Genomic DNA, 144,179 nt, shown 5'->3' with positions numbered 1-144,179 from the left:
ATCTTGTTTAAAATGCTCATAGTTCGTTATTACATGACAATTTTCTATCCTCAGAATTAAACAGACTGTGCCTTTAAGGCTGATATATGTAAATGAGCTCGTTCTTGTGACATCACAAAAATGGTGTGTTCAAAGCAGGCTGTTTTTGCTGCATATTTTCATACAGCGAGTGAGTGATACCTTCTGAAACTTTTCTAGTGTTTATTTCAAAGTAAGTGAGGAAAGCCCTTTTTTCTGTGGTATGGGCCCTTTAAGCTGTCTTACCATGTTAGCACGATGCTAACTGGTGCCTATAAGCTTTCACTGTTTGTTAGCTACATTAGCCTCTGAGCTCCAGTTCAACACTAAAGAAGCACTAAACATGTCTTGGCTGACCGACAGCATTTGGAAAAGGGGGTAAATGTGTAGTTTGTTTTTGGGAGAACCATCGCTTTAAGCCTGGACATACAGTCGTATGCAAAAGTTTGGGCGCCCCGTGTTTTGTAGATGTTCTAAGTGAAGATAAGTGAACACATCCTCTACAGTGAACACACTTCTGCACATTTTGGTGCACAGTTACTGTTTATTCACTGCATTTAACAAATGCATAAGACGTAAAATGTTGGGAAGACACATTGGGGAAGAAATAAGACATAAAATGTGGCCTGTGCGAAAGTTACAGCACAGTTTATGCCTTATGTTTTATTATTTTTGTTAAAAACTCAGAAATTTTGCACTAAGGTTTCAATTTTCCACATAAAATCAGCCGTAATAATTTGACCAGGGGTGTTCGAACTTTTGCACGCAGCTGTATCCATACCTGTGTACCGGTTAATGATAACATGAACGCTTGTCTTTGTAGATTCATTGCGGTGGTGACTTCATTTTGGCGCCTCCTCTTTGTTTAAGGACACTCTGGAATGCAGCATTTTTGTTTTCTTTCTCTTTCCTCGAGAACAGTGGCGCTCTCACGGGAACAATGGAGTCATTGATGGTCGATAGCGTCCTTCAAAGCACAGCTTTGTTTTCTCGTCTGAGCAACGTTGTTTTTTTTTTTTTCTGTCGTGGTGCTGTGTGTCTGAGCGAGGCTGGATTACGAGTGAATGAGTGGGTTTGTCCAGAACTGCGTGTCTGTGTGTGAGAGGAGGAGCAGCAGAGCGGGTTTGTTTTTATGACTATGTCCGAGAGGGTGGGCGAACGCCCGCTCGCTTTTACCAGTCTTAACACTGAGGAATGTACAAAGACTTTTTGGAGTCTGTCCAGCGGTGCTTTCTCCTGGAGGACTATTTCACTTTGAATGAATGTGCTTTTGCACTTCATCAGTAGCTTTGTGTCATTTTTTGAGATCGTTGGTGAGCAGACAGCACTGTGAGAGTCAGAGACCATTTATTTATTACATAAAGTACAAGCTGTTCATTTTTCAGAGTGAGCAAATACACCGATCAGGCATAACATCATGACCACCTCCTTGTTTCTACACTCATTGTCCATTTTATCAGCTCCACTTACTATATAGGTGCACTTTGTAGTTCTACAGTTACAGACTGTAGTCCATCTGTTTCTCTGATACTTTGTTAGCCCCCTTTTACCCTGTTCTTCGGTGGTCAGGACCTCCATGGACCCTCACAGAGCAGGTACTATTTGGGTGGTGGATCATTCTCAGCACTGCAGTAACACTGACGTGGTGGTGGTGTGTTAGTGTGTGTTGTGCTGGTCTGAGTGGATCAGAAACAGCAGTGCTGCCGGAGGGTAAAAGGGGGCTAACAAAGTATCAGAGAAACAGATGGACTACAGTCTGTAACTGTAGAACTACAAAGTGCACCTATATAGTAAGTGGAGCTGATAAAATGGACAGTGAGTGTAGAAACAAGGAGGTGGTCATGATGTTATGCCTGATCGGTGTGTATATGTATGAGAAAATTATACAACAACTAAATATAATGTTTTTCAGTATTTATTCACACTCTTTATTCCAGCTTCCATTCTTTTCAGGAGACTCACTTTCAGTTCCTCAAAGAATCTGCAGACACACCTCCAAAGTTCAGTCTTAGAAGTGGGTTTATCATTTTCTGCTTCTCGCCATCCAAATAAATCCTGTAACAAATTTCATAAATCCTTACTCCACATCTCAGATGTCCAGTTTAAGTTTCTCCTGCCTCTTTCCTTTTCTCAGTGAGTGCTACACATCCTTAGCAACCAGACCTGTAGCGTCATCAGTGACTGCTTTAGGATTAAATATTGATTTGATGTTATATTTAGTGTTGGAGACTTCATTTTCTTTGTTTCCTGCTTTTTCCTGATACTGAAAAATGAATAACTTGTACTAAATGTCTGTTGTGACTGTAAATTTAATAAATGAAGGATGGTCTGTGAGTTATATGTCGCTGCTGTTGGGACAAAAGCTTGTATCTCCAAAAAGGTAACTTTACAGGACAAGGAAAAATGTTTGTAATGTTTAGTAAATGGAGAAATATTTTTTCCAAGTCATTTTGGACCATTTTTGTTGGTCTGTTCATCGTGAAATTTTGACACAACTTAAAAGGCAGCTGCCTTTTTCAAATTATGTCAAAAAATGAAAAAACAACAAAAATGGAGATGAACGTTTTTGTCCCAACAGAAACGATATACATATGACCGATCTCTGACTTTTTCACAGTGCTGTATATTTATATTTGACTAAATTTTCTAGCGAAGTGTGACCCCGTCGTCAGAACGGCCTCTAAACTAACTCATGTTTTGCACAGTTAGTGCTGAATGCTGAATCCTTAGAGGGCTGGAGTGTCTTTGTAACGCACCTCCGCACCTTCGGAGAAAAATCGGATGTACACAGTTTTCTGCTTTTTCCCAAAAAAAGTCAATCAGTCAGGACATGTTTGGTGTTCAGCTTCTTTAGTTTAGCACTGGGACTAAACTTGAACATAGTGTGCACATCGACAAGCGTGCATGGATCTAAAGGGGTTGCCGGGGTTGCCAGGGCTTTCCCTGACTTCTGATTGGTCACCCCAAATGCCGCCCCAAAATTTCTGCCATGTCATTGGCTCCCACCTCGCTCTGGGGCGGCTTTCAGGGGAGAGTTTGCTGCCGACGGAACAGCTCTCCACCCCCTCACTCGCACGTTCATCCCCCCTCGCACACACTCAAGTGAGAGTGAGCATGTGTCAATTGGCGATCAGTGAAACGTCTCACACTCTGCCTCCTCTCGCACTTTCTCTTAGTGAGAGTACTATCGATGAACAGCGGAACTGATACCGTCCCCCGCCGCTCACGCGTTCATACTGTTACCCTGCCGAAACTCCCTGCCACCCTTTTACCACTCCTGCTAAAAATCTCTAAAACCAGCACTGTAGACAAATCTGCGCCACCTCAGTGAAGACCTGGACGCAGGTTGAGCAGGTGTGGGGATGTATTCAAGAAAAAGATTTGGGCTGACTATTGACTTCTAGTGTTTTTTAGTCTTGTAGCTCCAGCGCTGAAGTAAAGAAGCAGAATTTGGACACCAAACTTGTCTCAGCTGATTGACCACGTTTAAGAACAAGTAAAAATTGTGTATGTTTAATTTTCCGCCGAACCATTTTTTAAATGTTCTTTTCTGTTAATGTAAAAGACCGAGACGGCTTAGAACAGGCTGGAGCAAATCTGAGATCTGTGACCGCTAGCTTAAAACAAACAAGCGTGGTAACACTTTACTGTAGGGTACTGTTCATAAGGCTACATGACACCTACATAAGCTCGTCATGACAAGTGACATGAACCTACATAAATGTTTATAAATGCTTATTCCAGTAAGTGTCATCTGTCATAAAGACTACTTTAGCTTACTTTGATGAAAACTGGCAAATGTAACCTTCATAGCGAATTATGCCTATTGGAATAAGCATTAATAAACATTTATGTAGGCTTATGTCAGTTGTCATGACAGGCTCATGTAGGTGTTGTATAGCCTTATGAGCAGCACCCTGCAGTAAAGTATCACAAGTGTTAATGTCTAGTTAAATGCTTTCATAACTACTGACATAAACCCATATAAACACTTACACATGTTTAATCAAACAACCCGGCTGTCAGCACTTTCTGAGCTGAAAAGAATTGACGAAGGCAGCCTTCAAGACAGCTGGCGCTTATAGAAACAAGGCTTTGTAAATGTTTATGTGGGTTTATGTCAGCTGTCATGAAAGGCTTATGTAGGTGTCATGAAGTTTTATGAATGTTGCCCAATTTACAGTATCATCCATGGAGGGAAAACGTCAAACCAAGTGTTCAAAAAGGTTTAGCAAACAAGAACTGGAGGTGATGGTGGGAAAACAGCCAACAGGAAAAAATCCTCTTTGAAAAATATGATAATTGTAGGGTGACGGGGGAGATTAAGAGACGAGAATGAGGAGCAGTGATCAGTTTAGATGCTTATCTCGTCGGCTCTTTCAGCCGGAGACGAGTGTGAGGCTGTTGTAAGTTAAAGAACCTCATGTTTTCAAGAAAACCACTTGTTCTCAGAATTATTCTTAAGAAAATAGGTAAGAAAAAATGTATTATCATATTTTTCAAAGAGGATTTTTCCACCGTCACCTCCAGTTCTAGTTTGCTAGAATGTTTTTAACGCTTTGGTTTGATGTTTTACCTCCATGGATGATAATGTAAATTGGGTAACACTCATAAAACTTCATGACACCTACATAAGTAGTTATTTGAAGAATAACAGTTTTTTGTAATTTTTTTTAAAGAATAAGGTTAAGAAAAAAAAACACATTTGAGAAGATTTTCTATCTTAAGACACTTTCGTGAATCCGGCCCCTGATTTGCATTAAGATAATTCGGTAATAGGGCGGTGTGCATAAGGCTACATGACACCTACATAAGCCCTTCATGACAGCTGACATAAACCTGCATAAACATTTATGAACATTTATTCCAACAGGCACTTTAGTCATAAAGGCATTTGCCAACTTTGATGTCGGACTGACTGAACATCTTTATCAGGTGACCTTGATCTTTCTGACTTTAGGTGTCATCATGATACTTTCTGGGGTGAAGTGACAGATTTGTAGCTCAGCGTATGTCACTGATAATATGTTCTAGCTTGCGTTTTATGTGGTTCTTCGGCAAAAGTGAGATTGATTTGACCATTTATAAGATTTAAGCTGCGTCTGATCATCAGCATAATTTTACCTAAGCAGTAGAACATGATACACACTTAAAAAGATGGTTCTTTAGTGAAGACAGTGGTCTGTTTAGAACCCTGACTTGTATATAGAACCATTTGCATGCTAAAATGGTTCTGTACATGGTGAAATGGTTTTTCAGATTGGTGGAGAATGTGTTGTGTATGCTTCTGTATAGAACCTTCTTGAAAATGGTTCTATACAGCACCAAAAGGGTTCTGCTGTTGTTACAAGCTTGACACAATAACAAAGGAGGAACACTTTTTGGAGCTGTATAGGACCATATACAGCACATTCTCCACCAATCTGAAGAGCCATTTCACCATGCATAGAACCATGTTAGCATGCAGATGGTTCTTTTAGTGTTCATGGTTCTATATAGAACCATTTTCTTTACTAAAGAACCCTTTAAAGTGTTTAGAACCCTTTTGAAAAGTGTTCTATATAGCACCAAAAAGGTATCTTATGTTGTTTTGACATCACAGTAGCAGAACCATTTTTTGGTGCTATATAGAACCATATACACATTCTCCATCAATCTGATAACCATTTTCACCATGCAAAGAACCATTTAAGCATGCAAAAGGTTCTAATCGTAACTTGCCTATACTAAAGAACTCTTGAAGAACCATCTTTTTAAGTGTGTAGGAAGTGTCATGGTGAGTGTTATTAGCCGTAACACACGACTTTCCATGTTCTACTGCTTTAATACAGTAGTTCTGCAAAATAAATGAAAAAATTAATCAATGAAGCCCCAAATATTATATCATATGTGCTTTAATATCTGCAGTTTCTTCCACCAAACCTATGTTCTCTCACTCCTGAAAGACGGAGAACAAACTGCAACTGCGAACTGTCATTAAATTTTTGCTAAAACACGCATCACCAGCTCTTTAGCTCTTAAGGGACCGTCTAAACAGTGCAGAACATATTTCCCATGTATTCAGCTAAAGTAAGGCAAAATCACATCAAATCACTTTGAATAAAGAGAGTTGCTTCCTTTAAGCCGACTGCAGCTTCCAGTTAAATCAAAGTGATTTGATGTGATTTCAGCTAAATACACAGGAAAATGTGTTATGCACTTTGTAGACGGTCCCTTAAAGACTGAAGCATTGATGATTAAGGTTTCTGAACCTGTCTCTGTGTCTTTCATTGGAGAGAAAATGTAGGTTTGATCATTTTAGATGTGTATTTCACAGAAAATTGAGGAGAGAGGGTTGAATATCCAGCACAAAGCCAGCTTTACCACACTGTCACAGATAGAGCCGGGAAAATCAGGTTCATTTCAGCTTTTTCAGGCATTTCACAGCCCATTCTGTTCATTTCCAGCTAATTCCAGTTTGTTTATATGTTACTTGGCAACCGGTGCTCAGCAAAATTACAGTGCAATCACAGATACAGTTGTGTTGTTTGTGATAACAGCACAGCTAGAACACTTCTTGACTAATCAGATGGTGCCGTCGGAACTGTTTTGTAATGTGGAATAAGTTGCTGTTTCATTTCAGCAGAAAAATGATGTCAGCCGACATGCAGACAAAGCAGCGGGTTTATGTCAGTAGTCATGCATTATAAGCACTGCCCTACAGTAAACTGTTACCGTTAATTCTTTATATTTACGTTGAGGATGGGACGCATACAGACAGGCTAAAATGCACTAAATCATACCAGAAACAGCTTCATAATCAAAGGGAGTGGAATCTATAATCTTTAATCTGCAATAAATTAGTTTTAAACAGTGGGCTAATTTATTTCACGTAATATTCAGTAGGAAGGCGTTACGAATTCGATCATTTGTTAATTATCAGCGCACACAGTTCTCCGTTGCTCACCCAGGATGAGTATTTCTCTCTGGAAGAGTTATTTGTAGTGAAAAGCTGGCAGAATTTTGTAAACCGCAATCTTAAAAGCAATACAGTAAATTGTGTTAACTTACTGCAGTATTTTCACTCTAATGTAAATTTCATCCCTGTTAAAAAAAAAAAATAGGAACAAAATGAGCGCGAAATGACGTTTATGTAAACGCTGTAAATTGCTTTTAATCTGCTTTTAATCTGTTACAATTCCTTTACCGACAGATATTAAAGACATGCAATAAATTATTCTGCATAAGTTAAGTGTCGTGTTTTCCTTTAGGTCTGTTTTTGAAGTTTATTCTTGATGTTTGAGATTCCCTGGACAGTCGCTGTCGTTATCTGTAATTGTGCTCTTGTGCAGATTTCCCGTGGCTTCCTGTGAACTGCTGAATTATGCTGTTTACTTCCCAGTTTCTCGGATTCCTCTGAACTGCGCAGTGGCGTCGCCTTCCAGATTTGTCAGCATTTAGTCGTGAAGAACCACAACCGCCCAGTACGTCCTAAAAAATGAAATACCAGTAAGTGTTCTACCGCTGACCGCTGCCTTTGGGTCATTTCTCATGTATTACTGTCATAACAGGCCCCTTCAGCACTAAATCTCCTGTAAATATTTAGACGTTGGTGAAGTTGTTATTTTTGTTTGTCATTCACAGCGTATTAGAGATTAATTAAATAATGAGACTTTCAGCTTTAATTCGAGACTGTTCACGCCCAAATTGGGTGGATTGTGTAGGAACCGCAACCATTTCTGTACATACCGCCTCCTGGAAATAACTAGCAATCATAAATTAAGTTGTCCTTTTTAATACTTGGTTGTAAATCCTTTGCGGTCAGTGGCTGCCTGAAGACCACATGAAGTCTGGAGCCAATACACATCACCCTGGTGATGCTCTTGCCAGGCTTTTAGTGCAGTTGCTTCTTTTTTGGGGGTGTTTTACCTTTAGTTAAATCTTTGAGCTACACTTTATGGACAACAGTATGTGGACACTCTTCTAATTATTGAGTTCAAGTGTTTCAACCACACTCATTGCTAACAGGTGGATAAAATTAAGCACACAGTCTTGCAGTCTCGATAGACAAACACTGGCAGTTAGAATGGGTCGCACTGATGAGCTCAGTGACATTAAACGTGACACTGTCATAGGATGCCACCTTTGCCACAAGTCAGTTTGTGAAATTTTGTCCAGCTGGACCTGCCCATGTCAACTGTAAGGGCTGTTATTGTGAAATGGAAGCAACAACAGCTCAGCCGTGACGCAACATCACCAAAAGAACTGCATGTTTGGGGCTTCACAAAATAGGTTTCCATGGCTGAGCAGCTGCACACGAGCCTAAGATCAAAATACACAATGCCAAGCGTCGGCTGGAGCAGAGTAAAGCGCCCCCACTGGACTGTGGAGCAGTGAAACGTGTTCTGTGGAGTGATGAATCAGCTTCTCTATCTGTCAGTCTGATGGACGAGTCTGGGTTTGGCGAATGCCAGGAGAACGTTACCTGCCTGACTGCACTGTGCCAGCTGTAGAGTTTGGTGGAGGAGGGATGATGATATGGGGCTGTTTTTCAGGGGTTGATCTAGAACCCGTTAGTTCCAGTGAAGGGGAATCTTAATGCTTCAGCACCAAGACATTTTGGACAATTGTACACTTCCAACAGTTTGGGAAGAACCTTTCCTGTTCCAGCATGACTGAGCCCCAGTGCACAAGGCAGCTCCATAAAGTCATGGCTGGGTGAGTTTGGTGTGGAAGAACTTGACTGGCCCTCACAGAGCCCTGACCTCAACCCCATCAAACACCTTTGGGATGATCTAGAATGGAGATTGTGAGCCAGGACCTCTCGTCCAACACCAGCGTCTGACCTCACAAATGCTCTTCTGGATGAATGGGCAGAAATTCCCACAGACTCTCCAACATCTTGTAGAAGCTTCCCAGAAGAGTGGAAGCTGTTAGAGCTCCAAAGGGGGACCAGCTCCATATTAATGCCTATGGATTTAGAATGGGGAGTCATAAAAGCTCCTGTAGGTGTGATGTGTAGGTGTCCCAATACTTTTGTCCATATAGTGTAGTTTGAAGAACACAGTTTTCTGGATGGCTCCAGCCATTGCATGGATTTGCTAAATTCCATCAGCAACACCTGATTTAACATAATAAAGTACTGATCAGATAAACCAGGTGTTGGATGATAACTACATATAGCACTGGACTTCCTCGAGGAGAGGTTTGGAAATGTAAGTGAAATGGGCGCTCAGTTGGATTGAGGTCAGGTGATGGACTTGGCCTTTGAAAAACATTTTCCGGGCTCCCGAGTGACGCAACCGTCTAAGCGTTGGCCCTATCATCAGGAGATCGCGAGTTCGATCCCTGGTGATGCTACAGCCGTCCGTAGCCGGGCCTGTCCAGTGACGTTGTGTGAGCAGCAGCTCGAAAAGAAGCGGTGGCTGGCTTCACAGGTCTCGGAGGAAGCCTGTGTTAGCCTTCACCCTCCTAGCGTTGATAGCATCGTGTGATTGGGGGAGTCCTAACTAGCGGGTGGAATTGGAGACGACTAAATTGGGGAGAAAGAAAAACATTTTCCACTCCAGTTCCTTAAAAGATTGTTGAGTTCTGAAGCGTTCAGCTAAATCAGAGCAGACATTATAGCCCTGAGTAAAACTTTGCTTTGCTGTAAAGTCGTGTTATCATTCTGTGTTTGACGTCATGCCCATATTAGAAACTCTGGGTCTAAGCTTGATTTCTCTTTTTCCGCTGAACGTATGAATTTTGCTACATGTAAGCTAAGACTGCTGCACACTGAACTGACCTCACCAAAATACCTCACACAAACCAGCAAGCTTTGTCCAGTGTGGTAGTTAAGGTGCTTTGGCAGTGGTAGAGAACATCAGGAGCACAGATGTAGCAGTGTTTACATTCTGGCTCCTCACTGACCCCATAATTAAGAGGGTCCACTGATATTCAGTGGATGAAAAATGTATGTGAGACGAAATGTATAAAGTTTTCTTTTTTTCCAAAAATTGTCGTAGAAAAATCTAGTTTAGACCTGGAGTCGCGAATATGAGCATGACGCTGACCACAGCACGACATCTGTACACAGAATTCATCCTGCTTTACATCAGCAATACATGCAAGGGAACCAGTTCCACTGGCAGCCATGCATGCCTATGGCACAACACTACCTCCACCATGCTGGACGCTATGCTTTGGATTGCGAGCAGTTCCTTCACTTCTACACAGGTACAGGTTTGTCTCGTTGGTCCGTAACATGTTGTTCCAGAGCTGTAGATGCTTTTTTAGATGTTTTCTGGCAAACCGTCATCCAGTCTTCCTGTTTTTGCGGTAAACTCTTGATTGTTCACTCTGACGCAGATAAGACATGCTCCTGGAGGGGCTTTTTCCTCTGACCAGCTGTTGACAAGAGAAGGAACTGTGTCATCCACCGGCTGTTTTCTGTGGTCTTCTGTCATACGGTGCGTTCTTTCCTTTTAAAAACTTAACAAATATTTGATGTAACTTTGTTGACGTTCGTATATCCCTGGACCTGACTGTATATTCTTACCAACAGAATTGGGTGGTTCAGTTTGCACGAGTCAAGGAAGTGAAATTGTACAAATGTTGATGTTGAAATGCAAAGGCAGGCTCCAGCATGTCTCTTATACAATGCAGTTTTCAGTTAAAGGAAATTCAGATGGGCACCGGCTCCCAGACCAGGAAGGAAACAGGGATGTTTTTAAGGCGTCTTTCACAGCACAGCAAATTAATGACGCTGGAAGCAGTGCTGGAGTTGAAGCTTCTTTACAAAAATGATTGTATTTATTATACAGTCATATTCTTAATGTTGATAAACGCAGTCTCTACTGTGCACACGCTTCAGTGTGGTGTTTTTCTGCAACATTTTGGCGACGTTCACGCAGCAGGTCAAAGTGGCCCAAATTTTCTCACCAAATCTGATTTTTATGTTTGTCTGTTCAGATTATCTTTTAAATGTGATCTGTATCATCAGTCTGAACAGATCAGCTCCTAAACTGAGCCGCATGCGCTAAAGAACAGAGCGTCACGCTGCTTCACGGCTCATCCAGAGGTAAACAGTCACGACCGCCAACGAACACCAGTCGCTCCCAGAGGATCAGCCTCATCTTCACCAGCATCACAGGAGCCATCATGAAGCTTCACTGACTGACAGCTGGGCTCATCACCCAGAATGTGTTCGAGCCGTAAAAAGGGCGCGGCCACTTCTTTGGTTCGCGTCCTCGGATTCTTTAAACTTTGCTTTCAGACTTTAACTGTTCTTTGACGCTGCAGCCTCTTCAGAGTCTCCTCTAATTTTTGTACAGAAACATCAGCCTAAGTGTTTCTGAGTCTCAGCAGCGCGAAATTATGACGAACGTTGAGTTGGATTGGCGTAAAAGTTGCATGAATTCCGATCTGGCTGTTCAGACTGAGTCGCACTGCTGCAGATCGGATACGTATCGGATTTCAGTACCACATATGAAAGCGTCTCAAATCTGAACTGAAAATGTCAGATTCAGTGTTTATCTGTTCACACTGACACACATCTGTGTCACAAATGAGAAAAAAAATCGGATTTGGGCCACTTTTACCTGCTGTGTGAGCAAAGCCTAAATGCACAATTTCAGTTTATTTGCGATGAGATTAACATATTGACACAAATAAAACATAAAATGTGCCATAACTTTTGCAAAGCCACATTCTATGATTTTTTTTGTCGTATTAAAATGTGCAGAAGTGTATTCTCTGTAAAGATGTGTTAACTTACTTTACTTAGAAAATCAACCACAACATCAAATTCAACCAACTTTTGCGTATGGCTGTGTAAATACAGTACTGTGCGGAAGTCTTAAAGCCGGTTTTCTGGGCAGTGAGTGTTTATCTGCCTATAAAAATTACATATATCATTAGAATAAATACAAATAACCAAAAAATTCAGTAAAAAGTAAGAAGAATTTCTTACTTTGGAAGCAAAAGTTGAGATCTTGTCAGCTAGTTTGACCAAGTTTGGCTCCAGATTTCTCCTGGACGCCTCACGTGAACTTAAATCCGATCAACAGCGCCTGATTTAAATTCATGAAGTATTGATGAGGTAAAGCATGTATTGGATAATACAAATAATACTGAACTTCCTGGAGGAGAGAGCAAGAAATGGTTAAAAAAACACCCTGACATACGAACAAACTTATTTGCATTAATGTTATTTGTATTTATTTTTATATTAGTGTTTTTCTGTGCAAATAAAATAAATAACCTTCTAAATCTCACTTCCTCAGGTGCCATAAAGCTTTTGCACAGTGTGTGCAGTGTGATAGTTGAAATATCAGATACAGTTCAATAGAAAAATAATAAACAGACTGAGAATAAATTCGTAATAAATAGTTCATACATGTATATATGTATATGGAATGTAATTATAAAAAAATAATTGAAAGAATTATTAACAAAATTAATAAGTAAATACAAAATGAACATGCACATATATATAAATGGGTAGAAGCTCTGCCAGTTAAAGCGGTGCCAGCAAAATAAACAGCACGACCCCATTAATCCTCCCAGTTCCCAAGAAAATTCCCAAGAAGATTTTTTTTTAGATGTGTCCAGGAGGAAGAACAGAGCTACAGACGTTTCTAATGTGTTTGAGAAAATTACAGAGCATGAAGAACGAAGACATAATAAAATTAATATCCGGAATTAATCATATTTCAAAGGCGATGACTTTGGAGAAACAATGAAAATCTGGAGGCAGAAAACCTGACAACAATGACTGTAAACAGATAATTAGAGTACACACTTAAAAAGACAGTTTTTCAAGGGTTCTTTAGCAAAGAAAACGGTTCTATACAGAACAGTGAACACTCAAAGAACGCTTTGCATGATTAAAGTGTTCTTAACATCATGAATGTGTTGTGTATGGTTCTATATAGAACCTTTTTGAAAAGTGTTCTATATAGCACCCAAAAGGTTCTGCTGTTATGTACAAGCTTGACATTGTAACAATAGAAGAACCCTTTTGGATGCTATGTAGAACCATTTGCAGCACATTCTCCATCAATCTGAAGAACGCTTTCACGCTGCAAAGACCCCTCTAATCACGCATTGGGTTCTTTGAGTGTTGACGGTTCTGTTTAGAACCATTTTCTATATTAAAGAATCCTTGAAGAACCACCATTTTTAAGTGTGTATATGGTTCTATATAGCACCAAAAGGGTTCTTCTATGAGTGTTGACAGTTCTGTATAGAACCAGTTTCTTTACTAAAGAACCCTTGAAGAACCACCATTTTAAGTGTGTATATGGTTCTATATAGCACCAAAAAGGGTTCTTCTGTTGTTTCAATGTCAAGCTTATAACAGTAGCAGAACCCTTTTTGGTGCTATATAGAACCCTTTTCAAAAAGGTTCTACAGAGAACCATCTGCAGGGCATTCTTCATCAATCTGAAGAGCACTTTTACCATACAAAGAACCCTCTAATCATGCAAAGCGTTCATTTTAGTGTTCATAGTTCTGTACAGAACAACCCTTAAAGAAGCATCATATTAAGTGTGTATGTGGTTCTCTGTAGCATTAAAAAGGGTTCTCCTATTGTTTTGATGTCAAGCTTATAGAATAGAAGAACACTTTTGGCTGCTGTACAGAACCCTTTTCAAAACGTTTCTGAATAGACCCGTATACAACACATTCTCCATCAGTCTGAAGAACAGTGTCACCATGCAAAGAACTATTTAGGCATGAAATAATTCTGCATAGAACTCATGGTTCTAAATATAACTGTTTCCATTGCTTAAGAACCCTTGATAAAAAGAAACATCTTTAAGTGTCTACATCAGAATTTTATTTTTAAAAGTTTGTTTTCAGTAATTCAGGCTCTTTAACCAGAACAAGGCCGCTTGTGTGGCATCGATGCAGTGAGGTCCATTTGTATGTAATATGTCAACACAGTCTATTGAAACCTGAAGACTTCCAAGTAATTCAGTTAAGGCCAGCAGTGCTATTTTTGTTCGGCTGTGCTGCTGTTTTAAGGGCGTGTAGAACCGGAAACACGGTCAAGACTGAAGGCCAGATGCAAACAGCAGATTATCTCTAAAACTCTGGAGGAAATCTGCAGCCATCAGCTCAGAAACCCCGCATAGGTCAGGACTCTCCATCAGGACAGACGGTTCAAGGCCGAGTCCAGCCAGCATGGACTGGAGTGGAAGAAAATGAAGGTTCTGGAGTGACTCTTCCAGTCCCTGAACCTTAACATCACTGACCCACAGTGGGAGAGTGAGTCATATGTACTCTACAATCCAAACAACTGAAGAGCTGATAGCACACTGAGGCCTTTGTGAAGACAAGTGGGTGGTTTACCTCCAGAGAGAATCCAGAGGCTCAAACAGTACAAAACAGATGTTTCAGGTGTTTCTGAGGAGATTAGATAGATAACCCACTTGCATAAGGATGGGCAAAGTCCAAGGAAAAGAAGTGAGTTTCCAAAATATGCTAAAATGAGCTGCAGAGAAAATGGGATTCCTAACAACCACCTGGAAGACCTATTAGAGCACTGTGATGCTCTGGTCAGTGTAGGTGGAAGGAGCATGGCGGAGGCAGTGTCAGAGGGAAGAGATATTTTATTGTTACACTCAAAAATAGCCAAAACTTCAGAGTCCTGTATCCAGTCTGATGGTTCAAATTCTGGGATTTTTCTCTGCCGTCTCTGCTCCCGTCTCCCAGGTCTCTCTCTCTCTCTCTACTGGGGAAAGAAGCTCATATTAGTAGGGAGAGAGACAGTTATCCACAGGTGTAAGCGCTTGCTAATCAGTCCGCTTCCTCACTCAGACAGTGCCACAACCACCAAACCTGCCCCCATCAGATGAACAGCACTTAAAGCTTTCATCTCTGAGAGAGAGGAGAAAATCAAGCTGATCAGATCTGAAAACATCCACAGGTGTTTCTGTCCATCCTTCCACTGTGAGAAGACGACTCAGCGCTGTGGGTCTGAAAGGATGTGTAGCTGATCAAGAAGAACCTCACTGAGAAAAGGAGACGGACACATCAAACAAAGAAGCTGAACGATGGACTGACCACCCCAGAGTCCAGACCTCAACACCACTGAATGTGTTTGGTTACTTGAGAAAATCATCAACCAGCTTCTAAGACTGAACTTGGAAAAATATCCCTGCAGATTTTCTTTAATATAACTGAAAGCGTTCTCTCAGTGCTGTTTATGAAGCCATATTCTCGTTTTAACTACTTAGTGACCGCAATTGAAACGACACTGATATTTGGAGGAAAAATGTACAAGGACAAAACGTATCAGAGCTCAGTTTTGGGGATTTTTGAAAATGTTATTCATATTTGCCATTAAGAAAAACAGCTCATACGCAGGGCTCGTCCAGATGCTAATTGCGAAACTTTAAAGAAATGACACGTCCTCACAGGTCTGGTCTTGTGTGTGATACAGGACTGGTCGATAGATGGAAGGTGGTTTATTGCTCTGTTGAAAGTGGTGATGTAACTCACAGCAACTAGACCCCTTATTGCAGTTTTACAGTCATTATTTGAGGAATGAATGGCTCCAATGAGCTGAAGCTGCACTATGTAAGATTTGGGGATTTGGAGACCTCTGTGGTGGAAATGTGTAACTGCACAAATGGTGTGAAAGATTATTTTGTAACGTGGTGTCGGATCCCTTCCCTGAGCAGATGAAGGTGATTATTGTGAGCATAAGATAAGACAAGATATGTGGTTTGATGTGGTTTAGAGTCAGAACTGTTCACAGTGGTGGTGATAGGAACCAGACGTCCACCTCTCAAAGCTCCCTCACAGAAAGTTCCTACATGAAATGGTTATGAATTCACTGCCTGATGACTGAGACGCTGTTTTTTAGCGATAGTTTTTACATAGGAAGAGTGTTTTATTTGCAAAATAGACCCAAAGAAAACTTATTTCGGATGTTCCACTATTTTCCATCATCAACATTCCATATAAACTCAGAAGACTCGTGTAGGTTCACTGGTGGTTCTGGATAGTAAATAAAATGTCTATATCTGTGTTGTAGTCATGGCGACCCCTGTTTCCTATCACCGTCACTGTAGACATCTGAACCATTTCCCACCAAACCACTCTGAATTACTCTGTCTCATCAATTTTGAAAAATAGGTGGAATTCCCCTTTCATAATATCGTTGCTGCTGGGGAAAAAGCTTGTATCTGCACTTTTGTTGTTTTAGAATTTGAAAATGCCAGTAGCTCTTAATAATGCGGTAAAACGTCTTGCTGAGTGGACCAACAGAGCCCTTCGTCCACTCCCACTCAGAGCTAAGAGGGTTTTTTTCCCTCTGTTATAAAGTTCCCAGGGACGCAGCAACAGAGATCAAGCCAACAGATGACAATCTTCTTTTCTTTCATTGTCCATCCAGGCTCATTTCTGTCAGGGGTCAGTTCTTTGGCACCGGAGTCCCTGTTGTCTTAGTCACAGCACTGCCTGGAAGTCCAGTTTAGGTGTGACGTCAGTCGTACACAGTGTTTTCACCCTGTTCTCATCTCTGTCCTGCACCTCGTCAAAAATTAGTCGCCTGTGGTCACAGCTTCCTGCCGCAAGTCATCATCTTCGGTAAAGCGGCTGCTCGCTGCGCTAAAGCTGCCTCAGCTGTGTGAAAACCAGGTGAGCTGAGCTGACTGGAGCTGCACGGCTGTGGTGAACGCTGCCGGCTGCGCTGTTGCCTTCAGAAGCTGATGTAATTGTAATTGTGCACATGCTGAGGCTGACGGGGCTCGAGAGCTCCTCGCAGGGCCTGCAGTTCTGATGAGCACACACATTAAGCAGTCTGCGGTTTAAAGCCTGCGGTGACGTGCAAACCTGGCACTGCAGCCGAATACAGCCGATATTAGTCTGATGTTCTGCCTGTCAGGGTCTGTCTGTCAGTCTTCAGAGGGATTTCATCAGAAGAGTAATTTTAGCGCTTTGGGAATGTCTGACTGTGGAAATCTGCTTTAATATTTTGTTCTTCGTAATTAAGTTGGTTAAGATGTAAACAGAGTCATTCAGAGTGGTTCAGAGTCGTTCAGAGTGGTTCAGAGTGGTTCAGAGTCGTTCAGAGTCGTTCAGAGTCGTTCAGAGTGGTTCAGAGTGGTTTGGTGTGAAACCCTCCGTTCTAGAGAAACTTACCGAGCCTGAGTAATTGACAGTGGTGATGATAGGAACCAGACGTCTGAAGAGTTTAATTATTTTTTTTCCCCAAATCTTTTTATTGCATTTTGTAGAACCACAAACATGCTACATTATACAAGTACAACTGTAGAACCCTAGAACCCATCCCTCCCACCCTAGAGCCCATCCCTCCCACCCTAATCCCTCCCACCCTAATCCCTCCCACCCTAGAGCCCATCCCTCCCACCCTAATCCCTCCCACCCTAATCCCTCCCACCCTAGAGCCCATCCCTCCCACCCTAATCCCTCCCACCCTAGAACCCATCCCTCCCACCGTAATCCCTCCCACCCTAGAACCCATCCCTCCCACCGTAATCCCTCCCACCCTAGAACCCATCCCTCCCACCCTAATCCCTCCCACCCTAGAACCCATCCCTCCCACCCTAATCCCTCCCACCCTAATCCCTCCCACCCTAATCCCTCCCACCCTAATCCCTCCCACCCTAGAACCCATCCCTCCCACCCTAATCCCTCCCACCCTAGAGCCCATCCCTCCCACCCTAATCCCTCCCACCCTAGAGCCCATCCCTCCCACCCTAATCCCTCCCACCCTAGAGCCCATCCCTCCCACCCTAATCCCTCCCACCCTAATCCCTCCCACCCTAATCCCTCCCACCCTAGAGCCCATCCCTCCCACCCTAATCCCTCCCACCCTAATCCCTCCCACCCTAGAGCCCATCCCTCCCACCCTAATCCCTCCCACCCTAATCCCTCCCACCCTAGAGCCCATCCCTCCCACCCTAATCCCTCCCACCCTAGAGCCCATCCCTCCCACCCTAATCCCTCCCACCCTAGAGCCCATCCCTCCCACCCTAATCCCTCCCACCCTAGAGCCCATCCCTCCCACCCTAATCCCTCCCACCCTAATCCCTCCCACCCTAAAGCCCCCCACCCTAGAGCCCATCCCTCCCACCCTAATCCCTCCCACCCTAGAGCCCATCCCTCCCACCCTAATCCCTCCCACCCTAATCCCTCCCACCCTAAAGCCCCCCACCCTAAAGCCCATCCCTCCCACCCTAATCCCTCCCACCCTAATCCCTCCCACCCTAGAGCCCATCCCTCCCACCCTAATCCCTCCCACCCTAGAGCCCATCCCTCCCACCCTAATCCCTCCCACCCTAGAGCCCATCCCTCCCACCCTAATCCCTCCCACCCTAATCCCTCCCACCCTAAAGCCCCCCACCCTAAAGCCCATCCCTCCCACCCTAATCCCTCCCACCCTAGAGCCCATCCCTCCCACCCTAATCCCTCCCACCCTAGAGCCCATCCCTCCCACCCTAATCCCTCCCACCCTAATCCCTCCCACCCTAGAGCCCATCCCTCCCACCCTAATCCCTCCCACCCTAATCCCTCCCACCCTAGAGCCCATCCCTCCCACCCTAATCCCTCCCACCCTAGAGCCCATCCCTCCCACCCTAATCCCTCCCACCCTAATCCCTCCCACCCTAGAGCCCATCCCTCCCACCCTAATCCCTCCCACCCTAGAGCCCATCCCTCCCACCCTAATCCCTCCCACCCTAGAGCCCAGCCCTCCCACCCTAATCCCTCCCACCCTAATCCCTCCCACCCTAGAGCCCAGCCCTCCCACCCTAATCCCTCCCACCCTAATCCCTCCCACCCTAGAGCCCAGCCCTCCCACCCTAATCCCTCCCACCCTAGAGCCCAGCCCTCCCACCCTAATCCCTCCCACCCTAATCCCTCCCACCCTAGAACCCATGCCTCCCACTAAAGCTTTTCCTGTGGATCTGGCAGAAGTAAATAAGATATCTAACAGGGTACGAGTGGAGCAATGTGTAAATAATAAACTGGAATATGTACAAATGATTAAACAACGTTTGGGAGGGGGAAAAAAATAAAAACACCCTCTCGATTCACACACTTGAGCATCGCTATCCTGTTCGGGTGAACTAATACAGTTATTAATTAAATCCAGAATAGGATCTTTTGTTCTGTCAAAGGATTCCAAGGAAGCCTTTAGAGAGAACCATAACTTTTCAAGCTTGATACATAATAGAGCTTCCCGGATCCGTCTGTCCTGTTATGCAGGGGAGGCCTGTTTCCATTTAGGAAGAATAGCTCATCTGGCCGGTACGGTAGTGAAGACAGTAACACACTGTGAAGTGCAGACAGGCCCAAATCAGGTGATCCCAGTGTAATGATTCCTAAAGCCACATCACAGAAACTTATTACGCTAAATGGTTATGAATGCGCTGCCTGATGTCTGACACGTTGTTTTATGATAGTTTTGGCTTAAAACATCTTGTTAAGCCATTTATTTTAACCCTTTCATGGTGTGAGGATACGTGCAGGTGTTAGTCCCCAAAAAAACAGATTTTTTCAGACTTCCTACTATTTTCCCATCATCATAATTCCATAGAAAAACTCGTGTAGGTTCACTGGTGGTTCTGGATAGTAAATAAAATGTCTATATTTGTGTTGTGGTCATGGCGACCCCTGGTTCCTATACCACCACTGTAAAGAAGTCTGTAAGGCTCTCTACAGTGAAGTATTTCCCATCAAATTGTGCTGAATGTCATTGTTTATATCGGAACGACGGAATTATGCAAAAGTTTTGAAAAATCTATGGAATTCCCTTTAATTTAATCTTTTTTCGACAGGAGAAAACAGTGCAGTTGCACATAAATATAGTGTAGCGTGACAAACTTCTCACTAACAAACCAACAAAAGAAGCCAACACACCTGTGGTTTGTGGTTTGCTGTTTTTTTACTTGAGTAGTTTTGCCGTTTCTAAAATTGCACACCGCCTATAATCTCCTCTAATCCATGATCGTTTAACATCAGTCAATACAATCCATAACACAAGCAAAACAAGCCAGCTAGCAAAATGCTATTGTTAGCTAAAGGAACTGGTTTTCCTTTGCGAGTCGTTACGTTTGTTTTTAACAGATTTAATGTGTTCTCTTTACTTATCTCTCTTTCTAATTCACCATTTATCTTATTAACTTTTATTTATTTATTTTTATAAATATTCTTTGTTCATCATTTTGTCGCCAGTCTTGATTTGTTTCAGTTGATTAAATGTAATTTTAGCTTTTCACTTGCTCAGCTACATCATAGATCACTGTCGAGACGCAATAAATATTGAGTGATTAATTGACTTGAACCCTGCTACATAGCACTGATTTAACCATGTCATAAGCATGTCATAGTAGATGTCATATGCTGTCATGAGTTGTCAAGACTGAATTTGTTCTGTAATGTGAATATTACTGTTATCACTAATTGTCAGCAGTTACTGTAATTAATATTTACAGCATTTATGCTGTAATTTTATGTACACAAATAGCACAAAACTATACAAGACTGCACATTGACAGTAGTACTACATATGTATATGTATATATATATATATATACAGTATATTCTAAGTTGAAGTATTGAACTCAGCGTGGGAAAGTGAATGTACACCACCATTAGCCTGTTTAGATATGAAACATATGAGGATCATGATATATGAAGAGCCTTTAAAGGAGGATTTAAGAAGATATGAACAAATCGATTACACAGCTAAATATAATATCAGATTTATTTAGAATTTAATGTGTCCACTCTTACCTTTATTACAGACACAGGTATAGACACAGTGCAGGTGTTTTTAAGGGTTAAAATATATTAAATAAGTTAAAGAACGTCCAATATGTGTGTACAGACTGGCTGGAACAAAACAACATTAATACTGATCTGGTCTGATCTTCAGAGTCTGACCAAATCAGACTGAGCCATAAAACTGCTGCAATATCAAGTTCAGCTCAGTTTTGTCAGTTTTTGCCAGATCAGTATTAATGTTGTTTTGTTCCAGCCAGTCTGTAAAGCATCTTACAGCCCATTTAGTTTGGCGAATGGTGTTGGGTTCATTTCTGGCTGATTCCAGGTTGTTCAGCTGTTCTTCTGTCACAGCTGCCGACTGAAAAGCTGCTCAGTGGTGATGACAGTTTGGGAATTTAGTGTCGTCTCATCTTCAGAGTCTGACCAAATCGGCTGTCGGTCAAATGTGATCTAAAAAGTGTCCATTTTCTGTTTGTGGCAAAGTAAGAAGTAAAAACGTTCAAATGTCTTGAGTGTCTCCTACAGCTGTCAAAGTCGTTGCTTAGCAACAGCGTCTCAGTGGAGTGACACAGTGTTTGTGAAAAAAACGTTATGGTGAAATAACAGCACAGTTAGAACACTTCTCAACCAATCAGCTTGTGTGGCTGAAACTAACTGTTGTATATTTAGCAGTAACTAACATGACACTGTTATATTACTGAACATAATCTTTCATAATGTCATATGACATCTGCCCTGACATGTTTAGGGTTGTGTCAGTGTAGCAGCCTTCAGGTAAAGTTTTTTGGGCAACTTTTCAGCCATGCTGACTTACATGTTCCATGTGCTAACGACAATGTTGGTGAGCACACCGGCGCCCCCTACCGCGTGTGCCACCTTTAGCCCAACATTTCTCTGTACAAGCTCACATCTGGCTAAGCGAGACTAGCTTCAGTGCACACTAACGAGACTTATTTCCAAGTGTATCAGAAGTTATGACCGTGCTCAGGCTGCGAGTTTGACTGTGAGTTATGCATCGTATGTTTGTTGGAAAGGTAGTTACCGATATTCTCGGGACTTTAACGTTAAACCTGTGCGCCTGTGCAAAAGTCTGCACCCCTCATTTAATTTACAGTCAAAATAGCCAAGAAGTATGTTGTTGAATTTGTGTTGCGGACCTCCACAACTCAGTCTTATTGGTTGAGCATTTTAGCTCGGTGCACATTTAAGAAACATTTTTAACAACGTCTCTCTAACTTAGCGCTTAAAATTCTGACTTCTGCGTTATTTTAATAAAATATTCATGATTTCTTTAATTACAGTTAAGCTTTATCATCTGTCTGTGAAGCACTTTGAGCTGCCGCTGCTATGAAAAGTGGTCTATAAATAAAGATAGCATTGTTATTATTTTTATTTTGCAGAAATAACGTCATTAGTTAATTGCATAAATTTGACGAGCATGTGCCGGCGACTTTTTTTAATTTGCATGTTTTAAAACGTCATAGTTGTTGGATCAAAAATGTTCAAAATAATAAATTTACAGCCGAAAGAAAAAAGTTTACTTACATTAATGTGGTGAGATAAGGTTCCAGGTAATTGTGGAGCATTTCTGCTAGAGATTTTGAAGCGATGTAAAAAACAAATAAATAAATAAATAAATAAACAAAAAAGTTTTCAAAGTTTTTACCCCTCTGAATTCCTCTAATCTATGATCATTTCATGTCAATCAGTACAGTCCATAACACAAAAGAAAGCTAGCTAGCAAAATGCTATCGTTAGCTAACGGAACTGTTTTTCGGGCTGGTGGGTGGGTTATGGCAGAACGGTTGGGGTAGTTAACAATAATAATTATTATTATTATTATTATTGTTATTATTATTATTATTGTTATTATTATTATATTATTATTAACTGAGCTCCACAGTTTAGAAGCAGAATAACTGAAACAGTCTCTCCACGTTTTTTCTGTATTTTACAGAAGGTGTTTGCAGAAGTTCAGTATCTGCAGATCTAAGATTACATACTGGAACATATAGACGCTGTGATGTAAGTGGGTGGTAGGTCATTTAGAACCTACTGACATGAGATTATGTTCTAAGTAATTGTGGAGCATTTCTTTTGTTCAAATGTTCAAAGTTATGTAAAAATAAATAAATTAAAATACAATTAAATTAAAATAAATAAACTAGTTTTGTTCCCATACGATAGATATGTCCTCTGTATTTGGGGTCAGACTCTACTTAAGGCTGTTGATACATGTGAATGGAGCAGCAGCGTCATCGCGCTTGTCTGAGAGCAGATCAGAGTGGTCTCTCCACTCTGTCTGGTAAAGGCAGCCGCCTGAGGTTGGGAGGTGAAACCTCCACCCACCAGCTTTCAGCACACGCCACAGGGGACCTCCTACCTTGATGTGGAACGGCAAAAATTATTGTTATAGTAACCATTAGGTGACGAGTTGGCAGCATCTCCTGCCTTCCTGGAATTCAGTGTCATGGTGTGAAATATAGTAGGCCGAAAAGTACTAAATCCCAGAGGGCCTTCAGTTGTGGTCGCGCTGAGTGGAAGAAAAGAGTTACAGTGTCACACACTGAGTCAACTGGTGCACTTCTGCATTTATTCACTGCTTGCATGGAAAATTAAAACTATTTAAATCTCATCTGAGCCTCTGTTCCCTTTTGAAGCGTGTTAATACAGCACGCTTTATCTTAGCCCTTTAATTTAATTTAAACTAGTTTTATTAATTCTGATTATTAATACAAGTTTAATTCAGGAATCTCTAAAGATCTGCATGTATGTCCACACTTCAGCATCTGCGTTACTGCATTACTTGTTAGTTTCATAGTAGTTACTGAACGTTTTAGTATCAATAACTGTATAATAAGCCATTAATAACTATGTAATAACCCTAAATAGTCTTGGGGTTAATCACTGTATAACAAGTCTTAGGTTTAATAGTTGTATAATAAGACTGAATATTGGATCTTAGTATTAGTAACCGTATAATAAGCCAATAATCATATGTTAGAAGATTAATAGCTGCATAATAAGCCAGAATCTTACGTCTTGGATTAATAACTGCAAAACAACCCTAAATAGTAACTCTTAGGATTAATAATGTGTTGTGAGTCTGAGGTTTAATAACTATATAATAACTCTGAATAATAGGTTTTAATAGTTAGTCACTGTATAATAAGTTTTAGGTTTATTAGCAGTATAATAAGACTGAATAGTAGGTCTTAGGATTTGTAACTGCATAATAAGCCAGTAATAATATCTTTCAAGATGAATAACTGCATAACAAGCCTGAATTATATGGTTTAGAATTAAAAACTTTATAAAAAGTCTGAATACTAAGTCTTAGGAGCAAGGACTATAACATTATAATCCACAATAATAAGTCTTAGTAGTATTAACTGTGTAATAAGCCTGCCATTAAAGGTGTTACTTGCACTAACGCTGCTTTCTGCTTGTCTAAAAACAGCCATGCACCGTTATAGATGGTAATCAGTAACGCTGTAAGGCCTCTTCAGCGTAACCCCTGATCTGCTGTCAGATGTGATTTGCGTTTGCCGGCTTTGCCCCTGTGCGGTCACTATGGTCAGCGTGTGGATCAGGAGCATCTGAGGATGCCAGAGTCAGTGCAGGCCAACGTCATGAATAGACTACACACGAGCGCGATGCACAGAGAGGGAATTAGAAGCGCTCTTTGGAGGAGACGTGCGGCTGTGAATGTGAATGTGTGCAGATGCAGTGGAGATTAGAGGCTCTTCAGGGAAACACAACTGTCTCCTTTCCTGGAAGTGACTGCGCTTTCATGTGTGTTCTTCACCACAAGCGAGCAGGCAGTGATGGGCTGATTCAACACTGTCATGCCATCAGCACCACAGGCCAAAACACACAGATGTATATATAGATACGGTGGCAAAAAAGGAGGTTTTGAAGGTAATGACGTTCTGAATGTGAAAGTGAATGTGTTTCTGTGAAATGAGAAGCATACGCATCAGTAGGGGGCTGAAAGGTTCACTTACAGGAGGTTTTCATGCCCTGATTGAAATTCTGTCAAAGCTGCTGTTTAATGATGAGGTGCAAAGATCAGAGAGCACCCGTCGTTTATTGAATTTGCAGCCAAAACGGCCATAAAGTACAAGTTATACATTGTTTGGAAGATGTTTAGATGTAAGATGATCCACTTGCGTAAGGAATGAGAAAACAAGGTTCAAAAACTGATTGAAAGCTACAGAGAAAATTCTTAAAAACACCTTAAAGAGCAGGTAGACCACCATAACTGATTAAATGCTACAGGGAAAATTCCTCACAACCACATGGAAGACCTGGTAGACCACCAACGTCTCCTGAAAAGAATGACAGCTGTAATAAAGGTAGAGTGGACACACTAGACACACAAAAAAATCTGATATATTTGTTTTTTGATGCTGGAAAATGAGGAATACTTGCACTTAATGGCTGTTTTGGTTGAAAAATGAAATAAAATAAAGGAGTTCTCATCTGTACAGTGCTGTATGTAGTGTCAAAAAGAGGTTCTGAAGGTGTTTGGCAAGGTTTTGAAAGCTAATGACGCTGTGAATGTGAAAGTGAGTGTGATTCTTTGACGCAGCCCGGTGGAGGTCCACCTCCAGGATGCCCTGACTGAATTAGATACCAAAGCTACAGCTTAATTATGAGCTTTGTTGTACCTCTGTCTCCTCAATTCATCAGCCTCAATTCATTTTTGCACGGCAGATTAAATTAAAACTTGTGCCAAATTCTAAAAAACACTTCAGCGTACATTTGAATTTTGATTTGCACAGTTTCGCCAGAAATCTGCCTTCAGCAGAACTCACAGGTTTGATTTCTTAGGAAGATACCGTCCAGATCTTTGACAAAGATGAGAGATAGCACCAAGTGGTGCTTTTGTTCTCTCTCTGATTTCCGTCATGGGCCACCGCACTGAGTTTCACCCCCGGGGTGCTTTCTCAGTAAGCAGCGCCGATTTCGAGACAATGTGGTGATTCAAAAAAATCAGGAAGCTTTCAAGAATTCTTCATTCATGAGTCAAAAGAAAAATCGTACATTGTCATAAATGCCACGGTTTCGCGGAGGACCGGGCGCCACAGAACCATCCGTGCTCTGTAAAGCTGCAATAAATCACTTCTTTGGTTTAGATTGGGTGGCCGGTGTTGTTTTTAAAAAATTAAAAATAAATATTAATCTTTCAAAACAGCTCGAGCGTCTATGATAACGCAGCAGAGGCTGAGATATACGCCAAACCCTGGCCCGTCTCCAAGCTCACGGGTACTTTGTGTACTTTTCTTCTTTCCTTCCAAGCCAGGAAACACTCGACCGCAATATTGGTGACATAAAAAAAAAGAAAAATCACTTCCTCCTTCCTTGAATGGAATTCTAATCACTGATCTACAGTTTACGTGAACACCCGAGACTGCGGCCCTTATCTCGCTCTTACTCACTTTCTGAGTAATCCCCTAAGCCTTTGCTGAAGCATTTTATTGGCAGCAGTCTTTGTGTACTTCACAAGCTCCGCCTCCCCTCCACCACCACCACCCCCCCTCCTCCTTCACCACTACTCCCTCCGTTTCTTGTAAATGCGTGTCTGAGCCATGAAGAGTTACGGTCACCAAAGCTCCACCCCTGCTTACTACCCAGATTAATCAGACTGCAGCAGGTTCCAGAGAGCCCTAGCATGCTTGTCATTTCAGGAATGTGAGTGCAGGCATACGTCTGGGTAATCTAGAAAACACCCTACTTTGGTGGAAGTCTAGGTCGTCTGGGTAGTGACGTAGCTAGACGTAAAAATTGTGCCTGAATGGCTTTTGGTTCACCAAAGAACCTTTCAGTGGCTTTTGCACATGAGAAGAACCTCAAGGTCTTAAGAGCCACAACATGATGTACAGGGCTGTTAAATTGTTATCTGAACCTTTAAAGAAGTTCTTCACATGCACAAATACCTTTATCAAGCATGGTTCTTCAGGGAAGCGAAAGGGTCCCTCTATGGCAGCGCTCGGAGAACTCTTTGGAGGCCTTTCTTTAAGAGGAATGAGATGAACCTTTTTAAAGTTGAAGAGCCTCCACATAATGTTTAAATTGTTCTTTGAAGGTTTTTCACATGCACAAGCATGGTTCTTCATGCTGGCACCGCTATCAGATCTCTAACACCTGCCAGATCTTAAAAGAAGACCTTAAATCACCTTTATAACATGTATAATCATGAATCATGATCCCCTCAGGTGGGTTCCCCAGCAGGCCCTGAGCCAACCCATCTACCATCCCTTTTTTTGGCAGCGTGATCAGACGAAAACCAAAGAACCAAAGAAACTCCCAAAGTCAGAAATCTTTTTTAAAGGTTTACAAATATATTTATTACTACTATAAAAATACTGGTATAAAAATAGAGCTTTTTGCATAGCAAAAGAATAAGAGTCCGAGGAAGCGGAGCTCCCTGCATAGTGTAAACATTCAAAGTGGACGTAAACTTTGGCCACGGAGTGTTCAAGTCTGGTTCGTGACAATGTGCTACAAAGTGCCTGTTTCACACGACAACACCGGACCTCTTGGAGTCTGTCAAGTATTTGCGTACGCATATTCCGGCTGTGCCTTAATGCGCTGCGTGGGGACTTCACAGCCGATAGGGGAAGGAGTGGAGGAAGTCCTTCAGGATGGGATTCACAGGGATGCTGTCCACGGCCGCCTGCCCGCCGCATGTCTCGATAATCCGCTTGCGGCACAGCTGCTGCAGCGTCTGCACCCGCACTTTCCTGTAGGGCCGCACCAGACTCTTCTTGGGCGAGCTGGTGTAGTATTCCAGCAGTTTGAACAGAGAGTCGAAGCATTCCTTGCTCCCGGCCAGACTGAAGCTGGAGTTCTGGAAGGTAATCCGGATGCTGGCGGGCCCGGCAGAAGCCCTGTAGCTCAGCGTGAAGAACACGTCCTTCTGCTGGCTGTCCCGGATCAAGAAGGTTCCCACGGGCTCCTTCTTCAGCTTGTGATGGGCCTCCTCCACGGTCATGGGCCCCCAGTAGAAGCCGCTCTCCTCCAGCATGGAGGTGGTCTCGTTGATGATCCTGAAGTCACCCTCGTTCCTGAAGGAGCGGAAGTGCGTGTTGGCCTCCGTGGGCTGGTGGGGCCTGGACCTCTGGGCTCTGTGATCCGCTGTGCCTGAAGTGTCTTCCACTGCACTGTGCGCTACCATCCTACAGGGAAGACCAGCCTGCGTGGTCTCCCATAGCGTACCTCGTCACAGTCATCTAGATGAGGCGCACAGGATCTGCTGAGGGAAAAGACAAAGCCAGTTCAGTGAAAGGTCCCCATGTTCTTAACATGCACAGATTTCCTTATCAAGCATGGTTCTGTGGAGATGCAAAGGGTTCCTCTGCTGCAAGTACCACTTTTTACCTGTTAAGACCTTTAAAAATAAAGATGATCTTCAAGTGCTTTGCTTTAACAGACTATGCCTCACTTTATATGACCTGACTTTTGCATTGTTTTCCATCGAATCACTGCAAAGGAACCCTTTGGATGTGCACATGCAGAGGAAATCAAGGGGTTAAACCTTATAAATAGCTGCCTGCATCCTTTTCTTTGAAATTGCAGGTTTAGATTAGGATGACAGTTTGTTGAAGTGATGAGCAAAACCACAGCCCTCTACTCCCGTCAGACGTACACACAGTGTCGACAGTCCACACTTAAAGCAGTCTATACTTAACTCTGTAGCTCGGATTAAGCATTTATTTTCCTGTCAATACAGAATCTCTATTCAGAATCCTGTGCAGTCCGGGATTGGGCTTAATCCCGGTCTGGAAAACTGGCCCCAACACTCTTAAGCACTGCACGGTGTAACTAAACACTGCGCAGTTAAGCGTGGCACAGTGTAAGGCAACAAAGCCCATGTCATATTTATCAAAACAATAGGACATTTCATCACTTTAAACCAATCAGTCACTTTTCTGACCAGTTCTGTGGTCAGTTTAATTGGCCTTAAATCAAAAACAACCCAAAGGGAATTCCACCAATTTTTCAAACTTTCTGTAAAAGGGGTAAACAAAGTGAATCGTTCACAGTGGTGGTGATGGGAACCAGACGTCCACCTTTAAAAGCTCTGTCACATGCCTGAGACACTGTTTCACGACAAGTTTCTTGACAGTTTTATCAACATAAAAACTAAAAACACCCTCTGTTTGTGTTGAATAGTACATAGAACTTGCGTTTTGACGTCTGGTTCCTATCACCACCACTGTAAACGAGTCGGTAAGTTTCTCTCCAGTGAGGCTTTCCACACCAAACCAGTCTGGGCCAATTTACATCCCCAAGACTGAAGTATGTTGAAATTTTAATTAAGTCGGTGGAGTTGCCCTTTAAAAAGAAACCCTGCGTTCTCCGGACTGCGGTAAATACATCCTCGGAAAGCGTCCTCTTATTGGAATGATCCGTTCCACCTTAAAAGGCGCAGCAGTTAACTCATAAGCGGTTGCATTTAAGGTGGAACGGAGGGTTCCACCTTAAACGCAGGGGAGACGCGCGGACTCGAGGCCGGATCGGGGCTTACCGTTCAGAGGAGCTGGCAGGAGGAGAGTGAGGGAGCAGAGAGATGAACATGTGTGCTCAGCGGCCATTGATCCCACTGCTGCTCCGCGCTAAGCCAGTACGAGTGCGTGTCTCTCTCTCTCGTCTGCGCGAGCTGCGCACCGGCCCCGGCCTTTAAGCGCGCTCTGCTCCTCCGCGCCCCGCCCACTTCCCAGAAAGTTCACTTTCGCTTTAGCGCTGCGCTTCTCTGAAATCAGAGAGTTTAGAGCTCAGCCTGCTCTGACCCCCACACAGACCCGCTGCTGCCTCCGGGGGGCGGGCTCTGTCTGCCTGAGGGGGCGGGCTGCAGCTCACAGGGGGGGTCTCACACTCAGATTACCTGGGGGTTACTATAACAACGACAACAACAATAATAATAATAACAGTCATAATAGGAACAGTAATAAAAATCATTATTATTAGTAGTAGTACACTAAAAGACGGTTCTTCAGGGGTTCTTTAGTAAAGGCAGCCATAAGTTCTATGTAGAACCCTTTGCATGGTGAAATGGTGCCATATAGCACCAAAAATGGTTCTTCTATTGTATCACTCTTTAAAAAAAAATGTTTTTCCAAAGGTTCTTTAGTAAAGGAAATGGTTCTATATAGAACCATGAACACTCAAAGAACCCTTTGCATGATTAAAGGGTTATTAAAGATGGTTATATATAGAACCTTTATGAAAAGGGTTCTCTATAGCACGCAAAAGGGCTCTTCTAATGTTATGATGTCAAGCTTGTAACAATAGAAGAACGCTTTTTGGTGCTATACAGAACCCTTTTCAAAAAAAGGTTCTATATAGAACCATCTACAGCACATTCTCGAACAATCTGAAGAACCCTTTCATGATGCACAGAACCATTTATTCATGCACAGGGGTCTTTGAGTGTGCATGGGTATATAAAATAAGACGGTTCTTCGAGGGTTCTTTAGTAAAGGCAGCCATAGGTTCTATGCAGAACTCTTTGCATGCTTAAATGCTTCTGCGCATGTTGAAATGGTTCTTCAGTTTGATGGAGAATGTGCTGTAGATGGTTCTATTTGGCACCAAAAAAGGTTCTGCTGTTGTTTACAAGCTTGGCATTGCAACAGTTTTAGGTGCTTTGCATAAGCAAACAATGTAAATATGCATAATTAAACTAGATTTAATTTTCATAAATAAATAAATAAATAATTAAATAGAACTGCACTTAGTTTACAGTGTGTCTAACTGTTGTTATAACTGCATCTCATTGTTATATGTTTAAATGCGCCCCCTACTGGTGAACCTGTTTTTAGCAGATCATGGAAACCTGCTGAGACTCTCATTAGAGGCCCATTTAAAACAGTCAGAGTTATAAATATTAATGCAAATCCATTGAGTATTAATGCAGTAATGTTTATTATATTCTCACCTCTGTGTCTTGTTATGAAGTTTGCAGTTGCATGTAATAAAAAGCAGCTATTTGCACAAGTAGAGGTGGAATTTATCGGTTCATAATTACAGTATATAATTCTACAGTATATTATATCCTGCATTTGTTTTGCATTTTATTTTTAATCTTGTGTGGGTTTATATATCAAAAATGATCATAATCCATTTTTAAATGACCTCTCTTTAGAACTAAACAGGCTGTTGTTCTGACTGTGCCTTGCAGATTGATGTATATGCAAATGAGCTCTGCTCTAATTGGCTGTGCCTCCATCCATAATCCATGATATGGGCCTTTTCACTTATTCGAAAAGCTAAACTGACCAAAAAAGCATCATTTTTTTGTGTCATTTATATCATTTAAGCTTATATCGCGTACATTATAGCTCAGTAAAATAACAATAACTGTTATTATGACATGCAAATTGCACATTTTAGCGCTATACAGTAGTTTGTCACTTGAGCTGAGGAAGCCTTGCTGTAAATAGAGCAGGGCTTCGTTATAAAGCGCAACTTGGCCGCAATGCAAACAAGGAGCAGCTGTAGGTTTCATTTCTTGCGAGCAGAGGCCTTTAAGTTCCCCGTGCAGAGCTCACACAGCCGGAATAAATAGCTGAATACCATATTTAACTGGCACAGTCAGGCTGGACCTGCGGTGAGCACTGGAGCTGTTTATGTGGCTCTACATGTATCAGCTTGCTTTTTTTGTTGTAATAATCGTTCAGAGGCAGCTGGTTCTAACCATGATTTCATGGTGAAACTGAAATCTGTTGCGCTATCTCTGATCAGTGACGTGGTGGAGCCGGGCTCTCTGACTGTTTTAGGCACTTTCATTTCTTCTGTGTTTCTCAGAAACCGTGTATTTACTGCAGACGGGTCTGCCTGCTCACTTTTCTCCATAACTACATCCCAACTGTTCATGAGCAACTCTGTTCACCGCAATATGAGGGCTGGATCCCTTTTTAGGGGGAAATTTGCTTTTTTCCTAATAAGTGAGCACTTACTGTATTGCATTTAAAGGGCTGATAACTTGGAAAAATGAGTTTTCTATGTATTTATTTATTTATAAATTTATTTATTTATTTAAAAATAAAAGAGTTTGACCTGGTGTTTACATTGTTAGTTTTAAAGTTTCATAGGGTCCGTTTTCGGAAACTGCAGCATTTATATTGTTTTTTTTTTTAAATATTCGCATATAAATGCATATTGTTGGAAGAAAACCTCGTATCTCCATTTTTGATGTTTTTTAGTTTTTGACATAATTCGAAAATACTTGTTGCTCTTTACATTGTATGTAAATTTAATGATGAATTGACTAAAAGAAACGGCCCAAAATGACTGGAAAAAAAATTTGGTTCCATTGACTTACATTGAAAGTAAAGTGGGTTTTTCCTTCTCCTGTAAAATTACCATTTTGGAGATACAAGTTTTTTTTTTCCGACAACAGCGACATACACGCTTTCTGTAGTAAAGACAGTGGTTCTTCATGGAACCCTGAACTCTCAAAGAACGCTGTGCATGCTTAAAGGGGTCTTTGCATCATGAAATTCTTCAGGTTGATGGAGAACGTGTTGTATACAGTGCTATTTAGAACCTTTTTGAAAAGGGTTCTATATAGCACCAAAAGGGGTTCTGCTATTGGTAAGATGTCGAGCTTGTTACAGCAAAAGAGCCCTTTTCAAAAAGTGTCTACAGCACATTCTCCATCAAACCGAAAAACACTTTCACGATGCAAAGAACCACTTAAACATGCAGAGGGTTCTTGAAGTGTGTCTAGAACCGTTTTGTTTACTAAAGAACCCTTGAAGAACCATCTTTTTAAGGGTGTATGCTTCACATGCATATATACGTATATATAAATATACTTCTCATTCACATTAAAGTTGGAATAAGTGTTCTAGTGTTGGCTGCTTTTTGACGGAGCCACAGCCAATCAGAACAAAGCTCATTTGCATATGTCTTAGCACAGCCTGAGATAAAGACAGGTTGGGAAACGACACAGATGTTACTGCCTTTGATGCAAAACACCAAGTAAAGCACATGAAAATGTAAGGAATGGGCCCTTTAACGCTGAACAGCCCATGCTGCTACTGTATGCGTGAAATGGGAAAACCAGCTCTCAGACCCTGCGCACTCACCTGCTCAGGTGGAGAGGACGTCTCACAGCGCGCTGGGTGCAGGTAGCATAGCAGATCTGAGAGGATCTCGTTCTAGGGCGCGTGCCAGAAGTGGGCTTGCTCTTATCGTTCTGCAGGTGTTTTACAGGAAACTGAAAGTGAAAGAGAAGCGGGGCTGCGCACCTCCGCCAGCAGAGCGACAGAGGGCGCTGTTTCCCCACCAGCTGCGCGGTTTATTTACAAGCTTTTATATTATAGTTTTTAAGGTCTTATTTTCAAAATAGGGTTAAAGTACATAGCATCATTCATTTTGAAGTGATGAATACTTTATTTGCCGTCCAATCATCAATTATTTCATAATAAATCATAAAATATTGATTATGTATAATATTTTATTATGGCTATTTTTTTGTTTCACGCCTTATATAAATGGTTCTTTCTTTAAGGGTTCATTAGAAAAGGCAAACACTCAAGGAACCATTTGAATTTGTGGTTCTGTGTATGATGGTTCAATTATAGCACCATATATATATATATGTATGTGTGTGTGTGTGTGTGTGTGTATATATATATATATATATATATATATATATATATATATATATATATATATATATATATATACACACATACACACACACACACACATAGTACTGTCTATACTTGTTGTCTTATGATTATATTTTAATACATATAATGTATTACAATGATGAAGTAATGATAAATCACTCAGGTCAGACCCAGAATCGTCCATTTCCTCCTTTCATTTTGAGTTTCTGGAAGTGCGTCTGGTTGGAATGCAGGCTCAGAAATTCCTTCATTACAAGCTCAGATCACGTGCTGCCTTTTTCTCAGCTGCACTGAGACTGACTGATGACCAACTCTGATCTCTTTCACATTCAGAGGGATTCTTACAAGTCACATGATCTGCGGCTTTCATCCTGAAACCACAACACAGAGTTTGCTCTCCCGCAGCTCTGTGCTCTTTCCTCTAACACGGCTCTCTGCTTAGAAACGCTCCTGTCACTTTCACTACGCCCGATCACTTACCTGCATTATCTCACTCATCTGAAGGGGAAATCCAGACAGCAGCTTTGCATGTTTAAACAGTTCAGATGTAAACAGTCATTTAGGGCGGTTTCATGCGGAATGCCTCACCTGCATTGGCGCTGCATTTAAACGCTCCGATGACACACGGGTGGGTTTTTGGTAGTTAACAAAATGTAAATGAACAGGCTTGTAAAGCTGATTTAAACATTAATCTGTCCCAGCGTAATAAACAACCTCTAACCGGCACGTATATACCATAAAAAGGTAATATAAAAGGGTAAATACATTGTTTGTGATCATGAAGGGCCTTTTGTGCCACCTGGTTTCTCTAATCAGTCCTTCTTTATATTAAATCAGGTGACGGAACTGAATGAATCCATGCAATAGCTGAATTAGGGCTGGGCGATATGACAGTATATGTTGTTGTTGTAATAAATTATGCCACATTACATACAATATTCTTTTCTGAACATACTGTGTATCTCCTCAGTACTTTCGTTATATAGAGAGAAAAATTAGCTCCATTTAACTGGTTTTAGTGACAAATATTGAATAGAAATCACAGTTTTTGATAGTATTTTTTTAAAACATAGCACTACTGGCTTTTTTTTTTGATCAGACATCTGAAAAAAAAGTATCGTGACATATTGTGTATTGACAAAGTATCATGATATTACATTTTTGCCATATCGCTCACCTCGAGGCCTTTTAAAGACTCCGAAATCTGTGTCTCTCTAATCAGGTTAATCTCGTTCTTGTAGGTAAACAGTAAACATGTACTGAGTTCACCCTCTGAATAATGTTCCACTGACCAGTAAATGACCGATATATTTCACCACATTTCTCTCCTCTAAGTGTAAACCTGGGTGGTCCTAATCTTGGGTAACACTTCCATAATCATTCCCCTGACCAATCACAGGTCTGTCTGTCCGTGTGTTCATCCATGGCTTTTTTCGTCCAGTTAGCGTCACATAAAAGCTGGATGATGATGGTAGTTCTGTATGAGGGGTGGATCAGGCTAGGAGTGTTGGACAGAGAGCTGTCAGTCAAGCTGCTCACTAGCCACGCCCACACAGTTCTCAGATAGGCCTGATCAGCGGCATTTAATCATATTTATCTCTTACATTTTTCATTAAAGCTTTGCTGGATGTTTAATGTAACACTCAATTTAGGATCATACGAACATTTTTAATATTTCTTTCTGTGTTTTCTGGCACTTAAAAACAGCCATAATTCATGTCTATGTGTCCATTTTCCAGCCTCTCTTTATCCCTTAGAGCTGAACAGGCTGTTTCTGTTACTGCGCCCTGCTGTAGGCTGGACAGGCAGCTTAGCTTCTGCGTATGGACTGTATTTACTGCGGAGTGGATTTGAAGCTGTAATCAATGTTTACAAACTCTTTTTTCAAGAGAAAGAGGAAAAATGTTCAATTTTTCATCATATGGGCTCTTTAATACACTTACATTCTTGGTTTTATTTGTTTATTTCTATTTATTTGAGTGCTATATAGTGCTGTTACAAGCACAAACAAACTTACTGCCCATAAACAAATTTTCATAGCTGCCTGAAACTTTTTCACAGTACTTTAAATACACAGTATTTAATTTCACTCATACATAAACGATTATATATGTTGATAATCACAGATGTATGTGTTGTTTTGTATGTGTAAGTATGAAATTATTTTGTAATTGATTTTAATGAGACTCAGGTTGAAATAAACATCATAACATTGTCATTTTTTACTTTCAGTTGGTGCTCCTGTTCAAATCCTGTTAAATATCGCCACCTGCTGGACAGAGCGAGCTTTAACAAAACCCCCTCGCGCTCTTATCTGCAGTCCTGCAGCTCTTAGCCTGGGTGGTCAGTTAAACTGCGAGTCACACCTTCTGGACAAGAGCTGACAGTATCAGTTGAGTAGAAACAGACTATCAGCCCTGCGTTAAACTCCAGCAGAACCAGCAGCCAGCGGTTTATTTTAGCTGTGTTTTTGAGTTTTACCAGCTGCAGTGTGTTTCACCCATATGGAAAACGTATATTCCCAATGTTTTTATCAAACACATTTTTGCGACGTATGAAAATGATCAAAAATGTATGTGTTAAATATATATTTAAATGCATTTATCAGTATAAAGTATTATCTGTGTTCAGTTGTGAGTAATGAAGGTTCCAGATGTAACAAAACGTTCTTCTGTGATCTGCACTGTACTTTACATTAACCATGTACGTCTGCAGTCAGACTCTCACACACAATGTATGTCACAGAGTATCAATACATTGTCATACATTCAATTTTCATACATTTTCAAAGGTATTTGATAAATACATTTACATACGTTTATATTTATATGGGACATATATATATATATATATATATATATATATATATATATATATGTTGTGACATCACTTGTAGCAGTTAATTTGAATGTCCCCAACATTACGCCATTCATTTCCTATGGGAAAAAATATCGTCTTTGAATGATAATTTTACGAAAACCGTATATCGGATCGCTTAGAAAAGCACAGGCAACCTAATCAGGTATAGGTACTGTGATCCTGCAAAGTTTTGTTCTCAAAGGTACTAGCTCGAAAACTGTGGGATGAGAAACATTTTATATTTTGAGCGTAATAATAATAATAATAATAATAATAAGATTAACAGAACAGTAACTTTATTAACCCCAAATCAAGTTAGGAACTACATGTAAAAGGTTTTCGTAGACTAATGTTCTCACAAATATTAAGTTCAAAAGTTTGGAATCACTTGTCAGATTAATAAAATTCACCTTTTAATACACAATAAAATCTTGTGTAGAATTTAAATATAAACTACAAATAAAAAGGTTTTGTTTCATATTTCAAGTTGAAAAGAAGTTATAATACAGTAAAATACTGTAATTATTTAGTTACAATCGTTCTTGACCAAGTTATTGTCCTCGAGACTGAACCACCACTTGACATCTATGTATATATATATATATATATATATATATTATATATATATATATATATATATTTATATATATTAAAACAAGATGTTCAAGATTATCTTTCAATTTAAATAGAAAACTGAAAATGCTGCTGGGTACATACTGCTATGTAGAGTAGCTAATTAGGTCTGTATATAATTTTGTATTTTTTGCACCACTGAAATGAAAGAATGGATGAATGTTTGGAGTTTAAGTTGAAACGTTTGAAATATTTTTAATAACAGTAAATAAACACAGTTTAATTGTAAAAAAGGATTTTAGTCTTCTGCAACTTCACATTATAAATATTCAGTATGAATCTGTGGGGACTTTCTCCGGAATGATGGGCAGACTGTAACTGTAAAGTGAGAAAGCTGTAGAACATCATAAATAAAGTTGTAATTAATAAATGAATGTCCAGAGCGCCTCAGATATCAAGTGGTGGTTCAGTCTCAAGGACAATAACTTGGTCGTAAACGATTGTAAATAATTAATGACAGTATTTTACTGTATTATAACTTCTTTTCAACTTGAAATATGGAACAAAACCTGTTTATTTGTAGTTTATATTCAAATCTACATCAGGTAAGTTATTATTCTGTATTAAAAGATTCTAAGAATTTAAACTTAGTCTACTTTTATGCTTTAACATGTAGTTTCTAATTTGTTTTTCGGGTTAATTTCATTCTGTTAACTTTCTACCAGCATCTGTGCTGCTTTGTGAAGGCTTATAACTTCCGCTTTGGAGCTTTAGTGCTTTATTTTAGACCAAAAAGAGAAAAATAGAGCTGAACCAACTTCACTTACTGTGCTGAAAGACGCTGGACGTACTAAAAAGTTCTGCAAGTTCTATAAGTTACTCAGTAATTTAGTTTTTAAGCTGATACTTTTGTACGTCTGTTGAAGTATCTTTGTTTTAACGATACTTTTTACTGGAAGACGGGTTTATGATGCTCTGCACAGCTCTAGTTATGGAATTTAAAGATGTGTACACCTTAAAAATGGTTCTTCAGGGGTTCTTCAGTAAAGGAACTGGTTATACAGAACCGTAAACACTAAAGAACCACCATTTGAATGAAAAGAAATGGTTCTTTACATGGTTAAATGTCTCTTCTCTGTGAAGTAAAACTGCAGTGTGTGGCTCTAGATAGAAGCAAGAGTTATACTATTGTTACAAGCCACAGAACCTTTTTGGTACACTCTTTAAAGAGATGGTTCTTCAAGGGTTCTTTGATAAAAGAAATGGTTCTATTTAGAATCACGAGTTCTATGTTGAAACGTTTCATGATTTAATGGTATATAGCACCAAAAAGCGTTCTTCTATACTGTTATGACGTCAAACTTGTATCAATAGAACCATATATAAAACCATATAGAACTATATACAGCACGTTTTCCATCAATCTGAAGAACTATTTCACCATGCGAAGAACCATATAGGCATGAAATGCTTATGGTTCTAAATGGAACCATTCTGTTCACTAAAGAACCCTTGAAGAACCATCTTTTTTAAAAGGGTACTATACAGAGCCCTGTTTGCTGAGTGCAGGTAGCTTCGTCTCTGTTGTGTCTCTTCTGTAGCTGCCTCAGTCACAGCACTGTTATTACATCTGTGACTTCAGTTCCCTCCAAAACTTGGGCTCTTATCTTCGTGAAGGTTGTTATCAGGAACGTGGGCGCATTTCTGTCCTGCAGTGTCATTGTGCTTTTCTCTGAGGATCAGTGCTGAGCGACTGGGGTTCTCTGTGCATGTAAGTAGCTGAAAAAGCCAACAAATGTGAAGAAACATTGCTTGTGTGATTCTGTTTATCAGCCGAGTGATAAAGAAACGTAAACCTTATGTTCTCTTAAATGCATTGAGAGAAATTAGTCAAACTGTACGCTACAAAAAACACTCAATAGTCAAAAGTTAGCTGTGAATTAGAGAGACTTTATAATAGTATATACATATACCCATTCAAATAATAACAGTATTTGTGCTTACTGGTGAAATTATTTATCTTACTATTCTGCCACTGATTTTGGGTAGAAAATTATATTTGTGCGATCTAAAATGCCTCCATATACACTGTATTGCCATAACATTGTACTTACTTACTTATTTAAACGTATTTAAAGGTACAGAGCCCCTAAGGTGACTGTACAGTGAGTATTTTTAATAAGGCATGGCCACAAGTTATTATTTTAAGGCCACAAATTACTATAATAACGTCACTAATTAGTATATTAAGGTCACGAGTGATGAGAAACTTAACTTGTGGCCTCAATATATCAATTCGTGGCCACGCCTTGTGAGAACTACGCATGCTCCAGTAATGAACAGACCTCTAAAGCTGGTGTACCATGATTGCCGTACTGTTCAGATTGGTAGGAACGAAACTCTGATCCTCGTTTTACCCGGCGGTTTATTTTAAAGGTACCATCAACGGCAGTGGGGCTAGCTAGCGCTACTTTCAGCTCCTAAATTTGTCATTTTAAAGCGTTAATTCGACTTTGAAGCACTTTTAAAGTATATTTCGCAGGGTTGGATTCAGGAGAGGCGGGTTCTGGGTGATAAGGGCCGCGGAAAGGTGGCCAGTATGGCTCGACAGGCGGGCGAGCTGCGGTAGAAGGTAGCGGGTGAGCGTGCTAAGCTAACGTGCTAACGGGGTCGTTAGTCAGCCGTGAACGTGAACTTCACGGACTCCGTGGCTCGGTCGCGTCTGTCTCGCCCCTCCGCCGTGACACGTGTGCCGGGAGGCTGCTGGAATGTGCCGGTCACGCTGCCGGTCAGCGCCCGGGGCTGGTGTTAGCCGTGTTTGTGTGCGGAGATGAGCGAGTGTCAGTTGTGCCCGGGGCTCGTTTCTATGGAAACAGCTGAAGGAGTCGATCAGTGAAGGACATTGAGAGGGCGGCAGCAGCAGCTGGGCTGGTTTTCCTCTAGTTCTGAGTTCTGGCTGGGTAAGCTCTCCTCTCTCTGATATTTTCGACTCCTGACTCGATTCAGTGCCAAATAAATGACATCTTAGCGAGAAAAACTTCTTAAATCGAGCCGATAGACTTAACATTTCTCATTCAGATTGAATACTACTCGATTATTTAACTTATTTTCAATGTTTTTCTCATTTAAAATCATGTTATCCAGTGAATGGGGCTGAAAGATGGGTCGTTTCTTAAATTGAATGTAAGGGAGTGCAAACTTTTACATCGCAAGAGCTGCATTTTTTTCCCTACATTGTAAAAAAGGTCCTCTGATTCTCCAGGGTATGTTTTGGTTTGTCAATCTGAATTTACATGACCAAATCGTAAGGCAAATTATTCAGTAACTGCATGAAATAAATGTAATTTTTTTTTTTTTTTTATAAAAGTTCCCCTTAGATTAACAGAACGTGTTTTATGATCACACATATTGCTGTATGCTAACAATTTACTGCTGACAGCCAAAAATCTTAGACGCTCTTTCAATTATTTTATAAAAATAATGTTTACAGAGCAGATCACTGAAGAGACGCCATCTGTTTATAGTTTATAGCCCAGATTTGTGAAAAATGGGTCGACTTTCAGTAGACAAAAAAAAAGTGAGTTCAGCTTCTTTTATTATAAAGGTTTAAAAATACATCACCCATCTATTTGACTGGATAGAAGACAGTTACAGCTCTCATACGACCCCCACCTTTAGAATGTAGCTTATGAAAGTTATGAAGAATATGACGAAGTGCGTTTTGGAACCACCGGTGGTCCCAAGGAGTTGACGTTTAAGACATTTAACCTACTAATACCCCAGATATCAGACAGTTTTGGTAAAGGTATTTAATTTGTTTTGGGCCGATTCTGGCTTTCCTATGTGAGTGTTGATGGACTAAGAGGTAGATGTTAGGCATGCGTGCCAGAACAGGGCCAGATCTTGGACAGCTTTGTACCGTTTTTCCTTGTTTCTACATTTGTGGGACAATTCTGGTGTGAATATTGTGGACCAGCAGTGTAGTTGGGCCATATCCTTCAGTTCTACTCACTTTACAGTGTGTGGGCCAGATCTAGGGCAGAGGACCCAGCCATATACTGGGCCAGAACAAACCAAGGATGTGGCCCACGAGTGAGTAAAAGAGTGAGTAAAAGAGTGAGTAAAAGAGTGAGTAAAAGAGTGAGTAGTTTGAGCATGACAACCAACTTTTAGATGCTTATCTTAACCCTTGTTTGTTTTAACCTGTAGGTTTAATAAACATACTGATGGGTGCCAGAACAGAAAATCGCACGTCTTTGTGTAAAACTTTAAAGCTGTAAACAAAACAAAAACCTGCCTTGTGTTAAACAGCGTGTTTCCATTTTCAGATCTCTGAAAGTGAAATATCAGCATCAACATGTCACAAAAGACAAAATATCACAAAGTCGCGATTTAATGATGAATAAAATGTTCGATTTGATATGATATGAGACACAAGTTTGATACTGCAAAAATAAATAATGTTAATGTTTCCACTTTAATAGAGCATTCAGCTGTATAAAAGTACAATATTTAAAATAAAAGTCCTTTATGGTGTCCTGATCACACTTTTGCCATAAGCTCATGCGTTAATAGTTATTAGTAGCCACAAGCAAGGCGCAATCCAATATAATATGTTGTATTGATACATCTCTAGAGAAAATGACCCTGTTTTGAACGGTCACAACCACAACTTAGTGGCTGTCTGGCACACTGTATTCAGGGGTCAAGCCTCAGGCTAGAAAAGAGTGATTATTCTGGTGGTCTTGGCCAAAACAATCAGGTCTGAGCTTTAATTTATAGAAAATAATTGCAATTTAAATCACAGTTACAATGTTAGTTGAACTGTATTGAAATCAGTGCTCTGTTAATGCCTAGTAAACCTCTCAGCTGTTGCTGTAATGAATTTCTTTTGTGTTTGTTCTGCAGACATTGTCATTTTTCCTCCGTGGGACGTGTTGAAGGACCAGCCATGGTGCTTAAAATCTTCTTCCCCAAGTGTTGCAACACTGCCGACAGCGGCCTGCTGGTGGGTCGCTGGATTCCGGGCCAAGACTCAGCTGTGGTTCTCGCCGTCATCCACTACCCTTTCATACCAGGCCAGGTGAAAAAGTATCTGAGCCAAATTCGGAACCAGACCCAGGTGGACCTGACCGTTCTGGGCTCGTGGAGTAAGCCCAAAGACGGCCAGGAGGGAATGGACAGCTTCTTGAAAGACCTTAGCACCATTTTCCCTCACTCACGTTGGCTTCAGCTGAGTCGCGAGAGCGGCAAGAGAGCCTTCACGTGCCGGGTGGTGCAGAACAACGGGACGCCTCCGGCTGACCAGGAGGATGATGAAGAAGTCATCTTCATTCATTACGACCAGAGGAAGGTCATGCTCTCCCAGCTCCACCCGATACAGGAGAAAAGCTCTGAGAAAGACTCTTCAGAGCTGCGCGTGGTTTTTCAGACGGTCGCTCAGAGCCAGCCCCTGTTCTTTCTCGACAGGTACGACGAGGGGCCTCTGAAGCTCACGCACTGGCAGTCCGAAGGCAGGGAGGCGAGCATCATCGTCGAGCTGCTCAAGCAAGCGTCCGTCCCGCTTTGCGTAGTTCTCACCTGGCTGGTGTCTGTGTGGCAGTGGCTGTGTAGCTTCAGGTGAGACAGCATCAGTGTATACAATACACTCTTAGAAAAGGTGGTAAATTCACAGGGTCCCTCTGCAGGTTCAGCAGGTCCAGGCTTCAATTTCTCAGAAATACTTGGCTGTATATTTATTGTTGAGTTGTAGAAGTTCACCTCTTTCATGGCTCAGTTAGTTCCTTGGTTTCTGGGCCATGGTTTGGTTTGTACTGCAGTTCAAGTCATGCAGAACCCAAACCAGAAGATTTTTCAAGAAGAGAATGACATAAATACCATTTAAAAGTTCATCTTTTTGGGAATTGATGCAAAACAGAGGGAATGTAAATATCAGTAAGTGGAATAAAACACGTAAACATCAATTTTAGAGTGATTGTACCAATCGGCAAATGTCAAAAATGTAAACCGCAAGCAAATTAAATGAGCCTCTCCAACAAAAGACCATATATTGATATACTTCAGCCTTTTTTGGATTGTCACTTATTTTATTTTCTATTTTATTCTACACTAAAAAGCCAAACTATGCTTTATTTAAGTTTTTGTTACCCCTTTATTTACATACCGATCAGGGAAACATACACCCTTAAAAAAAGATGTCTTCAATGGATCTTTAGTAAAGAAAATGGTTCTATATAGAACCATGAACATCCAAAGAATCCTTTGCATGATCAAAGGGTGCTTTGCATCATTAAATGGTTCTTCAGATTGATGGAGAATGTGCTGTAGATGGTTCTATATGGAACCTTTTTGAAAAGGGTCCTATATAGCACCCAAAAAGGTTCTAATGTTACGATGTCAAGCTTTCATGATGGAAAGCTCCCTTCATTACATGCAAAATGCTCTTTGAGTGTTCATGATCCTATATAGAACCTTTTTTAAACTAAACCAAGAAGAACCATCTTTTTTGTTCAGGCAAGTCAAGTTTATTTGTACAGCACCTTTCATACAAAGTGGCAATTCAAAGTGGATTACAGAAAAATCAAAGCTGTAGATATTAATACAAATTATAACATTTCTGAGATCCAGTACCTCAGAAAGGCTTTTGTAGGGAAAATCTTACTTCGAAGTAATACCAACCCTTAAGCTGTTAACCCTTAAGACCCGGGCAAAATGGTAGGTCACTTCTAGTCTTCATAACTTCAGAACGGTTTAAGAGAAAACATGATCCACATATCAGGACATTCAGCAGACCCGCCCCTAACTAGCAACCATGATGTCATCGAGCTGTGACGTCAGCATCAGTGAGTAATTCAGCTTGGAAAATCCTAATATTATTGCTCTGCTGTTTGGCCTTCATATTCCAACGAAGGGTTGAAACAGCGACATGATTCACACATCAGATCACTCATCAGACTCCGCCTCACCCTCCAGAGTGATTTCATCCACCTGTGACCATCAGTCAGCCAGAGACCCAGCTCCAAAATCCAAACCCACTCACTACTGTTATATTACATCTCTGCTTTCAGCCTTCATATTATAAACGAAGGGCTTTCAGTTTACATTGATTTTGAGTATAAAAAATATCTGATAGTAAATATGCAACTCAATTTGTAATTAAAAATAAAGCCTGTCTTGCTGTGTATCAGAGTTTTAGCACTGAACATGAATCCGTGAGGACAGAAAATCAATAAAAAACATGTTCGGCTAATGCTAATCGTTTATTTTTACTCATAATGACGAAAAGAATGAATCACCGTCAAAATTATCACACTGTCAGCTCAAAGACACTCTAGAATAACAATTTCTGAAAAGATAACCACGACTGCACTTGTTTTCAAGATCTCTTTAATTAAAACATACAAAATTTAGCGGGCGCTAGGTAAAATTTGATCAGAAATGACCCAAATTCGCAAATCGAAATGACCCAAATAATAATAAAAATTAGTTTCTTTTATTTATTGTTATTGTTGTAATTGTAATGATTACAGACTATTATTATTTACTACTGCTATTACAAACATCGTAAGTGTTTATTATTATCTATTAGTAGGGGTATTTTGCAATATTGTTTATTTATCTTACTTTTTAATAAAACTTAATTGAAATACTAAAAGATAATATTTGTTTTCTTAGCAAGTTGCACTGAAACAGTGAAGCTGCCCTGTCTGTCAGCCCTAAACAGGCAACTGAGAACATACAAGCCATTATTGAATTTATCAGCTATTATAGGATATTTGTAGTAGTTCGAATCATTACTGTCCACATCATACAGAAGTTCACACTTCTCAGACCTCTAACAGCAAAACTGATGACCTGAATATGACCCAGAGTTGCACAAGGATGTGATGTCACATGAATGGACAGTGGTTTGAATGAGCTACAGCACATGAACTGAATGGCTGATCATTCATCAGACGACACTGACACACATGGATACATGTAGTGTGACCACATTCATCTATGTGTGTCTCTGAGCTCCACTAATCTACAGTATTATCTGCTGCAGGTTGCTGCATACGTGGCCAGTGCAGTTCATCTCAAGCAAGCTGTCTACCTGTGTTCAGTCGGGATACAGGACGGATCACTTTCAAACTGTTTTCTCCACCAAGAAAGCCACAACGCACGTAGAATTCATGAGGTACATAATCACACAGTAGAGCTTTGATGCAACTTTAGTTGCCAGTAAAACTTTCATGCAACTTTACTTGCTTGAAAAATGTAAAATTACGCTTGGTATAATGTAAAGCATCCTGCAGCTCGCTTCATACTCAATGACAGCTGCAAGTGTCTCAACTTAAACCTTAATATATACACCAAAACGGGTTTAATAGTCAAATATAGAGTAAACATCCATAAATATGTAGACAAAAGACAGAACTGCAGACCTAGAACAGCAATGGCAGCTCAGAAAATTATATGAAAATGCTGCAAATGTGTAAATTATGCCTTCCAGATGACTGTGTATCAAGCAAGATTTGATGTATTAAAAAAATACAAGTAGTTGAACATGTTGCATGCAATTTTGCTTGTTTTTTAATTGTGTAACCGACTAGTTGCACAGAAATGATATTGCTTGCAACTAGTTAGCCTTTGGCTTGTTTGACTAAGTTGACATGCTTGCAACTACTGCAGCAAAGGACACCTAAATTGTGCAACTCAAGTGCAATTTTGTTGCATGAAGTTTTTTCGCACCCAAAGTTGCATGTACGTTTCGACAAGTAAAGCCAGTTAATACATTATCACATGCTTTAAGTAATGTATATTGTGTATATATATGTATATACTAGGCTTATTTTAGAGTGGTGTGCTGTGCTTTTTTCCCCTCTTAGGAAGGCAAACATTTTTGTGTCCTTCCTTTTGGACATTGCTCTTGGATTGGTGCTGATCTCCTGGCTCTACAGAGAGAATCGTATCAGCCAGCTCGCCAATACTTTAGTGCCAGTTGCTGACGTAAGTAGTTTTACACTTACTACACAACATAATACTTTCTACCTAGATAGTGTATTAATATACAACAGTTAGTTCCGGCCACGCAAGCTGTTTGGTTGAGCAGCGTTCTAACCGCGCTGTTATTTTGCCATAACATCACTTTATCACTCCGCTGAGACGCTGTTACTAAGCAACGACTGTGACAGCTGTAGGAGACGCTCAAGCCATTTGAACATTTCTACTTCTTTCTTTGCCACAAACAGAAAATGGACACTTTTAAGATCACATTTGACCGACAGCCGATTTGGTCAGACTCTGAAGATGAGACGACACTAAATTCCCAAACTGTCATCACCACTGAGCAGCTTTTCAGTCGGCAGCTGTGACAGAAGAACAGCTGAACAACCTGGAATCAGCCAGAAATGAACCCAACACCATTCGCCAAACTAAATGGGCTGTAAGATGCTTTACAGACTGGCTGGAACAAAACAACATTAATACTGATCTGGCAAAAACTGACAAAACTGAGCTGAACTTGATATTGGGGCAGTTTTATGGCTCAGACTCATTTGGTCAGACTCTGAAGATCAGACTACACGTTTGGCGAATGGTGTTGGGTTCATTTCTGGCTGATTCCAGGTTGTTTAGCTGTTCTTCTGTCTCAGCTGCCGACTGAAAAGCTGCTCAGTGGTGATGACAGTTTGGGAATTCAGTGTAAGGAGCTGGAGAACGAACTGCCGGCTGTGCAGCGAGTGGCCGGAGCTCGTTACTCTGACGTAGCAACAAGCTGCTTGTTAAGGAACTATAATTTGGTGAAGGAACTGCGAACATTAAAACATATTAAACGGCGCGTTCACGGCCCAGTTTATTAATTTATTACTTTAATTATTTAACTGTTGTATAAAAGCAGTAGAACACTCGAGGAGTGTGTTATCGCCAATAACATCACGGCTGTGATGATCTACGGTGACCAAATCACGGTCGTGTGTTATCGTGAAAGCACCGATGTTGATGTATCAGGATCACATGCCGTCATGAAAACAATTGAAAAGTGACATTTGTAATCGAAAAAATTTCCTGAATTTGCCTGCGCAGTGATTCGCATGTGTGTTCCATCCATTGTACCCAAGCATGTTGGAATTTCCAGAGTTTCCCAAAATCAGGGAACACAACACATTGAGTTTGTACAGCAGGACTGTGTTTGCAGAGCGTTGACGAGGCCTAACAAGACCAGTTTAACTACACATATGAAACCCTGACAGTCTGTGGTCAGTTTACATTAAAATAATTTTTTTTTGCTGTTTACATTTTTCAGCATGTGGCTAAGGAGCTGCAGGAGCTGCTGGAGTGGCTCATGGGCGCCCCTGCTGGCCTGAAGATGAACCGTGCCCTGGACCAGGTGCTGGGGAGATTCTTCCTTTACCACATCCATCTGTGGATCAGTAAGTTTCAGTCTGTTTTCCTTCTGGCCTGTATATCACTGTTGTCAGAACAAAACCCTGTCTCTCCCTTTTAGTCATTTTCGTTTTTTGACATAATTAAAAAAATTTAAATTCTGTGTAAATTTCATGATGAATGGACCAAAAGAAACGGCCCAAAAATGACTTGGAAAAAAGTCTGGTTCCATTGGCTTGCATTGAAAGCAGAGTATGTTTTTTCCTTCTCCTGTAAATTGTCATTTTGGAGATGAGGTTTTGTTCCATTGCAAAAATGCAACGTCACAATATTTTAAGAGGTTTTCACAACACACAATGTAATAATATATTTTTCCTGACATTTGATAAGCTGGAAAAGACAAAGTAGTGCCATGTTTTGAAACACTGTCAAAACTATAAATTCAGTGATTTGATTTCAGTATTGCGCACACTGTGCTGTGCTGGATGTGATTAACCAGGACCAGCAGAGCTCCTTCTGTAATCAAACATGCAGTTGGGGAGTGTTGTTAGTACTGGTGATATCCATGAGATGATCAGAAAAGCATATTGTGATATATTGTGATGTTATTTATCACAAAAATTACAAATACTGTCATACTGCCCACTTATACGTCACCGACAATGCGTTGTTTTGTGTCTACTGCTGTGAGTTTTTGTCAGAATGTCCACATTGTGAGCGCAGAGAGTGGCCACTTGTGCTTTTTTATCCTTTTAAATAAACCTGTTTGGTCGGATTCTGAACTAATTATACAGGGAGATTCACTCGAAAGAGGCCCCGAATATTCTGCTGTAACTCCTGTTAGGGTGAAGCAATCTGAACCAAAAAAATACGCTGCATACCTTGACGTCTGTGCAATCGATTGCATTACATGCGATGTGCCAGACACATTTCGACGTGGCGCTCCATGTTCCTGAATGTATCGGCAAGCGTTAGAGAGGTTAAACGTCGTCACGACTGTCCGGCGCCTACCTCAACGCTCCGATGCAGAGATATCCCGGCTTGTTCGAAGCCTCATATACTGAGGAGCACATTGCACATTGTTTTATTCAGATTACTTCGTCCTAGAGAGAGTTACTACAGAATATCCGGGGCCTCTTTCGAGTTAATCTCCCTGTATATCAGGTTTTCTCAGAATTCTGAACAGCAACTACTGTGATTATTACATATAGGTGTGGTGACTGTGGTGGTCCCTTCTGCCAAGCTGGTCCTCCTGGTGTCACTGAGTCCTGTTCCACCGGCTGACGTTTTCTAATGTTACTGAATGAAACAAGGTCTTAAACAAGGTGTAAAGTAACCTGACTTTGTACTGAGAGTTTTATATGTGATGTTAACGAAGGTAAAGTAGTCATAAACCTGAAAAATACGGTTCTGGGGGAACTATTTTGGCTTACAACGTCCTGCGTACACCTGTCTGCCATGAATAGATTAAAATAAGGGGATTAAAATACATTTTAAGCCAAAACTTCATCACAAAACTATCATAAACAGTGTCTCAGACATCAGGCAGCGTATATTAAACCGTTTCATGTGATAACTGTCTGTGAGGGAGCTTCTAGAGGTGGACGTCTGGTTCCTATCACCACCACTGTGAACAATTCTGACTCAGAAAGTTTCTCTAGAATGGAGCGTTTCACTCTGAATGAGTTTGTTTACATCTCAGCCATTTCAATATACAGATTTATTGAAAAATCGTTCTCCCTTAAGAACATGTCATGAATCTGATGTAGACGTCTCTCAAAAACACATTTAAAAACAAATTTAGGAAGATACTGGAGAATGAAGCCCACTGTTCTTATTAAGGTTTTTAAGAAATATTTTCTTTTGTAAAGCTTTTTGGTGCTGCTTGTTAATTTAATTCTATATATAGATAAATAGAATTTATTTCAATATTTGTATTTATTTTGAATAAATTTTGAATATGTCTTAATGGTCATACTGTTAGGATGGTTTGGGTGTATTTTTTTTTTTGTGAAGTAAATGATCTTTAAATTTTGTCATTTACTGGATACTCAACATTATGCAGTGACTCTAAACAAAGATCCTTATAGTTTCTCATTATTTAAAATGGGATTTTTAAGCATTCAACCTGGAAACAGCAACGGAAACACATTTGTGCACAGAGCAATTGCATGCACAGTTGCAGTAGGGTAATAAAACTGTTTTCCTGTCAGAGTACAGCTGTCTAGAGCACACTTAGCTTCCCCATTTGGTTCATTCATCCTTTGTGATTGTCGGTATGAAAAGCAAACGTGTATGTCTTAAACAGAATCCCCAGTATGTCTAATTCCCCATTCAAATACAGATGCCTTTCATGTGGCTCAAAACAGCTGGCTGGGTTTGTTTCCAGCTCTGTGAATGTGGTGTTGGAGTAGGCGAACGTCTCTTGGGCAGATGTTGGTTCAGGTTACGACAGACCTGCTGGAAATGAACAGAAGCTAATTAGCTATTTACTCAACACACGACGTGTTCATGCCGCTATCCCACCTGTTTGTGTCCCCAGGCTACATCCGTCTGATGTCTCCCTTTATCGAGATGATCCTGTGGTATGTCGGACTCTCCGCTTGCCTGGGTTTGACCTTTGCCCTTTCGGTGCTCTCAGACATAGTGGCACTTCTGACCTTCCACATCTACTGCTTTTATGTGTACGGAGCAAGGTGAGCCAGCAGTGTCAACACAGCTAGCCCGGGTTAGAGGCGTATTGTGGCATTTATCTTTTTGACAGTTTTGCACCACGGCAGCAGCGGCGTTTTAGGGGGAATTTCACTGATTTTTAAAAACAATTATGCATAGTTCAGTGTAGGAATATTTGATAATGATAAAAATGTGATTTATCACAGTTTGAGTTTAATACCACCAAAAGTCAGCTTTAATGGAAATTCAACTACAAAACACACACTGAGGCCTTAGAATGTCCCGTAACTCAGCTTTAATGGAAATCCAACTACAAAACACACACTGAGACTTTAAAATGTCCCCATAACTCAGCTTTAATGGAAATTCAACTACAAAACACACACTGAGGCCTTAAAATGTCCCCATAACTCAGCTTTAATGGAAATTCAACTACAAAACACACACTGAGACCTTAAAATGTCCCCATAACTCAGCTTTAAAGGAAATTCAACTACTGAACACACACTGAGACCTTAAAATGTCCCCATAACTCAGCTTTAAAGGAAATTCAACTACTGAACACACACTGAGGCCTTAAAATGTCCCCATAACTCAGCTTTAAAGGAAATTCAACTACTGAACACACACTGAGACCTTAAAATGTCCCCATAACTCAGCTTTAAAGGAAATTCAACTACTGAACACACACTGAGGCCTTAAAATGTCCTCATAACTCAGCTTTAATGGAGATTCAACTACAAAACACACACTGAGGCCTTAAAATGTCCTCGTAACTCAACTTTAAAGGAAATTCAACTACTGAACACACACTGAGCCCATAAATGTCCCCATAACTCAACTTTAAAGGAAATTCAACTACTGAACACACACTGAGGCCTTAAAATGTCCTCATAACTCAGCTTTAAATGGAGATTCAACTACTGAACACACACTGAGGCCTTAATGTCCCCATAACTCAGCTTTAATGGAAATTCAACTACAGAACACACACTGAGACCTGAAAATGTCCCCATAACTCAGCTTTAATGGAAATTCAACTACAAAACACACACTGAGACCTTAAAATGTCCTCATAACTCAACTTTAAAGGAAATTCAACTACAAAACACACACTGAGGCCTTAAAATGTCCTCGTAACTCAACTTTAAAGGAAATTCAACTACTGAACACACACTGAGGCCTTAATGTCCCCATAACTCAACTTTAAAGGAAATTCAACTACTGAACACACACTGAGGCCTTAAAATGTCCTCATAACTCAGCTTTAATGGAGATTCAACTACTGAACACACACTGAGGCCTTAATGTCCCCATAACTCAGCTTTAATGGAAATTCAACTACAGAACACACACTGAGACCTGAAAATGTCCCCATAACTCAGCTTTAATGGAAATTCAACTACAAAACACACACTGAGACCTTAAAATGTCCTCATAACTCAACTTTAAAGGAAATTCAACTACAAAACACACACTGAGACCTTAAAAAGCTGCATGTCACTTGTTTAAAGTCACCAATGTGCGTTTTATAATTATGACTGATATTTTCAACCAGCAGAGGGCAGCATCCGTTCTGTTATAGTTTGTCTGAGCTCAGTTTTGTTTATTTAACATCCTGACCAACACTAAAAAAGCTTTTACACAGTAATGTTTGTAGAAGTTTAGTATTCATGCTTTACATTTTAGTGCATTAAAAACTCTCTTGCTTTCTCTCTGCAGGCTTTACTGTCTGAAAATCTACGGCCTGTCCTCCCTCTGGCGTCTTTTCCGGGGTAAGAAGTGGAACGTGCTGAGGCAGCGTGTGGACTCCTGCTCCTACGACCTGGACCAGGTACTGACCACCTGCTCTTCTCTGCCCAGAGTCAGGAGAGAAAGTTAACCCCTTAAATTCACAGGTTCAGCAGGTCCAGGCTTCCATTCCTCCGAAATACTCAGCTATATATTTATTGTTGAGGTGTTCAAGTTCACCTCTTTCATGGCTCGGTTAGTTCCTTGGTTTCTGGGCCACAGTTTGGTTTGTACATGCAAAACCCAAGCCAGGAGTCTTTTTGAAAAGAGAATGACATAAATACCTTTTAAAAGTTCATCTTTTTGAAAATTGATGCAAAAAAAAAGAGCCAAAACAAGTAAAACAATGTAAATATCAGTAAATGGAATAAAACATGTAAACATCAAATTTAGAGTGATTGTATCAGCAAATGTCAAAAATTATAAACAGCAAGCAAATTAAATGAGCCTCTCCAACAAAAGACCATATATTGACTATTCAGTCAATATTTATTTTATTTTCTATTTTATTTTGTACAACCTTTTACAATAAAAAGCCAAACTATGCTTTATTTAAGCATTTGTGACCCCTGTATTTTACATACAGATCAGGGAAACATACACATTTAAAAAAAAGATGGTTCTTCATGTGTTCTTTAGTAAAGAAAACGGTTCTATATAGAACTCTAACCATGCAAAGGGTTCTTTGAGTGCTCAAAGTGTTCTTTGCATCGTGAAAGAATTCTTCAGATTGTTGGAGAACGTGCTGTAGATGGTTCTATGTAGAACCTTTTTGAAGAGGGTTCTATATAGCAGTAGACAGGGTTCTTATATTATTGCAATGTCAAGCTTATAACAATAGAAGAGCCGTTTTTGGTGCTGTTTATGTGTTTTGAGCTACAGCAGAGTTGAATTACATCTTGATGCACTGGATACGATTACCACCGACGTGTCATGTGACAGTAAAAGAATCAATCAGTCAGTCAGTCAATCAATCAAACATTGCTGTACCATGCTTAAATTATTTGTAAAAAAAAAATGTCAGGTGAAATTAATCTAACGGTCACTCTACATCCAGTTTGTTTTTAAATTATTATTTATGGGTCATTCTACAGAAACGTCCACTTTTCTCTCTCTCCATAGGAGTCACTGGTGTTACCGATCCTCATTGGTGTTACTCATAATAAAGGGAACACCAGAGACATTTTAATGAACAATGCATTTTACAAAATAACTGCTACAGAGCATCAAACCACATGTCAATCATGGAATATCCACTAAAATATGGAATTTAATCCATTTGTGTTCAATTTTTCACAATTGAAGAATAGAATAAAGAATAAAGTCGGTCGCACCAGTGACTTCAGCTGACTTCAGTGGACTCACCATGCGATTTTCTTTATAAATCCTCAGAAAACAGGTAAAAGGAAGTCAAGTGATGTGATCAGTGTGATTTTTTTTCAAAATAAGAGATTTTTTGTTACACGGTAACACCAGTGACACGACTCCTGGGGACAACTGTCATTATATGTTTTATAATATTTATTTGCCATTTGTTTTCTTTGTCATTTAATTTATATATTCCATAGTCATGTAGAGATTATTGCAGTTAAAATTGCAGAAAAACATGTTTTTTACCTCAAAATATGGCCTCAGCCTATACATATGACTGTGAGGACGAGCTTCTGTGGTGCTTGAAGTTCTAGATAATTGATTTAAAAACCGATATTGCTAATTGAGGCTCAAGAAGATGTAATTGTTAAAATAGATTACTGTTTTATTTTAAAATGTAAATAAATTGTAACCCTGACATGTTTTTCAAGTGTAATATATCTGTAAACACTAGGGACACTTAAATGGACGTTTCTGTAGAATGACCCTTGTACGCCATGCTTGCAGTGAATTGTGCCTCACCAGCTCTGCAGTTCTGCCTCTTTTATTTCTTTGTATATCTTTGGCACCACGTTATGTACTGAATGTGGTCAGACTAGAGCTCGAGCCCATTTTACAGCATTTAGAATCCCTCAGTCTGAGCAATTTGAAATGGATTCGTATCAAGTGCAGTGAGTCAGCCTATTGTGATTTTCTTTGCCGGAGCACAGAGCCATTGCTGGAGTGCCGTCTGTGGACTGTTGGAAGGTTCAGATCTGTTACACGAGATTTTGTTTGCCAAGTAATTACTGAATAATATGCCTTATTACTCAAGGGATATTAAGATGTTTACATTCATCTGCACTTTATATTATATTTACTATACTATATTTATCATTAAACTGCACTGTAAATAGAAATACTCCTGTTCACATATGTGCAATACCCTCATGTGCAAAACCACAGCTGCTACATTCTTTTATATCCACCTTTTTTTATTTTACTTATTATACTTTTTGATAATTAAGTATTTTATAGTTTCATTTTCTATTTTTACTTTTTTATTTTTAATTATATAGTCCTTATTTTAATATCTTGCATTTTATATTTTACATTAGCCTATATTTTTGCTTTATTCCTAGTTCATCTTTTTTTGTTTATGCACCACTAGGAAGTCATAAATCTAGGAGTTTAAGGAATTAATAACTATAATGACCCGCACTCGATCTGCAACTGTGCAGCCCCCGACTGCTCCCCAGGCACTGTGGATAGGGCTGCCCACCGCTCCGGGCAAATGGACTTACTGCCCCCTAGTGTGTGCGTGTGTGTTCAGTAGTGTGTATGTGGTGTTTCACTGCACGGATGGGTTAAATGCGGAGGTGAATTTCCCAGTTGTGGGACAAATAAAGGCTAACTTACTTATTACTTATTTAACACCAGAATACAAGTAGCATAACTGCTGCAGTTTCTCTTCTATTTGATCTCTGTACAAATACATGTTCTCTGTCTTTGTCTGTGCAGTGTGTAAACATATACAGAAATGGTTCATCGTGTGTTTTTATTCTTTCTGCAGCTCTTTATTGGCACTTTGCTCTTCACAGTCCTGCTGTTTTTGCTGCCCACCACTGCTCTGTATTACCTGGTCTTTACGCTGGTGAGTGATTTAAACTTTGAAGTGGCTTTAGAGCTGAAAGATAAATAGCTTTAATATCAAAATTGCAGAAAGAGTGCAATTTACAAACCGAAAGACCTGCAGTTTTAATTATAGTCTGAATTGTCAACCGGCAGTCCAGCGTTTTAGCGTCAAGGCTGGATATTCTGGTCAAAATAACAGCCAAAATAGCAAGCCTGGATATTAATTTATATATCGCTGCTGTCAACAAACCCTTGTATCTCCAAAATGGTAACTTTACAGGAGAAGGAAAAAACATACTGTACTTTTAATGTACAAAAAATATACAAAAATGTAGATACAAGGTTTTGTTCCGACAGCAGCGATATATAAAAAAAGTTAAGTTGCAGTCATGATATTGGTCAGAAAAATCGTAATCCCCAAATCGTCCAGCCCTGTGTGGCTTGGAGTCCTGAGATGGAAATGAACATGAAGTCATGACTTGGGTCGTGGTGGGTCAGCACAATCCTAAGTGGTGCTGTCTTGATGTGGTTGCAGCTGCGCCTGGTGGTGGTGATGTTCCAGGGGCTGATTCACCTCAGTGTGGACTTCATTAACTCCTTTCCCCTGTTCGCTATGGGCCTCCGTGTGTGCAGGCCCTACAGACTGGCAGGTGAGTCTTATTAACATTAACACAACCTTTTTCTTTCCAATATGGAAAACCATAACTGTTCATCAAAGTGTGTAGGTCCTTTCCATGGATACTCAACCACCACCTTATTGTTATTTTAACTATTTTAACCTCATCCATGCTTTTCAGAGGGAGTTAAATTCCGAGTACTGAGTGAAGAGCCTGGCGCTCCTCTGCACCTGATGATGGAGGTAAGGTTAAACGTGAATAAGGCTGTCGCTGTCGACTATATTAGTAATCCAGTAATGTACTAAATTAGAGTAATCAGAGTTGAGCTTAAAATGAACTTTACTGAACAATAAAAAAGGAAAAAAAAGGAACAGAAAAGAAATATTCCAAAAATTGCATTTTACACTGTGTCAAAGAGAAATGGCCCAAAATGAATTAGGAAGAAATCTCATACATTAAAAGTTTGCTTTTTCTGTAAAGTTACGATTTTAAAGTTATGTGATTTTGTTCCAGAAGCGACAACATATCAATTGATAATATACGACGCTAATTACCGCTTTTATATGACAGCAAAATAAAGAACAAAGTAAAGTGAATAAGCCCTGAATATTGTAACAAAAGTACTTTAATAACGGTGATTCCTTCCGCCGAAAAAAATAGACCCCTTTTGCCTGATGGAGCCATAAAACTGTGCTTTCCAGATGAAGCTGAATGTGGTTTAGTTCCAGTCAGTCTGTAAAGCGTTTCACAGCCCATGTCTTGTTTCCTGAATTGTATTCTGTTGGTTTTGGCTGATTCCAGTTTGTTTAGTTGTTCTATCACAGCTGCCGACTGAAAAGCTCACTTATGCTTATGCTGTGTTCAAGTGTTTGGGGTAGACGGACAACAACAAACCAGATATTTTACTGTTTTTACAACCAGAGGAGGATGGGTTCCCCATTTGCGTCTTGGTTCCTCTCAAGGTTTCTTCCTCTTACTCTTAGGGAGTTTTTCCTTGCCACTAGCCACGTTTACATTCAGCCTAATAATCAGTTAATAATCCGAAATCAATCGAAATAGAATGCGTCCATGTAAACACCTCAGTCAGAATATTCTAGTCCAATTGAGGCCATTCAGAATACAGTTTCTATCCGACTGATCGAGGTGGGTAATCCTGTAAATAATCCGTTAAATAGAAGAATAATATCCGTGTAAACGCCTGTATCTGATTACATTCCCTATCGGAAAGTTTAAGTCCGTTCTGATCATGTTCGTCGCGTCATAGTGAGAGTTTATACCATTCAACATGGCGGAGCAGAAACTGGTCTGCAGAGGAGACGAAGTTTATGCTCTGATATTTAAAAGACGGCGGTGGGACGGACGTCCAGCTTATGTGTCTCAGAACACGACGTCCTCCTCTCGGCCTTCTTTAATAAGGACATGTGAAGGACGTTTTCCTGAGTCTGACATCATTTTAAAGCAAATAAAAACACAAGCGCTGCTCACTGAAAACATCTACACTAAGCGGTTCTCTACGCATGTGGGTAATTTTGGGTCTGATTACTTGTAGTGAGCGTGTAGACAGAGATTTTCCATCAGATTGTTGAGTAGAGCAAGAAATAAACACAGTGTCGCCCTTGGTGACGCTCATGGGGGCACGGAGCCGGATTTTTCTTAATGTGTCCATTTTCTGTTCTTGTATGTGCTAAAGTAGTAACGGTTGGCTGCAGCGCAAGTCATTTCTTAGCTCAGCAGAATGATAGTTATTGTACAACCAGATATTCCATTATTATTTGTAATCACAAATAACATGTATGGAGGCTTCTCTGTAACTATTTAACATGATGGTCCACAGTAGATACTTTGTAGATGCTCAGTCCATCTATAAGTAACATTCAACTGAATATCTATTAAATGCAACTAGTTGAGTTGAGGGTGAAAAGGTGTGAAAGATTTTGTTAAATCAAACCCTAAACCCTAAACTTAAACATAATGTGGTTGATCCTCAACTGAGCATCACCAGAAAGTCTGTTAATAATTTAAATATCTGTAGGTCAACTATAGGGGACTGTCCAAATAAAGTGTGACCAGCTTCTCAATCAGATTTTGGTGTCATATCTAAGTTTTATGTATTTATTTTAATCTCTGTTTCCTCCCTCTTTAGATAAACCCTCTGAAATTCAGCTCTGTGCTCCAGTGCTACCGGACACCCACCTACAGCTGCTACCCCAGGGACTCGTGGGCCGCCCTGTGCAAAAAGCTTTTCGTAGGCGAGCTCATTTACCCCTGGAGGCAAAAGAGCACCAAGACAGACTGAAGCAGCAAAAGGCACAGCTGAAACCCCCACTTGGGCAGACAGCATGGCCAGAAAGCCACCCACAGCCACTCAGAGATACTGGGGTGCTTTCATTCATTGCCTGGTGGTGTAGTGGCAGAGGATTGAAGGGAAATCCCACTTATTTTTCAGAAGGTCTGCATAATTCAGTGGTCAGATTCATTCAGAGTGGTTTGGTGTGAAATGGTTCAGATGTCTTTACAGTGGTGGTGATAGGAACCAGAGGTCGCCATGACTACAACACAAATATAGACATTTTATTTACTATCCAGAACCACCAGTGAACCTACACGAGTCTTCTGAGTTTATATGGAATGTTGATGATGGAAAATAGTGGAAAATCTGAAATAATACGTTTTCTTTGGGGACTATTTTGCCTCACAGCGCCCTGCATAATATGTATCCCTCCACCATGAATGGAGTTTAAGGCCAAAATCTTCTCAGAACTATCATAAAACAGCGTCTCAGTCATCAGGCAGTGAATTCATAACCATTTCGTGTAGTAACTTTCTGTGAGGGAGCTTTTAGAGGTGGACGTCTGGTTCCTATCACCACCACTGTGAACAGTTCTGACTCTAGAACGGAGCATTTCACACCAAACCACTCTGAATGGCTTCACCTTAGTCATGTAATTATGCAAACTAGTGGAATTCTCCTTTAAAAGAGGTTTGATAAGTGAAGCTGTCTAAAGGGTGGATTCCTCTCTTCTTCAGGTATTTCAACTCAAGCTTTGCTGAGTCTTAGTTGCTTTTTTAATCCTGTATAGAAATAAGTTCACGTAAATGTTGAGATCATGATTATTTTTTTAATTATTACGCAGATTAATATTAATGATTGATCATTGACTAACTTTGTAGTGTCAGCATAGTTTCTACATCTTCTGATGATGATAAATGTGCCATTTTTCAAAATAATTAGCGAAGCCATCGAGTCATTTGGTTAATTTTGACAAATGTCCCATTCGTATGTGGTCACAGTATCATTTGTGTACAGGGTTTTTGGGTAAAGCTGCACATATAATGTTGTTTAGGCCTTTTTAAACATTGTCACATCTGAAATCCCTGTTAAATAAGAAACTAGACTGAATTTTGATGGTCACTGCACTGACCTGTGTGCCAATCACTGTTTAATTGTAGTTGTTGTGTAGCTGTGGTAATCAGTGAATCAGTATTATTAATCCAGCTAAAATGATCTGATTGTGCATTTATATGTTGTTAATCATCAAGAGAACTCTTAATAAATCCCCTTTTGATTCATATTTGCCTTAAAATGGTCTCTTACACTTGGTCAGTGTTTTTCATCTAACAGTATTTGGCCATTACTTTCATTTGAAATATACTGACATTCCTTTGTTCATACTTAAAACGGACCGAATGTTCTTCTTCTCATTTAGCGGTCAATGGTTGCTTAGCAACGATACCATACTCTAAAGGAACTACATTTCTTGGCGGAATACTTGTTTATGTTGGTTATTATTAATAATAATTATCTAAAATACTGTGCATTTGATATATTTAATGTTGGATGGCGTTTTATAAAAGCAATAAACCACTCGAGGCAGTGGGTTACTGCGGTTCGCGTCGGGCCAAAGAACATCCTTCCCCAGATAAAGTTGCAATAACCCACGGCCTCTCTTGGCTCAGCTCTATTAAGCTCTACAAGTACAGTCAAAAGAAAATCTGTAAATGTGGTGTGAATTGGTGCCTTGCAGGGAAGTTTACTGACTCCTGATTGTTTTTTCCTTTACAGTGGTGGTGATAGGAACCAGGGGTCGCCATGACTACAACACAAATATAGACATTTTATTTACTATCCAGAACCACCAGTGAACCAACACGAGTCTTCTGAGTTTATATGGAATGTTGATGATGGAAAATAGTGGAAAATCTGAAATAATAAGTTTTCTTTGGGGACTATTTTGCCTCACAGCGCCCTGCATAATATGTATCCCTCCACCATGAATGGAGTTTAAGGCCAAAATCTTCTCAGAACTATCATAAAACAGTGTCTCAGTCATCAGGCAGTGAATTCATAACCATTTCGTATAGTAACTTTCTGTGAGGGAGCTTTTAGAGGTGGACGTCTGGTTCCTATCACCACCACTGTCACAATTCTGACTCAGTAAGTTTCTCTAGAACAGAGCGTTTCACACCAAACCACTCTGAACCACTCTGAACCACGTTGTTTACATCTCAACCATTTAATTAAGCTGAATTTTAATCTTAAATATTTAAGAACACAAACTAAAGTGTTTGAATACTTGTTTGCCCTCTCTGTATTGTTCTGCTCTCATTTATTTGCTTGTGTTTGCATTTACAGTTAACAGAATGTGAGCATACAGACAATCCCACAGAGGCTCGTTCACCTTCAGGCAGGTTTAAAGGGCAAACGCAGGCTGTTGGTATAGAGTTTTCAGGTGCCTTTCATTCCTACGCGATTTATGCTAAATAGATTACACTGTTTCCATGGCACATCTGTCCTTGTTGGTTTAGCTAATGGATTGTAATAACACAGGTCAGATGCAGTTGTATTTTTCCAGGTGTAATATTTAATTATATACTCGTATTTCATGAAAATTATGATTTGGAGATGGGTAATACGCTGCAATTGAAATCCATTATGCTCTAACTGATTGGACTGTTTGTTAGAAACAGAGAGAGGTTTGTGTTTTTTATAGCTTGTACAGAACGCTGCGGAGGGTCCAGATGTCCCCCTGCATCCCATGAGATCCTCACGTTGCTCTAATCTAGACATGTAGGCACAAAGACTTTATACACCAATTTGCATTTTAATCTGTTCTGGGGGGAGGGGGGAGGGGGATTATCCTTTAATGTTTCCCTCAAAGTGCCGGGACCTCCGGCCTCTCGCTGGCCTCTTAACCCCTCTACAGCTGTCATGTAAACAGCTCCCAGTAATGGACGAAAATAGAGTTTGTGAGTCTTTTTTAAATGTGTGCTGTCAGATGTTTGTGTTTGTGACTAAAGCTGCTCCGTCTGTTATAGCAGAACAACAGAGCTGTATAATGTAGTTATAACAGAACTCAACAATGAAAATGTACAACCAGTGCAGCTTTTCTAACACATTAATCATCATAGATGGATAGATAGATATGTAGATTGATCAATAGATATGCGGATGGATGGACAGATAGGTAGATGGATGGATGGATAGATATGTAGATACATCAATAGATATGTGGATAGATACATATAGATAGATCAGTTTGGAATATCACCTAAGCATCTGTTTGATTTCATCTGTTTTGAATTATAATAGTAATAATAATAATAAGAAGAAGAGGAAACTTTATTTATATATCACCTTTCATACTCAGATATTTATATAGGACCTTTATACTCAGATTAAAACATGTAAATAAGTCTAAAACATCAATATAAAAAAAAAATTAAATAAAAAATATAAATGTCTTCTGTTCCAGATATGATTCTGATGTCTCTGTGCATCCCTAACAGAAAGACTGATTAATTGTTGTTTCTCAGTGGTGGAGAGTGATAAAGTGCTTAAGCACCTCAGACGAGCGTTCAGATACAGCAACTGTAAATGGTCATCTTTGTTGTTTCCTTTTTCAGTTTATTAGAGAATTCAACTTTAAACAACATTAACAAATATATCTGAATTAAAAAGGAGCTGGCTTTGCTCCAGATCTGATGTGCTAGCCACAAACTAATATGTTAGCCCCATGCAAACAACCTAATACAAAATATGTACGTGTGTGTGTACAAATATATATACACACATACCTATATATATATATATATATCGCTGCTGTGAGAAGAAAACCTCGTATCTCCACATTTGTCGTTTTTCAGTTTTTGACATCATTTGTAAATACCTGTTGGCCTTTATATTGTGTAAATTTCATGAAGAATTGATCAGTGTAAAATGTGTAAAATGTTTTGTTTATTTCCAGTATATATATATATATATATATATATATATATATATATATATATATATATATATATAAATAATGTGTGTGTGTGTGTGTATGGGCGGATTGATACAGAGATAGATAGGATGGATGGATGGATGGATAGATTGATAGGTAGGTAGATGGACACACACACACACACACACATATATATATATACACACACATACTGTATAATAATGTATAAAATGCAACTTGGACTGAATAGAACACGTATTAACAAAACTTTACATTAAATATTTCCAGTATATACATATATATATATATATATATATATATATATATATATATATATATATACTGGAAATAAACAACAAAACATTTTACACTTTTACACAAATGACAAGAAAGAAAAGTCAAATGTAAAAGAAGTGCTGATGATTCTGCACTATTTCTAGGCTACAGTTCAGGTTTGGGCACGTTGCCAGCCGTGCTGAGCGCCCTGAGCAGATGAAGGTGGGGTTTGTTTTGGTGGGCTGGATGGAGCGAGGGAGCTCTCAGTGACAGTGCAGACAGAGACGGAGCGGAGCAGAGCATGGAGACAGACCCGCACACACTCAGGAGCTCTTACTAACACCAACACAGCAGAAACGGGGAGTGTACTGGCGGATTTCTCACACTCGTACCACCCGAACCCGAACCCGAACCACCGCGCAGCAACTCGTGGACATGCAGCTTCAGGACGAGCGGAGCGAAGCTGCGAATCTTTGTTGTGTGGAAGAAGAAGACGACGGGCCTTCCAGGAGGTCCGGCTAGCCTGCGTTAGCTGACCGAACCCCGAGCTAAACGGGCCAATTTAACGTTCAGCCTATCTTCTTCCTGCTGGAAAGGAAAGCAGCAGAACTTCTGGGCGCCGTGCTGAAGATACTAAAGCCAGCTGTTCGTTTGACATGGCACCTGACAGCTAGCTTAGCTTAGCTTAGCCTTAGCTTAGCTTAGCTTAGCTCGGCGAACCTGCGAAGCTGTTGTTCTGGTTCCGCCGCAGCCCGTAAACAAATCTTGTACTTTCACATCTCGTATCTTGTTCTCTCACAATAATGCCTGATTTGTAGCTACTCTTTATAAGTCGCGTTTTTTAAAAAAGCCTCTCTTTGTTTTGAGTTCGGCGGGTTTCGCTGACGCTAAGCTAACAATGATGTAGTCTATCGAGCCTGCTTCGCGAGCTAACGCTAGCTGGCAAAGTAGCCAAGCGCTGGTCGATTAAAGGAGTTTTATGTCGTATAAAGACAGCTGGTTTATTTTGTTTAATTTGAGGACTCACATTAAGCATTTGATGATTGAATAACTAATTAAGCTGGCTGTGTATGCGATCAAGCCGAAGGGTAGCTAACCTAGTATGCTCCAAACTGCTAGCATAAAGAAACTTCAGGTTTTTTAGTCGACGTATTTGTCCGAGCTGAACTTTTTTGGCTTGTAACTGGTCAAAGCAACGTTACACCAAACCAGCTGGCTAAATATTCGCGACGGCTGATCTTTTTTAACTGGCTGGAGACGAGCCAGGGGCTCTTAATCGGACTGTTCGGGTCGAATATTCGCCCGGGCAGCGAATATTAACTGGTTGAACTGGTCAGAGTGACTACACAAAACCAGCTGGCTAAATATTTGCCACATTCGGTCTTCTTGAACTGGCCGTACTCGAGCCTGGGACTCGATTAATCACCGAATATTCGGTTACGCAGGACGGGTCCAGCTTTTGGCTTCAGAAAAAGCGCATAGTAACAGCATTAAACTGCTGTGAGTTGCTCTGATGCGAGCGAGGATGGGCACTCAGGGCAGCCCTGTGAAGAGCTACGACTACCTGCTGAAGTTCCTGCTGGTGGGGGACAGCGATGTGGGGAAAGGAGAGATACTGGACAGCCTGCAGGACGGATCTGCTGAGTCGCCTTACGCCTACAGCAGCGGTCAGTTCTCCTTCATGCACATACACAACCTGCACGAGGTGCACTTCTAAAGATCCTTCTTTAGGGCTGTTTTGTAAAGACAGTGGCTCTATATAGAACCATGAACACTCGAAGAACCATTTGCATGCTTAAGTGGTTCTCTGCATGGAGAAATTGTTCTTCAGATTGATGGAGAATGTGTTGTATATGGTTCCATACAGTATCAAAAAGGGTATGATGTATGTAGAACCATGTGCAACACATTCCCCATCAATCTGAAGAACGATTTCACCATGCAAAGAACCATTTAAGCATGCAAATGGTTCTTTGAGTGTTCATGGTTTAATATAGAACCATTGTCTTTACTTACAGCGTTATCAGCTGTTGTTTGCTTTAAAATAATCAGAATTGAAAATCTTTTGATTTGAGCTTGAGCTTCATTTTGTGGTTCAGTGGGGTCCAAAAGTCTGAGACTATGTTAAAAATCTGGGATTTTTATTTAGTTTAAATCTGGAAATAAACTACATTTTAGAATTTTGAAATATCACAACAAAGAAAAGTAAAATGAAAAATAATGTATTTATGATTCTGTACTATTTCTCAGTCGCTGTTCAAATTTGTGAAATTGACCATGCTGAGACTTTTGTACAAAAAGGTCCATTTTTTATTATTATTACTATTTTTATCTCTTTCATTGAAGCTCATGTTCAGACGACTCGGGTGGATTTGATCTTCTGATCAGAGGCTTTTTTATGTTAATCAGCTCACAGCCATTGTTCAGCTGACACACAGTCATTAAGATAAAGAGGGGCTTACAGAATACTGAGATTCTGAAATTCATGTAATATATAAGCCAAACAGAAACATATGTCTACTGCCTTATATCTCATTGTCCATCATATCAGCTCCACTGACCATATAGTTTCACTCTGTAGTTCTACAGTTACAGACTGTAGTCCATCTGTTTCTCTGCACACTTTGTTACCCTGTTCTTCAGTGGTCAGGACCCCCACGGACCCTCACAGAGCGGGTACTATTTGGGTGGTGGGTCATTCTCAGCACTGCAGTGACACTGACATGGTGGTGGTGTGTTAGTGTGTGTTGTGCTGGTCCGAGTGGATCAGACACAGCAGTACCTCAGTGTTGTTGCTGGACTGAGAACCAAAAATATCCAGCCAACAGCGTCCTGTGACCACTGATGAAGGACTAGAGGATGACCAACACAAACTGTGCAGCAGCAGATGAGCTATCGTCTCTGACTTTACATCTACAAGGTGGACGGACAAGGTAGGAGTGTCTAATAGAGTGGACAGTGAGTGGACACAGGGTTTAAAAACTCGAGCAGCACTGCTGTGTCTGATCCACTCGCACCAGCACAGCACACTAACACACGACCACCACCACGTCAGTGTTACTGCAGTGCTGAGAATGACCCACCACCCAAATAGTACCTGCCCTGTGAGGGTCCATGGGGGTCCTGACCACTGAAGAACAGGGTAAAAGGGGGCTAACAAAGTATCAGAGAAACAGATGGACTACAGTCTGTAACTGTAGAACTACAAAGTGCACCTATATAGTAAGTGGAGCTGATAAACAGTGAGGGTAGAAACAATGATGATGGCTGATCGGTGTGTGTGTGTGTGTGTGTGTGTGTGTGTGTGTGTGTGTGGATTGTTTTTATATTTTGAGGTGAATAAGGTGAGGCAGGTAAGAACACTCATGCTGTCTGTAAACGCTGCTACACCTGAACCAAAACATCACAGCATAATTATACATGACTCAGTGCTATAAATAGCCAGTCAGTACTTTCAATACAGCACTTCAGTGGATTCGTCTTGTTTAAAAAGGCAACTGATTTTTCATTAAAGTGTTTAAAATGCCAGTTTGGCCCACTAAAAAAACAAATAATGTTATTTATAATTAAGCTTTGGTTTAAAATGTAGGATAATAAAAGTAACAGTCAGTCAGTTTGGTTGTCAAGAATGCGGCGATAAAAATGATTGATTAGTGCGTCCTTAGTGTTATAATGTATTAACTCATTGTTTTTAGCATAAATCTTTATTTACCCATGATGGTAGAACTGGGCGTTATGAAATTATTACCTTGGTATTTCAAAAAGTTTTGAAAGTATTCTGTATGTCACAGTGTATTTTTTCTGATTTATAGTAAGTTGGAAAAGACAAAGTAGCACAACATTTAAAAAAACTAATGAAAACGAACATTTCACACACTGCACAACACTCAATTTAGTTGAACATGACCAATTAGAGTCAAAATTAGTATTTTGTAGCATTTTATTAAGTTACACATACAAGGAATTAGTTTTGGTGACAGCACACAAGAACACAGACCGTTAACAAGTATTTAATTAAGGGAAAAATAAAATAAAAATCCAGTAAATAGAGTAGAGAATAAAAAGGAGTCAGTCTGAAAGGAGCTAAAGAGATGAGTACATATGCAGATATGAATGCACATGTGCAGGTGTGAGTGGACATATGCTCTAAAATATACTACAAAAACTATTATTTATAAAATATTATGGAATAATGTGAACATTTGTAAACATTTAACTTCTGTGTATTTGTGCATTAAGCATTATGTTACAAAGGAGTTACTGTAATACAGTAAAGAGGTGTATTTATGTTGTTTTTGCCATCAAACATTCAGTTGGGAAGTGTTTTTTTTAAGACTACGTCTGTGATATTGTGACACACTTTACCGCAATAACGATAAATATTGTCACCTTGCCCTGCCCTGCTTGATAGCTGATTTTCCGGCAGTACTAGCTTCAGGTGCCAGTAATCCTCAGCTTGAGAAGGCAGAAAGTGGAAAGCAGTGATGTATAGAAACACATCACTACCGAGACATTTAATTGCCCCATAAAATAGTCCCAGGTGAGCTTTGGCTGCTGAGATTATGTGCATTGTGTTCTTTAGCAGGTTTTACCTCAGGGTAGAAATAATAGCACAGCTGTTGGAGAACATCCCGCTTCATTATCAGAATATTAGGGGAATTCCACCAAATGTTCTCCGTAACTAAATGGTTGAGATGTAAACAGAGTCATTCAGAGTGGTTTGGTGTGAAACGCTCTGTTCTAGAGAAACTTACCGAGTCAGAATCGTTCACAGTGGTGGTGATAGGAACCAGACGTCTGAAGTGTTTAATGCCTGCATCAGATTAAACTATTACATAAAATCCTTATGAATTCACTGCCTGAGAGAAATACATGTGTTTTGAGGCAAAATAGACTCCAATGGCCATATTTGTGTTGTAGTCATGGCGACCCCTGGTTCCTATCACCACCACTGTAAAGACATCGGAACCATTTCACACCAAACCACTCTGAAATTTTAAAAACAGGTGGAATTCCCCTGTAAAAGTCACTGTTGCAGTTGTGGAAGAAGGTCAGCCTTGAAGGGAAGCCTGTTGAAAGGCCTGCAGGTCAGTCATGGAGAAATAATGTGGCCTTGACACTAACATAAACAAATGTGGTCACCGCTTCATGTGATGAGTCAGTTCTTCAGGCTGGCATTGACATCTAAGTCAAAACTAAAGTACAAACTGTCTATTTATATTACAGTGGTATCGTTTGTTGTGGCTTTTGGTAGGTGCTCAGACCGAAGCGCTCGCTGGGCTTAGTGGGTTATTGAACGTTAACTTACAGAGCGTTTACATTTTTCGACTTGTAACATTTGCCTTATTTTTATGCATCAAAACCAGAAATTTATTTTTATGTGACCGTTTTTAAACTTCTCTTCATCCCTTAGAATGAACTGTTTCTGTTACTGTGCCTTTAATACTGATATAATCGCTGTTGTCGGAAGAAAACCTTGCATCTCCGTTTTTGACATAATTTGAAAATACCTATTGCCCTTTACATTGTGTGTACATTTCATGGTGAGTGGACTTAAAGAAGCGACCCAAAAATTCTGGTTCCATTGACTTCCATTAAAAGTAAAGTAGGTTTTTTCCTTTTCCTGTAAAGTTACCATTTTGGAGATACGAGGTTTTCTTCCGACAACAGCGATATGCAAATGACCTCTGCTGCCTCTTTCAAAAAGCAACCTGGGCTGAAACACTGAAACCTCAGTGTCAGTGTGTGTGGCTGAACTGTTGTAGGCTGAGTGGGTGGATATATGTAAATGTGTAGTTTTCGTGAGAACACGACGCTGAGCGATCATTTTTATATCGAAATCGAGTGCAATTTTCAGATCGCAAAAGCTTCAGTCTTTATCATATTCGCCATGGATACATTGCAAGTTTTAAGTGACTGATTTACATTGGGCTTGTGAACTGCTTTTAGATGAATTTGACTAATCATTCGTTCAGTTTGTCCAGTCATTCGTCCAAGTTCAACCCCTCAAGCCAGAAAAAGTATGCGCTGATCTTCTTAGCCACAAAAAAGGCTCATACCTCAGTTTACCTAAAACAGTTTATAGCAAACAATCGCAATTTAAATTGAAATCGCAACACTGGTCAGACAAAATTGTAATTAGATATTATGCCAGAATCGTTCAGCCCTACATTGCACAAAACAAAGAATTGAGAGCAGACGGCGTCTGCAGCTTAGTTCCTGTATATTCACTGAAGAATGAACAGTTTGTCTTTGAAACTTTAATGGTGTTTACATGCTGGATTGGACTTGGGCGATAAAAATACAATCAAAAACTGTGAAAACATTGATTTTTATTCAGTATTTGGACCTAAATCCTGTTAAACAGGACTAATTTTGCTCTCTATGATGAAACATGCAGTTGGTCAGTGTCTACAAGTACTGACGATAAACACAATATGTTCAGAAAAGCACATCGTATTGTACTGTGATATAATTTATCATGATAACGATATATTGCCGTATTGCCCAGCCCTAATTAAACTCTTATTTCAACGAAGGGAGGGTTTTTCCTCAGTGTGATCCCTTTAATGTCATACAGGTGGAATTTTACTGGTCATATCTGTATATATTGAGGAATCTGCTTCAGTCTTAGCATAAAGTGTGGATGAGAATGCAAGCCAGGGGTCGCAGCCCAAATGTTAAGAAGAGACATTTGTCCTTTTGGCAAAAATCTAACCACCTTGGGAGCCACAACATTTTATATCAGTTTTTCCATCTTGGCTAAATATGTCTCAGTATGTGCTGATGTGCTAGTATAGGCTAAAAATATGATATAAACAAAAACGCAGACTCACTTTGCTCTGCTTTAAGCTTTAGCTCAGCTATAGCTACTTTTCTCACATCTCCAGCAGGAAACCTTTCCACAGAAGTAGAACAGTTTCTTGTAAAATGTCTCTCAACGATGTTTTTTTTTTTTTTATGAGGCTGAAGTCGCTTCTCATTCGCCAGCTTCTTGTTCGAATTTTCCCGTTACACCCTAAATGGTGCAGCTGGAGAACAAGAATCTGACTTCAGCTTCGTGACTTTTTAGTGTTTGTCAGTTTCTCACTGCAGATTAAACGTATCAGGAAACCAGCTGGAGTGATTATAAACACTAATAAGTCCATTTATCTCCAAATTATCGATGTTCATCTTAAATTTCTCTCTTTGCCGTTTTGTTAGCTACTAGCTAGGCGAGACTGTCTGTGTTGCTATGGTGACCAGCAGTCTGCGCTGATCTTCAGGGTTAAAGGGTGAATCAGCAGTTCTACATTAACTCCAGAGTTTAAGACCATTTATTGTTAAACTGTGTTGAACGATCAGCAGAGCTTTATTTTACTGTAAAGGAGGATTATTTTATTTTTACCTACTAATCTGATTCAGCTGTGGAGCCACAGGGCAGTAAAAGAGCTCCACAGCTGCATGTTGCTGACCCCTGTATTAAGGCATGAACAAACCGAAATAGTTTCTGAACACGTCTGACACCTCGTGAAGGTGTAGGGTGATGGTGCACCTGCCAGCGCTGGGCCTCGTGTATCAGGCGTACGTGAGATTTGTTCTAAATTTGCGTATGGTTTATAAAAATATGAGTCGTGCACCCCGATGCCTGTAGCGCGCTCAAACTGCTGTATTTGATTTCAGTCTTATTTTTATTATACTTATTTTAGTTTTATTTCAGGTCGACTTTAAGCCGAGTGAAGCAAGTGACTGTTTATATCTGCAGAACTTGGTAACAGTGCAGTGAGAATTTCCGCTATAAGCCTGCTGCACCGCAGCACAACCGCCGTATGTGTGAATGGCCGGTGCATTCAGGCTGCAGTGGTCACCCTGTCGCATCGCTTATGTCATGCAGAGGTAGCAACAGTGTGAAACAGGCCTTAGGCTCAGGAGACATCACTAGACAGGTGGTAAAGTAAGTGGTGGGTTACCAGCAGCTCTGTCTGACCCTCTTTTAAATACTAAAACTTATGTTTTAAAAGCGTATGAACAGGTAGATGGCAAAAAATCCAATTTTTTCAAAAAGAACATTCACTGGCGCACAGTCTTTTTGTACTTAATTCATTTTAATCTGTAGTCTTTTAACAGGTTGTCTCCAGACGTGTGTACTGTGAGACAACTTAAAGGGAAATTCCACTGATTTTACAAAGTTTCTGCTTAATTAAGTGGTTCGGATGTAAACAAAGTCGTTCAGAGTGGTTTGGTGTGAAACGCTCTGTTCAAGAGTCAGAACTGTTCACAGTGGTGGTGATAGGAACCAGACGTCCACCTCTAAAAGCTCCCTCACAGAAAGTTACTACAGGAAATGGTTATGAATTCACTGCCTGATGACTTGTTGTTTATGAGTAGTTTTAATGCTTTCATGGTGGAGGGATACATGAAGGGTTTTCAAAGGCAAAATAGTCCTCAGACCAAAATGTATTATTTCAGGTTTTAAACTACCATTTTACCAGAAGACTCGTGTAGGTTCACAGATGGTTTTGGATAGTAAATAAAATGTCTATATTTGTGTCGTAGTCATGGTGATACAGAAAATCTGTAAAGAAATGGTAAAGAAATCCGAGTCTCTACAAACGTCACAATGCTCTGAGTGACTTTGCTTATATCTCAGCCGTTGAAGTATGCAGAAATTTTGAAAAATGTATGGAATTCCCCTTTAAAGAATAGCTTTCCGTTTGAGTATGCAAGCTTTCAATAAGGTCTCTCTTGGAGTGCGAAACGCAGCGTGTAATCTAATCTGAGGAGGGCTGTTCTTGTGCCCTTGGATGGGTTTTGTAATACAGAATGTGCTGTATCTACAGTTCTCTGTTTCAGCCTCAGGCATCGTCACCCGTTGGCTAATGATCAAGCTTAGTGCCTGAAATCAGCATTTTAATTGCATAGATTTGATTTTGGAGCTTTTGAAGGTGGACGTCTGGTTCCTATCACCACCACTGTGAACAATGCTGACTCTAGAATGGAGCATTTCACACCAAACCGCTCTGAATGGCTTTGTTTACGCATCTGCGGTAGAGATGCGCCTACGTCACGGCTCTTTGACACAAACCGTGGTGTCTGAGGCCGGTGGGTTGAGTTCAGAAAGAGCCTCCATTCAGCGTTGTGCAGCTTAACAGGACGAGAGCGTCTAACTGTGTAAAACGCACGGTTTCTCACTGGTCATAATCAGACTGAGGGACTCATAAATTAGACTTAATGATGAATCACAGTGCAATAATAGACCCTCAGCTGCCAAGCCTGATCAATCAGGGCATTTTCTCCAGCTCAGAATCTGCATGTAGATTAGAGGTCGTCCATAAAATGTGACATCACATGTTTTGAGAAGTTTTCCCGATACACAGAGTCACAATATTTACTTTTATGACCTGTGATACGATGGAACAGACAACAGAGAACCAGAAAGGCTGCATACAGTGATTTTAATAGTTTTACACACTGATCTGCACTAAATCTGTTTGACAGGACTATTTATATTAATGTATTTGGTGTATATAAGTACTGATGATATCCTCAAAATAATCAAAAATGATTAAAGGAGAAAGGTAGTAACTAATAAGGAAGTAATAAAAGTAAAATCAGCAACAATAATGGGTGGAAAAAGGAAAAAAATAGGAAATTATGAAAAGTTTGTATAAAAAAGTTCATAATGTGTCGCTGTTTTTTTAGGTAGAAGATGCTTTTCAGATAAAAAACAGCACTTGTAGCTGGAAAATTATGTAAAAGTGATTAGAAAATGCTGAAAATATGATACTAACACTAATAACACTGATGATTTTATTTACCAAAAACAATTCGATATATATAAAAAAGTGTGAGCTGCTAATTAGTGGAGTAACCAAATGTGTTGTTTTGGAGTTGCATCGTGTGGCTGTAAAGTGGCACGGAAATTATGTTGCATGCAACTTGCAGCATGCAGTTAGCAACGTGCATCTAGTTGCATGAAAGTTTCAGCGAGTAAAGCCAGCTGAACGGCCCTTAACTGTGCCAAAATCACTGAAACTCAACAACCGCGAGTGCCGCCTTGCTTTGATTTTGCCTGAGTAATTTTAGGTTCTCTGTTGTTGACTTAACTTCTCTGCTGCGGCAGAGTTTGAGCTGTGCAAACAGAGCCGCCCCGTCAGGTTACATCTGTATGTGTCGTAGCCTGAAGGATTTTGGTTGCTCTTCATGCTTATCATTTGCTTGTATAAGGCCTTTTAACGATTAAATAACAAGTAAACCAACATAACTTCTCTCACAGTGGACTTGGATTTGTGTGTCTCGTTATTAAGAAGTGCATCGATCAGGCATAACAGTCTGACCACCTCCTTGTTTCTACGCTCATTGTCCATTTTATCAGCTCCACTTACTATATAGGTGCACTTTGTAGTTCTACAGTTACAGACTGTAGTCCATCTGTTTCTCTGATACTTTGTTAGCCCCCTTTTACCCTGTTCTTCAGTGGTCAGGACCCCCATGGACCCTCACAGAGCAGGTACTATTTGGGTGGTGGATCATTCTCAGCACTGCAGTAACACTGACGTGGTGGTGGTGTGTTAGTGTGTGTTGTGCTGGTACGAGTGGATCAGACACAGCAGTGCTGCTGGAGTTTTTAAACACCTCAGTGTCGCTGCTGGACTGAGAATAGTCCACCAACCAAAAACATCCAGCCAACAGCGTCCTGTGGGCAGCGTCCTGTGACCACTGATGAAGGACTAGAGGATGACCAACACAAACTGTGCAGCAGCAGATGAGCTATCGTCTCTGACTTTACATCTACAAGGTGGACTGACAAGGTAGGAGTGTCTAATAGAGTGGACAGTGAGTGGACACAGTGTTTAAAACCTCCAGCAGCACTGCTGTGTCTGATCCACTCAGACCAGCACAACACACACCAACACACCACCACCACGTCAGTGTTACTGCAGTGCTGAGAATGACCCACCACCCAAATAGTACCTGCTCTGTGAGGGTCCATGGGGGTCCTGACCACTGAAGAACAGGGTAAAAGGGGGCTAACAAAGTATCAGAGAAACAGATGGACTACAGTCTGTAACTGTAGAACTACAAAGTGCACCTATATAGTAAGTGGAGCTGATAAAATATACAGAGAGTGTAGAAACGAGGAGTTGGTCAGAATGTTATGCCTGATACTCTTGTTTACTGTTGCTGGTTAAATGTCTGAAGTTATCTGGAAGCCTTTTCTTTTGGGAAGAATCAAGTAAATTCTAATATTCTGGCTTTTTATAACTAGCAGTTCATGCCTGCTGAATTCTGCCAGACGCCCGTGGAGAGTGGCTGTTTTGAAAGCTCTTCTTTTCCTCCCTCCAAGTCTTGTTTTTTCGAAACTGTGGAAAGAAGAGAGTCCTGGAGTGATCTGAGAGCGATCCAAATCCCAGAGCCTTCATTAAAAACTGGGCCATGCGGCGAATCGCTGGCGTGTTTACTCCGAGGCTTTTGCAGCCATTGATCTGCGTTTCTCTCTGACTGAAAGAGCACATCTGTAAATATTTAAAGAGTGCGGAGCGGAGGGAGAACATATTTTGGTTGGCTGGACCGTTTTCGGATTGCCAGCGGGAATAAAGTAGCGCATGGTAACGCATAGCTGTGACACTCTTCCTCCATCGATTTTCAGAGTGGCGCATTTACCTGAAATGCCAGAACTGACCGGTTAAATTTTAATGGTGTCAGGAAATTAACTTCATCGGCATCATCTGTTCGTTACCGTTTCCCAGTAACCTAATGAAAGTGATGAAACGGGTTAAAGGTGTTTATTTCTGTGTGTTCGGACTGGTTAATGTGCTCTTTAAGGTGGGGTTGAGCTGCACTGAACAGTCATTGGTTTCCCTCTCCTCTCCTCCTCTTCTCTCTCTCCTCTTCTCTCTCTCCTCCCTCTCCTCTCCTCCCCCTCATCTCCATTTCCTTCTCCTCTCATCCCTCTTCTCCTCCTCTTCTCCCTTGCTCCTCCCTCACTTCTCACCTCCCTCTCCTCTGCTTCTGCTTCTCCTTTCTCTTCTGCTCTCCTCCCTGTTCTCTCCTCCCGTTCCTCTCCTCTCCTCCCTCTTCTTCTTCTTCTCCTCTCCTCCCTCTTTTCTGCTTCTTTTTCTTCTTCTTCTCCTCCCTGTTCTCTCCTCCCGTTCCTCTCCTCTCCTCCCTCTTTTCTTCTTCTTCTTCTTCTCCTCTCCTCCCTCTTTTCTTCTTCTTCTTCTTCTTCTCCTCCTCCCTGTTCTCTCCTCCCGTTCCTCTCCTCTCCTCCCTCTTTTCTTCTTCTTCTTCTTCTCCTCTCCTCCCTCTTTTCTTCTTCTTCTTCTTCTTCTTCTCCTCCCTCTTTTCTCCTCCCGTTCCTCTCCTCTCCTCCCTCTTTTCTACTTCTTCTTCTTCTTCTCTTCTCCTCCCTCTTTTCTTCTTCTTCTTCTTCTTCTCCTCCCTCTTTTCTCCTCCCTTTCCTCTCCTCTCCTCCCTCTTCTTCTTTTTCTTCTTCTTCTTCTCTTCTCCTCCCTCTTTTCTTCTTCTTCTTCTTCTCCTCCCTCTTTTCTCCTCCCTTTCCTCTCCTCTCCTCCCTCTTCTTCTTTTTCTTCTTCTCCTCCCTCTTCTCTCCTCCCGTTCCTCTCCTCTCCTCCCTCTTTTCTTCTTCTTTTTCTCCTCTCCTCCCTCTTTTCTTCTTCTTCTTCTTCTTCTTCTTCTTCTCCTCCCTCTCCTTTCCTTCTGCTCCTTCTTCTCCTCTTCTCTCTCTCTCCTCTCCGTCTCTGCTTTTATAATTTAAAGTGACTCAGTTACCATTTTCTTCTTATTAGCCGCCCTTGTTCGTGTTTAATAATGGAGGATAGGCAGAGCCTGCAGGCCCCCAGCCCCCCCTCCCCCTCTCTCCCCTTCTCTCTCTCTCTCCCCCTCTCTCCCCTTCTCTCTCTCTCCTTTCTCTCTCTCTTCCCCCTCTCTCTCTCCCTTTCTGTGTTTCTTATGCTCTGTCTCTATTTTTCTGTTCTTTTCTCTCTCTACCTCTCCTTGTTTGTCTCTCTCTTACTTTCTCTTCTCGCTTTAATGCTCTCTTCTTTTCTCTCCTTTTTGCTCTCTCTCACTTTCTCTCACACTCTATCCCTCTCCTTCTTTCTCCCTTTCTCCTTCTCTCTCTTTCTCACTCTTCTCTCTTCCTCTTTTTTCTTTCTCTCTCTTTGTTGTCTCTCTCTCTACCTTTTTCTCTCCTTCACTGTCCTTCCTCTTTTTCACTCCCCCCTTTCCCCCTCAGCCTTGTTCTGTCACTAGATCATCAAAGCTTTACGAAGCATCTGTGACTTCCTCTCTCCTTTTAGCTCACCGTTACTGTCACGATGGCGCTCGCATAAACATCTGTGATGGAAAGAGACGGTGTGTCGCAGTGGTTTCTCCTCCATCTCTAACCAGCGTGTTGGAAATTAGCGCGGTGGCCGTCAGCCGAGGGCCGTCTGCGGCGATGATGGCGACAGAATCTGCAGGATTCACGCTGTGTCTTTGTAAACGAATCAGCCTGACAGCTTTTGGAGCCCATTAGATGCCCACATTAATACAGGCTGCTGGCGCTGAAGTTGATCCGATTATTAGGCCCAGTCCCATTTCTTCATTTTACCCCTACCCCTTATTTTCGAGTGTCACCCTAACCCCTTGGAACTGCGTTAGAAGGGGTAGTGGTTGAAATCTTCCTCTGAAATGGGACCCTCAAATAAAAAGAGCATCACTTCATTAACAGCTACCAGCGCTGCTCTGTAGGCGACCCTGCCAGTCTGCAGTGACAGCAGAGGAGGGTAAAGTTCAGCTCCTCACTGCTGGGCTTTAGTTACATTTAGGGCATCATATGCCTTCAAAGAGGGGGGCAATTATTTATTATCACCCACCCCTAATTCTTCAGTGATTTGAAGCTGAAGTCAGATATTCACCAGATTCTTGTTTGAATTTTCCCGTTCCACCTTAAATGGAGCAGCAGTTACAGTCTGGCGCTTCAGGCGTCAGAACTGCTGGATTATTTAAGGTGGAACGGGAAAGTTAGTTAGCTAGCCACCGAGACATTAGCATGCTATTAGAGATTTTTTTTGTGCTTGTTATGAAGAAAAGGACCAAAATACACTGAAACGACATTAAACTAAGATAAAACAATGATTACTGTAAATTTCAATGAAGAAAATTCTCATATTCGTGGGTTTCTTTGGTCTCTTGTTCTCCATCTTGCCGGTTTTTCTTATTTTCTCATAACTCTCTGTTTGGAGTGTCTGAAAAACCTCCGTTTGGAGGGTCATGTAGCCCCAACACTTCACCCCACCCCTCTATCTCAACAAGAATCGGAACACCCTACCCCTAGACGTGAACACACAAAACAGAGGGCTAAGGGCTGAGTGGTAGGGGCGAGGGGTGAAATGGGATTGGGCCTTATAGTGTGCAAAATGATGACAATCCGGCAATAAGATGGGCTCTTTTCACCATTGAGAATATTACAGTGGCCTGTTCTGTATGAAAAGAGGGGAGCACAGTGGTCTTCTGTCAGGGGCAGAGCGCTATTAAAATGCAAAGCAGGTCTAAAAGTGGTCCGGAGCAGCTGTTTCACATCCCGAGAGCGCTTATTCTTAGTCATGTGGTGGAGCACTTTAAACACATCAGACGGATGCAGATTGTAATTATCTCTACAAAGCCTAGGTGTTTGAATGTGGGCCGCTCTTAACTCCTCATTTGAAGCCAGATAATCTCTTTTGGCGACGCGCTACGGTCGCATTATTGGCTCAAATTAAATTAGCCAGCACCAAAACTTCCCGCTCAGCTGTTGTCGTGGTCGTGTCTGGTTTCTGCCAAACGTGCTGCATCACCCTCCAACAGAAAACTGCAGATTTTTCTCAGCGTAAGAGCCTTCTCATGACAGGAAGCCTTTAAAACTAATAAAATTAGCCTAAGTGCTTTAGAACGGGGGCACCATTAGACTCCCAGGACACCGCAGCACTTAAAATCATGTTTAAGTTGGAGTGAGTCAGCTGGAAAATGGCCTGCCTGTTCTGATCTGCTAAAAGCCAGCAGCCAGGCTCCATCTTATTATCCTCTTTATTTATTTATTTCATTTATTTCTTATTTATCTCCCCCTCTTTCTCTCTCTTGCTTTTAGGAATCGACTATAAGACCACCACTATCCTGCTGGACGGAAGGAGAGTGAAGTTAGAGCTGTGGTGAGTACATTTGCCGAACGTCGCCCACTCTCGTTGAGCCCAGCCGCCATGACTTAACCACACATCTGGATCTAATACAATTTAAATGCAACAAAGAATCTGAATGTGAAAAATAACTGCGTTCACACTCCAAAAATCTGTTTTTTTCTTTGTATGTGACACATTTGTTTGTGTGCGACACTCTTTGAATACGTATCCAATCGTATTTCTCTGCTGTATATCGCTGCTGTCAGAGCAAAACCTTGTATCCCCATTTTTGTTGTTTTTCAGTTTTTGTATGTAAATTTTATGATGAATGAAGCAAAAGAAACGGCCCAAAATGACTTGGAAAAACATCTGGTTCCATTGACTTGCATTGAAAGCGAAATATGTTTTTTCCTTCTCCTGTAAAGTTACCATTTCGGAGATATGAGGTTTTCTTCCGACAGCAGCGATATAAAGAGTTCATTTGCATAAAATGATTAAAAATGATAAAAAATTAGCTGACTGTGGTGAGTTATTAACAGATTCTGAACCCTTACAGCTCTTTGCCTGCTTTAAAGAAGGTCCCTGCATTAATTATTGCCCTTGTATCCATTAAATCTCTTTGATTAACTCTGAAACATGAGTTGACCATAGGAGTTCTCTGCTTTTGCCAAAAAACTAAATTAAAAAAAAGGTTAATATTCTAAGTTAACTGCATTTTGATGTTATTAGTTAATTAATTAATCAAAACAACCCAACATCAGTTTGATTTTTTTATATTACCTGGAATGCACGATAAAAAAAAAAAAGATTTATGAAATTTAATTCAAATGGAGATATTTCTTTTTGCAAATCAACTCTTCATATGCTCCCAGTAGGTAAGACGCTAAAAGAAAACGATATTCCTTACCATAGTTACGCAGATGATACGGCTCTTTCACAAGATAATTACAGCCATTAAAGCCTGATGTGTCTCAGTAAATGCGCTTACTGCTTTCTTTTATTTACATTTTCACGTGAACTGGGTGTGTTGAGTCTGTGTGAAACCGTGCGAAATAATTGCAGTCAGCTTAAATAATTGCAATCATCTCAGGTAATTGCAATTAGGCAATTATGTCATAATTGTGACAGGCTTAATTACAGCCCAAATACTTGCTGTGTTAATTTACGCAGTACATGAATAATTGCTTGAGTCAGATTTTTCTTCTAATTAAATAAGGAAAAAACTGATTGTAATGCTGGGTAGCAAATTAAAAATTAACATTAGTGCCCACCTTCATTTAGGGAGGTGTGTTTTTTATTTTTAATTTATTTATCCTTGATTTAACCAGGAAGGTCCCACTGAGATACAGTATCTCTTCTGCCAGGGAGTCGTGGTCGCAAATTACCCTTTACCCTCGGCTGTTATTGAATAATAAAATGTGTTCTCTGATTTTAACCGTATGTGCTATCATATAAAGAGTAAACCTCAGCTCTCCCTTTTATCCCCTTTTGTTGTTGATTTCTTCCCTTCCCTGCTTTGGGCCGCTTTTGGCCACTTTTACCTGCAGTCTGAATGTAAGTAATCTGAGTTAGATCAGCATAACAGAGACATTTATTTTAGATTTACTTCTGTAGAGTTACAAATGCAGTAAAATGAAGAAAAGTGCAGGTATTTTAGTGCAGTAACCCAGCGTCACCTAAACATTCTGTTGTTCTGGAGTTTAGTAAGTACATCCTCAGCTCTAATTTAGTCCTTTTTATCCTTTTTTATTGTTGATTTCTATCCTGCTGTTAATTAACCACAAAAAAATCAGATCTGGGCCACTTTTACCTGCAAAATAATGCTTCTCCTGGATTAGCTTTCATTCACTTAGGCTTTGTTCACACAGCAGGTAAAAGTGGCCCAAATCTGATCTTTTTCTCCATATGTGACACAGATGTGTGTCAGTGTGAACAGATAAACACACTGAATCTGACACTTTCAATTCTGATCTCAGACGCTTTCATATGTGGTACTGAGATCTGTTACGTATTCGATCTGCGGCAGTGCGGCTCAGTCTGAGCAGCCAGATCGGATTTCATGCGACTTTTACATCAATCCAACTCAACGTTCGTCATAACTTAGCACTGCTGAGACTCAGAAACATTTAGACTGATGTTTCTGTACAAAAATTAGAGGAGACTCTGAAGAGGCTGCAGCATCAAAGAACAGGTAAAGTCTGAAAGCAAAGTTTAAAGAATCCGAGGACGTGAACCAAAGAAGTGGCCGCGCCCTTTTTACGGCGAGCTGAAAACATTCTGGGTGATGAGCCCAGCGGTCAGTCAGTGAAGCTTCATGATGGCTCCTGTGATGCTGGTGAAGATGAAGCTGATCCTCCGGGAGCGACTGGTGTTCGTTGGCGGTCGTGATTGTTTACCCTCTGGATGAGCCGTGAAGCAGCGTGACGCTCTGTTCTTTTGCGCATGCGGCTCAGTTTAGGAGCTGATCTGTTCAGACTGATGTCGCATACAGATCACATTTAAAAGATAATCTGAACAGCCAAACAAAAAAATCAGATTTGGGCCACTTTGACCTGCTGTGTTAATGTAGCCTAAATCACACAATTGAATACTCTTAATATAAAACCACTGCCTTTACTAAAGAACCCTTAAAGCACCACTTTCCTAAGGATGTACTAAAAAGAGCATAGATAGATCAGCTCTGCTGCTGCCGGAGTGCTGTAGCTGTAGCTCTTGTCTTCCTAAATGCTGGAATGCGAGAGAGGTGGGGCGGAAGTGGCCGCCGAGCTATGCTGGCCATCTCCTTTTCCTTTTTGGCTCTTCAGGATGCAGCGTGATGCATGATCTGCTGAGAGCGAATGGAGGGCTGTTAAATGAGCAGAGTACTCAGAGTGATGAGTCCAGCGCTTCACAGCGGCTTTCGGCCCTCAGACAGAGACGGAGCTTTTACCAGAGAGCCGCAATTATACCGCTAAAGAGAGGCCCAGATACCAATCTCCCTCCGCATCAATCACTGCCCGTTCTCATCAGGCAGCCTTCCTCTCTCGCTCTCTCTCTCTGGGGCGCGGCCGGGCCGCCGGCATTATTAGCAGAGTAAAATGAAAGGGTTGTACAAAAAGTGCAAGAGCCAGAAGTTTCATGATGTGATAAATAAGTGGTGCTTGTGAACGACGCCTAATGCTGTATATGCGAAACCAGAGAACACTGCAGGGAGATTGTGTTCTTCAGAGTACACAGAGTCCCTCGGAGAGAGAAAAGCACAGTTTCTTAGGCTGCGTTCAGACGGCAGAGTGTATTCCACAAAAAAAATGCGTCTGAACCAGAAGGAGTCTGCCTTTGATGAGTTTTGCCGAGTGGAAGGAGTGGAGCGGATCTTTTTGGGTGCGAAGTTCAACATTGTCACACTAAATGTATGAGCAAGTGCCTTGAACACATAAAACCAGCGAGCCAAGAGACTCAACACCCTATTTCTACATTAAAGTCAACTACTTTCCAAGCTACAGTGGGAGATTTGAGCAAATCTCAGTGATAGAGATGTAGAGGAAGGCTCAAATACCAGTGAATTAATAAGTGTCCTTGCGCTGATAATTGGCCTTCTGTACCTCCGTCGTTTGAGGGGTTATCCGCTAGGGGTGGGCGATATAAGCTCAGACTTATATCACGGTATTTTCTACTTTTTGGACGATAGCAATAATATCACCATATCAAAACTTAAATAAGTTAAATACTTTTGTAATCGTACAGTAATAATAACTATTACTAGTACTATTAATGCTAATAGTACTGCTTATTAATGTGTTAGTGCTACTGTTGCCTGTGTGTGTGTGTATATTTATTTATACATTTTATATATATCCACTAAAATGTGTAATATAAATGTGTGGGGGGTGAACAGAGTGAAGGCACTGAAAATGGGGTATTTTTTGTGTTCTTCACAGAAAATGAGCAAAGGACAAGAATCTGAGGTTAAATAATAATCGCATCATTTTTTTTTGGTAAACACTAAAAATGGGGCCCAAAGACCTGAACACCACACAGGGGTTAAAGCAATTTTATGATACATGATACATATTTAATATTGAGACCAAATACTCTAGTGTCACACGTAAAGGCTACTATTAAAAACTGAATACAGTGATTATGTTCTGCTTTTTATCTACTGCACTGCACTAAACACAGTTAAAAAGGACTAATTATGCTCTACGATAAAATGTGGTTTGACGTTCTTTTGAACTACTAACGATTTCCCCAGTTTCCCCAGTTTAATTGGGCAGTTGTCATATTGGCCACCGCTAATGGCAGACCTGTAGCTCTGGGGGAGAACAGGCCTCATTTGCTCGTCACAACACAGACAAACCGTGACAATATGTGTTTGTTTTGAAGTGCGGTTGGTATCTGGGTGGTCCGTGCCCCACCAGCTACAGCCTGTTGAGTCTAGCTGTCATCTCTCGTTTCCGAACAGTCGCTGCAATCAGAGTTTGCCATCTCTGATAACGCAGGTGTGGTTTGGATTCTCTGACTGCTGCGCTCGAAAACAGAAGTAGGCAGGTGTTTAACGTGGACATGCAGTAATTCACTGGTTCCAGACAGTTAGAGCCTGTTTGTGTTCGTCAGCCTGAGCTGTGGAGGCTGTTAAACCCGTTTTTCCAGGCGCTGACGCTGTCATGAGCTGCCGGGTCATGTTGTGTTCGAGTTATCCAGAACGTTCCCTGTGATCTTAGATGCTGGCCTGTTTAGCGATCGTTCCTGATGACAAACTGAAAGAGAGAAAGTTCTGTGAATGTTCTCTGTCCTGACTCGTTTCTCTCCCCGTGTTTTTGTGTTTACAGGGACACTTCGGGACAGGGACGCTTCTGCACCATTTTCCGCTCCTACTCCAGAGGGGCGCAGGTGAGGATGACCAGCGCAGCGCTGGTTCCTGTCTCATGTGACCCATGCTGACGGAACTTTGATCGGTGCCCTGCTCTGCGCTGCCCCGACACGCCCTGCCTTCCTTTGTTTACTCATCAGAATTACGCACACATAATGTGTTTCTCATGGCAGAGTTCAGTGATTTATACTCTACATGTGTAGTGTATAAAGTGTAGAAACTGGGGTTACGTTGGGCTGGATTAGCACTGCAGAGAAAGATGATAATATTTATGTAGGGTTACAGTAGAAGTGCAGTAAAATGAATGAAATGCAGATATTTCAGTGCAGTAGTTGGGGTGGATGATATAATAAGTATCATACATAATTTTTACAGTGCACAATAGGAATCATGCTATTTTGACACAGAAACAAAAAAAGCAAGTGAAAATGGATGAAATGTAGTCAATATGGCTAATATTTATCTTTATGAGATTGTTGTAAGAATATTGTGATTTATTATAATTATTTCTAAACAGTTTTGCTTGTTTTAAGTCATTTCATCCAGTGAAAGTGTCTTATTCAATTGGCAAAATCATTTTCCTGCTTTAATCATTATTTCTTGAAATAAGCAAAATGATCTGCATCATTTCCCAAAGCAAATAAAACAATCTGCCAATGAAATGAGACACTTTCACTATAAAAAGCTACCTTAAAACAAGTGAAAACGTATCGAAACAGGTTATCTTATAGTATTTATATAACAAAATCATAATGAGATGGATATATTGACCACATTTAGGATGTTTTCACCAGAGCAAAATTGAAAAACGTCCTTCAAAAATGCAGAGTGCAGTGTTTTTTATTCAGCATTGCTCACTCTGTGCTGCACTAAATCCAGTCAAACAGGACTAGGTTTGCTCTCTTTGTAATGAAGCGTGCAGTCAGTGCTCTTTAAGTACCGATGATATCCACATGCTCAGACATGCTCAGAAGAGCATGTTGATCATCACAATAAAAAAATTGATCCTGATAACAATAAAATATTGTCATACTGCTCAGCACTAGCAATAACCTAATATTGCATAAACATTGTAGTCATCCAGAGTGCGACAAATACATCCTCAGTTATTGGTTTATCAAATATAAACATGTAAATTTTTAAAAATTTGCTACAAAATCTCCCGTCTCCAAAGTGGTAGCGTTAAAGGGGATGTCAGTGTAACAGCTTATTTTTAAGTAATTCTGGGCACGTTTTAATCCCTGCAAATGAACAGAAACTTTGCACTAAAGTTAGCCATATTTACGTTTATTCCCTGTAGAGGACGTTTCCTTTTTTTCCATTTAAAAAAAAAAAAAGCATATGACTAGCTGCTTTATGATCACCAAACCGAGTTTTTTACTTAATTAAGAAGTAAAAGTAAAATTCAAAAGAATCCTCTGTTCAGAAGCAATAAACCTCATTTTTTTATGTAATATATAGATATTATTTGCGAGTGATGTAGAGTTTAATGTTTAGTTGTGAACCACTATCAGGTCTGAGCTCTCTGGCTGGAAAAGCTCAAGTTTAAGGTCAAGAGGCTTTACTGTCACTTCAGCTGTATACAAGTACATAGATGAAACAACCTTCCTCCAGGACCAACACAGGAACACAATACAGTACACAGTGCAGACAGTACAGTGCACTGAATACAAGAGACTTACAATAAATACAAAACAGGACACGGGCAGTAAACGGTGCTGAGAGTATGTGGAGCTGTGCAAAGCAGTATGTGACATACTATGACATATTAGCCGATAGCCAAGCATATATGAGCATAGCAGTCACTGAGGTAGCAGCCAGAACAGCAGCTTCAGCCCTGATCTCTGATTTCCTCTATTCCACTCTGGCCGGTTTGTACGTGTCCTGCTTTCACAGTTAATGTCTTTGCTGCGTGTCCAGGATGTGGGGAAACAATGCTTATTGTTTGTTTGTCCTGCACAGGGGATCCTGCTGGTCTATGACATCACCAACCGCTGGTCATTCGACGGGATTGACCGCTGGATTAGAGAGATTGATGAGGTAAGAGGCCGTTGCTGGGGGATTAGAGCAGCTCCACAGCTGTCCTGCAGTGGCTGCTGTTGATGGACGTGAGCCTGCTGAGTGACCGCTGTGTGTGCATGGATGCCTCTGTGTCCTGCATATACACTCGTCTATGCGTGTGCACTAGAATGTGTGCGTACTTGTTTTAGTACAGTTTCAGGATCTACATATTTGGGTAAGGTTGTTCAAAATGACAGTTTTTAAAAATCTTATTAAAAAGGATATGATTGTGTGTGTGTGTATGTATATATATATATATATATATATATATATATATATATATATAGCATTTATATATCTTAAATATAGTGAATGTTTTCAAATCTTTACGGTTATTAAACTGTGCTGGTCTGGTTGCTGCATCTGACTGACTGGTTGCGCCGCCTGACTTTTCAGACCAATTCCAAATTAAACAGGATCTACTTAGACACCCGTAGAAACCTTTGTCCTTCAGCTTGAGTTTATACTCATATTTTTAGATAAATTAACATTATTATAGCTCCACATGTTCATGGTTCTTCTGGGGTCAGAACACCTGACATGGTAAACTGAACCGTTCTGACCACATCACCACACTTTTACTAAATGTGTTTGTGTGCTGTAGAGCAGTAAGAGCTCTGCAGTGAGGCAGTGCAGTGTGAGGCTTGTGCCCCCCCCTTTCCTGCTTTTGCTCACACTGGAAGTCCGCCAGAGAGGATGAGCTCTCTCCACACACACACACACACACACACACACACACACACACACACACACACACACACACACACACACACACACACAGACACACACACACACACACACACACACACACACACACCGCAACCAGCATGTGATTCTGTATAGAAACTGCTTACAATTTCAGAATCAAGAAAGCCCTAACAAGACCTGCGTTTACAAAATCAGAGCTTCATTTGTTTAAAACTAAAAAGATGAAGTGTGTGTGTGTGTGTGTGTATCGCTGCAGTTTTTTTAGTTTTTGACATAACTGAAAAATGGCTGTTGTCCTTTTTCTTGTGTGTACATTTTATGATGAATGGACTAAAAGAAATGGCCCAGAGTTATTGGGAAAAACTCCCAATGTTCCATTGACTTACATTAAAAGCAAAGGTTTTTTCCTGTAAAGTTACCATCCATCTATCTATCTTCTATCTATTAATTATTATTATTATTATTATTATTATATTGTTTCTATTGTTTCTATCCAAACAAAAACAAGTATCTCAAAAAAGTGGCAGCTTGACAGGAGAAGGATTTTATTTCAAGCAGGTTTTGGAGCATTTCTGTTGGTCCATTCATCATTAGTGTTTCTCACAAAGGACAGAGGATTTCTCAAAAATGAAAAACGTCAATCACACAATAAAACATGAGACATATTACATATATATGTAATACACGTGTGTATCGGTCCTGTGTGTTACAGTGAGTTTCTCTCTGTTGAGCGCTGGTATTTTTGGCCTCTGGTGATGGATGAACATTTCTTTTCCTCCTCCATCTATGAAATGGGAGAGACAGAGAGAGAGACAGAGAGAGAGACAGAGAGAGAGACAGAGGGAGAGACAGAAAGCTCCTTGTTGAGCAGGGCTGTGTTCTTCTCCCTGTACAGTTAAAAGGACCAGAAGCCGAGTTAAATAAATAAAACAGCTGTGGAACTGATGAGCTTTATATTCTCTCTCTCTCTCTCTCTCTCTCTCTCTTTCTCTCTCCCCTCTCTCACTCTCTCACACTCTGTCTCTCTCTCACACTCTCTCCCTCCCCCTCTCTCCCCTCTCACTCTCTCACACTCTCTCTCTCACTCTCTCTCATTCTCCCCTCCCACTCTCACACTCTCTCTCTCCTCTCACACACTCTCTCGCTCTCCTCTCTCTCTACCCCTTTCTTTTTTTACCCTGCCTGTTTTTCTCTTTCTGCCTGATTTTCTTTCTTGCTATTTTTCTTTACCTCTCTTGTGCACTGCTTCTCTCTTGCGGTTTGTGTTTCTGTCTCCCCTTCATGCTCTCTTTCTCACCTCCCTCTCTCTTTCTGTCTACCTCTCTTGCATGCTCTCTCTCGGCCTGTCTGTCTCTACCCTGCATGCAGTCTCTATCACTCTCTTTTTCTTTTACTCTTTCATATTTTCCCCTTTTTTATCTTTTTTCCCTCTTTCTCTGTCCTCATTTCTCTCCTGTATTTTTGTTATCCCTCCCCCTGCGTCTCATATATAAACATCCCTCTCTCTCTTTCTCTCCCAGCATGCTCCCGGAGTGCCGAGGATACTGGTGGGGAATCGGCTGCACCTGGCGTTTAAGCGCCAGGTTCCGACCGAGCAGGCTCGCGCGTACGCCGAGAAGAACGGCATGACCTTCTTCGAAGTGAGTCCGCTCTGCAACTTCAACGTCATCGAGTCGTTCACGGAGCTGTCGCGCATCGTCCTCATGAGGCACGGCATGGAGAAGTTCTGGAGGCCAAACCGAGGTGACTCAGAGAGAGAGAGAGAGAGAGAGAGAGAGGCTGTGTGGATGACTAACTGTACTGTGTGCTTGGAACGTGTCCCTCTAACCACAAACGTCTGACCAAAACAAACACTGCTGATTCAGCAAAACACACGATTTTCCTACAGCTCGCTCTGTTACGCCCCCCCTCGCCTACAGAGGGGATCGCAGCCTTCAGTAGAGAATTTTAGTCTGAATATGAGCTGCAGGTAAAAATAAGCTTAGTAAGTATCTGTCAGGTTCAACACGGCTTCACTGACTTTCATTACAGGAGAACCTCTGTTCTGTAGGCGAGAGCGCAGCACTAGAACGCAGCGTTTAAAGACTCAGGGAACCTAAATCTGTGTTCTAGTCAGGTTAATCTCGTTCTTGTAGGTAAACAGTAAACATTACTGAGCTCACCCTCTGAATAATGTTCCACTGACCAATAAATGACCAATATATTTCACCACATTTGCCTCCTCTCAGTGTAAACTGGGCAGTCCTAATCTTGGGTAACACTTCAGTAAGCATTCCCTCTGGCCAATCACAAGGCTGCGTCTGTGGCCCCGCCCACACAGAGCAGTTTCAGAGTCAGAGAAGTGAGCTAGACCACCTGTCTGTAGCTGCCTGTGCTGTTCACTCGTTTATCCAATGGAAACATTGTTTGCTCGTCTGTTCTTTCATTCACGCGTTACTTCATCTGTCCATCTGTCCGTCTGTTCATCCGTGACTTTTTTCGTCCAGTTTCCGTCACATAAAAGCTGGATAATGATTTTAGTTCTATATGAGGGGCGGAGCAGGCTAGGAGTGTTGGACAGAGAGCTGTCAATCAAGCTGCTCATTAGCCACGCCCACACAGTTCTCAGACGGGTCTGATCAGCAGTTTATAAGCTGTTATTTTTTTTTCTATTTATTTATATTTTTCATTCAATATTTGCTGGATAATTAACCCCTAAAAATCTCAGGCTTATTACATACTAAGGCAGGCGAGTCAGACGGGGGACCTGCCAGTCCAAAGTGCTGCAGAGATCAGCGTTTACCCTCATCTGACGCTCTGAACTCAGTTCATGAAGGTTTTTAATTAGCTGATGAGCTGAATCAGGTGTGTTTAATGAGGCAGTCAGCTGAAGTCTGCAGTGTTTTGGTCCGCGAGGACTGGAGTCTGACACACGTGCTCTTAGGTTTATTATTTATTAACTGCAGGAACTTCAATGCAAACTGGTAGAGATATTATAGAAGTGTGTAATAAAGCTGCTGGTGGCCATATAAGGGGTTAATATAACACTCAGGTTTAGTATTATAAAACATTTTAATACTTTACTCTGGGACTTTAAAGACGCAAATTTGAAACAGTCATTGAGTGTGTTTACTCGCTCAATAATCCGATTATAATCAGATTTCTGCAGTTACCTGATTATTTAAATGGCTGTGTAAACAGCACACTGATTTCTTAGATCGTAGTAAGGTCTAGAAATCTGATAAAGAGGCTGGATTTTAGCTCAGTAATCAGATTTCTCAGTGCTGTGAACTCTTACTCTGATTTCTTTCGGGTTTCTCAGTCTGAGTATGTGTGAAAACAGACTGCGGTACCGGAAATAAGCGAGCAGCGTCGCCACGAGACGCAGTAAAACACTTTTGGAGCGACGCTGAAACTGAATACATGCTTTACGAAATGAAGGATTTAAATATTCTTCATCTGCTTGATGATGTATGTTCATATTTTCAGGTAAAGGGACTCGACGTTTTGAAAAAGCAGCGTCATGAAGTTTTACGTTACGTTTATGTCACATCGTCTTCTGTGAGTTTATTGGCTGGTTGTAAAGCCGAAATCTCATTACTGTCTGACTCATGTAGACCTGGAGTTTCCCCATTATCTGATAACTCACGTGCATGTAAACGTGCTCATTGTATTACTGACAAAATCAGATTTTTCTGCAGTTATCGGATTATTAAGTGCACATAAACACAGTCTGTGTTTTTTATGGTGATTATGCTAATCCCGCTGATGTTTTAGTACATTTTAAAGGAATGTGATCTGTATCCAAGCAACAAGTTCAGGTGCTTTAAACAGCTGTAGGTAGTGCTTCATTCTGTCCTTCAGACTGAAGGTACTTCTATAACGAAAGTCTCGTTATTTGTAGCCGTGTTGAAATTAAAGGTTTTATTTACATACACGTTTAAATCATCGCGCACTTTCTGAATAGTGGTGTTATAAGGGGGGTGATAATATTGATAGTTGAGTTTTTTTTTTTGTTTTAAACTATAAAATGTTGTGCTAGTTATTTTAGATATAGTCCATACTTAACAGTAAACTAGTCTCCTCAGAGGTGGATATACATCGTGTACCTGCCTATACGCAACGCTGCCCTGGTGGGCCTGAGGCAGAGCTGAGCGTCGTCGTGTGAACGCTCTGCATCTGTTCTTAGATCACGGAAGAAGTGAAAAGTGCTCTCCTCAGCGCAGCTGCCCCACAGTGAGGAAACCACACCGTCTACCATCCAAACCAGCGTCGTAATTAGAGACAGAAGACTTTCAGATACTCCCTCCTCTCGCTCTTCTTCTGCTCTCTCGCTCTCTCGCGCTGTGTTATTATCCCCTGAGAGTCCACAGTGTCCTGCAGTGTTGTTCAGTGTTCGGTGGTGTTAATGCACTCTTCTCCTGTGTTCGAGTCCCTGGTGGTTCACTTTGTACTTTTGTTTTTCTTCCCTCTTTTCTCTCTAACTTCCCTCAAACCGCACTGCAGCTCCAGCTGTGTCGCTCAGCCGAGAGGCTTTCTTGTGATTATTAAATTACAGCAGCTCTGAGATTCAGAATTGCACATAAATCAGCTGATTTCAGTCCAATCTGTAGGCAGATGTGAGTGTAGAAGCCTTTAGGTTCACATGATCACAAAGGAATCAGCACTTAAATCATCCTGGTTTAAAAGCCGCAATCGGAAAGTTTCATTTACACACATTAGGAGTGAGAAATAAGACAAGATGACGTCTGATCTCTCTTTGTTATAATAAAGAGGAGAATTCATTCAGTTTCAGTTTAGCAGTGTGGGAAGAGTTGGTTCTGTGCAGGGCGTGTGTGTGTGTGTGTGTGTGTGTGTGTGTGTGTGTGTGTGTGTGTGAGAGAGGCATGTTTGTTTTCATACATTTTTAAGACAACATGCCTTGCATTTGTATTTAAACCAGAGAAAAACAGGACTAACATACAATGACTAACAAAACCTTCCTGACTTTGTAAAATGCTTCTTTAAAAACAGTTAAAAATGGTTTTGTTTATTAGAAATGAATGAAGAAAACCATTTCTTTTTGGTTTCTGAGGTTAAGGCTGGGGTTAGATTTAGGGTTAGTGTTACAAAAAAAAAAAACCCTTTATATAGAACTGTGCAAATGTCTTTTGCACGAAATTGTCTAACTATTTATGTGGGCCAGTAAAAGCACCATATAACATTAAAATAAATACAAAATAACTATAAATACAGAAGAACAAATGTGTGCTGCTAATCAGTAAAATTATGAATGTGTAGTTTAGAAGAACAGGTTTGGTTCCTGACTTCATGCTGAACCTCAGCCATCACCTGATTTAATTTAATGAAGGATTGATTAGATAAACGAGGTATTTAATGGTAACTCAACAAACTGGACTTCCTCGAGAAGAAGGCAGGAAATGGTTAAGATTTTCTTAGTTTTTGAAACAACCAAATGTTTACTGCCCAAATAAAGGATGTTACATATCATTTTCTCAGATTTGCACATTACTGTCTATATGCAACGTTTTGTTTTGTTTTTTTCCACACACACCAATCAGGCATAACATTCTGACCACCTCGTTTCTACGCTCATTGTCCATTTTATCAGCTCCACTTACTATATAGGTGCACTTTGTAGTTCTACAGTTACAGACTGTAGTCCATCTGTTTCTCTGATACTTTGTTAGCCCCCTTTTACCCTGTTCTTCAGTGGTCAGGACCCCCATGGACCCCCACAGAGCAAGTACTATTTGGGTGGTGGATCATTCTCAGCACTGCAGTAACACTGACGTGGTGGTGGTGTGTTAGTGTGTGTTGTGCTGGTGTGAGTGGATCAGACACAGCGGTGCTGCTGGAGTTTTTAAACAGTGTCCACTTACTGTCCACTCTATTAGACACTCCTACCTTGTCTGTCCACCTTGTAGATGTAAAGTCAGAGACGATAGCTCATCTGCTGCTGCAGTTTGTGTTGGTCATCCTCTAGTCCTTCATCAGTGGTCACAGGACGCTGCCCACAGGACGCTGTTGGCTGGATATTTTTGGTTGGTGGACTATTCTCAGTCCAGCAGTGACACTGAGGTGTTTAAAAACTCCAGCAGCACTGCTGTGTCTGATCCACTCAGACCAGCACAACACACACTAACACACCACCATTTTTCAGTTTTGTTGTTTACATTGTACATAGTAAAGTATGTTTTTTCCTTCTTCCATTTTTGGAGATGAGGTTTCGTTCCGCCAGCAGCAACTGTTACATATACGTACATATGTATAGATATGTATACGTGTGTGTGTGTGTGTGTACATATGTATGTATATGTAGTAACTGCAGGATGCGTGTATTAGCTCACATCATGACATTGTATAAAAGTGTTGTTTTGTTTTTTTCCCTCCAGTGTTCAGCCTGCAGGACCTGTGCTGCCGTGCGATCGTCTCCTGCACTCCGGTTCACCTGATCGATAAGCTGCCCCTCCCTGTGGCCATCAAGAGCCACCTGAAGTCCTTCTCCATGGCCAACGGCATGAACGCGGTCATGATGCACGGCCGCTCCTATTCGCTAGCCAACGCCACGGGCAGCAAAGGCAACAGCCTCAAACGCTCCAAATCCATCCGGCCGCCGCAGAGCCCACCACAGAACTGCACCAGGAACAACTGTAAAATCTCCTAGCCTGGGTCCCCAGGGGAGGGGGGTACGCCCCCTCCTCTCTCCCCAACGCTCAAGGAGTACGGACATGAGGATTTTGGGGCAAAGGTGACTGGAGGTGTCAGTGCAGGGGCGGCGGCCCCCCCAAATTTGCTGCAGTTGTATTACTACACTTAAAGAATTTACACCTAAACATGCGATTTATTACACAATCTGTGAAAATGTCAATCTCGAAATTCACCTCTATTGCAATAGCGCCCTCTGGTGGAGACGGAGCGACTGAGAACCCAGCCCGTCCAACACTGTTGATGTTCTCCTCGGCTCGTTAACCTCCGGTTCCGCATGTTTTTTTTTCCTTTGTGATAAACTCCTGGCCTTGAAGGATGGGGACGCATTCGGGTTCTTCCCTTCTGCCTGACAATGAACTGCTTTTAAGGATCACCACGTCTTGCATGCTTTGTGTCACCAGAACGTTGAGGAACGGCTCCGTAACCAATATATGAACTAATATATTAAAGACGTGAGTTCCACTGCAAGTTTGTGGTCTCTGAATAACGCTGGATAACGCTGCAGATGGTGACAATGATGAACCTTATGATGGTCTGAACGTGTTTATTTTCCCTGGAAATTTTGTAACAGCAGCTGTTGTTTCTGGGCAGATAATGACTGGACTTTGGAAATCTCTTGGCAGACTGTGCTGGAGAACTTGTCTCATGAAGATATTATTTGTTGGGTCAGGACTTTCTCTGCGGATCACATTGTGAACCTCCTCAGGGGTCAGTTTTGGCGATTTTGTTTGTCCTACACTTGGGACGCGTCATGCTTGGTCTGTTTCTCATGCCTTTACAAGCAGCATCATCTCTCGCAGAGTTATTATTGGAACACATCCCTGTCTGTCAGAAGCTCCCTAATTTTCCGGTCGCAGTTTTTGTACAGCCCTTGTGCCAAACCCTCCATAATCTCCACGTAGGAACTGTTTGTTTCGTGTTTGGTTCTTCTCATCAGTTTGAGGCACCAGGACAAGTTTTTTCAGTTTAGCTGTTCCCCGTTTCCATTCCCTCTCAGTTTAAAGCGGCTCAGTGTTTTAGTAAAGTCAGTGTTACTCTCAGCACTCAGTTCAGCGCACTCGTCTTTGCTGTAGCCTTTCTGAACTGCACATAGAACAAAGCATGGTTTCTGTTTGGACGCTGCTGACCGCGATCGCTTTGAGACCCTGTGGACGTAGAACAGAATGCTTGTTTGTGTGTTCAAATTTAAAAATCAACCACAAGCTTGCTCACGCTGCCCCTTTTGAAGCAGTACTCCTATGTTTTCACCCTGATCTATATCTGCTGCACCTACATACAGGTAATTACCTTAAACAATAACGTTACCCTGTACCGAGTACCGTTGGCTACGGCTGAACGATTTGTGAAAAATGTCTAATTGCGATTTTTCTGATCAATATTGCGACTGCGATTTAAATTGTGATTGTTTTCTGTAGATTAAAGTCCAGGCCTGTTATTTTGGCCCAAAACACCAGAACATCCACTTTTTCTAGCTTGAGAGTTGAACACCGATCAAGCCAGACTGCCAGTTAGTTGTGGTTGTGATGTCACGGCATATAGTTGTTTGATTCTGATTGGTCTAAGTTTACATGCTCTGATATTAGGTTAATGTTCCCCAAGACAACAGTGATAATAAAAACTGGCTGTAATTAAAATTGCAGCTCTTGTGATTTTGAAAATTGCACTTTTAAGTCTCGATTTTGATATAAAAACAATCTCAGCATTTTTATAAGAAGCCAGTGGGCAGCTGCTCCAGCACCAACACTGTCCACGGTAGCTGACCGTACGATAGGAACCGCAGCAGAAATCAGGTTAAACGCTGGAGTATTCCTTCAGTAAAGGTGCGTTTAGGGACAGTGGGCCTTCTCCTCCATTCTCATCTGCAGAGTTCCTGTCCAGTCCATCTTCTGATGGATCCAAACCCAGTTCAGTCATGATTCACTGCTGATGAATAATAGATTCCCCTCTCAGATCTGCGGAGGTTTGACCAGCTGGTCAGCCTCCTCTGTTCTCTCTGTCCTCCACCCTCCTCTATCTCAGGGACTTGCCCCAAATCCCCCCATAGCAGCCCCACCCAATGAAGCCTAAGGCCTGGCTGAGCGGTGCGGCAGCCACCAGGGGGCGCCCCTCACACCCGAACCCAAGGGCTGCAACTTTTCACCGCTTCACTCTCATAAGCTACTTCGGGAAGAGAGAAACTGTCTAGCGGACAGCCGATAGAGCCCCACTGTGAGAATCCGTGTCTGAAGAGGTTTTTCCTTTAGTGGCGTTAAACTTGTCTGAATGTTTTGAAGGAGCGAGTCGTTTTCTTCACGTCCGCAGAACCCTTAGTATTAGTTTTAGTCTTGGAGGGGAGGCGGTGGGCTGTTCTTCTCCATACTGCACACTGTAAAGTGCAGATTTATGTGGCTTAGTTAGAAGAAGTCGATCTCGTCAGTTTCAGCTCTGGTTTTGTATTGTAAGGTGTTTTCTGTTTTTTTTTGTTTGTTTGTTTGTTTGTTTTCTTAAAATAAGCCTCTAATTTTTATCTCATTACATATTCCGAACCTCCTTCTTTTAAACTGAATGAGCTTGAGTGCCACTTTTCCAGACACAGATTAAGCCTATTTTCCAGAATTAAAAAAAATTAATAATAATAATAAAATAAATGACGGCATAATTTAATCAAAGACCAGGCTTAAGCAGTGTGTGGAAAAGCAGCCCCGCGCGGTAACGTGTGCTGTGGGTTAGATAAAGGGAAGAATGATGTGAATGCAATGAACATACAATTGTAAACACTATATTTTTGTTTCCTTTGGTTTAAGCTAAAAGCTGCTGAGTAACTTAAATAAGGAATAATCAAGTGTTCTTGAAACAACAAACCGAACATGTGTTTTTAAATTATTGATTGTACAGTTCTTAGTGTATGAAAGCAACAACTTTTTCACAATAAAAGTACAGTATCATTTAAATAAGTTTCATTTGTGTATGTTTTAGAATTTCTGTTTAAAAATTTGTGCTACAAATGTACTGATCACTGAATCCTCACGTATAGAAGGTAAAACAGACCTAAAGAAAAGCTTTGCATGACATTAAAAAGCCTTAAGTGTGCCTGGTTTAGTGGTGGGCTGCTGGCTGCTGCTCTGAAAGGAAGCAGCGCCACCTCCTGGATCCTGGATTTACTTGAAGAGTTGAATCGGATATGCTTTCACAGGGCAGTGCTTCATCCCACCGGGATGCTGCGCACCTGTTCTGCAGCCAAATGTCCAAGTGATGGCGCTCTTCCGCAAATGATGAGCGTCCACATTCACATTTTTACAGTACTAATATGGCAAAACCTCAATACAGTGTCTCACATATCCAGTGGGAACGTGTTCATCCAGTTTTGGTTGAAGTATGTCGTTTCCACGTTTTCCTGAAAGGAAAATCCCACAGAAGAAAGTCAACAACAGTTTAGAAGTGTCTTTAAGAGCAGTCATGCTAGAGCCCTACACTGACAGCACCCGGTACGATACCTAGAACAGACTACAGCGATGGTTCAGCCAAAAGCCAAACTTACAGTTTCCCTCCCAACTGCAAATCTGGTTAATCAGCCAAGATGTGCCGAGTGTCCGAAGTGTGCTTATTTATTTTGGTGCTGGAGCTGCACGGCCGACGCAGCTGATATAGAACATAAGCTTACAGTCGTGTGCCAAAGTTTAAACACCCCCAGTAAATGACAGGTACTGTTTATTTTCTAAGTAAAAAAGTTAACACCACCTCTACAAGTGACAAACTTAAATATGGCATTTCTCTGCAGTTTTAGAGCACAAATTTAGTTTATTTGCTGAGTTTAACAAACTGAAAAAAAATAGATAAAATGTGCCAGAACTTTTGCACAGGCACATTTTATGATTTCTTTTTTGCCAAGTATTACATTCAGCAAATACACCGATCAGACAAAACATTCTGACCACCTCCTTGTTTCTGCGCTCATTGTCCATTTTATCAGCTCCACTGACTATATAGGTGCACTTTGTAGTTCTACAGTTACAGACTGTAGTCCATCTGTTTCTCTGATACTTTGTTAGCCCCCTTTTACCCTGTTGTTCAGTGGTCAGGACCCCCATGGACCCTCACAGAGCAGGTACTATTTGGGTGGTGGATCATTCTCAGCACTGCAGTAACACTGATGTGGTGGTGGGTGTGTTAGTGTGTGTTGTGCTGGTGTGAGTGGATCAGACACAGCAGTGCTGCTGGAGTTTTTAAACACCTCAGTGTCACTGCTGGACTGAGAATAGTCCACCAACCAAAAATATCCAGCCAACAGCGTCCTGTGGGCAGCGTCCTGTGACCACTGATGAAGGACTAGAGGATGACCAACACAAACTGCGGCAGATGAGCTATCGTCTCTGACTTTACATCTACAGGGTGGACTGACAAGGTAGGAGTGTCTAATAGAGTGGACAGTGAGTGGACACAGGGTTTAAAAACTCCTGCAGCACTTCTGTGTCTGATCCACTCGTACCAGCACAACACACACTAACACACCGCCACCACGTCAGTGTTACTGCAGTGCTGAGAATGATCCACCACCCAAACAGTACCTGCTCTGTGAGGGTCCATGGGGTCCTGACCACTGAAGAACAGAGTAACAAAGTATCAGAGAAACAGATGGACTACAGTCTGTAACTGCAGAACTACAAAGTGCACCTATATAGTAAGTGGAGCTGATAAAATGGACAATGAGCGTAGAAACAAGGAGGCGGTCAGAATGTTATGCCTGATTGGTGTAAACAGTAATTGTGCATTAAAAAGTGCAGAAGTGTGTTCTCTGTGGGTGCCCAAACTTTTGCTTATGACTGTACAGCCACAAATTTAAACACTTGGACAAAACCGTCGAGCTGTCATATTAGGCAATCTCTAGTAGACTTCTTTATGTAGTTTCAAATGTACGTTGCATTCTGTCTGTATTTTAGTTCATATTTCTGAATAACTGATTCATACAGTGTTAAACAGATCCATCATTTCATTCTCACTAGTCTCTGTCAGGGTAATGAGAATGTCTCCTGTTGGACTGGCTGAAGGCTGACTGCCCTGATCCTGGTCCGTTAGCGTGGGCCTCCCCACTGTTGGGTTGGTCTGGGGTCTCAGCTACTGCCCCAGGTAGTAGCATATCTCTCACAGGTAGGGGTTCTAGTCTGGTGTGCCTTTGAGGCCTGCTACCCAGAATCCTGACTGGCCACACGGGATGGGAGTTGAGTGCTGGGCTTTCATCCTCCACAGAAAGCTCTGACCGAGCAGCTGCTCGTCCTCGGCCTGGACTACCTCGCCCTAGGGCCACACGATGTAAACAAAACAGCACATGGATATTATGCTGATAAATATCATAACTGCAGTACACCTCGCAGTTATAGTAAATATACTGGTGAATTCTTTAGAGGATGTGATTAAAGGTAAGCCAAATATGCTAATGTGGCTAACAATGCTATGATGCAATTTGCATGATTGATATATTTCCCTGTTTGATATGTTTTAGGGCTGGGACGATAAGCAATTGTGGATAAATAAATATTGACATGATTGACAATGGTAAAAATGAGCTAGACAACCATAAATGTGTAGATTCTTTTAGAACTTGTGTTCGAAGCAGGCATATTAGAACATCTGTGTTCTTCAATACTGATTATTAGTCTTATTCCAGTGTATAAACTGACGAAGAGCTGAAATTAACAGTCGGATATTAAAGCTGTAAAACTGAGAAGTTTTGTGTTCAGCCTTACTGAGGTTTCACTTTTTAGGATGAATTCACAGCAGATTAGAGCAATAGAGCATCACTAATTCTTATTTTTCAGTAACACACACACACAGCCACATATATAAATATATATATATATATGTATAATGTATACACACATACATACATGTGTATATATATTTACATATTTATGTGTGTGTGTGTGTATATAGCTGTCGTCAGAACAAAACCTCATATTTCCAAAATGGTAACTTTACAGGAGAAGGAAAAAACATACTTTACTTTTAATGTAAGTCTATGGAACCAGACTTTTTTCCAAGTGATTTTGGGCCGTTTCTTTTGGTCCATTCATCATGAAATTTACACACAATGTAAAGGGTAACAGGCATTTTCAAATTATGTCAAAAACCGAAAAATGTCAAAAATGGAGATATGTCTGGTCCCGATAGCAATATATCTATATAAATAATCTATAAATAATATATATTATTTTTTGGTCTGACATATATATAAGAATCTGAGTTTTAAAATTTAAAATGGCAAAATTTCACAATATGTAAAATCATTTCTGCAATAACCAATATCATGATATTTTGACAGTGCAGTACCAGAAGCACATTTAAAAACTGCCATCAAAAACTCTCATTCAACATTCTACATACTGCACTGAACCCAATTCAACAGGACTAAATATGCTCTCTTTGTAATGAAACATTTATGTACTAACAATATCGATGATGATAAGCTCAGAGAACTATATTGTGTATCAATATGGATGAAATGCTGTCACACTGCCCTCCTCTCAGTCTTCATCACACAGCACTGCTGAAAAAAACCGGTGATGATCTTTTTAGCAGAATGGGCCGTTACCCAGAGTCTGCGGCTTTATGTCGCAACTGGTCAAAGATTCAGTGCGTAAAAATAGAAGCTGCTTCTTTCAGCTGTAAAAAATCTCATGACGACTATAAGACTATAAATAAGACTATAAATAAAATGAAAACCACTGTTTCTGATGGTGCGTAGCAGCACGCCGACGCCACAGTCACCCACAAATGAAGTAAAACCAGGAGAAGTTTCAGAGTGCAAAGCTTACAGAATGGAAAGAACAAAATTATACATTCTACTTATTGATTTATGGTTTATCGGTAAGTGGTCCCAGCCCTAAATAGCAGCATTTCTGATATTTATTTATTAGTGCTGGATGCAAATGCCTCCCACAGAAGTAATCAAGATGCTTACCAACACACAATAACGTGGTATTTTGTTACAGGCTTATTTTCTTACTGTACAGTAAAGGCCAGTACTGCAACAACTGTCAACTAATAAACAATATATCGTGCAGCCCTACCTCGCCTGGGGCTCCGCCTCTGACCCCGCGCAGGCTGGACACCCAAAGGTCTGTGAAGGTCTCTGGGGGTCTGAGAGGGCGGTGTGCTGTGTATTGTTGCTCTCGCTAACCCTGACTTCTCTCTCTGAGGCTTCACTGCTGACTCTCTCTCAGTAAGTCTGCCTGCTGCTGACTCTCGCCTGTCTCTCTCATCCTTAAAATATATCTGAAAACCATATGCATAAGCACAGCACACACTGCCCAGGCTGCACACGATCTATCGTTTGTTAATCAGTATGTTAATCATAATCAGCCAGTATTGATGCAAATGAACCTTGAACCAACCACAGTTTTGTACTGTGTGATGTGCATCCTGGCCAATCGCAGGGTTTCCGTGGGTGTTGAATCAAAGTATATAATCCAACAGAAGTAAATTATAAGGATGCCTATTATGTCGGAATATTGTTATCAGGTGATATTTGCTATAAAAAAAGATTTGAATTGGACTGATGTTTAGATTTGACCAACATTTCAGTTGCTGCACATTTTTTCGTCATTGGGCTAGCTTGACGTTACAGTCAGAAACAAATGGAGATATACTAGGAAAGTGCATGATGGTCATTTTCAGCCAACGATATTAAAGTTAAAAGACGTTCTAGCTGGCGTCTTTACTTTCAACACATGCTTAACATTACCTGCTTTTACATGGTGCTTTTACAACTTTCTTGCAACTTTGGTTGCTTGAAACCTACATGACACTAAATTGCACTCAAGTTCATAATGTAAAACGATTTGCAAGTCACTTGAAACTCGGCCGCAACAGTTGCAAGGATCTCAACCCCATGAAACACGTTTCATGTAACAGTCAAAATAGCGCATCACGTGATCATGTTCAACAACACACTTTAAAAAGATTTTTCCAAAACGGTGGGGAAGGAAGTATAAATCAGACACCCCACCCCCACCCCCCCCAGCTGACTTTTTCCGTTTCCTGAGCCATGATAACAAACGAGTGAGTTTCTTGTCGCAAATGTTTCTGTAACCAGCTGTGCTAACGAGCCAGCTAAAGCTTAGAGCTGCTTCAACATCTGCTTGTTCCAATGTTTATTCTCCTTGTTAGCTGGTATCGTGATCTACATAGCTAGGTTTACTTTCATTATATATAATGTTGATGATGCTATAATAGTCTGGAATCTGAAATTATGTTTTCCTTGGGGACTATTTTGCCTCACAACGCCCTGCATGTATCCCTCCATCATGAAAAGATTAAAATAAATGGATTAAAATACATTTGGAGCCAAAACTTTATCACAAGACCATCATAAAAGAATGTGTCAGACTTCAGGCATCATAGGTTTCATTTCATGTAGTAAGGGAGCTTTTAGAGGTGGACGTCTGGTTCCTATCACCACTGTTTAATTTCTAAACAGGCGCTGAAGTGATTCTTTAGGAAACTCAGCAAAATCCAATGTGCAGATAAACAGGGCCATATTTGTAAATAAAGCACTTATTTACACTTGAGTGTTATTAATATTTGGCTGTAACTGACATACCTGCATAGTCTGCATAATACCACAAGGGTAGGGCTGAACGACTTTGGCGAAATATCTAATTGTGATTTTTTTGTCCAATATTGCGATTATGATTTAAATTGCGAATGTTTTCTATAAACTGATGTATGGTCCTTTTTTTACTAAGAAGATGTTTTTGGCTTGAGGCTTGAACACAACACGGAGTTTTTTGCAGTTGTAATCTCACAGCACACATTGTTTGGTTGCTTCTGATTCGTCAAATTCATCTAAAAGCAGTTCACAAGCTCCGTGGGATTAGGTTAAATTTCCCTACTTAAACTTATACTTAAACATATTAACATTCACACTTCTAAAGGATGGTTCTTCAAGGGTTCTTTAGTAAAGATAATGGTTCTATATGGATCTATGAACACTCAAAAAACGCTTGGCTTGATTAAATGTTTTTTTGCACTGTGAAACGGTTCTTCTGACAGAAAATGTGTTGTATGTGGTTCTGTATGGCACCCAAAAGGGTTCTGCTATTGTTACTAGCTTGACACCGTAAAAACAGAAGAATGCTTTTGCGTGCTATATAGAACCCTTTTCAAAAAGGTTCTACACAGAACAATCTACAGCACATTCTCCATCAGTCTGAAGAACCCTTTCATGATGCGAGGAACCATTTAATCATGCCAAGCATTCTCTGAGGTGTTCACAGTTCTATATAGAACCATTTTCTTTACTAAAGAACCCTTGAAGAACCATCTGTAAGAGTGTAATTAGACTGTAAGACTATGATAAAAATTGCAGCCCTTGGGATATAAAAACGATTAATCTTTCAGCCCTACACAGGGGCCTTATTAAGAATGGCTAAAACAGTGTCTCACCAAAACAAGGTCCTCACAGAGAACAGAGCAAACACACATCTTATCTGATTCCTTACTGGAAGATCAGAAAATACTGTGTTCCTTGAAGCAAAGTGATTGTTTTATGTTTTTAAACGCCTGTCGATTCTTACAGTCAAAACTTTATCGTACGTTTCTAGCTGTGTTCAGATCTGTGGGCGTTTAATTCCTTGCGGTTTAATATTTCACAAATGACCCGTCTAACGCTCCAGCTAACAGACGCAAGAATCAAAAACAGCCTCCCTCCACAGCACGCCTGCCTGGCCTATGGCATTCTCCATTGGTGCATTATTCATGAGCGATCCATCTTTCTAATTTGCACTGATACAGATCTGAAAATGCACATAACACACTGAGTAAACTAAAGCTAGTCTTCACAAACAAAACCATTAGTGATAGAAACTGGAGTGTTATGGTTATTAAGAGTGATAAGAAGTCACCTGGGGCTTGAAGGTCATGGCATCTCTTTTCTGTTTCTGGACGTTCTGTAATCTATTCAGCAGGAAGGCCTTGTCCTTTCCCTCCTAATAAAGAGAAGGAAGGCAGGGATTACGGGGGATAAGAGGAATATCTTGCAAGGAAATCAAAATGTTTTTTTCTCTTCTGTGAAGCTGCTGCAGTGGGTCTGCTGCACAAGACAAAGAGAACTATGTGGAAATGAGCACACTAGGCTAGGGACAGGCTGACCAGCCCTGAGGCTCTCTGAGCTCAGCACTCACATTGACAATCTGTTCTCGGAGAGTCTTGATGAGCTGCTTCCGGCCTTGGGTGACTTGCCAGACAAAATAAGTAAAAACGCTGAAACGAAGAAGAGATAAGGGAGAAATTAAAGGACTGCAGCCGAATGTCGCATGAAATTCCTGTAAAAAACCCGAAATATTTCATCATAAAAGCATAGTTTTAATCTGATTCTGCACAGTGTGAGCTTGTTTTAACAGTATCTTATATAATGTCTTGGTCTTTGTCTCCTTTGACTGATTAAAATCCTCCCCCCAAGTAGTTGGTGAGTCTGCATGTCTATGTGGGTCAGTAAAATGGATAAGCATGTGGAATCAGAGTTTTCCTGTCAGCTACCATGTTTCCTACCACTGTATAAAAGAAGCTCCATGCTGCCTTTGTTGTTGGGCACATGTGGACGTGTTAATGTGGCAATGGAAATGCTTATTACTGATTTCTTTCATGCGAGATGGAGCCCACCGTGGCAGACGCTGCTTTTTAACTTATCTGGCGGTTTATATATATTTTTTTCCTGCCACATTTTCACTAACTTGTCCTGCAGTTTTTGTCATATCAACACTTTTCCAACTCCAGAATGTTCTGTCTGAAAGGGAATGGTGTTCTTGTACACAGCTTTTTGATCCCATGTATGGTTTTCATATGATCACTGTTAAATGACAATTTTTCCCCATAGGAATGAATGGAAGGTAAAAGTTTGCGCACCCAGCTTAAATCAAGATGATACAAGTCCATCAGAACACCCAACTAAACATGTGAGATATCATAGCAACCACCTGGGATACCATAGCAGCTGCCTAGCAGCATCTTAGCAAGCTGAAGCTGCGCAATCACTCTGCATTTTCTTCAGGAACACTCGAAAAAATGATCTCTTGTTAAGTAAAATTATCTTAAATCTAATAAAAAAATTTCTCATGTTGAGATTGTTTAATTCAAAGTGTCATAAATAAAGTGATTTTATTAAGTCAATTTATCTCACTATACTGGCAGATAATTTTGTGTTTTAAGAAATGTATCTGCCAATATAGTAAGATCATTTTTCCTGATAAAACTACTTAAAACTGGTAAAAAAAAAAAAGTCTAGAAATAAGCTAGAAGTGCACAACCATCTCAAAATAAGAAATAAAATTTAAAATTAAATAGATCACCTAGAATTAAGATAATTTCAGTTGACAAGATACTATTTAATAACTCGAATAGTTCTAGCTGTAATTGTAATTCAAAACTTATACACTTGTACCATACAAATAGTAACATAAAACTAGCAAGTGTATATTTTTTTACTCTCCTATATTTTGTGTACTTTGTTCTTAGCTTTTTTTAACTTAAAACTTATATAGTAAAGAATCCAAACCTCGTCCCAAACACAATACTAAATATAATGACATACAACACAGCACTAAACACATTACAGAGCAATACATTCCTCCAAGAGTGTTTAGATAGTGTTTGTATTGTAGCTTGGGGGAAGCACAGAGTATTTCATCGTATAGTGTTACTGTCTTGTTTCTCTGTGCGTATGACAATAAACTTTTAAAACTTGAAAGGGCGTAAGAATAAAAAGCTGCAGTGTGAAACATTATGAAATAATAAAGTGAAAATTGGTTAATCATTTTCTTTATGGGGGAGGGGGGTGTAACATAGTAAAAACTACAACATGTTTGTGGATTTGACAAGAACCAGAAAAAAAACGTTTAAAAAATACTGTCAAAAACTTGAATAACTGAATATATTAAGGTTTCATATACTGAACTGAACTAAATCCAATTAACTGAACTAAATCCAATTAAACATGACTAAGGATGAGCTTTGTCATGAAGCAAGCAGTTCCTCAGTGTTAATATATCGTCATATTGCCCGTCCCCAGTATCTTTACATGTCAAAATAAATGCAACCAAAAAGAACCATGTTATTAAAAGATAAGAGTAGACTAAGGCCCAGTCCCATATATATAGGCCAGTCTGCAGTGATAGCAGAGGAGGGTAAAGTTCAGCTCCTCACTGCTGGGCTCTAGTTACACTTAGTGCATCATATGCCTTCAAATAGGGGGCAATTATTTATTATCACCCACCCCAAATTCTTCAGTGATATGGAGCTAAAGTCAGATATTCACCAGCCTCTTGTTCGAATTTCCCCGTTCCACCTTAAATGGAGCAGCAGTTACATTCTGGTGCTTCAGGCGTTAGAACTGCTGGACTATTTAAGGTGGAACAGGAAAGTTAGCTAGCTACCGAGACATTAGCATGCTATTAATGATTTTTCATGCTTGTTATGAAGAAAACGACCAAAATACACTGAAACGACATTAAACTAAGATAAAACAGTGATTATCGTAATTTGTTAATTTGTGGGTTTCTTTGGTCTCTTGTTCAGCCATCTTGCTGGTTTTTCTTTTTTTCTCATATCTCTCTGTTTGGAGTCTTTGAAAAACCTCAGCTTGGAGGGTCATGTAGCTCCAACACTTCACCCCACCCCTCTATCTCAACAAAAATTGGCACACCCTACCCTAGACGTGAACACGCAAAACAGAGGGCCAAGGGCTCAGTGGTAGGGGCGAAGGGTGAAACAGGATCGGACAGACATAGCGACCTTCTCCCTCTAAGGTTTAAACAGGCTGGAGAGCAGGCTAAGGTGTGCATTAAGGCCTTACAGGACGATGAGAGTGATGAGGTAGAAGAATAGCTCGCTTCTCAGCACATGCTCGAATATCCACCAGGCCCATTCTGATCCTGGAATATGCTGGACGTTTTTCATCCAATCGTGAACGACTTGGAAGGGCGTGCTGAGGTTCTGGAATGGCCCACACTGCTCAGAAGGCTTCAGACTGCAAGGCAAACAAAATGGGATACTGCTGGGTCTCATCACTGGGATTAATGTTCTTCATGCTCTAGTACACCTGATTCAGCTCATCTAACTGCAAAGCCCCTCATGAGTCAAATGAAGTGCAGCCTGAAACTCATCATCTAAGCAAGATCTAAGAGTTTCTTAGTTCTCAAATAAAGTCAGAACCAACAACAACGGCCAATAAAGGCCTTTCCTATTGGACGATCTCAACCTTTGACTGAAACTGTAATAGCTTGGCAAAAAAAATCAAATACACATTTTTCACACTTACCACAAATGTGGTAATTTGGCCAGGGCATGTTTGGTGTTTGACGTTTGCTTCTTTAGTTTTTCCCTGGAGCCATGAGGCTGATGTACCTCCTACCTAATGTACCTAATATACAAGTAATGGAAGCTTATACCCCAACAACAAGCATAAACAATTCACATTTTGACCACTAAAAATGTAAAGCATGTGGCCTGAGTGCCCAGTTGCCTTGGAGATCATTTTATGCCTTCTTTTTTCCATTTTGGCGAAATTTCATTAACTGTAACCAGTGCAATAGATAACAACGGTGTGGTGACCGTAGGGGTCATCCCTGCTGAGCTGGTTCTCCTGGCATCACTGATGCTGTTCCAAGGTATAAAGCTGGCTAATTCCACACTACAATAGCAATATTCTTATTAATGTAAAGATTTCAGAAACCAAGTCCAACCGCAATTCTTATTGTAGGGCTCCAGACTGTGACTAAAATGGTCGCAGCTGTGACCACAATTATTCATTTGCGAGTAATAAAATGAATTAAGTCGCCAGTGGCGCCAGGGAGCAACTTTGGATTTTCTTTTATGAGTTACTGTTTATTACTGTTGCTCTGTATTTATTACCTTTTTGTTTTTATGTTTTTTTTTTGATCATTTTTCATCTCAAAAAATAACTGATAGGCTCTGGCGTCACATGGATGCGTCCACCTATCCAAAATATCAGATTTTTTCACATAGTATACGTCCCTGTGAGACCTTAAGAAGTCATCTGCTCAACCCGTCTTACTCAGGAGCAGTAAACCAGAGAAAGATGCACATGAAGATGTACTTCATAAAAGGTTCAACCACAGAAAAATTTCAGAACTTATTGGCTTCAGGAATTTGTGCGGCTTGGGTATGATGACATAAACCAAACTATATTGCAGGTTCCGTTTGAAAGCAAGCAAAGATATAGCTGGAAAATGGATTTCTTAACAGGAACGAATCATTTCAAAAAAGAGACTGAAAAAACACGGCGAGAGTCAAATATGTAAAAATGCACGCAATGTTATTATTACAAAGAGTGCTCCTACCCCCTTAGCAAGCGGAGTGTCTCATACATGTGAAAAAACAGCCAAGAAAGAATTCGAAGAGCTTAAAATTATATTTAACACAGCCTACACGACAGCACATAGAGAACTACCCTACACCAAATGCACCTCCGAAATGTTGTTAATGTAAAAAGCGGACTGGATGTGTCGAAGATGTATGATAAAATGTAAGACAAGAATCAGGCAATGTGGAAGGCGGAAATACTTAAATCACAGAGCTGATCTAAGGTGTGTTGAAAATTGTATTTATTTTATTTTATTTTTTATTTATTTTATTTTATTTTATTTATTTTATTTTATTTTTTTATTTTACTTTATTTTATTTTACTGGTTTATTTAATTTTTTTGCATATTATTATTTGGCCCTTAAAAAAAAGCTACTGGCGCCTCATGTTTTCTCTTTTAGGAGCTGGTGGCTCCTTAAGCTAATTTTTTGTCTGGAGCCCTGTATTGCCACTGACCGCCTGCCTGACTGAAGAGAACAGACTGGGTTTAGTGTCCTACCTCCACACTGTGTAGGCCACCATGGACAGCGCCCCTACGAATGAGGGGAAGAAGAGGAGAGCGATGTACACGGTCTGCATCTGGGCTGCCCTGCCCGTGCGCTTGGGCGGCTGGCAGTTCATGCTCAGGCTGACCTGAATGAGGGCCAGAAACACAGCTGAGAACAAAGTTCACATATGGCACGATATCACAACAGCAAGAGACATGCTGATGTCATTGCATGACGTACCTTTTTCAGGTAAAAGATAATAAACAACTTAATCACTTGAATGACGGGAAGGAGTGGGGAGAAGTAAATTCCAATCCTGTCAGACAGGGCAAAGTACAGTGAGGTCTAATTTTAGTGTCAAAAGATATATAAATATAACAAGCTGGTAAGCACTTTGACTCAATTATCCAAGCAATAAAATATAATAACAATCCACATATAATAACAGACCATGCCAGTGTCTGGGCGTAGATAAGATTCAGCACATTTGTAGCAACGTCAAACTCTGGGACACCCAGACTTTGAATACATTTAGTTCCAATTACGCTGCAAATGAAAAGCAATGACATTAAATGAAGGGTTACAGAAGGCAGGATCAACATTCTCATTCCAGAGCTTTCATGAGTAGCAATTTACTAAACTCTGTAAATGTCACATTTGAAAATTACAGTCTAGGAATTACAGCAGGACAGTCATTGTTTAAGGATTAAACAGACTTTATTCTGAAGGACTGCTGATGGACTTACTTGAGCAGGAATTCTGTAAAGAAAGAGCCGAGCAGGCAGAATATGAAGTCGACTACCAGCAGCCGATAAACACTCTGACCCACAAAGGATTCCCAGCACTAAAAAAGAGTCACAGGTTTAGTAAAATGCAACATCATAACGATGTGTGATTAAATTATGTTTAATATACTTACTGAAAAGTTAGTGGGAACATTACTCAGCCAGTAGTAACAAAGAATTCCCAGGATGGACATCTTTAGCAGGACATTTCTGAGGAGCATCACAATGGCTGAATTAACTTACACTATCTTTTTTAGGCATTAGGCAAAACTCACCACATACCTGCCACGTATTACATAACGACTGGATTTTTAAACCAATTTTTTTGGGTTTTTCAGTTAAGAGGTGGGAACAAGTCACTAAGTTGCAAGTAACAAGTAAGTTTCAAGTCTTCACTCAAGTCCCGAGTCAAGTCCCAAGTTAAGTCCCAAATTAAGGTAGTCCAGTCTCGATTCAAGTCCCGAGTCAGTGCAGGCGAATCTCAAATCAAGTCCCAAGTCAATAGTCGTAATCTTTGAGTCCTAAACAAGTCAGTCTGCATGCTTCAGCTAATTTAAGACCATACCACTGAATAATGGTAACGGTACTGTAACCTTTTAATAAAGGCACGTTAGGCGTTATTATTATTTTTTACCCTTTAACTAAAGTACAAAACCCATGGTACACAGATAACCGTAAGAGACATGCTGTATACACAAAGAGTAGTGCGCTACATATGAAAAGAATTTTAAAAGTACTGCTGAGCTTAATTAAAAAATATATATTTATATTTGAAGATGATTTTTGGGAACACTGGGTGCACAGGATCAAAATAAAAACTAGCTCAGCACAAAGTTTACAGAAAAGAGCAAAATGATGGTGAATGTACGAAGCTGAAGTTGACTTTTTTCCGCCAGATTCTTATTTGAATTTTCGGTTCCACCTTAAATGGTGCAGCAGTTACGTTCCGGTTTAAGGTGGAACGGCAAATTCCAGTATGAAGCTGGTTAATAAAAAGTCGACTTCAGCCTCCAGGTGAATGGTGCTCTCGTTTTACCTGCAAAAGCTGTTAAAATTGGTCAAAAAGAGAGAGCTTTTTTTTTTTTGTATTGCTATCATGAGGAAAATCGTCAGTTCACCTGGTGAGTTTCTCCAGTAAGAGTTTAAGTGCTGAGCTGGGCGCACTGATGCTGTTGACGCTTCGCTTGTTTCCAGCTTAGGGAGGCAAACTTGAGTTCTAATGCTTCTCTTGTCTTCCGAAATAAAATAAACCGAGCATAAGCACGGCAACAGACATTTGACGAGGTTGCTGTTTATTCAATTTACGGCAGGAAACGAATCCATTCACATGATAAATAATCGACTTTATAGAGTCCCATGTGCAGTCAGACTCTCCACGTTTATTGCGCTTCGGGTCTCATGTTTTTCCAAGTCACAGCGCTCAAGTCTGAATCAGAGTCCGAGTCACTGGTGTTCAGGTCAAAGTCTTTATCGATTTTCTCGAGTTGAGTCTAAAGTCATCAAATTTGTGACTCGAGTCGGTCCACACCTCTGGATCAGTTAATGCAATCATGGTGTTTTGTTCAGTAGGCATTCCATAATTATATACACACACACACATACATATGTGTGTATATATATATATACACATATATATACATACATATTTATACATATATGTCGACCTATCCTTAATTTTTTATACAAAAATAATTTTAGAACACTGTGGTTCATCCAGGAATTACACAGTTCTTATGCATTAACATACATACTGATGACCAATATGATAATATAAGATTATTTACATGTTGTTTAGAATAGCTTGCCCTCAATATGTTCTAAACATGCAGTCAAAGGCTTTACTGAGCAGACCTCAGGATGATGACGTAGACGTTGGTACGAGGGTTGGTGTAGTGCTCCATTTTATTAATGAGGGAGTAGATGAGAGGAATGACGAGGTTGATAAGAGACACTACAACAGGCACGAGCAACGTGGAGCCTTCCTCTTCTAAATTCCCTGAATCAGATATGCTTGGTATCTGGGATGAGTAGGAGAAAAGAACATGCAAGCAAGAAAAAATCATGGGCCGTGTCGATTCTGCTACAGTGAAAGTAAAAGCGAGTTATGTAGTTATGAGTATGAAGAATTAAACTCACACACAGATCCTCAGGGTACAAGAGATACATTTTAAGCACAAAATTTTATTTAGAATTTCAGAGATACCTACTGGCGTCAGACATGAACAAAATTGTTCTTGTAGATTCTAACAAGGGGTACTTTTTTAATATTCTAACATTGTTTAAAAGGGGTGATAAAAGGGGTGTCTCACCAACTCATCCAGATTTAACTCCAGGAAGTAGATGCCTGCGCAGGAGCCCAGGGCAAGCCCTAAAGACAGCAGCCAGGCCAGGAGCTGCAGAGAGATCTGCTGGAGCTTAGCTGATATTGACACTACAGCTTTCCTCTCCAGTCGCTCAGATAAAGACTCCTGAACAACACAGGCAACGATGTAAACAGGTGCTGCTGATACAAATAGGGACAGTGCAACTTTAACAGGGACCAGTCATGACATCAAATAGCTCTGATCAATTTTCACGCCCTCTAAATAAAATAAAAACATGACATTTTGCAGTATATGTCTAAAGATATTGGGCTTTTTTAAACCAAGAACCTACAAAGCTTGATCTCCCAGAGTTCATCTGGACTGTTACAGCTGTTGGGGGTGTGGCTATATTGGGGTCGGCGACATTTGGCTCAGGAGCCACATGCGACTCTTTTATTGCCTTGTTGTGGCTCCACAGCAAAATTAGATTTGTGGGTAAAAATAAAATAATCGTCCTTTACAGTAAAATAAAGCTCTGCTGATCGTTCAACACAGTTTAACAATAAATGATCTTAAATGCTGGAGTTCATGTAGAACTGCTAATTCACCCTTTAACCTTAAGGTTGGCACGCAGGCTGCTCGTCACATAGCAATGCAGACAACAGTCTCGCCTAGCTAGTAGCTAACGAAACGGCAAAGAGAAAGATTAAAGACGAACATTGATAATTTACAGACGAATAGACTTATTTGTATTTATAATCACTCCAGCTGGTTTCCTGACACGTTTAATCTGCAACAAGAAACTGTCAAACATTAATAGTCATGAAGCTGAGGTCAGTTTCTGGTTCCAGCTTCTGGTTCAAATTGTCCCGTTCCACCTTAAATGGTGCAGCAGTTACATTCTGACGCCCATTTAAGGCAGAACAGGAGAATTCAAACAAGAAGCAGCTGAATGAGAAGCGACTTCAGCCTCGTAAAAAATCGAATATTGAGAGAGATTTTACAAGAAACTGTTGCACTTTTGCAGAAAAGTTTCCTACTGGAGATGCGAGAAAAGCAGCTACAGCTGAGCTAAAGCTTAAAGCAGAGCAAAGGAAGTCTGCATTTTTGTTTATATTATATATTATATTATATATATTTTTGCCTGTTGTAATACATCAGCACATACTGCAACGTATTTACAGCCAAGATGGTAAAATGGACACAAAACATTGTGGCTCTCAAGGTGGTTTGATTTTTATTGAAGGGACAGAATGGCTCTTCTGAACATTTGGGTTGCGTCCAGGGGCTATATCAACACTTTGCAAGTGGGTCTTTGCAACTTTGTAAGATTTACAATTTCTATGGAATTAAGGTTTTAACTCCCAAAAGATCATCTTCTGCAACAGAAATAAAATGCAAGAGAAAGACAGAAAGACCTTTAGCTGGATGCAGAGGTTGTCCTTGTTGTGCTGGATGGCTTTCTCGTTGATAACGCTGAAATCCCAGCTGCACAAAAGACGCCACGCTCCCCCGTAGGCGGGACCGGCCACTAACACAAAGTTCCTCTGAAAGGACCTGGCCATGCTGAGAACAGAGAGAAGCCCATACAGTCAAGCATACTACCACTGTTTTAGCAATGCAGTGTAACTGTGTCCATCTTTCATGGACAAAATGAAACTACATAAGTCTATCTGAGATTATGTAACAACTGAAGGAGAATTCCACCAAGCTTTCAAAATTTCTGAACAATTCAGTCCTTCATAACAGAGTCATTCAGAGTGGTTTGACATGAAATGGTTCACTGCAGACTCAGATTTCTTTATAGTGGTGGTGATAGGAACCAGGGGGCACCACGTCTACAAAACGAACATGTCCATTTCACATCCTATCCAAACCCACCAGAGTCTTCTGAGTTTTTATAAGTAACGTTGATGGTAAAAATATCATAAATCTGAAAATAATAGATTTTCTTTGGGGGCTATTTCTCACAACGCCCTGCATGTTTCCTCCAAAACAGTGTCTCAGACATCAGGCAGTGAATTCATAATTATTTCATGTAATAACTTTCTGTGCTCTCAGCTTTTAGAGGCGGATGTCTGGTTCCTATCACCACCACAGTGAAGAATTCTGACATTTTTTAAAACTCGGCGGACTTCCCCTTTAAGGTATATAATTAAAGCTGGTGACGCTAGTAATGATTTAGCCATGCAGTTTGAATCAAGCTAATCTGTGTTGACTACATCAGCAAGTCCAGTGCTAAAATTAATAATTCAAACTTTGGGCCCGTGCACAGACATTTTGGGGGTCAACGGGAAAAAATGTTCAACTTGAACGTGAATGAAATTTAATTTGATTTAAAGGATGTGGCAGACACTCTTCTTATGTTTCAAAGGAAATGTTAGGAGTCTTTCCCTAACCAGCCTAAAATGATGGCACAATCTGCCACAGTGTTAACCACTAAACCAACTACTCACCGTACATATGTCTTATCTTTGAGGTCTACCTTGCCTCGCAAAACTTTGTTCAAGATCCATTTCAGTTCATGAAAAACTGAGCTTGGACCCTCACAGAGCAGGTACTATTTGGGTGGTGCATCATTCTCAGCACTGCAGTAACACTGACGTGGTGGTGGTGTGTTAGTGTGTGTTGTGCTGGTCTGAGTGGATCAGACACAGCAGTGCTGCTGGAGATTTTAAACACCTCAGTGTCACTGCTGGACTGAGAATAGTCCACCAACCAAAAACATCCAGCCAACAGCGTCCTGTGGGCAGCGTCCTGTGACCACTGATGAAGGACTAGAGGATGACCAACACAAACTGTGCAGCAGCAGATGAGCTATCGTCTCCGACTTTACATCTACAAGGTGGACCGACAAGGTAGGAGTGTCTAATAGAGTGGACAGTGAGTGGGCACAGGGTTTAAAAACTCCAGCAGCACTGCTGTGTCTGATCCACTCATACCAGAACAACATACACTAACACACCACCACCATGTCAGTGTTACTGCAGTGCTGAGAATGACCCACCACCCAAATAGTACCTGCTCTGTGAGGGTCCATGGGGGTCCTGACCACTGAAGAACAGGGTAAAAGGGGGCTAACAAAGTATCAGAGAAACAGATGGACTACAGTCTGTAACTGTAGAACTACAAAGTGCACCTATATAGTAAGTGGAGCTGATAAAATGGACAATGAGCGTAGAAACAAGGAGGTGGTCATAATGTTATGCCTGATCGGTGTATTTCTTTAAACGTATAGTTCAACCAAATTACTCTAATGTGGCAAACAATTAATAACACTGTCTCAATTTTACAACTCGGAAATATTTCCTAACCCACCATGTTAAATGATGTCCCACTCTGCAAATAGACAGGTGAAGCACATGAAGGAAACAGAATACTTTAGAATTCAAAGTACATTTCAGCATGTACTTAGTGCACAAAATAACACTGTGTATTTCACAGTTTTGGAGTACAATACCTATAGATAAGTGACACTCCACAAAGCACCAAGTAGGCTGCTATGGTGAAGAGATAAGCCAGCTGCATGTTGTAGGAAGGCTGTGTTTCAATGACTTCTCCATTATAGCCTCCATAGAACAACACTGTCTGATTGAAGTAACCCTGTTGACAGAAAACGACACACGTAGCTGTAATTCTCCTGCTAGAACTGCTCCCAAGCTATAGGTTTCATCTGATCAAAAATGTTACGATACAATTGCTAACATGGCTATCAATAAATGAGATCCAATGTTAATATTTGGTGGCAAACACCCCTCATTCATTCTAAGCAACTTAAGAACGTCTTTGACCAAATATTACATCTTCAGCAGAAATAAACTCACCACTCCTGTGAGCAGCTCCAGTCCTCTGAAGCTTATTGGGTGTGTGATATTTGGAGAGTGCACAATTTGGGGAACTGTGATGAAGCAGAAATTGATGAGGAGGGAGATGATGTTGAACATGAGCAACCATTTCAGGAACTGGAAGTACGAGAGGACGGAGGTGCCGAACCTGCCCCCGATCTCCTTCAGGGTGTTCTGCCATATCACCAAGCGCTGTCTGACTGAGGCCAAGCCTGCACCAAACCTGCGGAAAAACTGAGAAATGAAAGGAAAGAAAAATGGAACAGATTAAGAGTGAAGCATTCATATCAGTTGATCTTTATTAGCTCCTGCAGGGCTCAACATGAATGTATTACACTTGCAAGTCTGTGATTAAAGTTAATGATTCATTTACTGGTCTGATCAGACACAAGATAAAAATTACAAACAGGGTAAATAATTATTTTACAAAACAAAAATAAATGTGTTTGAAAAGGAGTGAACACTTCAAGAACAATTATTCCATTTTATATCCTAAATGTGTAGGTTTCCCACTGAGGCATGTGCGTAGAGGTTACAAGCAGCAAATATGTTTACACCTGCAGCAGACCTGAGCGCTTCGCTTCAGTGGCAGAAGCTTAGCTAATCAGTGACACTGTTTTTGAAACATCCACAACCAGACTAAGGCCCAGTCCCATCTCACCCCTCGCCCCTACCACTCAGCTCTACCCCTCTGTTTTGTGAGTTCACATCAAGGGGTAGGGTGTCCTGATTCTTGTTGAGATAGAGGGGTAGGGTGAAGTGTTAGAGCTACATGACCCTCCAAATGGAGGTTTTTCAGAGACTCCAAACAGAGAGTTCTGAGAAAAAAAAAAAAAGTCAAGACGGCTGAACAAGAGACCAAAGAAACCCACAAATGTGAGAATTTTCTCTGTTAACAATTACGATACCCACTGTATTATCTTAGTTTAATGTTGTTTCAGTGTACTATGGTCCTTTTCTTCATAACAAGCACAAAAAGTCACTAGCAGTATGCTGATGTCTTGGTAGCTAGCTAGCTAAATTCCCTGTTCCACCTTAAATGGCGCAGCAGTTACATTCTGGCTCCTCCATTAAACCTTAAATGGTGGAACGGAAAAATTTGAACAAGAAGCTGGTGAATATCTGACTTCAGCTTCATATCACTGAAGAATTAGGGGTGGGTGATAATAAATAATTGCCCCCCTCTTTGAAGGCATATGATGCCCTAAATGTAACTAAAGCCCAGCAGTGAGGAGCTGAACTTTACCTTCCTCTGCTGTCACTGCAGACTGGCAGGGTCGCCTACAGAGCAGCGCTGGTAGCTGTTAATGAAGTGATGCTCTTTTTATTTGAGGGTCCCATTTCAGAGGAAGAGGATTTCGACCACTACTCCTTTTAACTCAGTTCCAAGGGGCGAGGAAACACTCAAAAACAAGTGGCAGGGGTAAAAATAAGAAATGGGATTTGAACCAAGTTTTGGGCGAAGCCTCGAAACAAATCAGTTCAGGGGCTAATGATGACATGTACAAGTCTGACAGGAAACAGAAATTTACTCCTGCTCATATGGTATGTTAAAAGTGTATTTTCTTTTGAAAATCTTAATTTCAAACAGAGTTATTGGCTTTTTTCCATGTAAAATGTGTATCCTTAAGAAATCTTAATGCCAAGCCCGGTTTGTGTATCGGTATATATGTGTCTATACACATATATATCACAGTCTATACCTGGGGTTAGCAACGCAAAGGTTAAGAGCCATTTTGTCCTTTCAACAAAAATCAAATCAGGAAATGATGCTGAACATCATTTGTCAGTTGCTGTAGTCACTTTTTCCACATTCTAGTTCTTTATGAGTTCTTGGTTTTATTACTATATGTTCAACATTACAACTACAAAGCCTATTTTAATTTCAATGGCCATTTTCTCTTCAGTACTGGGCTCACAGCTCTGTGCTGATCTCTGTCCCTTATTTTTGTTTTTAAAATAGAGAAAAGACTTGCCTTCAAAATAAAGTTAACTTGTAATTGTCACTTTTGACAATTAAACAATTACTTAAATAAACCTACCTTTTTTACGTTAAGTCCCAGAAAAAGTTGTTTTCAAACAACTAAATGTGTATCTAATATCAAACAATTTATATGAGAAATTTCAGCCAGGTTTTTGTTCTAACCACAGTACAGAGACAGCACTGGTTCACGTTATGAATGACCTCAGGTCCAGCGCTGATGCACAAAATCATTCTATTCTGGTTTTATTAGATCTTAGTGCAGCTTTTGATACTGCTGACCACAAGATTTTAATCCAGCGTTTTGAATGCTGGGTCGGCCTCTCGGGCACAGTTTTAGAATGGTTTAATCATATTTAAGTAATAGGCAGTTCATGGTTTCACTTGGAAATCATTCATCTAAAAGATTTGCCATTTCTTGTGGAGTCCCTCAAGGTTCAGTCTTAGGGCCTTTGCTTTTCTCTTTGTACATGCTTCCCAGTACACCCGAAACTCCTTCCAGTACAACCAAAACTTCTCTCACTACAACAGAAACCCCTCTCAGCACAACAGAAACTCCTCGCATTTCAACCAAAACCCCTCCCCATGCAGTGCGTCACTGGGCGTGTGATCCATGTCTGTGAGGAAGATAATCGTGGAGCACAGTTGGGGACAAAACAAAATGCTTAATAGCAACATGGACAGACACTACTGTCCAAAACAAACTGCAGATGATGAGGATGAACAGGTAAACAATTGTTAACTGGTTGCCATGTAATGAGTGAATTTGCATATTCCATCCCAAAGAAATTAGATTTCAGTCTGACTAAATGGAGACACATTTGGCTACCAAATGTAAATGAACATGGCTAAAAATTCCTCAGGATACAATCCAGATACTAGACACATGAAGTGACCGGGTTAAACGCGGTCATAGATACATGGAGGTCAGGGTACACTGTCTAAGTGAATCCCATGTGTACTTGAATCCAGAGTGACAGGAATACACTCATGTTCTACTTACCTTTAAGAGAGCAATTATAGATCGTAGCCCACTTGTTGTTGCACAGTTTTTCAGCTGCCCTATACCCCATTCATCACTGGTCAGTTTCTGACCACAGAGCTGCTAAAACTGACCTCAAGACCAAAGAACTGACCACTAACAGGATAGCCAACCCAATCCTCAGCACGGCACAGCTATAACAAAGAGGTTTCTGATAAAGTGTCCAGTGAGTGTAATATAGTCCTCACCAGAGAGACTTGCTGATTGCAGTCAGTGCAACATGTAGGGAGGATGTTCTTTTCGGAGAGTTTGACTGAGATCACTCTGCTCCTGGAAACAAAACAGAATGTGTAAATTATTCAAAAGCTGCCACACTTCAGAGGCAGCCTGTGCCGCGCTAAAAAAATTGCTGGCATAAAACGTTGAACAGAAAATAAGTGTTACAAAAATAACCATAAATAACCTGATATTTCTTCTCTCGCTGAAACTCATGGGCAGGGATCGTATGGCCTGTATTCTAGCTCTGGTTGGGAGCTTAACAAACTCAGAGACCAATTCATATGCGTCTGGGAAAACAAGGAGGTGATATTAGTCAGTCTTTGTATCTGTAAACATCCTCACAAAATCAATACATCAGACCAAATAACTATTCTGTTAAAGTCAGTTTAAATTCAGCAGGTTCACCGCAGACAAAACAGCATCTATTTCAGAAAAACTACAGCCCGATGCTGCTTACCATTCTCCACCTCCTCTCTGATCTCCTCTTCTGTCAGCCCAAGGTTTCCCAGAGAGGTGCCCCGGCGCGGGAATAAACTCATCCTCCGCATCATCTTTTTCTGTTTATAAGGTCGTCCTGACAAAGACAGATAAACCCGCTCCTAATATATTTATCATTTGAGTGCTGGTGGGGGAGTCACCACATTCAGTTCCATTGTGTGGCTGGAACAAGGAAGTGGTGGTTTAATTATTGAGAAGGATACAAGGTACAACCGGGGCGTAGCTCTTCTTTATCTTTGCATACTGTCGTCCAGGCAACGAACTGTCAATAGCCGGTTGCACGCAGGGGGCACATTACGGGCAGGTGTCAAATGACAGACAGAATTAGTTATGAACTGCCTGCATTGTAAAGTTACGGTGGAAGCTTTTATAAGTACTATAAATCAGTTATATAAGGAAGATACATAACCTTACAACGATATGCCCCCTGTACAACACAGTAAACTCATAAATATTGTGCTTTGACTTATTATAATTCTTTATATTGCTAATTTTTTACTTTCAGTATTATATATGTTGTCTATACAGTAACAAGTAACAAACTGTCCCTTTGCTGCTGTAGCACTGTGAATTTCCCCGTTGTGGGACTAATAAAGGATTATCTTACCTACACAAAACTGTATAACGAAACTGAGAAATGAACCGGTGCCTTCAGATTATTAAGTAATACACACATTCTAAACTCACCCCTGCGTATGTTACTGACTGCCGTTCTGTATCTCTCTGCGGTGTTCATTGCTGTCTTAATTCTGCCTGTGGAGGAGGCAGCACATCATCAAATCATTTTATATTATTTAAGCGCACTTGTTTTAGGCTTAGGTGTGTCTAAGCCACTCATAGTCAGTAAGACCTGAAGGCCTTTATAAGGACAGTTAAAGAACAGAATGAAAAGATCCCATTTCAGCTCAATAAGAAGAAAACAGATGATATGATAATGAGAAAAGTTGTTAACTGTATGACTGATAGTGAGGACACAGGACTGGTGGACAGTGTCTGCCTACTTGGGTCACTTAACAACAACAAATAATCCAGCAGTCAAGAAATACGAGGCAGTCAACAAGCCTTAATGGCTGGCATTGTTGCGGCTAAAAATAGGCTATTCTTTTGAATTGGACATCAGCTTGTCCACCATGTTTTAAACACTGGTGATCAGAGATGCTTCATATTATGACATTGGACAGGTTGCACAGCTGTGACTCAGGAGCACCAAGATGTTCTGACTTGGGTCTGTTTGGGTTCCATTCTTGGACCATCTAAAGTGACTCTGAAGGCTTTTTTTTGTTTCCTTCTTTATTCTCTCTCCCCCACCTTTTTTAAGTTCAATTTATTTATTTATTTATTCATTTATGAATTTATTATTTTTTATTTTTACAATTCATTTGGGCTGTGGTGGGGAGATGGTGGGTTTATGGGGTCGTGTTTTGTATGTTTGTTGTTGTTTTAAGCAATTTAAAATTTGAAAATAAAATACTACAAATATATACATGTCCATATACTGTCCAGCACAATTGTAAGAACAAGGCAATATTCTTGAAAAACATATGTCCTTAAATATTTTCTCAACTGTACATCAGCCTCATACTTGCGTTAAACTGTAAAAAATGAGATGTTAAACCTCTTTAATTGTATCTTCTAATAGGTTGTGTAAAATATAACTGTTAAAATAAGCTAAAAAGGGTTTCTCCTCCTTTTGGCTCTTTCCTCCACTTTCACGTCTGGTTTCGGTTTGTTAGATTTTATTTAAACTGATTTTTTTTTATTCAACACACATAATACATAATACATGGAATATACAGCTTGGACAAGATATCTATCCAATTATACTTATTTTACCTTAAATTCTTTTCATGTCTGTTCAAAACATTATTGTAAACTAATAAGAGAGTTCTGGCATTGCCTGTGGTAATGATGACACCATCTTTTAAAAAACCTACCTGTTCTTAGCTGTAATCTTGCTGTGATTTTCTCCATAATAAAGAACTTTTTTACCCTCTTTCCACTGTGCTATAACAGGAGTTGGACAGGGGGGCTGTGGCTTTAACCAGGAAATGTTTATCATTTTCTTTGCTATTAAGAGCAAAGTTCTCACTAAGTAAGTCAAATCTCCATCTGTTGGATTATCAGGGAGGATACCACATTATAAAAAGTGCAGGATCTAAAGTAAAATTAATCCCTAGAATCTGTTTAATCTCATTGTGAACACTCTTCCAAAAGTCTCAAAGTTTTGGGCAATCCCAAAATATATGTGTGAAGTCCTCCCACTCCAAAATCCCTCCAGCACAGCTCAGATATATTGCTGTATTTTGACGTAATAGAAGGGATGTTAAAATCCCACATCTTTATTTTCCAGTCAAATTCCCTCCATGTCACGCTATTAGTTAGTTTATGCCCTGCTTAGAATGTTCCCTCTGTTTTTCATCTGTTTTTATGTTTGCTTCCAACTCCCATTTTTCTTTGACCTCCATATTTTTATCCTTAGATTCATGTTGTAATGTTTTTTAAACTTTTGATATAATCCCCTTTTTGTCCCTCCTTGTGTAAATGACATTAATAGTTCCTCTAGTTTTAATGGTGCTTTGCAAATATTCTCCCATTCCTTATGTTGTAAGAGTTTATAAAAGTCATAAGCTGGTAGTTTAAACTCCTGTGTAAGTTGTTCATATGACTTCATGGTTTGTCCATTGAACTGTGCGATGTACAACCCCATTTCCAAAAAAGCTGGGATGCTGTGTAGAATGTAAATAAAAATAGGATGCAATGATGTGCAAATCAAAATTTTATTGATTTTTGAAAAATATATGCCCATTTTGAATTTGACGCCAACAACACGATCCAAAAAAAGTTGGGACGGGGGCCTGTTTACCGCTGTGTTTCATCACCTCCTCTTTAACAACACTCTGTAAGTGTTTGTGAACTGAGGAGACACTGCTGTAGTTTTGTCAGTTTTCCCATTCTTGCTTGATACAGGGTTTCAGCTGATCAACAGTTGGGGATCTCCTTTGTCGTATTTATCATTTCATAATGCACCAAATATTATGAGTCTTTACTTCTGAAAGACTCAGCCTCTCTGGGATGCCTTTTTTATACCCAATCATGTTACTGACCTGTTGCCAATTAACCACCAGGCATTTTTTTTAGCATTACACAACTTTACCAGCCTTTTGCTGCTCCCTGTCCGAACTTTTTTGGAACGTGTTGTTGCCATCAAATTCAAAATGGGCTTATATTTTTCAAAAAAACAATAAATGTTCTCAGTTTCAACATCTGATATGTTGTCTTTGTACTATTTTCAATGAAATACAGGGCTTAAATGATTTGCACATTTTGCAGAGCGTCACAACTTTTTTGGAAATGGGGTTGTATATTAAATCCTTGTTTGAAACTTTATTGTACCCCGTGTCCATGATGGATGGTAAAAAATCTGGATTTGTTGTTATTTTAGTGGCTCTACAGATGGAGTTTGACCATTTTAATTTCTTTTATACCATTGACCACAATTTTCATTGTTTCCCTGATCCACTAGTTCCTCTGTGCCTTCTCTGTCAAATATGGGAGCGATTCCAACTGTACATTGCTCCATTTCTACCCACACTGCATCTGTCTCTAGTTATCCACACAATTATAGCTCTAAGATGTGCTGCCCAATAGCAATTTTTTAGATTGGGTAAGTTTAACCCTCACTTCTCTTTCAGGCAAAGAAGTTTGCTACATTTTTTGAATGTTTGGTTTGGTCTGATTTTGTTTTACCTATAATTTTGCTGTTCTCAGGTGCTGATATGATCAATAACTGGTTAATGAAAATATAGTATAAATGTTTATATTGATAATCTACATGACAATAACCTACAGCCTACATGCAAAAGCAATTAACATTTTCTTAAGAAAATATTCAAGACTTTCTTAAGAGAATAATAGAGGTTTTTTTTCATAATAATTGCATTTGAGAACAGTTTACAAACTTCTTTAGTGTAAAACTTCTTTAAGATCCTTTATAAGTTTTTCTTAGGAAAGCTTTTATGAATTTGGTGCAAGACCGGCAATCATCAAAACAAGGATGAAGGAGCTTGAAAAGATCTTCAAATGTAATTATGTGTCTCTACAAACAAAGACCAGAACCGTCCAGGTTATTGTCCTTTCTGTGGTTCTTTATGGACTCAAAAGCTGGACAATAAAAAGGAGGGCAGGAAAAATACTGATGTCTTTGAACTTTGGTACTGGAAAGACTTTTGAGAGCACTCGCATTTAATGATCTGATGTTAGATTCATAGTTTGTGAAAGTATTTTAAAATGTGGCACAACTTTGTCTGTTCTAACTTATTAGATGTCAGAAAAAATAAACACTGTGATACATCATATCGTAAAAAACTACCTTAAGTATTGTGATATTACATTTTGCCATATCACCCAGCTTCACTCAGAGGAACCAAACATAATCATATCAGGCTTATCCTCATTTAACTAGAGGAAGTTCTTAAGCTAGCCATGACTTGACATCTTTAGTACAATCAAGAAGAGTTTTAAGGACGGGTTAATCACAGATTTATCCCCACTTAATAATTGGTCTTTTCACTGGACACATTCCCTCTTACTTTGTTGTCTTTGAGGGGTTCCAATCTGCGGTGGGAGAGGAACAACTTGCTTATTAGTTCTGTCTTGTCCCAGACTGGAGATCTGGACTGGATCTGGGGGGTTTCTGTACATCCCTCTGACAAAAAGATCACAAAAAATGTGGTTTTATATTACTGTTTTAAAACACCAGTCATTTTAATACATTTTGTGATTTAATGCACAATAATAACTTATACACTGTAGATGTAAATATTACACAAGACAAAAAAAGGCATTTAGATGCACTGTTTTCTGGGAATAAGCAGGTATAAAAAGAGAAAAGAGTTTACACTGCAAAAAATAGTATCTTGTCAAGGGAAATTATTCTAATTCTAGTTGATCTTTTTTGATTTTTTACCTGTTTTAAGTAATTTTATCAAGTAAAATGATCTCATTATATTGGCAGATAATTTTGCTGGTTGCAAGCTCATTTCTTACAACATGCAAAATTATCTGCCAGTATAGTAAGATAATTTTACTTAATAAAATTAGTGAAAACAAGTAAAAAATGCTTGGAATAAGTTAAAATAATCTTAAACTAAGCTTACAACAATCTCAAAATGCAAAAATATTAGATTTAATGACTAGATTTAAGATTTTTTACTTGAAAAAATACTTTTTTTTTCCGTGTACTGTAATTTTCTATTAAGATTGTCAGATTTGTTCTGTGACTTTTCACACACAAGGCATTTTAGATATTATTTTTATTCTAACTTTGTTCTGCAGCTTTCTCAGTCAACACAGAATCAACTACAGCTCTGTTCATCTTTCTGAACAGCTTCCTGCCAATTTTCTGAAAGCAATGAAGGTGCATAGTTGCATATTACTAACGTTATTTTATCTGCAATATAATTTACATATTATTTAAAGCACTGACTCTAAGCTTCTCAATGGTGATTCCAAACTGGTACCATGTATATAAAAAAAATTGTGCCATAACATTCAGCCTGTGTTTCCCATGCCTCTAGTCCAGCACCGTCACAGTTTCAGGTTTTATCTGTGCATGCAGATAACTGTAACAGAGAAACGCTGCATTAACTCATAAATAAATAAACACTACACTTTTATTATAAATAAATTCAAGAGATGGCTCCATGGACACATTGCCATATTTGGACAGCAGAATGCCTGGACAGAGAGCAAGAAATCAAATCAAGCAGTCCCCAAATAATAAGTAATAACAGATTTACTATTCTGCTCATGCAGACTCCCAATTTCACATTTATAATGCAAGATTGTGAAAATCCTCAATACACAGAAGAGGCATTGAAGCTACAGCAGAGAGGCATGGGGCTATTATTCTGAGGAATGGGAAAGAAGAAAAACACACAAAAGTGTTTTGTTCAACCAAACAATGTGGAACGAGCGGCTAAAACCTTTTAATTAAGGGTTTAGTGAAGAACCGAACATCTGCTATAATCACTCATACTCATTTTCTTCTTCTGTGGATTGTTTTTCAAAATGATTCTTCTGAGCAGGCAAACAAGAAACCACCACACGATCCGTCCTCTTCATGTGAGAAACTTTACATTTCTGATGTTTTTTGTAAATAAAACCAGCCAGGGGCTTCGCCTGGCCTGGAGCTACAGCCCCAAATATTTTTAAACCAGCCCCAAATCTTGTACACTCTCAAAAAAGATGGGTCTTTAAGGGTTCATCAGCAATGAGAATGGTTCTATATAGAACCATTGACACTCAAGGAACCCTCTGCATGATTAAAGGGATCTTTGCATGGTGAAAAGGTTCTATATTGCACCAAAAAGAATTCTACTATGGTTGCAATGTCAAGCTTGTAACAACAGAAAATGCTTCTTGGTGCTACATAAAATCCTTTTCAAAAAGGTTCTATATAGAACTATCTGGAGCACATTCTCTATCAGAACCCTTTGTGAAGTAACTTCACCAAATGCCATTTATTCCCAGTAAAAACAAAGCAGGAATTAAACCACAGAGCGGTTATTTTTGGTATTTTGCTGAGCAGCTGTGGCTGTCAGACTGCGAGCTACGAGAATCTGTTGTTTATGTGATCAGAATCTCTTTAGAATGACTTCATTCATTTGAACAGTTTTACTGTTATCCTTTCATATTGTACATATATATATATATATATATATATATATATATATATATATATATATATATATACATACATGTGTGTGTGTGTAGTGTGTGTACATATATATATATACAATGTAGCTCATTAATTAGTTTGCTGTTCATCAATTTGCGCGATTTCTCTTAATGTGTGCTTCATCCTGCTTTGTCCTCCCTTTACTAAAGAACCCTTAAGAACCATCTTTTTGTAAGTGTAGTTTGGTTTTAAGCAGGAACAGCTTTACTGAATGACTACTGAATATATGAATAACTCTAGAGAAAATGTTCGTGTTAGCAGGACATTAGAGAGGAGACGTGTAGAAGAGCTGGTTGATGTGGAGAAAGAGAAGAAATGTGCAGAGAACTCTAATTATGGCATTCCTGGGGGAAACAACACACATTTTTTTCTGTTACAAGCAAAAGTTTCCACTTTTCTTTTTAGAGCTGGGTGATATGGCAAAAGCACAATATTGCGATAATTTTCATGAAACACGATATGTCACAAAATGTATTTTTTCAGACATCTAATCAGTTGAAACAGATAAAAAAGAGCCAGTAATGCCCCATTAAAAAAAAAACTACAAAACTGTAAATGCAGTGATTTTGAATCAACATCTGACACCAAATCTAATTAAATGGGGCTTATTTTGACAAGTACTGATCCACAATATGTTTGCAAAGCATACTGCACTGTATTGTGACATAGCTGATCATGATATTGACATAAAGCCCTACTTCTTTTGTTTGTTTCTGACTGCGTTTACAAGATACACCAGCCAGCAACGCTGAACTGATTCAACTTATTGTTGATGTGTAGATCCTCATGCTGAATAAAGAAGTAATATCATTTTACACAGTCATTTTACAAAATGAGGTAACCCAAAATCTAATCATCCCACCTGAACCCAACCAACCCACCTGTCACCACCTGGAGGGCTCTTCTTCATTCTTCTGCCTTTAAATAGCTTAGCTAAGCTGTGTTCCGCATTTTCTGCGTCCTACAGGCAAAAAAAGTAATGGTTAGAAACAAATTTCACAAATTTAGCCGCTAACGAAGTTCTGGGCCACCTCATTTTTGGAAAAGTTTAGTAGCTAATTAAGTTGGTCAGTAAATTAGCCAACATTAGTTAGCAAACATCAGCCTGGCCCGTTCCCAACTGCCCAGTTTTTAACGTTAATGTCCTTCTAAAAGCTCTTACTTTCGTGTTTTCCCAGCCTTTGAGGACAAATTAACATTTCCCCTGTTATTTTAACCTAATGTTATCCGAAACAAGCGTAACTTAAGGTAAATCTAACGTTAGCCAGCCACTAAATCAGCGGCCTGCCTGCTCGCTGCGTTGTTATCAGTGCTCCGACCGTTAGGCGCGTGGGGTAGTGATGCAGAGTCGATTCCGAAAGAATCGATTCTTCTGCTCCATCACGCCTGGGAGTCGGGGTCGAGTCTTGGCGAATGACTCGAAAGAGTCGAAATGCTTGAGTCGACTCTTCGGCTCTGTTTTTGTATAGTAATTCGCTTGAGGGACGTTTTGAAGCAGGAAAGAGTCTGAGGTTGTTTAATTACTGAGCTTTAAACTACGCAAGCTCTGCTCACAAAAAACGTTTTCAGTGCGTCCTGCGCCCCTCTCTACATTTCCTTCACGATTAGGATTGAAATAAAGAATGAATAACAACTGTACAAAGAACAAACACGAAAACCAAAAACTGACATTTTTTTTTTCACGTTGTGGAAAAGAGGATGAAGCTGAACTTCTTATTCGTTTTCCTTTCCATCTTAAAATGTGCTGCGGTTACATTACATGGATTAAGATTCATTACAAAATGTATATTAATCCATTTATTTCGTTCATGGTGGAGGGATACATGCAGGGTGCTATGGGACAAAATAGTCCCCAAGGAAAACTTACTGTTTCAGACTTATGATTATTTTCCATCATCAACATTCCATATAAACTCAGAAGGCTCGTGTAGGTTCACTGGTGGTTCTGGATAGTAAATAAAATGTCTATATTAGTGTTGTAGTCATGGCGACCCCTGGTTCCTATCACCACCACTGTAAAGACATCTGAACCATTTCACTCCAAACCACTCTGAATCACTGTTTACATCTCACACACTGAATTATGCAGAATTTTTGATAAACAGGTGGAATTCTCCTTTAACAACATAACTGTCCTCAATCTGAGCTAGAGGCCTGTTGAGGTTCTGTGATGTTTGTTACAACACTGCCACCTACAGTTAGAAGTAGAGAGTAATTGTTATGATGCACTTAGAAATGCTCAATTGAGTTTGACTTTGGTATTAAATTTGGACTATTTCTGGTCAAATTGGTTTACAGTTATATCAGAGACACAATCTAAGAATTAATAGTGACATTAGGCAATATATCCAAAAGTATCCACTGTAGAGGAACCTACTGACCTGGACTTCTTTACAGTGGTGGTGATAGGAACCAGGGGTCGCCATGACTACAACACTAATATAGACATTTTATTTACTATCCAGAACCACCAGTGAACCTACACGAGTCTTCTGAGTTTATATAGAATGATGATGATGGAAAATAGTGGTATTATATATAATATTTTCTTTGGGGACTATTTTGCCTCAGAGCACCCTGCATGTATCCCTCCACCATGAAAAAAATAGATTTAAAGGCCCAAATCATCCCAAAACTATTGAGTGTCAATCATCTGGCAGTGAATTCATAACCATTTCATGTAGTAACTTTCTGTGAGGGAAGTTTTAGAGGTGGACGTCTGGTTCCTATCACCACCACTGTGAACATTTCTGACTCTCTAGAACGGAGCGTTTCACACCAAACCACTCTGAATGACTCTGTTTACATCTTAACTGTTTAATTAGGCAGGAAAAAAAGGTTGAATTGCCCTTTAACAGCCCTCCAGTGCCGTACTTTTGATTTAGATCACAGTTGTTTTTATCCTTGTAGATAAAACCACATTCAGCGTTACATAAAACGTGATGTCATCAGTGCAGTCACACAGTTTGGAATATTAATGAGGACAGAATTTAACTCACATCACGGTTGTGCTCAAAAGAGCTCAGAGCAGCTCATTTGTCATCAGTGGAGCAAATGTAGTGCTTTAAATACATAGAAAGAATTTATGATATTCTCAGATATGAACGCCTTTAAAGGGCCCATATCATGAAAAAATATTTTTTTAATAAAATAGTTTGATGTAGCATGTAAACATGGTTGAAATTTCAAAACATATTGTTCACTCCCCAGTGTAAACAGTCCATGTATGGAAACTAACCTGCAAAAGTGGGCTGTTTGAAATTTGTCGTTTTTGTGATGTCATAAAAACCAACACACTCACATACATCTGCCTATTCAGCCTACAGCAGTTTACCCCCGCCCACTTACACTGAAGTTATAAGAAGTGTTTCAGCCTGGACTGCTTGATGAATGAGGCACAGCAAATCAGAACAGAGCTAATTTACATATATCAGTCTTAAAGGCACAGTAACAAAACCAGCCTGTGTATCTCTAAAGAATAATGAGAGGGTGGAAAATGGTCATGTAGAAAATGAATTATGACTGGTTTTCATACGCAAATCCACCTTATAATCACTATAGGGAAAAGAACAGTGCTGGATATGGGCCCTTTAACTTAGACGACTGCTCAGGCCTACTTAAAGTTCCTGAGTTTTCTCTGTCGTCTACAGATGGTTCAGATTAAAATATACTGTATTTGGTAACACTTTACTGCAGGCTGTTGTTCATAAGGCTACATGACACCTACATAAGCTTGTTATGATGACCCTACATAAATGCTTATAAATGCTTAAATCAAATCGGCGTCATTTGCTAAGAAGGTTAAATTTGCCGATTTTGATTAAAGTTAGCTAAAGTAATCTTGATGATGCCTATTGGAATAAATATAAAACATATGTAAAAATATAGTGTCTGCATATATATATATATATATATATATATATATACATATATACATATATATATATATATATATATATATATATATATATATATATATTGCTGCTGTTGGAACAAAACCTTGTCCTTGCCTCCATTTTTGTCATTATTCAGTTTTTGACAGTGTTTGAAAATGCATGTTTCCCTTTACATTGTGTGTAAATTTCATGATGAATGGCCCAAAATTACTTGGAAATAGTTCCGGTTCCATTGACTTACATTAAAAGTAAAGTATGTTTTTTCCTTCTCCTGTAAAGTTACCATTTTGGAGATATGAGGTTTATATGTGTGTGGTGTGTGTGTGTGTGTGTGTGTATATATATATATATATATATATATATATATATATATATATATATATATATATATACACACACACACACATATATATATATATATATATATATATACACACACATATATACGTACATACACACACACATATATATATATATATATATATATATATATATATATATATATATATGTATGTATACATATATATATGTGTGTGTGTATATATGTACATACATAAGACACTTTACTGAATTGACAATTTAGATAGATATCTAAACATTTTTATTTAAAAAAGTATGATTAAAGTATTTTATATATGTTGGGCTATTCATAACCATATATGTAGGTCATTCTGTCAGAGCTGAAAAAACATTTGTTACTTTTAACTAATCTGGGACTAAAATCCTTTTGCTTTGAGTGACTCTATACCTTAATTATGTTTATTAAAACAAATGATTGAACGTTTCTTTTTGTCACTACCCAAACAATCATAACTCTACCCAAACTTTACCAAATGTTTCAGTAGTGACTGTTTCAGTGATGCCAACTTTAGCTCATTTTGAGCTCTGAAACTCAGCCAGTACAGACCAGCAAACACAGCTTTGAACAGCTGTTCACACAGAAAATCATCATATTTTACATTAAAACACTAAAAAGTGCTGAACTGCAGAAAATATGACGATTCTTAATGTTCCACACTGATTTTCAGACTTTGGGACACATTTACTTCAAAACAATGGGATCTAACTGCTCACCATGTGGCCATGAGGGACAGGGATGCAGCCTCACTTCCTGCTCTAAAATGCAGGGGTGTGGCTAAAATAAGGCTCCACCCACAGACCAAAACTCTGTGTTTCAATAGTGACATGAAAACATGGGACAGCATTTTTTAATGAAAAAAAAAACAATTGATAAATGTAAATCTTTCAACTTCACTTTAAAAGAAATAAAAAAGATCTTTAAAAAATACATTTGAAAAAATAAAAGTGTAAATTTAGAGGTTAGGGTTTTGGACAGACTCCTCCCAATAGAAAATACCCTATAAATGATGATTTTGTAAATATTTAGCTTATTACTATGTTATAACTGTGGGACTGCAGTTTGAGCTAATTCACTAAAATGGTCTGTATATATGGTATATTCATGTGTGTATATAGAGACACATTTAATCTCCTCTTTGTAACCATATTTGGAAAAAAGCCAAATAAAAATATTCTTAATCTGCTATGCACTGTAATCTCTGAACCGAGAGTGTGAAATGTGGGAATAACTGTGCCGTGTGCTGCTGTGTCTCTGTGTTTAATCCAGACTGGACCGCTTGCTCCTCCTGCTTGCCGTCAGAGTGTCTCTGCAGGTTCCTGCTGCTGACAGGCCGGGTCTGACCTCACAAACGCAGGCCTGAGCGTGGGCCAATTAGCAGGTGAGAACCTCTCAGCAGTTAATCCACACGCACGGCCAGGGCCCAGCAAGCCGCCGCCGGGTTTATAGCTTTGACCTGAATAGCATGCGGCTCCAAAGGCACGGCTTTCACACCGACGCATGACAGCCTGACGCAAATACCAGCAGCCTGGAAGGCCGAGCGGGTCATCGTGTCTCCGCTAAGCTTTTGAGGCTCTGCGTTTGTCTTTCTCTCCATGTATAAGGTTACAGTAAGTGAACCAGTGTTAAAGGCGTACACATTTCAGGGTTATTTCCTTACAGTTATGATCTGTATATTTGCTCTGCAGCTGGACAAAATCATTTTAGGCTGTCTTTTCCAGCGTTTAATCGGCCAAACAGTCTGTGTGGATAATGATGAACCCAGTATACAGTACGGCTGAATGATGCTGTAGAAAGGTTACATAGAGATTTTATGTTTTTGTGATAAATATTGCAATATTTGAAAAACATAAAAATTAACCCAATCATAAGAGAAGCCCATTTCTAAAAATATTTACTTACTCTGTTGAAATTACTCATTATTTCAACACAGTATCCCAAAATCCCAATTATCTTTAAGATGTAAAATCAATATTTTGAGAAAATAAGTCTTTTTTGACATATTAAGTCAATATTTTGAGAAAAAAAGTTACTATTTTGAGATACTAAGTTTTTTGAGATATTAAGGCAAAGTAATTATTTTAAGATGCTGAGTCAATATTTGCAGAAATAAGTCATTTTTTGAGATACTATTAATATGATAGTTAATATTTAATATATGAGCTATTAACTGTTAATATAATAGTTAATATTTCAAGAAAATGTCATTTTAGAGATACTAAGTCAATATGGAGAAAGAACAAGTCATTTTAGAGATACTACATCAGTATTTTGAAAAACGAAGTATTTTCTTTAAATTTTAAGTCTTTTTTGAGATATTAAGCCCATTCATTGAATCAAAGTCATTATTTTGAGAAAATGAGTATTTTTTTGATATATTAAGTCAATATTTCAATAAGTTATTATTTTGAGATACTAAGTCAATATATTGAGAAAGTAAGTCATTATTTTAAGGTACTAAGCCAGTATATCGAGAGAATGTCATTTCAGAGGTATTAAGTCAATATTTTGAGAAAATAAGCCTAACAGAAACAGAGAAGGAGAATTCTCTGCCTGGCGCGAGTGGGCTTCTATAATAATTAGCTCCATTTGGAAATAGTTTACTTGTAATTCTGAGGCTAATCTGCGTGTTGCACACTTACTAGAATTGCCAGAGTCGCGGTAGCGATTAAGGAACATTATATTGTGCAGCTCTAAGTGCTACAGCCTGCATTAGACTGATCAAATGGGCCACGACAGGCCGCGGCAAAACAAGAAGCCTTCGCAAAGCTCGAGAGATTCTCTTCAGGCAAACGTCGGCCGCATAACGTTACCATTAGAGATCGTGTTTCGATGGGGAAAAATGAGCTCTGACCCTTCTGCCCATTAACATTTAGACGTGGACTGATGCCTTTGTGCCTCTACGACTGTCTGAGGGTTACTTCGTATGGGGGTGAGGTGAGGGGGGGTGGGTCAATGCCATTCGCTCCAGGAATACTATGGAGATGTTCTGGACACAAGGGCACTCAGGCAAGAGGATCCCAGGGGAAGCGTGGGGCACAGGGCCATGCTTGGTTTAGTGACTCACTCAGAATGTGTGGATGAAGACACAAACAATGTGAGAGGATTTGCAGCAGGGGGTGGGGGTGAGGGTGGGGGGGGCGAAGGGAAAAAAAAACATCAGCACATTAATATAAGGCCTCAGTGACTCTTCTATTCTGTCAAAATGACTCATGAAATATTCATGGCAATAATGGGGCGGATTATTCTAGTGCGGCGAAACCCGATCAGAATGGGTAATTGTATCTACTGCGCAGGAGGACGGAGGGAGCGGTGGTGGTGGTGGTGGTGATGGTGTTGGGGGGTGCAGAGGAGAGGAAAAAGAGACGAGTCTCTAAATCAGGAACACACAGCACTCGGTGTCAGTCTCGACGAAGGCCGGGGAACACGCTCTGTCACCGCAATGAAATGCAAAGTCAAGGATGGATGATATCCCGGTGTAATTAAATGATGTGGCAGCCCCTCTCCCCCGGCTGTTCTGATCCGACGCGTACTGCTCGTCTCCCCAACTGTACTCAGGCAAGCAAGCGTGACTCTCGGTGAACGGCTGTGTACTGAAAAGCGTTGCATAACGTCAAACAAACAAACAAAAGGCACGCCGGCAGTGCTCTTCCAAACGAGAAACATGCAAATGCGTGAACTCTTATTTTGACGGCCAGCCGCGGGACGAAGACTTCCTGCGCAAAAAAAAAGCCCACGCAGCCCTAAAGGCGGAACACGTTTTCTTTTTCATCTACCAAATGCAGAGCCATTTTAATTCGAATGCAGAATCGTTGTTTCTTTGTCCTGGAGTGCTGTGATGAAGCAGGCGGGATCAGATTCTACACCCACTGGCCACTTTATCGGAAACCCCTGCCTTGTTCCTCCACCATGCTGGTGTTGAGAGGGTAGCCTGTAGTACCATGAAAAGACAGAGACCGCCTTCATTTACTTCATTTCCTGTCAAAACAGCCATTAAACACGTTATCTTATTATCTTGATGGAACCTCGAGGAGCTACCAGCATCATGGAATTATTCCCCAGGATTTACATAAATAATCTAAATCTTATGACAAGATGCAATATCTACCTCTCTGTCCTGCTAATTAATCTCTCTCTCTCTCTCTCTCTCTCTCTCTCCCTTTATTTGACCCCCTGAACGACGTCTGCCTAAGTTGACACATGGGAGCCACCAGAGCTACTACAGTCACCAGAGCTCCATCTCCGCTGGAGGATCTGCACCGTTTTGACCACCATGGAGTTTCATGCTGTACAACGCTGTGCAAACCTCACCTGCATGAACTGACCCTCCTGCTGCTGCATAAACTCAAACTATCTAATTAACTATTGCTCTGCTTCTTTTTCCCGTTTTGTATTCTAATATTTTATACTAACACTGTTTGCTATCTGGTGTGGTCCAGAGGAGGATGGGTTCCCCTTGGTTCCTCTCAAGGTTTCTTCCTTTTGCTCTTAGGGAGTTTTTCCTTGCCACTGTTGCCATTGGCGACGCTCATGGGGGCTGGATTTTTCTGTAAAGCTGCTTTGTGACAACATCTGTTGTAAAAAGCGCAATATAAATAAACTTTGACTTTGTCAGCATAAAAAACACAAAACAGAAAGTTACACAAAAGCCTCAACAGCTAAATCTAGTATCAGCTGTGTGAGTCAGTGAGTCACTCATTACCTTTATTTCAGCTTCCGTTCTTTTCAGGAGACTCACTTTCAGTTTCTCAAAGAATCTGCAGACACACCTTCAAAGTTCAGTCTTAGAAGTTGGTTGCACAGCTGGTATTCTCTGAGCCCAGAGCCCACACCTAAATTTACTTTGCTTGAAAATAAGTGAAAAAACTGACTTAAAGCTACAGAGAAAATGTGGCTCCTAACAACCACCTGGAAGAGCTGGTCGACCCCAAAACTGCCCCCATCAGATAAACGGCACTTAAAGCTTTCATCTCTGAGAGAGAGGAGAAAATCAAGCTGATCAGATCTGAAAACATCCACAGGTGTTTCTGTCCATCCTTCCACTGTGAGAAGACGACTCAGCGCTGTGGGTCTGAAAGGATGTGTAGCTGATCAAGAAGAACCTCACTGAGAAAAGGAGACGGACACATCAAACAAAGAAGCTGAACAATGGACTGACCACCCCAGAGTCCAGACCTCAGCATCACTGAATGTGTTTGGTTACTTGAGAAAATCATTAACCAACTTCTAAGACTGAACTTTGGAGGTGTGTCTGCAGATTCTTTGAGGAACTGAAAGTGAGGCTCCTGAAAAGAATGGAAGCTGGAATGAAGGGAGAGAGAGACACACTGAACACTCAGACAGCTGAGAGCAGATGTAGCTGTTGGGAGTTATTTTCTGTTAAATATATGTTTTCTGCTTTTTTTCCTGATGTTAAAAAAAATAACAACTGAAATTTGTTTTGATTTCATGAAAGAAAAGAGTTCAAATGTGCTAAAGATTCAAAACATACCGGTTACTCTTCAGTCCAAAGTTCACTGTTTTTGTGATGTCACAAAAGGCAGCCTATTTGCACATATCCACCTAAACAGCAGTTTAGCTCCACCCACTTACACTGAAGTTATAAGGAGTGTTTGAATGAGGTGCAGCCAATCAGAACGGAGTTCATTTGCATATATTAAAGGTGCAGTAACAAAAACAGCCTGTGCAATTCTAAGGGACTGTTTTTGGTACATGGGTCATTCTACAGAAACGTCCACTTTTCTATCTGTCCATAGGGGTCACTGGTGTTTCTGATCCTCATTGGTGTTACACATAATAAAGGAACACCAGAGACATTTTTAATGAACAATGCATTTTACTAAATGGCTGCTACAGAGCATCAAACCACGTCAATCATAGAATATCCACTAAAATATATAATTTAATCCATTTATATTCTATTTTTTCACAGTTACCTCAGAATAAAGTCGGTCACACCAGTGACTTCAGCTAAAAGCTTCATATGAAATCATGAGCTAAATGAGAAAATCTCTGATAACTGAAAGACACAGTGGACTCACCATGGGCTTTTCTTCATAGATCCTCAGAAAACAGGTAAAAGGAGGTCAAGTGATGTCATCAGTGTGACTGTTATTTCAAAATAAGAGATTTTTTGTTATGCAGTAACACCAGTGACACGACTCCTGGGGACAATGACTTTCATTATATGTTTTATAGTATTTATTTGCCATTTGTTTTCTTTATGTCATTTAAATCATATATTTCATAGCCATGTATAGATTATTGCAGTTAAAATGTCAGAAAAACATGTTTTTAACTGAAAATATGGCCTCAGCCTTCACACATGACTGTAGGGACGAGCTCTTCTGTGGTGCTTGGAATTCTATATGATTGATTTTAAAACCAATATTGCTAAATTGAGGCTCAAGAAGGTGTAATTGTTAAAATAACTTATTGTTTTATTTAAAAATGTAAATAAATTGTAACCCTAACATTTTTAAGTGTAAGATATCTGTAAATGCAAATGGACGTTCCTGTAGAATGACCCACATACAAATGTTGTAGGATCTTAATGTGAAAAATGCATAAAAAATGTAGAATATGGGCCCTTTAATGTAACATCTGCACAGTGGACAGAGAACAGAAGTGCAAAGTGGGGATTTCTAGTGTATCCCACAGTGGAACTGTGCCAAATCCAGATGTTATTAAGGAGCTCATGATGACTGCTGTGTATGTATCGGGCTGCTTTGCTCCCATGTGAACAAAATTTCCATCCCCTCACCCTCCTCCTTTTGTTATTGTAGCTTTGGTCAAGCTGATCCGGTCTCCCAGGCCTGCGAGCCGGTCCGAGCCTCCGGTCCCTGATAGCGGCATTATGTCCGTCATGGTGCTTAAACACAGGCAGGTAAGCCGGCCCCACCGTCACACCACAGGCTAAAGCTAGCCTTCCGCATCAGATAAGAGGTCTGGCATGAGCTAATTCAACACAGTCTCAGTGTCTGCCTTCTGCAGACTTTCTTTCCCTCTGTCCTATCTTTCCATATATATATATATATATATATATATATATATATATATATATATATATATATATATATGTACGGCGATAACGTGTTACTGACAGAACATCCCGGAGCTTCTGCCTCCTACAGACCTGCTAAGAAGCTTTGCAGAAATAGATGTTGCTTTTCAAGCTTTTTTAGAAGCTGCTCGTTGCTTTCAGGTTTTGGGAAGATTTCAGCACCGCTTGCCAACACTTATTTGTTTTTCAAAGAAGAAAATAAACACATTTTTTAGAGTGAGACCCAGGAAGGAGAGTTTCTATTTTCAGATTCGAAGCCTTGCTATCTGAAAACGCGTGCTTGTGGAGAGGAGGGTTTTTTTTATCTGCATGTCATGCATTTATATTATTTCTGCGTTTTAGAGACATTAAGATCCCAGAGAGAGCCAAACTGCCTCTCAGCCCTTCGCTATCGACATAAACATGCCTTTGCCAGTTAAGCTCTGCGGCGTATGCTTTTAGATAGGTGTGCGCTTAGCTGATAGAGCGGCCACTGTATATGCAGAGCAGGTTGGCTTTGGCTTTGAGGAGAGTGGTCTTTTTCCCTCTTTCTTTCTTTTTTTTTAAATAAAAGCGCAGAAAAGACCCTCAAACAGCAGCTGGTGGTCAGTAATGGCCGCCTTCCAGATGGCAAATTATACCTTTTTTCCTGTAAGATGGCTGCGCATTAAAGAGCCCATTTCACAGAAAACCATTTCCACAGCGTCTCTTTTTACTACTTCTAAAAATTTTAAAACATACCATTCAATCTCCAGGACATACAGTCCATATACGGAAACTTCAGTTTTGATTTCATTGTTTTATAATGTCACAAAAAGAGCAGAGCCCTACTGGTGACATTCCATATAAATGGCCACGACTTAATTATCTCATTCCCATGCCTTACTAAGTTGTGGCCACACATTAGGATTTCGTTCCCATGTGTTAATGCTGCATGCCACACAAGGGCTCCGTACACAAGCAACACACTTACATATATCCAGCCTATAGCAGTTTAGCTCCACCTACTCACACTGAAGTTATGAGGAGTGTTTCAGCCCAGATTGCTGTTTGATTGATGCACAGCCAATCAGAAAAGAGCTCATTTACATACACCGAGTGGATCAGACACAGCAGTGCTGCTAGAGTTTTTAAACACCTCAGTGTCACTGCTGGACTGAGAATAGTCCACCAACCAAAAATATCCAGCCAGCAGCGTCCTGTGGGCAGCATCCTGTGACCACTGATGAAGGACTAGAGGATGACCAACACAAACTGTGCAGCAGCAGATGAGCTATCGTCACTGACTTTACATCTACAAGGTGGACTGACAAGGTAGGAGTGTCTAATAGAGTGGACAGTGAGTGGACACAGTGTTTAAAACTCCAGCAGCACTGCTGTTTCTGATCCACTCAGACCAGCACAACACGCACTAACACACCACCACCACGTCAGTGTTACTGCAGTGCTGAGAATGACCCACCACCCAAATAGTACCTGCTCTGTGAGGGTCCATGGGGGTCCTGACCACTGAAGAACAGGGTAAAAGGGGGCTAACAAGTATCAGAGAAACAGATGGACTACAGTCTGTAACTGTAGAACTACAGAGTGCACCTATATAGTAAGTGGAGCTGCATGATCGGTGTGTATCAGTATACATATTTAAGCATAACAGTAAGCACAGTAACAGCCTGTTTAATTTTAAGGGATAAAGAGAGGTTGGAAAAGGATCATGTAACAATGAATAATGACCTCTTCTGGAGCACAAATGTTATAAGTGGACTTTAGAAGAAAAAATAAAAAAAACCCAAAAATGTAGGACATGGGCCCTTTAATCCTACCAGCATAACAGAGGCGTGTGCCTTGGTGAGCTCTATGAAAAACCTACCAATTTTATTTTATATTAGGTATAAGCTGGCTAGCTGATTAGCAAGCACACTAGCTGTGATGCATTTTAAAGTTTTCTAAAAATTTTAGGAAGGTAATTTAAGCCAGTCGAAATAACAGAGGAGAACACTCAAGGCCTTATAGGCCTCAACTAATTTATTATAATTAAATGAAAATTTAATTAATTTATTTAATCTTCTGGGGTCTGAGGCCGTTCTCTCGATTTGTACGTATCTTCTTAAATTCTCATTTAAAGGATACTCATTTCGCTGTTGTCGGAAGAAAACCTCGTCTCTCCAAAATGGTAACTTTACAAGAAAAGGAAAAAACATACTGGAACCAGAATTTTTTTCCAAGTCATTTTGGGTCATTTCATCATTAAATTTACATACAATGCAAAGGACAACAGGCATTTTCAAATTTTGTCAAAAACTGAAAAATGTCAAAAATGGAGATGTTTTCTTCCGACAGCAGCGATATGTTTCATATCTAAATCTCTGTTATCTTCATCACTACTTTCCAAAACCGCTGCAGCAGCTTCAGCAGCTGTAAACTCTCTGCACGCCGTTTCACATGAGTCTCCGATGTGGACTGAATGAAGAATGAAGGGTTTCTGGCGTGATGGTCAGTGCTTAGTGATTTCCTGAATGTCCATTGGTCAGTTCCACACAGAATGTAGACGGACAGACCAATCCACCGGTTCCACACGGTGAGAGGCAGATGACGTGTATCTCAGCCCCTCTTCATAGGCTCATAACTCCGGATGTGAGTCTCGTATGATCTCGTGATAAGATGGAATGGAAAGGGCGACTCTACAGATTCAGGAAGTGTTTGAACTGGATTTCTGAGCTGGATCATCACAAAAACACAGACACAGATATAGAAACAGAGAATTTGATGCACGGGCGAGTTTATGGACCCCAGAGGGTTAAAAAAACAAGGATTTTATCAATGACCGATTTCCTGGCTGGAATTATGCCAAAATATGACAGGGTGCTGGGAGGTTTTAATAGTGTCCCGATTAAAGACTTCCTAAGTCTTACTGACTCTTGCACAGTTTATGAGTGGTCCTAAGAGTGTGGGCACACATTAGGTCTTGTTTTATGATGTGGTCTACCTGTTTTTAACATTGGCATGTGGTGCAGCTTTCTCTGATCACATGCCTGTTTTATTTGAGATTTCCCTCCATGTCATATTACTAAACTGTGTTCTCCAGCTTGTTACCATTGTATGTTCAGTCCCTCTGCTGCTGTTCAGTTCTCTGTTCTATTCAAAAAATGTTGTTGAGACTCTTGCATAGTCCTCAAGATTTGATTCTCCCTGCCAAAATATCCTGGACACGGACGCTCGATTTAAAATCATGCGTTCTGAATCTAAATCTGAACCACGGCTGAATAACACTACTCGTGCAGCTAGACAGGAATGCATAACAAGAAAAATGATAAGTTGCAGGTGTTTTTGGGTGTTTTAAAAGACAGCTGGTGCAGATATCAGAAAATTTTCTGATATTGTTTTAAAACATTGCCCTAAGCCACGTTACATATTCTGTTCTTAACATCCTTCAATCTGCTTGTTTTAATGTTTCCTCAGAAACCTGTGAAAAAATTTCTACAATTTTTTGTGGACAATATTACTAATATTAGAGCTCTCATCTCACCTGCTTATTATGACCCATCCATCACAGTCACTTGCCCTGCTGAGCCTGTGTCTCTTTCTCCTCTAGAGGAAATTATCGGTCATAAGAATTCTGCTTGTCTTTCCTCACCTGTTTAAAGGGATTTTTGAGACTATTGGGCCAAATTTCAGAGACATTTTGAATAGTAGCCTTGCCTCAGACATTACACAAGCAAATCTTAAGCATGCATGATCAAAAAGCCTAATCTGGACAGCTCAGTCCTCTAATTTTAAACCAATTTCCAAACTTCCGTTTCTCTCAAAAATTTTGGAGAAAGTTGTACTTTATACAACTGCAATCTTTTTTAGATATACATGGTATTTTTAAGGTGTTACAGTCTGGGTTTAAAGCCGCTCAATGACCTCTTATTAGCTACAGACTCGGGATTCTGCCATTCTTATGGTTTTAGAACTCACAGCTGCTTTCGACACAGTAGACCATAGTGTTTTTCTGTCAGCCTTGGCGATTTTGTATCCTCCCCAGCGCATCTCTCTTGTGGGGTCCCCCAGGGCTCTATCCTCGGGCAAATCCTGTTTTCCCTATATATTCTCCCTTTAGGTTCCATCCTTTCCATTTTCTTTCATTGTCATGCAGATGACACCCAAATTTACCTGCTTAACAGTAATAGAAGAAATTATGAGTATTAATTTTAAATCATATAAGGTGATACACATACCTGCGTGATGCAGACTGAGACTTTCCCCTGTGGCTAAGGACTCTTTCCAGGCTAGCAAAGTGACTCTATATCGTGGTCAGTGGACTCTCCCCTGCACCTCCTCACCAACTTAGGGAACCGTGGAGTTGTGAGTGTATGTCTGTGTGTGTTTTTGTGTTGTTTTATTTATTGTTGATTATGTATTACTTTCTGATTGTAAAGCATTCTTGAGCATGAGAAAGGCGCTATGTAAAGAAAAGTGATGATGATAATGAATATTTATATTTACTTCTCAAGGATTCTGTGTCCTTTTCATTTTTTTTTCCTGATATTAAAAATTAATAACAGTACTGTGTTTTTCTGATGCGGCTGGGGAAACCTAAGATAGCATTTAGTATAAAAAGTATTCAGTATGTTTAATTTTTCCTTCTTTCCGGTCAAAGCTGCCCGTAATTCTCACTCTGCTTCCTCCCCCAGATCCTCCAGGTAGTATAATCACTGCCGATGGCCTGCCCTCCCTCGTGGCCAGCGTTGGAGGTGGGGTCACCAAAGCTGGAGACAAAATGTGTAATTTGAAATTCTGGGCTGGTGTAATTTGTCAGTTGGGTGCTCCATTACTCACTGTGTCAGGTCAGGCAAATATTTATTGTGTGCCTTCAATAATAAATGGAACGCTGGAGCGTCCGTCACGTCAGGTTTGGGGATGAGTAATGGGCAGGTATTTGAGGGCCGAGCTGAAGATGCCCTCAGCGCTCTCTGGGCTCCTCCTTGTAACACAGCACAGGCGCTCATCTCATCAGCTACCCGCCACCGCGGGGCATTAGTCATGAATGAGCTCCAAAATAATATCAAAGTCTGTAATGAGGTGAATTAATAAGCTTATGCAGTAAGGAATGTGCCATGTATTTACCAAAAAAAAAGGCATCAGTGCTCAGTGTACCTTGAATCCCTCCACTTCATCTCCGCACATTTATATTCCCCAGCTTTTCCACCTCCTCAAAACGAGGAACTAATGGCTGCCAAAATAAAAACTCAAATGCTACATGCTTCACAGCAGCTAGATTTTATGCTTTTGGGGACCTAATGTGGCATGCTACTGTAGGTCGTTAGGATAATGGTCCTGCCAGCAGAGACGCCGGGAGTTGGCTTTGCTCTAAGCCCTTCATATCTCAAGTGCTCCTCAAGTATCTGGATTTTTTTTCTTTCTCTTGCCCACACAGTCATCTAAAATCCACCTAGAACATGTAGCGGCTCTGGAAACGAAATTCCAGCCCATATAGCACGACGCTAACAAACCGAATGGGCACTTCTGTCATTGTGAAGGATGTCAAATGGGCTCCGAACAGCCTCCAGCGCTGTATCACGGGCTGGGTCCCTAACCTGGATACGGTTCGTTTGGTACTGTCTGTGTGGCGACTCTACAAGCCTTCAAAACAAACATTCATCACATGTGTAGAGGGCTCGACCTCCCCTAGCCTAATATCAGTACCAGAAAGCACATCTACACACTAAACAGGGACAGGCATACATTTTCATTCATCGCTTCTCAAGTCCATTCAAGCACTGACTGACCCTGTTGGCTAAATCATTTTTATACTGGCCCCAGTATCCTTTTAGTCTACTCTATCAGGCTTCTCAAGCTGGATATTTCCCTCTGCTGTTCCAAATACTGGAGTTATGAATATGCAAGTCAATTAATTTTCATCCATTATGGCGTCGTTATTGTGATTACTTCTGAAAACAAGCGCTGTGTTGCCTGCAGAAAGAGAAGCCTTAGCTCATTATTCTGTTCCGTTTGCGTACGTCTCCCAGAAGCGAGGCTTCAAGTGTACGCATGCTACCGAGCAGGCAGCCATTTGACATCAGCATGGAGACAGTGGAGACAGAGGCGTCTGCCAATAGCAGATGGAGAGATAGTTAAGATCACTTGATTAGATCAGTGTCTCTGATCGTCTGATGATCCTTACTAGTGATAAGAGTGTCTGGTGTAAGAACACAACGCAGCACATTTCTGGCTGCCACTCTACATCAGGTTTTTGGTTTTTTGCTTTGTTTTTTTTATGGTATGTTTGTGATTTGTTTTGAAGTTTTCCCACTGGCCTGGAAGCTTTTCTAGGATCAACTGAGAACTGGCTAAAAGACTTTTCAGAGTTTGGCTAGGATGCAAGCTGCAAAACTTTTCACAGCTGTAGCGGACTCCCACAAGGCTGCATAGCAGAAGACTTCAGTACATATGATAACAGAGTTTGACTGGGCCACAAACTGGTACACTTTTCACTGTCATAGGGAATTTGACTGGGCCACAAGCCTGTATGTTTTTCACTGTGATTGGGGAGTTTGACTGGGTCACAAGCTGGGATATATTTCACTGTTGTAGGGGTGTTTGCCTGGGCTGCAATAAAGTACGTTTTTCATTATTGTAGGGGTGTTTGACTGGGCCGCAAGCTGGTACACTTTTCACTGTTTTAGAGGAGTTTGACTGGGCCACAAGCTGGTTCACTTTTCCCTGTTGCAGAGGAGTTTGACTGGGGCGTAGCTGGTACACTTTTCCCTGTTGTGGAGGAGTTTGACTGGGCCGTAGCTGGTACACTTTTCCCCGTTGTAAAGGTATTTGACTGGGCTGCAAGCTGGTACACTTTTCACTGTTGTAGAGGAGTTTAACTGGGCCACAAGCTGGTGCACTTTTCACTGTGATAAAGAAGTTTGACTGGGCTGCAAGCTGGTACATTTTTTCATTGTTGTAGGGGAGTTTGACTGGGCCGCAATACGGTACACTTTTTCATTGTTGTAGGGGAGTCTGACTGGGCCACATGCTGGTACACACAAGGCGGGACCCTTTTCACCACTGTAGAGTTTGCGTGAGACACAAACCAGGAGACTCTTCAAAGTAGTAGACTTTGCGTCGTGGAGTCTGACTGGGCTGCGATCCAGGTGAATTTTGTTTGACTGGGCCTCAAACTGGGATTCCTTGCAATAGCAGAGTTAGACAAGGCTGTGCTGCAGGACATTTTTCACTGCGGTACCGGAGTTTGACTGGGCTGTGAGCTGAGACACTTTTCACCAGGGAAGCAGAATTTGACTGGGCCTGCTTATTGGTAGGGTTGTAATTATAAAACATTTCTTGGATTTGAGAGAGGCGTTACATAAATAAAACCTATTATTATTATTGTTATCATTATTATTGTTGTTGTTCTTTTTTCCTGAAGACCAAAAAAAAGCCATAATTCATATTTAAAGCCAAGAGAACAAAGTCCTGTGGCACAGCCTAGTCTCTCAACCCTCTTGACCCATCGTCCGGGAAAACACACCCACCCCTGAGCCTCGTTTCTTCTGCTACATTCACTTCAGCGCTTTCTAATGGAGGCGATGCTGCCTTAATTGAATCTGAGCTAATTTATACTCTACAGATGGCGCCTCGCCACGCCGCAGTCTAAACTGTAGTGGCAGCTTTATGGCTAATTTGTATTTATATTCTCTTCTGGTACAAACAGGGTTTTAGGTGCAGACATGCTGCGGAGAGGTGGGCTCGTTTAAGCAGGCAGGATTGATATCTTCGGCAGCGGGGATGGACCCGGGGCCCCTTTTAGGACAGTGAAGAGAAGAGGAGCCAGAGACGCTCGGTTTAATTGAGGCTTACACTTGGCCACCTCACCTGCCCCTGCCTGCACGACGGAGGCACTTCTGAGCATCGTGGGGAAAAACACAGCCTTGTTTGTTTTGGGGGGGTTCAGCTCCTTCCAGGCCATTAATCTCATTTCTTTTCCAGTCCAGATCCCTATTAACGATAACCTGGCACACAGCGCTGAATCACATTTGCACATCATTTGCGAAATGTGAAGATTAAATAAAGCAGAAGGTGCGCCTACTCTGAATGGCCAACCCCCTGAACACACACGCTCACAGTTGTTTTCATGCAATGTCAGGACATGAGGTCATATTCTTAACTTTTACTTGAAAATGCTAGCAGAACTTTATGTCATTTGAATATTTCTGGATGACTGAACTAATAGAAATGGTCCACAATGACTTGGGATAAAATTGTGTCACAAAAATGTACATTCCACTGTTTGAGATGTAAACAGAGATTCAGAGTTGTTTGGTGTGAAATGGTTCAGATGTCTTTACAGTGGTGGTGATAGGAACCAGGGGTCACCATGACTACAACACAAATATAGACATTTTATTTACTATCCAGAACCACCAGTGTACCTACACAAGTCTTCTGAGTTTATATATGGAATGTAAACATTCTCAAAACTATCGTAAAACAGTGTCTCAGTCATCAGGCAGTGAATTCATAACATTTCCTGTAGTAACTTTCTGTGAGGGAGCTTTTAGAGGTGGACATCTGGTTCCTATCACCACCACTGTGAATAATTCTGCCTTTACTCTTCTGGTAAGGCTTTTAGATGTTGGAACATTGCTGTGAGGATTTGATTGAGCATTAGTGAGGTCAGGTACTGATGTTGGATTGTCAGTTCTGGGTCGCTTCAACTCATCCCAAAGGTATTGGATGGAGCTCCATCACTCCAGAGAATGCAGCTCCACTGCTCCACAGCCCAATGCTGGGGGGCTTTATACCACTCTAGCCAATACGGGGCATCGGCCATGGTGACCTTAGGCTCATGTGCAGCTGCTCCAGAGCGTCCCATTCTATTGATCAATGCTTTTCCATGAAGATTAAAGCTGTATCAGCAATAGGTGACCTTAAAGTAGCTGAATTCACTCATTTGCACTGCAAAAAATAGTGTCTTGTCAAGTGAAATGATCTTAAATCTAGTCCATATAGCTAATATTCCTATTTTGAGATGGGTGTGCACTTATTATAAGATTATCTAGTGTATTTCTACACATTATTTACTTGTTTTAGAAAATTTTATTGTGTAAAATGATTTCATTACACTGGCAGATAAGTTTGCTGGTTTCAAGCACATTTCTTACAACAAGCGAAATTATCTGTCAACATAGTAAGATAAATTGACTTAATAAAATCACTTACAACAAGTAGAAAATGTCTAGAAAAAAGATAAATAATTATAAATTAAGCTTACAACAATCTCAACAGGAGAAATATTAGATTTATTGACTAGATTTAAGACAATTTTACTTGACAAGACACCATTTTTGCAGTGTGAAAGACTTTCTAGACACTTTTGGTCATATCATGTCCAAGATGGTATGAACCATAACCTTAACCTTAACATCAGCCACCAAAGTGAAATGGTTGAGTT

The 144,179-nt window shown here is 40.3% G+C and overlaps 5 protein-coding genes and 1 long non-coding RNA gene across 10 annotated transcripts; 3 read left to right on the top strand and 3 right to left on the bottom strand.

Moving 5' to 3' along the window:
• The first annotated feature begins 15,534 nt into the window (after positions 1-15,534).
• Positions 15,535-25,375, top strand: LOC118821714 (proline-rich extensin-like protein EPR1). The gene is made up of 4 exons (XM_036590449.1): positions 15,535-15,567; positions 16,540-16,632; positions 17,232-18,953; positions 25,340-25,375. Exons 1-4 carry the CDS (start codon positions 15,535-15,537, stop codon positions 25,373-25,375), a joined length of 1,884 nt encoding a protein of 627 aa, XP_036446342.1.
• A 1,695-nt stretch (positions 25,376-27,070) lies between these two features.
• socs1a (suppressor of cytokine signaling 1a) lies at positions 27,071-32,945 on the bottom strand. Of its 2 annotated transcripts, none has more exons than XM_036590387.1 (3): positions 32,847-32,945; positions 29,282-29,648; positions 27,071-28,006 (listed from the first exon to the last, which is right to left on the bottom strand). In XM_036590387.1, exon 3 carries the CDS (start codon positions 27,926-27,928, stop codon positions 27,356-27,358), a length of 573 nt encoding a protein of 190 aa, XP_036446280.1. In that variant the 5' UTR covers positions 27,929-28,006; positions 29,282-29,648; positions 32,847-32,945; the 3' UTR covers positions 27,071-27,355. The 2 variants fall into 2 exon arrangements, with proteins under 2 accessions (XP_036446280.1, XP_036446281.1); XM_036590388.1 differs by having other exon boundaries at positions 27,071-28,003.
• A 5,604-nt stretch (positions 32,946-38,549) lies between these two features.
• pigq (phosphatidylinositol glycan anchor biosynthesis, class Q) lies at positions 38,550-57,802 on the top strand. Of its 4 annotated transcripts, none has more exons than XM_036590418.1 (11): positions 38,550-38,598; positions 41,736-42,446; positions 44,875-45,006; positions 45,698-45,818; positions 47,113-47,239; positions 49,735-49,888; positions 51,588-51,699; positions 54,580-54,660; positions 55,177-55,291; positions 55,439-55,500; positions 57,402-57,802. In XM_036590418.1, exons 2-11 carry the CDS (start codon positions 41,779-41,781, stop codon positions 57,552-57,554), a joined length of 1,725 nt encoding a protein of 574 aa, XP_036446311.1. In that variant the 5' UTR covers positions 38,550-38,598; positions 41,736-41,778; the 3' UTR covers positions 57,555-57,802. The 4 variants fall into 4 exon arrangements, with proteins under 4 accessions (XP_036446311.1, XP_036446314.1, XP_036446310.1 ...); XM_036590421.1 differs by lacking the exon at positions 38,550-38,598 and adding an exon at positions 39,187-39,263; XM_036590417.1 differs by lacking the exon at positions 38,550-38,598 and adding an exon at positions 39,191-39,787.
• Positions 57,803-61,981: 4,179 nt separating this feature from the next.
• Positions 61,982-94,133, top strand: rab40c (RAB40c, member RAS oncogene family). Its single transcript, XM_036589162.1, has 6 exons — positions 61,982-63,425; positions 76,868-76,928; positions 81,704-81,764; positions 83,707-83,784; positions 86,034-86,256; positions 90,888-94,133. Exons 1-6 carry the CDS (start codon positions 63,272-63,274, stop codon positions 91,157-91,159), a joined length of 849 nt encoding a protein of 282 aa, XP_036445055.1. The 5' UTR covers positions 61,982-63,271; the 3' UTR covers positions 91,160-94,133.
• On the bottom strand, positions 93,946-116,909 carry tmc5 (transmembrane channel like 5). Its single transcript, XM_036589161.1, has 17 exons — positions 116,677-116,909; positions 116,404-116,506; positions 116,189-116,270; positions 112,957-113,211; positions 112,593-112,735; positions 110,551-110,698; positions 109,139-109,297; positions 108,681-108,847; positions 106,964-107,039; positions 106,791-106,888; positions 106,495-106,590; positions 106,285-106,360; positions 106,056-106,189; positions 104,027-104,200; positions 101,361-101,439; positions 101,082-101,165; positions 93,946-94,576 (listed from the first exon to the last, which is right to left on the bottom strand). The coding sequence occupies exons 1-17, from the start codon at positions 116,768-116,770 to the stop codon at positions 94,514-94,516; spliced, it is 2,031 nt and encodes a 676-aa protein (XP_036445054.1). The 5' UTR covers positions 116,771-116,909; the 3' UTR covers positions 93,946-94,513.
• A 494-nt stretch (positions 116,910-117,403) lies between these two features.
• On the bottom strand, positions 117,404-124,715 carry LOC118821788. Its single transcript, XR_005008358.1, has 4 exons — positions 124,619-124,715; positions 124,338-124,417; positions 121,307-121,422; positions 117,404-117,470 (listed from the first exon to the last, which is right to left on the bottom strand). It is a non-coding gene; the product is annotated as an uncharacterized LOC118821788 (long non-coding RNA).
• Positions 124,716-144,179: the final 19,464 nt, after the last annotated feature.

Source organism: Colossoma macropomum, unplaced genomic scaffold (assembly GCF_904425465.1).
Source record: "Colossoma macropomum unplaced genomic scaffold, Colossoma_macropomum, whole genome shotgun sequence".
Lineage (NCBI taxonomy): Eukaryota > Metazoa > Chordata > Actinopteri > Characiformes > Serrasalmidae > Colossoma > Colossoma macropomum.
The sequence above is the reverse complement of the archived record's forward strand: the minus strand, read 5'-3'. Positions and strand labels throughout refer to the sequence as shown.

Coding starts and splice junctions, on each gene's coding strand:
- rab40c (XM_036589162.1), top strand. CDS start 63,272: ATGCGAGCGAGGATGGGCACTCAGGGCAGCCCTGTGAAGAGCTACGAC. Junction 63,426..76,867: donor GCCTTACGCCTACAGCAGCG/GTCAGTTCTCCT, acceptor TCTTGCTTTTAG/GAATCGACTATAAGACCACC. Junction 76,929..81,703: donor AGAGTGAAGTTAGAGCTGTG/GTGAGTACATTT, acceptor TTGTGTTTACAG/GGACACTTCGGGACAGGGAC.
- pigq (XM_036590418.1), top strand. CDS start 41,779: ATGGTGCTTAAAATCTTCTTCCCCAAGTGTTGCAACACTGCCGACAGC. Junction 45,819..47,112: donor CTTTAGTGCCAGTTGCTGAC/GTAAGTAGTTTT, acceptor TACATTTTTCAG/CATGTGGCTAAGGAGCTGCA. Junction 49,889..51,587: donor TTTTATGTGTACGGAGCAAG/GTGAGCCAGCAG, acceptor TTCTCTCTGCAG/GCTTTACTGTCTGAAAATCT.
- LOC118821714 (XM_036590449.1), top strand. CDS start 15,535: ATGAATGGCTCCAATGAGCTGAAGCTGCACTAT. Junction 16,633..17,231: donor CTCAGCTGTGTGAAAACCAG/GTGAGCTGAGCT, acceptor TGCATTTTGTAG/AACCACAAACATGCTACATT. Junction 18,954..25,339: donor TAAATAAGATATCTAACAGG/GTACGAGTGGAG, acceptor TCTTTGACGCAG/CCCGGTGGAGGTCCACCTCC.
- socs1a (XM_036590387.1), bottom strand. CDS start 27,928: ATGGTAGCGCACAGTGCAGTGGAAGACACTTCAGGCACAGCGGATCAC.
- tmc5 (XM_036589161.1), bottom strand. CDS start 116,770: ATGATGCGGAGGATGAGTTTATTCCCGCGCCGGGGCACCTCTCTGGGA. Junction 116,271..116,403: donor AGCGAGAGAAGAAATATCAG/GTTATTTATGGT, acceptor TTTTGTTTCCAG/GAGCAGAGTGATCTCAGTCA. Junction 101,440..104,026: donor CTCATCACTCTCATCGTCCT/GTAAGGCCTTAA, acceptor TCTTCGTTTCAG/CGTTTTTACTTATTTTGTCT.